Raw genomic sequence first — 109,865 nt, 5'->3', positions numbered from 1 at the left:
TTCAGCACGTGGCCATGGAGGAGGGAGACGAGCGGCTGGGCATCATCATCATCAAGCGTAGCGGCAATGGCAACTCATCATCATCATTGTAGTCTGCAAAGTTTATTTAGGCAAAAGGCAGCACTGCTTCACTTTTGGTTACACTCTTCAATTTTATGGCAACAAATTTGCATCGTAAAAGATACATCCATCGCATCCCTCACACACACACACACACACACACTAGCCCCCAAAAATTACCGCTCCTCTGGTCTCCGCTTAAAACGATAAAAATACCGAAAAACGTTTGTTTAGGGCACGCCTCCTCCCCTCTCTCTCTCTCCCTTTCTAGCTGGCGGAAAAACCAGTCGTAAACTAAGGACAAAATCGTAAAAAGTGAGCAGTTCATTTAAATTTTTAATATTTAGGCTACCTTCCGCAGGCATCCCTCTGAAACCCATCCCAAACATTAACCGTATCCATCATACCGATTCACTTACTTTTGTTTTATGGTCCGAACATTTTCGGCCATCATCTTTAACCAAGAGTCGGGATGTACACTTGAAATAAATCAGTGGTTTATTTGAAGTTAACTATAGTTAACCAGACACTTTTAATATGGACTTAAGCTTAGAATAGATAAAATGCGGATAGTGCTTAACCGGAACTTTATAATGTGTTTAGTTTAAACTTCTGGAACCCGGAGTTTATATACCCTTGCAGTTTGCTCTTAACTTATCGGATCGAATCGGAAATCTATCAAACTAAAAATATTTAACTTATTTTTAGCATTATTTAATAAATAATAAAAATGCATTAAATTTGAATCGGAAAGCTTTCCTATGTTAGTTTTTATTAGGTTAATAATTCTGTATTCTGTATAATTTAAAATTGTAAGAAATTTTAAAATTTTCGATTTTTTAACAGTTTAAATAATGTAAAATTTTGATTAAAAAAATTGAGAAAAATTCGAAAATTTTCTTTTTAACCGGAGATAGCTAATTCTGATTAAGAATATATATGATTTATAGGGTCGAAAATGATTCCTTTAAAAATTACAAGCTTCTGACTGAAATTAGAATACCTTAAAATGAATATTAAAATGTAAGTATTTATCCACAATTTAGTATGATAATTTGTAAGAAAAGTAGAGCTTAAAAATACAATAACTAAGCCAAAAATGCATTAATTTTGAATCGGAAAGCTTTTCTATGTTAGATTTTGTAAGGTTGATAAATCTGCATACTTCACTTAAAGTGTTAAGGAATTTAAAAATTTTCGATTTTTTAATAGTTTTAACAATGTAAAATTTTGACAAAAAAAATGGAAATAATTTCGAAATTTTTTTTTTACCGGACAAAGCTAGATCGACTCGGCTGTTAATTCTGATAAATTTTATATATGGTTTATCGGGTCGGAAATGAATCCTTCACATAAATACCAGCTTTTGACTGAAATTATTGTTATAAAAATGAACCTAACAGAGTTATCAGAAGCTTATATTAAAAAAAATCTCTTTAAATATTATTAATCAAATAATGTCAACGAAATCTTTTACAGTTATACCAAAATTTTATTAATTTTGTAATCTTCTGCCTATGGAAAATTCTTTGTGGTGTAGAAAATCGAGGGACCATCGTTTTGAATTTATGCCTTTAATTAAATACAAAATCTACCTAGGATTCTTGCCTTGCGCCATGGTAAACTTTTGCCTGTTGGCATTCCTTTACTTAATAACAGGCCATCAAATAGAGTTGTATTTTTTCTGTGGGTTATATTCATGCCGGAGAAGCTGGGCTGAGTGAGCAGCATCCCTATCCCTACGCCCTCGGTTGCCCCTTGAACACGCACTCAGGATTTATTTTCACATTTATATGAGCGACTGCGGGGGGCCTGGAGTGGGTATGTAAATTTTTCAGTAAAAATTCACTTCGTGATAATGGATTTTCCATGTCGCATACGCCGCAGTCGCCATTGCCGTCGCACGACAAATACAATCTGCTCGAGGCCCCCAAAAATCCCACCGCCCTTAACCCCTCGCAGCATCCAGCCGGGGCGACAATTACCCCCATTCCCCATCCCACTCCAGTCTCCAGCCTTGGAGCAGTAGCTCTCTCTCTCTCTCTCTCCCTCTCCCTCTCCCTCTCTGGTTTCGGGTTTGTTTGGGACCATGATAGATGACAAGTCTCGGTAGGAAGAGGTACAAGTTCCTTGGCACTTGAGAGTCCCGACTCCCGAGCATGTTTTGAAATTTGAATTTCCTTCCAACAACAACACACAGTACAATCTGCTGATGCTGGAATTATAACGGAAATATATGTAATAACCTTGTTTCGAGGGGCTTAAGGGGTTTTGATGTTTATTAAATCAGAAAACAATATTAATTTTAAATTAATGTCAAGGATTCATTTAGAAATTTCAGAATAAAATGTATTATTATTAAATTCTTTAAGGGAAAGCTATGGAAAATTAATTATGCTACCCTTGTGAAAGCAGAAAATGTGGATTTATCCATATTTAAGGAGATAAATAAATTTATTGATTCGTATATTTAAAACATATTTAAAAATGTACAAAGCGTATAAATTATACTTTAATAAATTAAAACACATTTTCACCTAGGTAAAAACTGTAATTTTTATAAGCTTTTCATAATAAAAACATATTTAAAACAAAAAATGATATATAAATTGCGATATACATATGTTTTAATCTGACCAATAGGGAATATAAATAACATTTTGAAAACAGATACAAGTTAATACTTTAAAAAATTACATGTCACATTAATAGTCTTTTCATTATAAAATCATATAAAAACGTTAAAAATCACGCAGTAAAATAAAATAAAATATAAAATAAACACGGATAACAACATGACCAGTGACCACTGTACTCCCAAGTTCTGCCCTGCTCATGTGGAGCTTCTAAAATATGCAAAATATTATACAAAGTTGGCAAAGATTTCTCTCAGCTTTCGCTTTCGCTGGAAAAATCAAAAAGGCAGGCATCCGCCTTCGGCCTGGGCTCTGATTTTAGATTTTTCGACTTTCGGGCATCGCCTTGCATCCCGTCCTGGCCTGGCCCATCCGGCTCCACCTTCGCCCCAGCTGTCCATATATCACGGGCTCCTGCTCCTGCTTGGCCCCCATCTATCACGCCTCCCGCTTTTGTGGTCTCAATTAGGTGGCCGCCCGTTTTGAGGCTCAACTTCCGCCCGCCTTGTCCACGATGTGTTATCTTTGCCAGGCTTCCATACAACCAAGGAAACGCCGCAGGACATAAGGGAAATGGCATTGCCAGGCAGGCAAGAAAGCCTCTGCTCCATATTCGCTCTTACGGGACTTTATCTCTTGAGGGGATATTTACTCTCTTAAGAGAGAAAGCCACTCTCTTCCTTCGTTCTCTTCGTCTGCATGAAGTTTCGCTCGTGTTTTGTTTTTTTCTTGTTTTATTATTATTAAAGTTACATATGAACTTAATTGATAATGAATTTTTTTAATCGGTTTTCTTCCTTTTTTTGTTTTGCTTTTGTTCTTTTTTTTATAATTTTATTCGCTTTTTTTATTTAATTTTAATCAGTAATATTAAACGTTTTATTTGTATTTCCTTATTTTCTTTTTATAATTGTTTTTGTGTGAATCGCTGGCCCGCCCAAGCTTCCCCGCTGCTGCCGTTTACTGCTGCTTCATCATTATCTTTATGCTTGGGTCCACTGCTACTGCTGCTCGTCCTGGCGTTCGTCCGTCATCCAACCCGTCCGCAACCCCATGCACACATCACGTCACGTCATAATCATCCATCCATCCATCCATCATTCCTGCCTGCTGCGGGTCCTTCTCCTCCTCTGGCTTCCTGCTTGCGGCGCTTAGTTCGTTATTTTTATAAATTAACAAATTTAGCTAAGTAGTTGTAGTTCTTCTGGTTGCTTGCTTGGTTGGTTGGTAGGTTTGATTGGATTGGATTGTATCAGCGGCTCTGTATATACTGCTCCTGCTTCTCCCCAATTTATCTTTGATATATCTTTCCAGGCACGCCGCCCCCGCTGGCGACGCCAACAACAAACAATAAAATGTTGTTCAATGCATTTTGTATGTTCTTGCGTCTGTTATGGTTAAATTTGCATTCCTTTCTTTTTTATACAATATCTCAGCCACAAAACAAATGCATCGAGGTTTTTAGTTTCGGGTTCTTTATGGTGTTTTTTTGTATGGTTTTTTTTTTTTTGTTGTATATTTTTTTGTTTTTGCCATTTGTTGGATTTGTATATATTAATATATTGTTTGTTTTTCTCGGTTCTGGTTGTTGTTGTTGTTGTTGTTGTTATGCGATGTAAATATGTGTTAATGTAAAGCTGCATAGGTGCGAGCGATCCAGCTTAAAGGAAATAATCGGGTGTTCTTCGTGTAACATGAGGCTCACCGCGACGTGGTGCTGGATCAAATTGTAGGCTGAAATAATTGGGGGAAGCCAAAGATTACAAATATGATTCATTTTTTTGGGGAAGAATGCCGAATACTCACAATGAAAATTTAAGTGAATCATCCAGTTCCATAAGGGCCGCTTGGTTGCCACAGCGGTAGCAATAGTTTGGCGCTGAGAATATTGTGACCACGTTGCGATCGTGACACCAGTTGTAGCCCTCCATTACCAGTTGATGGGCGCGTGAGACGAGTGTCAGGCCGTTTGTGTTGTTAAAGGTTTCCGAAATGTCCTGAAATTATGTAAAGAAATTAGTAAAGGTTTGGAAAATTAATGTAGATTTAAAATTGATTTAAAAAGACACTCAAAGAAGCAAGAGTCTGACTTTATATTACATGTTTGTGTGCTTTTAAATCCTGATCAGTATCTGTGGATTCCCTAATAGATAGTATTCTATTTTAATAAGATTAATCTGATTGTGATTAAAATACACTTCTTTAATAATTTATTGAAAATTGTTATTCTATTAGCAATATTTATTAAAACCCTTAGGGATTTCCCTTCAAAAAGAGCTTAAATATACGTTTCTTTATCAATTAAAGGGTTTTTATAGATTGCGTTATCATCAAAGGCGCATTTCGGTCGTAAATGTCGATTAGTGATTACTGATTACTGAATTTTAACTACTGGGAAAGCTGTGATTTAATAATTGAAATCGATATTATATATATTACTATATAGGTTTGTCATTTAAATACAATTTCTCACTTCTTTTCTGGTTTATTCTTTAATTAAACTTATTTTGTATAGACAAAGAACATGCCATAATAGACTTAATAGCCTTAGTTAAAAAGTTTACTCGTGTTAGTCGTTATCAGTGCTATAAACACCTACTTTAAGTGTTTCAAGTAGCTCTAAACTTGTCAAGAGATTAAATTCAACCATCTGCGGTATATTTGGCTCAAAACATGCCTGCTTTGAACCCACTTTTAAGTAATTTCAATTAACCAAACCATATTCTTTCATCCTTCATCATTGCTCCTCCTGTCATCTGTTACTCACCTGTCCAAAGGTGTAGCCGGCACCGCGAGGTGAAATACCCCAGCCGCCCCTATCATCGGGATCGGACCAGAGCAGATCGCACATGGGACCCTCGTGCGGTACCTCCTGCAAACGATCCAGGGCCCGAATGTGATCCAGACTGTCGATCGAGGGACTGAGGCCGCCGTGCAGGCAAAAGATCTGCCCATCGACCAGTGCCGTCAGTGGCAAGTAATCAAACAGATCCGTAAAGTACTTCCATACGTTGGCATTGCCATATTTGCGCAGACACTCATCGTAGAAGCCATAGACCTGTGTGATCTGGCGCGATTCGTGGTTGCCGCGCAGAATGGTGATGCGCTCACGATACCGAACCTTTAGGGCCACCAGCAGGGTAACAGTCTCCACGGAATAGTAGCCACGGTCCACATAGTCGCCCATGAACAGGTAGTTGGTGTCCGGTGACTTGCCTCCTATGCGGAACAGTTCCATTAAATCGTGGAACTGACCGTGCACATCGCCGCACACTGTCACGGGGCATTTTACCTCTTGGACGTTTGACTCCTTGGAGAGGATCTCCTTGGCCTGTAAAAATTGGATAATCAGTCAGATATTCGATAGATATATGAATAACCCTGGGGTATTTCAAAACTAAATGTTTTTTATAATGATTAATATCGATATATCAAATAAATATAGCCATTGGACATTTCATTCTCTTAGAACGTTCATTTTTATAATATCACAAAACAAATCATAATTACCACAATTAAAATTCTGATATTGATATTGATATCTTATCAGTAAAAAGCCAAATCGATAACCATTAACGCTGATATGTTTCTTTGTTAAACAATTAGCAATATTATTTCATAAGCCAAATGTAAAGTTTACTCTAGTTGTAGTAAAAATGATTCCTCATTTCATCAAGATCTAAATCATGGTCAGAGAAGATAAAGAAAACGATTAGTAAGTACGCTGAATAATGTACAACGCAAATGACTCAACGCCAACACTTAGTGGCTGCTAAAAATAGCTTGTAACTAGCAGAGAAGATAAAACATTGATATAGGCTAAGTGCAGTGTGCCTACTACAACGTCCAACCGAATGTTTCAAGACAAATTGAGAAATAGAGGGAATAATTAAATGGTTTTCTCTTCACAAACTGTGCGAGATAAACTCGGAAACTCTTCAAAATGAATCTAAATATAGCTGGCCACAAATAAAAGACGATAAAGCCCTGAGCATAAAAAAGAACCATGTATACAATCAGCATCACTTAATGGAATTTTCTCAAACTGAACAATCACTTTTTTCCCATTCCGTAAAAAAATTAGAAATAAATAAAAAAAAAAAAAGTATCTTTCAGAAGATGCATGACAAGACAGAATTTTTTCAAGCAACAAAAGTCCGAAAGTAACGAAAAAATCGAAAGTGATTCCCAAAAATAGTTGGCCACTTGTTCGTTCATAAAAAACATTGGCAAAGGGCGAGGGCGAGGCCGATTGACAAGTCAAAGAACCTGGACTCATCTCATTTTGTATACATTTTGCTTATATATATTTGCCGCATATTTCTCAGGTGCTAATAAATGGCACATGAAAAGCAAAACAAAGCCAGGTAGCAACGAAGAGAGGTGAAGTAAATATGAATTTATCTGGAAAAAAGTGCAATTAAAGCTATCAAATTGGACACAGAAATAGTCTTATTAGTTTTAAACACATTTCCTATTTAACATTACAAATCTTTTGAATTTTATTTAACTAAAAGCGGATAAATGCATCCGCACAATTGATGGACTTTAATTGGGCTTTACAGCACCGAATTTCAACTTGTTCTTGGCATTCCCCATAATCTGCAAGCTGATGAAATGGAACATAAAGAAAACAAGTTCCGGCCGGAACAGAAGTGCCGAGAAATGAGAGAATTATGCGTGTGTACCAATTAGATTTTGCTATTTTTTTTGCATTACCTTGACGACTGTTGCTTCCGCTTGCCCAGAAATCGAAACAAAAAAAAATTAAATAAATAATATAAACTCATGACGAGGCCAGCACACACACACACAAACTCACAACAACTGCAGGCGCGGGGGCGGCTCTCCCTTTTCCGCTACAACAAAACGAACGGGAGGAAGAAATAACAACTAAGGAAGACGCACCCGCGTAGAGCGGAGAACGTTCTTCTGATCGATGGACAGATTCTTCTACGATTCTAATGGGAACACACAGACCAAATATTTTGGTGACGCAAACATAACCCTACTTACTCCCGAATCAATGAATCGTTATCTGTCTGCCCCTCTCTTACGCCAACACTCGCTCTCCCTCGCACTCTCTCGCCGCGCTCCACTCCTCTGCTTGTTTGTTTTTATGTGTGCGTGCGAGCCGCGATAAACGGTAAAAATTGGCAGGCAAATTAAAAACAATTGATAGCGCCGAGTGTTTTAATTGAATTCAATAATGCTGAACCTTAAAAAAACACACAGCAGCTAATATATACACGGTCACAAACACCAAGCCAAATGCACTTTAATTCTAGATACGACGGCCGACCGATTGCGGGTACATAGATACATATTCTAGGGGCGCGCACACACCAACACACAAAAACATTAAGTAATATTTACTCAGCGAAAAACCGTTTGAACACAGCAGCCGAGCAGCGGTGGGTGAGGGGGCAAGGCTGCGTGCGAAATTTCCAGCGGACACAACAACAACACTTATCACCTGCGCTGGTGGAAGCTAAACAATTGTATATTGTAAAATATCTCTTTTTTTTTGCCGAGGTTTAGCCCATTAGACCAAGGCGCTGTTCTAGCTGTCGCATTCACGCACGCACTTGCTCCTAGCGACATCTCACTCGCACCCGTGCAGCCCTATGGGCCGCTTGGCTGTTGGAATTTACCAATATTCCAATATGGCGACGCAAGCCGCCGCCGCCGCTACTGTGCGAGCGAGAGCGTCCGACATGAATCATGCCCAGCCAAGTGGGCGAAAGAGCGAGAGGGGCAGAGGCACGCAGCGGAGCACCATTTGCAAAAAAAAATCTCTCGCATGCAATGATGAAAAATTATTTTTAAACTCCTATTCGGACGGGGAAAATGGGCGAGGACCGGATGCTTACCTTGTCGCAGAGGGTGCGAACTTGTGTTTCTGTCAACTGATTGCATTCATTTAACTGCTCAATCCATTGATCAAGATCTTTTGTTGTTGCTTTATCTTCCATTGCAGTTGTGGTGGAAGAAAAAGTCTCGTCAATCTTTGTCGATTCAATTTTGACGGCTTTTTTCAACTCGGGGGTGCAGGAAAAGTGTCAACTTTCGTTGAAGCTCGATGGCCAGTCGCGTATTCACTCCGTTTAGCTCCACACAGGTGTGCTCGTGCCCAGTCGAATTAGGCAGAAATTTCGTCGATTCGGGTAATTTCCTCGAGTTTTTTTTGTTCACAAAGCGACGACGACACGATTAACAAAGCAATGTGACCGCGCGATGGAAAAATAGTGTGACCGAGCAAGGCATTGGAAAACATACAAATTGACATTCACACAATATGCTGGTAGAGAACTTTGCTAAAATAGATTTAAATAACGTAGCATCGATAGAGCTCGGATACTTCGCCACCACTATTTCATTCTAGCTCTCTCTCACAAGAGAATTTGGTTAATTTACGCTCAAAGAGATAATTTTACATCCTACATGAGAATTCAACCCCATGTATCTGTAAACGTTTAAAAACCGAAAGTTTTTCAAAACATCGATGGTCAAAAAACATCGATAATAGAAAATTCGAAAAACATCTATAGATCGATGTTTATATCGATGTTGTTGCACCTCTAGTAACCGGAACTGCCTCTTTTTTCCGCCAGCTCGCAGCGCCCTTGGACGTGTTTCAACCGCCCTGCGAAATATTATTATACCAAGATGTCCGAGACACTGCAATTGCGCGGCACCCTGATCGGCCACAATGGCTGGGTTACCCAGATCGCCACTAACCCCAAGGATCCCGACACCATCATCTCGGCCTCCCGTGGTGAGTGAAATTTTCGCGTCGAGCCACGAAGCACTTTGAGGGCGTCGCAAATCCGCGGATATCTGCGCCATCAATGGACATTTGTTAATGGTTGTTGTTTTACGTTGCAGACAAGACCCTGATCGTCTGGAAGCTGACCCGCGATGAGGACACCAACTACGGTTACCCCCAGAAGCGCCTGTACGGCCACTCGCACTTCATCAGCGACGTTGTGCTCTCCTCCGACGGCAACTACGCCCTGTCCGGCTCCTGGGATCAGACCCTGCGCCTGTGGGATCTGGCTGCCGGCAAGACCACTCGCCGCTTCGAGGGACACACCAAGGTGGGATAAGATTCCTTTTTGAATTGGTAGTTTTTCCTTTGAGGGACCCTGAGATTTGCCAACTGATTTGTGACGCCGGCAAGTGGCAAGTGAAAAATGTAAGGTTAGGAGTGTGAGGTTAGGTTGTAATGCCGCCCTTGCCGCGCTCACAAATCGAAAGAAACAATATTGCGCCTATGCGAGGCAGAATTTCTGGTTGACATCTGTAAACTCTACCCTTCGCCCCGAGTCTTGGCTCTCTTGAAGCGCTCTCGTAAGTAGGCACAAAAGCAAAAAATCAATCAAAATAACCCTTCCGATTTGATTTATTTTTGTACTATTTGTGGTATATTTGTAGACTGTTTAGATTATTTGATTTTTGTAAAAGCACGTAATTTAATACAGTTTGCATAAATACTGCGAAATATTTTTATTTTTCCGAAATTAAAATCCTTCCATTATCTATTACTAATCGTAAAACTCTTTCCATCGCTTTTTAGGACGTTCTATCGGTTGCCTTCTCGGCTGATAACCGTCAGATTGTCTCCGGTTCTCGGGACAAGACCATCAAACTGTGGAACACCCTGGCCGAGTGCAAGTTCACCATCCAGGAGGATGGCCACACCGACTGGGTGTCGTGCGTCCGTTTCTCGCCCAACCACTCCAATCCCATCATCGTGTCCTGCGGCTGGGATCGCACCGTCAAGGTCTGGAACTTGGCCAACTGCAAGCTGAAGAACAACCATCACGGCCACAACGGCTACCTGAACACCGTGACCGTTTCGCCCGACGGCTCCCTGTGCACCTCCGGTGGCAAGGACTCGAAGGCTCTGCTGTGGGATCTGAATGACGGCAAGAACCTGTACACCCTGGAGCACAACGACATCATCAATGCCCTGTGCTTCTCGCCCAACCGCTACTGGCTGTGCGTGGCCTACGGTCCCTCGATCAAGATCTGGGATCTCGCCTGCAAGAAGACCGTCGAGGAGCTGCGCCCCGAGGTCGTCTCGCCCACATCCAAGGCCGATCAGCCCCAGTGCCTGTCGCTGGCCTGGTCCACCGATGGTCAGACTCTGTTCGCCGGCTACTCGGACAACACCATCCGTGTCTGGCAGGTGTCCGTTTCGGCTCACTAAATTACTGACTATTTTTGTACAGGTCGTGGAATTGTTTGTTTAGAACGTGAACAAAAATAAAATTTAACGGCCTTTAAAAAGTTTTGTGAGGACTTAATTGTGGGTTTAAGATTAATTAGATTAGTATATATATTATGAATAAATATAACAGATATGGGTAGATTTTTCACATATGATTTAATTTAAAATTGCTTTCCGTTTTTTTGTTTTTCAATTTGTAGAAAGCTATGAATGTCTGGTAAAGAATTAAAGCAGATAACGTAAGATAATCATTAAGAATATATATACCTTTGAAGTTTTCAATTGAATTATAGGATCGAATCGGAAATTATAAAAATTTCCATTTGAATTTTGAGATATATTTATATGAGAATTTTTTTCAACAAATGAAACCTTAAAAATCTCAACTTTGCCCAAAATTCATTAATTTCACTTCGGAAAGCGGTTCTATGTTAGTTTGGACTAGGGTGTTAAATCTGCATACTTAATTTAAAATGTTAAGGAATTTAAAAATTTTCGAATTTTTAATAGTTTTAACAATGTAAAATATTGACAACAAAAATTTAAAAAAAAAATCCAAATTTTTATTTTTAACCGGAGATAGGTAGAAAGATTTGCCTGCTAATTCTGATCAAGAATATATATGGTTTATAGGGTCGGAAATGAATCCTTCATAGTTTTACAAGCTTCTAACTAAAGTTATGTTACTATTTTTTGAGTCGATATTTATAAGACAATTTTGTCCATAAATCAAATTTTAAAAAACTGATAACTAAGCCAAAAATGCATTAATTTCAATTCGGAAAGCTATTCCATGTTAGTTTTGACTAGGTTGATAAATCTGCATACTTAATTTAAAATGTTAAGGAATTTAAAAATTTTCGAATTTCTTACAGTTTTAACAATGTAAAATTTTGATAAAAAAAATGTTTAACCTGAGATAGCTAGAAAGTTACACAAATTTCTATTAAAAATAACCAATCCTTACTCTAGAATTCCCATTTTATTTTTAATAAATCGAACACAAGTTAAAGATTTAAGATAGCATCTCGAAATTGTCGTATTTCGTTTGCATGCTTTATTTTTTATTTTTTTGTAAACACATTTCGCGATAAGAGTTAGAAAATGTTTCTATAATTTACAAGAGCATAACAAATAAATTAAATAAATAAATTACGACAGATTTATGATGCATGATGACTGTGATCTCAGTTTCTGATGTGATGTGTGTTGCAAGTCGAGTGAATAAACAAAATAAGCGAACAGTGAACATTCTTAATCAAGATCAAGAGACAATAATGGGGAGCCATGAATGATACATATGTGAATGCTGAATGTCTTAGGGAACAGTAAACAGAAAAACAAAGAATATTTTTGTAGCATAAAAAACGCCTAACTATAAATATTTTTTTGGGCACTTTTCGTTTGTTTTTCTTCATTATAAGTTATTTCCTTTTTTTGTGAGACAAGTAATAGCCTCATTTGGTTTTGATTGAATTCGAGCGTTGCACAACCGCTGCTGGCTGAGATTTAGCTGGCACTTTTAGCGCATTATCTCCGCCTTCTCCTCCAACTTTTCCCTCTGGCGCCGCCGCACTGCTGCTGCTACCAATCCTATAGACATCGTTCTTGAAGACAATCACCAGGACGGTGATGTTGTCCACAGAGCCGCGCTTATACGACTCCATGGCCAGGGATTTGGCCCCAAAGTCAGACTCCTTGAGGTGCTCCTGGACAAAAGTGCAGGCCTCTTCGTTGTTAAAAGTGTCCCAAAGGCCATCCGAGGCAAGTATAAGAAAGCGGGGTCTACAAATAAAATATATTAATAAAATCGATTTTCTAAGGGTTTTTTACAGGATAAATAAAAAATCTAAATTAACTATTATTTAATAGTACAGTGCAATAGTGGAGTTTTGCATTATTGAATATCTAAGGTTAGTTTCTTTTCAGAAATCTAAACAATGATCTAAAAGAGAATGTTGTTGCTAGAAACAAACAAATAATAAAACGAATCTTGAAACGTATGTGCAAGTTCTAATTTCAGTTTAACGACACTTACTTGTGATCATTCAGCTCAAATGTCAAGATGTCCGGCGTGGCAATCACCAGATTCTAAAAGTGTGTCATTTATATATATACAATATATACAATCAAGATTTTAATAATCATCCCATACCTTATCTTTCAGCGGGTAATCACCGAGTGCACGCGACGTAGCCAAGACGCCGGCCACGCGCCATACGCCCTTAAAGGCAATGAATCCGCCAGCATCGTGGATCCTCTTTCGCTCCCGCACTTGCTGGGGTTTGTGATCGAAGGACAGGGGTATGGCAATGCCCCGGGAATCGTACATGACACCCCGTGAGTCACCCACATTGGCGACAATCAGCTTGGAGCCCTGGACAATCGCTATCAGGGCGGTGGTGCCCGCAATGTTGGTCTGTTGTCGAGAAAGAAGTATAATTAAAAATGTGTATTATTAAAGGATCTATTGTACTAACCGCTCGCTTGGCCTGCTCCACCAGCTTGTAGTCGGCGGACATGATCTCGTCTGTGATGAGTTTACCAAAGTTAATACGTCCGTTTTCGATATAGCACTTGGCTTCGTAGCTCGGCGGCGGCGGATTACCTCCGCCATTCTGGGCATTATTATTGTTGTTATTGAGGAACGAATCCTTGGCTGCACCTACATTTCCACTCGCCCGCATCGCCATATTTAAGGTGGCGGTGTAAATGTCTGCTATGGAGGCCTCTGTGGTCTTCTGCTTGATGGCACTGCAATCGGCCGTGGTGCTATGCGCCTTTCTCAGGCTATCCTTGCGGGCCACAGTTGCTGTCGCACTGGGTTCCGTGTTCTCCTTGTTCCCATCTTTGCGGCTCTGCTTGCGCGCGAGATACGGACTCTTTTCGTAATCTAAGGCACCTCCTGATCCACCTTCAGACTTTAGTAGCTTGGACATCTCAATGATCTTGTTGTAAATGTTCTTCACCAGCACATCCTTGGCAAAATCGGCGGCAAACTCACCGCCATGACCATCGAAGACGGCAAAAAAGGAGATGCCCGTATTGTTGTTAATGTTCTCCTCGATGATGAATCTGGAAAAGTAATGAACATAATTAGGAACATGCTTTAAATTTGATTTTCTTTTTAAATATTTTAATTTTCAATACATTTTATAGACCTATTTTTATGGCAATAAACATATGTTATAGATATTGTGGTTTTATATGAGCTAAGTTCAACCACGTTCAACATCTGGAAACGATTTATTTAGCCATCAAAATTGTTCATTTTTTATTAAGCGTAAAATTCTTTTCTGCTTCAATTAAATTGAAAATAACCTTTTTAATGAGTAAAAATATCGCTAAAATACAAATGGCCTGCACTCACCTATCCTCCATTCGTGGCCTGCGTCCTAGCACCGCAAAGGCAGAGCTCTGCTGCTTCATCTCTTCCCAGCTTTGGTGATCCCCGGCACTGGCAGATAGCTCCATCATCTTGACGGCCTTCTGCCGACCCAGAGTGGCTTGAATGCGTCCCAGGATGCTGCGACTCCACACATCTACCGCTTGCAAGTAGAGCAAGAGGACGAATAGAATTAGGCCGCAGAAGATCACCTCCGGCCGGAGGACATACAGCCGGCACAGCTTCCATATGTAGGCCAGCGGCGAGTTGATGGACGAGAAGCCCACCGCAAATTTGGACAGGATTTTCATGTGCGAAACGTAGGTCTGATAGAACACCTTATCTTCCAGTTCGTCGTCCATGGGGAAAGGCCGCGATATCTCGCTATTTACTCAGTCCGATCTCTGATGTCTGTGTCCCTCTGCCGATGATGATGATGTTTCAAGTTAAACGCATGCGAGACTGTCAGCGTTGTGTGTATGAATAGGTTGTGTGTGGATCAGATACATGAATGTATTTGGCAAGAAATAAAAAACGTATTTATGAAATAAACAACAAAGGGGCGTCCATATACGTACATATGTTTATAAATAATAAAATGCAAAGCTCATTCCCCATTTAAAATTCTTTCAAATTTGTCGGAATCGGAAGTAATAAAATTTCGCATCTTTTTACGTTTAAAAAGTTTACGATTTCAAAGACCTCTTCTTTTAAGGGGTTTATTTTAAGTCATTGATTTTTAATGGAAAGATTAGTGTTTATAGAAAGCCTTTTTAAATCTCATATTTACTGTATCTCTTTAAATAAAAACATTGCAGTTTCCGGCTAATAAAAGGGTAGCAAGTTTGTAAGACAATATTATCTTCAACAATTCAAAACAAACCCATTTTCTTATAGCAATTATTTACGAGGGAGAACTGAAATTTTATGAATTCCGTTGCGGCCTTAATTTAAAACGTAAATTATTGCAGATTGCCCAGAACTTGCATCTTGAAAGGAAAATCTTTAACCCCATTTGGGGGATGGGGTGGGGAAACGTACCCAGCTGAGGGAAAAACACTTGACGCTGCACGTCAGTTGTCGTTTTCCTTTATGTTTTCTCCTCTTTAATATATTTATTTTTCGCCTGCCGCCGCTGCTCCCGTTTTTGTTTTTCGCCGTTTTCGTTGCTCCCTTCTTTCCCTTCGTCGTTATTCGTTGTCGTCGCTCGCTCTCTGTGTGCGTGTTGTCCCTTTTTCCTTGCCTGCGTTTCAATGACGCTGCTTCTCTTTCGCCGTTTGTCTATGTCGTTGGTGTTGTTGTTTTTGTTGTTCGCCGCCTTTCTTTGGCATTATATTTTCAGAAACGATGTTCTTCTTGTTTTTAAAAATAAACTCGCTTTTCTTGCATAAAATCAGAACATCCGCACTGCGTGAGTGTGTGCGTGTGCTCTATATATGTATATATGTATGTACGGACGTCGCACATCTGCCGCACGGCGGGCGGGTGTCGCAATAAATAAGTAAATAATTTAATTAATATGTCACACGTACTACACCCGTTGTATCGCGCCGAACAATATCGTATTTAGCGCAGCGCCGCTGCTGTTTTTAATTAAAAATACGACGACTAGCAACTTGCACTTGTTGAGATTTCTGAAATATCGGCAATGGTCATCGGCATATCGATGGGCTGTTGCAAGCTATCGATAGGGGCAGGGTTACCCTTTCCGCGAAAAGCTCACACGAATTCGGGAAGAACTTGGGCAGAAGAAAACAAATAATGCAAACAATAATGCAAAAGAAAACTGAAAGGTTGATGAATTTTGAAACATTTTCTGTCTTTTCCGCATTACCTTGACCTTTGGCCTTGCAGTGGGCTTCTCTACAACGGCACCAACTGTTTTAGTTATTAATTGAAATATCTTTAAATACCTGCTGAACTTCTTAGAGATCGCCTGTAACGTCTGTCCATTCGATTCCACTTCCGGTTCCACAATATATCAGCACTAAATAAATATGAAAATTAATTGGACGAAAATTAAAAACAAAAACAAGCCAGCAGCACGCGACGCTCGAAAGAACTAAAAACAAAACGGAATGGAATAAAAATAAATTGTCAATATGCTTTGCAGGCAGCATAAGTACCAATACTTAAATAAATCCCAAAATACAGTGAGGATTCCTAAGGAGGATTTATTAATAAAAAATGTCTTTATGTTTTAATAAATTCTTAAAAATCCTTTTTGAATGGATTCATTCTTAAGAATATGCAGAGTTGCCACAAAAGTCGTTATGGATTTGAAATTCGTTGAAAAGTATGCTACAAATATACAAATTATTTATTTAAATAAATAATATTAATATTAATTTTAATAAAAATTAATATTATTTATTCAACTTAGGGATCTACACCTGTCACACCAATAATACTCTCACCTGTCGTTCTCTATTAAAACCATCTTGCTTCGATCTCTCTCTCTCAATCTGGCCGTTTTAAACAGAAAACTAAAAACAAGACATTTCCACATTTAAGTAGTTTTATTTAATTACATTAATTGTATTACAAAAATTGTGTATAAGGGGATAGAAAGTGTAAGAAAAACTTAGCTATAAAATGAAGGCATTTCGTATTTCGTTCGATCAATTTTTAAAATTAACATTGCAGTTTGTTTGTTGTTTTTTTCCTTTTAAACTTAGAGTACAAAACGTAACGGTAACTTAACAGTGGTTACATAATAACTGTTGCCTTTCTAGTGGTTGTTGTTGTGTTGGTTGTTGTTCTTAACTCGATTCTCATGTAATTCGCAGTTTTGCTTCTTATTTGTTCATGAAATATGGCAATTCAAATGGCGCGCGCATTGGAAAACTGAAAAAAAAAGGTCGAAAGAGATCGATTAATAATCGGAATAATAATGGAAATCATAACTCATACTCACTGTCTTGCAAAATCCTAGCACTGCCTGTAGTAGGACGCCTGTTCCTGGATGTGCTTCAGATGCTGATTGAGCACCTCGTTTAGCGGTCCAATTGCCGCCTGCAGATCGAGCAGCTCCTGGCTCTTGATAATATATTTTGTCTGCAGATCGTTAAGGTCCTTCAGCTTGGCATTGGTGTCCACAGTCAGCTTGGAGGCTCTCTGCAGCAGCTGCTTGGCCCTTTCCCTGGCATTCTCGGAGCGATCAGCGCGATCGGTTAGGGTTTGGTTCGTGGCACTCGCAGCGAACTGCAGATTATTGGCCTCACCCCGGGCACTCATTGCCTCCTGCTTGATGCGGCCAGCCTCCTTGGAAATAACCTTGGCATAGCGATCGTTGGTCACAATGCTGTTTTGGAGACGTTGCAGGGTTTGGGCCAATTTCTCGACCTGTTGGGCTGTATTATTGGCCGGGGCCTCAGCGGAATTGGTTTCCTCATCGATCTTCTCGAGATCCTGGGCAGCCAGCTCAATGTTGCTATTTGCCTGCTGAATGGCATCCTGGGCCTTGCCCTGGGAGTCGTCAGCAGCCGCTAGATTCTCCACCACCGAGTTAGCCGAGTCGAGGATCTTGTTGGCCTTCTCCTTGGTGCTATTGGCAATGCTTTGCAGATCATTCACCTTGTCCAAGTCGGGTCGCGTCTTATAAATGATGGACTCGACGTTTTTCAGGGATGAAACGGCATCATTGATCTTAGTACCCAGGGATTCAATCTCCTTGGGTTCAAGCTTGAGGTCCAGATCAAGAGTTTCCTGCGCCAACTGCTTGCTCTCGGCCGGCGAAGCTGTCTTGTTCTCCTGGAAATTATTGACGGCGGTGAAGAGTTCTTCGGCCAGCTTGAGATTGGCATTGGTCTGGTTGAGGTAACGTTCGGACTGCTCGAATCCCCGTTTGGCTTTGTCGTACGCCTCCGAGGCATTCACCTTGGCCTGGGTCAGAGCTCGAATGGTTTGATCCGCCTGATCCTTTTTGCTGGTGATCGCTGTCTCTGCATCCTTGGCCACCTTGAGGGCCTCGTCCGAGTGGGTCTTGGCGCCATGTTCGCAGGAAAGGAAGCCACCGCAATGACCGCAACCAGCACCGCCGCACAAACTGTCACAGGGATCGCCTGGTTTGCCGCAAACTTGGTTGTTCAACTCCGGGATCTGAGCGGTCAGGCTGCTCAACTCGGAGCGATACTCGGCCATAATCTTGTCATTGTTGGCCAGGGCCTCGGCCTCCTCTTGGATCTTATTGGACAGCGTTTCCACTCGCTTGCAGTTCCTGTCCGTATTGTAGGCCAGCTCGTTAGCCTCCTCCTTCAGTGTGGACAAATTGTTAACCCGCTCGTAGGCATGCCGAGTAAGATTCAAGGCGCCCTCAATGTTAGACTCTTGCAGCTGAATGCCATTCTCCTTCAACTCCTTGGACAGTTGTTGGACCAACCTCGAGTGATTCTGCAGGCCTTCAAGCTCCACACCCGATAAACTCAACGAGTTGTAAATGCCATCCAGGTTTCGCTCCGTTTCACTTAACTTGCCATGGGAGGCTATAAGCTGTTGCTTCAGGGCATTGGTCTCCGCGTCCAACTTGTCTATATCCACGAGACTCACTGAGGTATTCTGCAGGAGATCCCGAATGTGCTGCAGCTTCTTATCGAGCTCACTGAACTCGGAGGTATATGCACCCGTGGCTCCGACCTGCTTGATCTCCTTGGCGCGCTGGATGGTGGCTGCTGTGGAGTTCTCCAAAGCACTCAGGATCAAATCCCAGTTGTTGAAGCATTCGCCGCAGGGCAAGCAGTGGGGGAATTGACCGATGTAACCTCGAGCACACTCGTTACACTTGTAGCTACCGATGCCCTCGTGGCAGACGCACTGACCCGTCTCGCGGTCACACTGATGATCGGCCGCTCCATACGGATCACAGTCGCAGGGCTGGCACTTCTCGTTGGGATTGCCCCAATAGTGAGCCTGACACTGATTGCAGGCTCTGCCTCCAAAGCCTGGCTTGCACTGGCATTCTCCCGTGTATGAGTTACACTGCTCCTGTAGGGATCCAATGGGATCACAGTTGCAGGCCTCGCAGCCTTCGCCGGAGGCAATCTTCCAGTGATTCACCATGCACTGATCGCAACGCAGTCCCTGGACATTGGGCAGGCAAGGACACTGTCCCGTAAACCGATCACAATGGGCCAGAGTGTTGTTCGTTCCGAGGAAATCACATTCGCATTGCTGGCAGTTCTGCTGAAGGGCATCCCCGAAGAAACCATCCTTGCACAGCTCGCAGTGATCTCCTGTGGTCTGGTACAGACACTTCAGACACGCTCCCGTCTGGCGGTCGCAGTTTCCAGTGTCGTAGGGATCAATGTTGTTGCTACAATCGCACTTGGAGCATGTGCCGCCATTGTCCGGTTGCCCAAAGAAGTTGTCCGCACAGATCTCGCACCGAGCGCCGGCATAACCCTCCTGGCAATGGCACAGCATGTTGTTGTTACGGGTATCCAAGGAGCAGCCATCGGCATGGGCCAAGCCACTGGACACGGTCTCGGGGCAGCGGCAGGGCCGGCATCCGATCTCATTGCCGAAGAGGGGATTGCCATAATAGCCATCCAGACAGCTGTCGCAGCTATAGCCCGTGGTAAAGTCCTGAATAGGGTAAGTGGAGACAAGATTAGTTGGTTAATAGAAAAGGTTATAAGCTTGGTAGATTGGGGTTAATTAAAGAATGTTCCTCATCAGTTTATCCCTCATTTACCAAGCCAAAAACTATATATTAATCCTCACCTGACAATCCAAGCAGGTACCCTTCAGAGGATCACACTGCGCTGCATGACCATTGCACTGGCACACCCGACACTCGGGGAAGTTCCAGTAGCCCGGCTGGCATTGATTGCACTCCCTGCCGTACGTATTCGGCACACACTGGCACTGCCCGGTGATCAGATCACAATTATTATCCTTTGAGCCAATGCTGTTGCAATCACAGGCCTTGCAGCCCTCGGGTCCGAAACCATAGGTGCCTGGGCGGCACTGATCGCACTGCCGGCCCACCACATTCGGTTTGCACTGACAGTAGCCGCCGTTGGAGTCGCAGACCTTGCTCAGCGAACCCGTTGGGTTGCAGTTGCACATGCTGGCGCCATCGTGGACAAAGGTGCTCACAAAGTTGTCCAGATGCTTGCAATTCTCATCTGATTTGTATCCCATGTTGTACAAGGATACGTTGCAGTTGTGCTCCTCGTATTCTCGCCTTCGCAGGTCGGCCATTGGGGAGCCCGTGAAGATGGGAGTGACATCGATGCGGGGAATAAGGGTCAAAGAATCCACCAAAATGGTGGCCGTGGGCGTGTCCTCGTTGTGTCGCTTCCTCTCAAAGTAAATGCGGAACTTGTAGACCTTTCCGGCCTCCAAACAGACATCATTCAGCGGCACCACTTGCCGGCTGCGATCGGGCAGAGAGAACAGTATCCTTGTCTCCGAGGATGTGGCCGCTGCCAGCTGACCACACTCGCCATCGGGATCAACTTCATCGGGCCGCACCAGCGTTATGTAGGCATCCTCCCAGTCCCCACGGCTGGTGCTCTGATAACGGATGACCACATCGTAGGGCATGGAACGGGGAATATCGCCAACAGTGAAGACAACTTCGGTGTTCTCGGGGACCCTGGTGAAACCAATGCCCGTGAAGCTACCATCCGGAGTCTCGGCCACAATGCTGCAGTTGCCATTCGGCCCGTACGATATACACTCATCGATGACCTCCGCTTCATGGACTTCGGGAAGTGAGGGAATAAAGTAGTTCTGCTTGGGCTGCGAGCAAGTTCTGCCCGTCATATGTGGTCGGCAACGGCACTGCCCGCTGATCACATCGCAATAGTTATCGTAGGATCCTCCCACATCGCAGTTACACATGCTGCAGCCATCCTCAGCCTCCGAGAGACCAAAGGTCTCAGGCATACACTGATTACAATCCTTGCCGGTGACGAATCTCTTGCACTTGCACTCGCCCGTGCGCATCATGCAGCCAGAGTTGTTAATTGTACCCAGGATGTTGCAGGTGCAGGCCTCACAGCCCTCGGGATTGTCGGGTTGCAGATTCCAATAGCCATCCTTGCACTGATCACAGCGACGTCCCTTGACATAGGGCTTGCAGTGACAAGCTCCTGCTACAGCTCCATTTTCGGGATCATTGACCGAATCACAGATGCCATCATCCAGAGAGCCCAGGGGATCGCAATCGCACGGTTGACACACCTGATCCGAACGTATATCCTGCTCGGGATCGCGGTAGAAGAACGGCATGCACTCCTCGCAGTGCTGTCCCTGGGTATTGTGCATACAGTTGTCACAAACACCGCCGGAGACATGACCGGAGGCGGTGAAGACGGCTTCATCAAAGTGACAGCTGACGGCGTGCTCATTGCACTCGCACTTCTTGCAGGCATTCGTCTGCTTGCCAAAAGCGGGCTTCCAGGGCAGGTCGTTGAAGAAGTCCTCGCAAAACTCACAATTCAAACCCTTGGTGTTGTGGGTGCACTCACAGCGTCCATGAACCATGCCATCCTCATTATCGTCTGGCATAAAGGCCGGATCCAAGGGCAGACACTGCGAGGCATGGCCGTAGCAGGAGCAGGATCCCCTCACCACCATATTGGAGATGCCATAGTAGTATTTCTCCTCGTTCTCCAGCCGACTGTCCAGGAGATTGTCTCCCAGCTTGTGCAGCTTGGTCATCTGTATCCTCAGATTGGTCATCTTCAGTTGGTTCTGGACATGCTCCGCATAGGGATCGGAGACATTAATGTTCGGTGGCAGCACCCTGAAGATCACTTCGCCATTTCGCGAGGGCTCCACATTGGAGTAACGCGAGGTGCACATCACATCGGTGATGTTGTGCAGGACCGTGGGCACTCCGGGGAAAGACTCCTTGCAGTCGTAGGCAAAATACCGATACACATGCCACGTCGTTCCAAAGTCAAATGATCTCTCTATGTACATGGCCGCTGGTCGGAAGGTCGTAAAGGTGATAATCAAATGGGTAAAGTGAAACTCTGCCTCCAGATTCAGCTGAATAGTGGCATTCTCCTTGCCATTCTCCGACTGCCACCATGTGGGCAGATTCGTTCCGGGCTTCGTCTTGTAAATAATCTGTCCAATCCGATGATTCTTATACGGATCATATCGGGTCTCCTCTCTCGTGTCGCAGAGGAAGCACTTCTTGTCCTGCAAGTGGGAGAGGATGCAGAAACGCTCCGGCGAATGCAGGCCACAGGTGGAGCTCGCACTCAGTCGGTTCTCGCGACCGATCAAGAGGTTACCCGTGGCTGGATAGCATGAGGATCGCTCGCAGGGATGCGTCTTGATGTACTGCCTGGGCGGATTCCTGGGCCTGTCCCGGCGGCCATGCTGCTGCTGCTGCTGCTGAGGGGCTCGCTGCGACGCCACTGGCTGGGTCCACTCGCTGCCGAGCAGGCCGAGCACAAAAACCACGGCGATAAGCCGCAGCTCCAACATCTCGATGGCTCTCAGTCGCGGTCGCTCTCGTTGCCCCTCTCTATTGGGTTATTGTTGGGGTCGTGTTCCACTGTGGGACTGACTTCCGGCCGCGACTTTAATCAGTTCGATGCTTTGCTTTTCTTTTCGTTTCGTTGAGGGAACCCTCTACTCTCTCTCTAGCTCTTACAGTCCACGTGATCCTCCTTCTGAAATTCTGTTAAGTTTAAACAAAAAAGAAAAGGTTTAAATTGATCATAATTCGGTATGGGCTTGTAGTGTTAATTCAAAAATATTTTGTAAAATAATAAAATAATACAAATAAAAATTAAACTCATTGATTCTGTATGCACCTTACAAGTTTTATATATATGAAGTATATGAAGAAATACTAATTAAAGAAATATTTACTTCTTTTCTTCTAAAATAAATATTACAAAATAATATTCTATAAAATTGTTAATCGTATTTTAAATAAAATAATTACTTTTATTGCTTTAAAATCTTTACCAAATTTTAGTCTATTTAACTTACTTAACCAACAGCTCTTCGTCGTCCTTATCCTTCTTACTTCACGATGTTTATTCATTCATGCTGATAGTTATTTTTCATAAATCCCGCAGCTGCAAAAATTAAATACAATATTTTCTTTATAAGTTAGTTATTTCTTTATAAGTTATTATTTCTTTATACGTTAGTTATAAGTTTATTTCGTTTTCAATATATATTTTAGTCACTAAACAAACTCCACTACATTGCGTTGCCCCCACTTTTGAACCGCTCTGCTTATCAACAATCCGAGAGATGCTCTAATTTTCTAGATTTTCTTATTTATTTTCGTCGTCTCGTACCAATAATAAAGAATACGAGGCATCCGCGCCCCACGAATCTTACGCACCAACTGAGGCCGCAGACCGAATCTTGAACTGAAACTGAATGGATCCTACTATCATCTGTGGGGACGGACTGCCCACATATGCTACCATACCATACCATACTATATAGTGCGATAATGCCCAGTGCTGGGATGCCTTAATCCGTTGTTGCCTGGTGCGTTGGAGAGCTGTGTTTATCAGTTCGTTTTTTAGTTTTAACTTTCAAAGGGAAACCTCTGGGCATTTGTTTGTAATTTGTTTTTAAAATATATAAACTAATAGTGCTTTAGTATATGAGAATTAATAAAGAGACCTAGGAATATGATTATATTATATGATGATAAAAAGAGCTCTGATTTATAGAATTTCTTTTGATATTTATGTTTTTTATGATCATTGCTATAGAACCCTTTACTTCTATAAGACTTCTTTAGAAAATATTAAATAAAATACATTTTCAAAACCTTTTAAATTGAATTTCCCATCAATTTAAAAGTTTATAATAATTATATTTTTACTAGAAACATAGAATAATCCCTTTTAACCCAAAGAGTATTCAAAGATGACATGTGAATAAAAAATCTCATGTCTAAAGCCAAACTGGCGGCTTCTGTGTGTGACTCTTATCAGGGAGGATTCCGGAGGGTATCAGAACTCAAAAACTGTGCTACTATTACCCAAAGAAATAAGCCACCAGTAGTCAATCCAAGCACATTTTCTAGGCCCCAAAACATGAAATCATGCTCAACGCCGGGCCTAAAAATATACATATATGAGTTTCATTTCATAATTTCAAACTGGGACCCCGATAAGAGTTCATTCACAGACACAGTTCGGGATCCCGGGAAGAACTCGTCTCCGACTCCCATTCCCTGGGCAGACTTTAATTACTTTGTGTGTGTTTTAAATTTTTTGTTTGCTATTTGTGCGTTGCTTGGTTAATTTCGTTTTCGTCGAGGAAACTGGCAAATAAACAAAGCACACACACTATATATAAACGAGTAAATAATGGAGCCGCAGTGGAGCGTTCTCTCGACTTCGCTGGATCTGGGTATTTATGTGTACAAGTAGGTATGTACATATATATATTTTATATTCGTACATTTGTACATATGCCTATGACCAGTTCAGTTCATAAAAAATATTCGCTCATACAATTGCCTGGCTGTTTCATGTTTGTTCTTTTTTTTCTTAGTTTTGCTCCGGAGATGTGATGTTTATATTTCCAATTTCAGTGACAGTGTACAGTGATTACTGGATATTTAAAAGTTTGAAACTTTAATATATAAATCCATATGTTAATGTTAACTGTGATATTTAATAAAAAAGAAAGCGAGCTTCAGAACACGAAACATTCTATACCCTTGTCAAGAAAATCCATCGTAGCTCAATCAATATTGCATTTATTTCCGATCGGAAAACTGCCTTGTTTTTGATTTTATTAGAGTAATAAATCTGCATACTTTATCTAAAATGTACAAAAATGAAAATTGTTGTCAATTTTTGACAATTTTAACAATGTGTAACCCCTTACAAAATTTGAAAAAATGTATTATCCTCCCCAAATGCCTTGAAAAATTTGCCTGTTGATGCTGATCAAGAATATATGTGATTTATAGGGTCGGAAATGACTCCTTCACAGCGTTACATGCACCTCATTGATATAATAATAACCTTGCAAGGGTATAATAATGTATATGCATATTAAATATTATATAAGTAATATGTTTATCTTGTATTGAATATATAACTTTAATAGGTCATAAAGAACTATTTTACCCTACAATCCCAATGTGTTTTAATAGGAATAGGAAGTAATTAAAACTTGAGTGATTTTATGACGTTTTCCTATTAAATTTTAATTTCAATTACTATACTGATGTGCAAAGATTTCGCATAACAAACAAAATATTCCACTTTGCGAATGAGCACTGTATATTTACACAGTACACATACATATGTATGCACCATTCCAAACCCCATCCCCAAACTACAGCCCCGAATTTCAATTCTCAGTCTGGAGAACACATGTTTATGAGAAAGTCCAACATCTAAGCATGAGATCAGCCCGCGATAGTCCCGCTATAATTAGACCCGACCGCCGACTAAATAAATCCTTTTTTCTCTGCCCACAGGCCGCAATCCAATCTAGATAAATTAATTCGTCGGCTGCACATCTTCAAGGCGACAGAAGCCCGGCTCACTTTTTAATTAGCCAAGAGCCCCATTGTCGCTGGAAAAATAAAGTCAAACCGCTTGGCAATGCACTTTTTGTGTCCAGTCCCAGTCCCCTCCCCTCCACAAGCAGCCAGTCGTTCACTTATGTATGGCATCATGTTTCTATATTGTACGAGTCCAAGTATGTGAATGCATAATCCAAAAAATATTTCTAGCAAAGCAATTGTACATTTAATGTTTAACAGTCGGTTTTTTTTTATGAGAGATGGGTAATCTTTGCTGGAGAGTCTAGCGAGATCAGCAATTGGATATAGGATAGTATTTCTGGGATATGTATAAATATGATTTCAAGGAAAATGACACATGTGTCGGGAATGGAAAATATTTTAAGAAAAGTTAAATGTAAAATGAATACTCTTGCTTGGAAATTTTTTGCAAAATTTATTAGGGAAATATTTTTTTGAGGGAATTAAAATGTCTATCTTCTCACTAGTTTCTTAAAATGAGTAACTTTTAAGAAAACTAGATAAATAAAAAAATATATTTGACTAACCATTTCCTTTAATAAAGAACCTAAGTATTTCAATTTTAAGTATACATATAACAAATAAATGGAAAATTAAAATAAACTGGAAAATACACAGAGAGTATTTGTTAGAGAGAGAGAGAGAGGTTGGATCATGGAAGTTATGTGCTCTTTGCACTCGGCTTATACCCCTTTCCCCCCCTTTTTTTTGGAGTTATCTCGACTTTTGTGCACACAAAACAGACATGATAAAAAAAATGCTGCAGTGTGCCACCAACAACATGAAAAAGAACGATCAACAACAAATACAAATACAACGGATGCGAAGGAGGAGACGTAGAGAAGAAGGCAAGCGAAGTAACAACAAAAACAGGGCACCAGATAAAACTCAAGAAAGAGCGAAAAACTAAGACAGAGAGTGACCGAGAGACGAAGGAAGCATAGAGGGAGACAGGAGACACTGCAGCTGGTCTGGAAAACTGCGTAAAAACTCCGCGTGGAAAAACTAACTGTAAATCGTTTGACTACTATATAAAGTACTCACTGGATGCTGCTTTTCTGTGTATATCATCTATTCCTTGATCGCCGCCACACTGGAGTACTGAAAGTTACCAAAAATTAATACTGCTGTAATACAGACAGCAACAACACACACGCACACGTTCCTCGGTGTTTTTATTTTTGTTGATGCAGCAAACACACACTCTTCTTTTTGACTTCTTTTTATAAACTTCACACACACGCACGCAACAGGTACACCGATCGACACACACACGCGCATGCACTCGCCGCGAAGAAGATATTTTTCCAACACAATTGGAAAAGGAAAATTCCGAAAAAGAGTTGGGGGTGGGCTCACACCGATCCGAATCTCGATCCTCCTGCCCCGGTCTCGATTTTTTTTCTTTCCGAGTCGAAAGGAAAACGTCCGATCACGAGAGTTTCGAATTTAAACTTGCAGTCTGCAGCAGAGGTGGAGAACAATCGATAGTACTATTGGCACTATCGATATTTCAAAAACGACTATCGTATAATTTCGATAGCGACGACTATCGATAGCTCAATGCAGTTTGAAAATGGGAAAATCTGAATATCTTCGGAAAGGGTTTCCAGTACAGGGTTAAAAATAACATCAACCCCACAAATAAATAAAAATATATTCATTAACAACAGTGTTCATTTATTTCCGAAATTTAATATTCATAATGTAATATAAATTCAAACTGCCCACTGACAACACCAATCAGCTGTTCAAATCAGAATCAGTGTGGCCAATCAGACTTATAGGAACATTCCCGGCTGTCTGGTATTTTCGTAGCTCTCGCAGAAGACCACTTTGGCCAACACACAAGCTCTTCGAACTGGAACCCAACAAGCCCCAATTTTCGAACAAGTATCCAACGCGTCGCCTGCTCTACTTCAAACGGGAAAAAATACACAAATCGCCGGGAAAAATTCTACCAAAATATGGTGTGCGTAAATCTAGTGCAATAATGATAGTTTTGATAAAACGGCAATTTCCGAGCGCTTGATGGATTTTTCCGTTAACTACGATTTAAAAAAGAAAACAAGAGGGGGGCTGAGAATCAAAGTGCAAAAGCTCTCGTTGAGAATGTTGTTAACTTAAAAACAGAAACCAAAAAATACACACAAAAAAAAACACAAAATCCGATGTGAAATATTCGTTGACAAAATTGGTACACAAAACCCACACATCAGAAATATCCTTCAAAAACAAGTAAAATTGTAGTAAAAATTCTAAGTGTTATGCAGAGTGTGGTGTGGGTGTTATTAGCTGGTGCTGCTGTTGCTGCCTTTCCCGTTTCTCCGTTCTCCTCCCCCATCTCTTCCTCCTTCCGTTTCGAGAATATCCATACACAGCGGATCCCAACAACAACAATAACAACGGTGTGAAACCACAATTTAGGTGAGTCTTCCTCTTTTTACTATCCCTCTTCTCCCACTACATCCGTATCACCCCACCCCCCCTTTGGGGATAGTTGCTTGCACTCGGCCACGTACCAACAAAATAACTGTGTAACTGTAACAACTCGCTCTCTTTGAGTGCCACGAAAATAGTCCAGAAGTTATTCCCAAAAAAATTGATTACGCAGTACAATCTTTTCGATTTCTCTGGGATTTTAGTAGAAAAATGCGTTGGTTGCTGTTAATAATACACGACGCACACACAAACACACAAAAATGCCAGCAGCGAGCGGGACGCCCATACAAATGCCGCCAAAGCAAAGCACAAGTGTAAACGAGAGAGAGAGGGAGAGCAGGAGAGAGCAGCTTTTGATTGAGAGAGTCAACGCATGCGCGGGAAATAATGGAAGGGGTCGGCGGGTGGGGTGCAGGTGAATGCTGCTGCTGCTGTTGCCGTTGTAAACCGTGTGTGCGAGTGTGTGTGCCTTGTTTTTATTGTGCTTTGCGAGCGCGGCAAAAATCTCCGTGAAAACCGCTTCCAGTTTCAACTAACTTGGCTGAAAAGAAAAATAAACGCTATTCGCTCGGCTCTCCATCGATGTTGGTTTCTATTTATTTTTAACCGCCTTTTGTTGTCATTCTCGCCTAGTGTTTTTTATTTTCTGGTGACGTCAGAGGGCTAAATTTAAAAACTCGTTTGTTTGTCCATTGTTTTTAACGACCAAATGGGCTAGGTCTCAATTTCCAACTGCTGAGGGAGGAAGAGATAGGAAAAAAGAAGCTACAACAGTGCTTGCTTTCTATCGCATTTTAATGTTTACTTTTTATGTTCAAATACATACATCCATGGCTCAGGAGCAGATAAGCCAGCATATTGAGATAAATGTGTGTGTGATATGATTTTGTGTCGTCACGTGGTAACTGTATTGGAATGCTTGACAACTCCAAAAAGTCATCAATGGGTAAGAGAGATGGTGATAGTAAATTGCATATTCCAGCTATATTTAGCAATGATCTCCGATGCTCCATAGAAGGGGGCTAAGGAGTGTGTGTGTGTGTGTGTGTACGAGAGGTGGCGAAGAGAAAGAAATGTGGAGACAACACAAAGAGCGGAGTTCACAGTTAGATTTGAAAAGTTTTGCTGCCAATAGCCGCTAGAGGGCGACCTCGGTTATGAACAAGTACAAGTGCGCCTAAACAATAACCATACATTAACCAGCGAATCTTTAAACTTAGTGTTTATCAAGTGGAGCTAACAAAATGTGTATATGTATCTGACGATAAAAACTGTTCTGATCGGAACTTAGAAGAGTTCTTAATTGGAATTGTATGGCGTAGTAAATTCCTCCAACAGATGGCGCATCATCTTTATCAGAGATACAGCGTTAAATAGTCAAAAAGTTACTTTCCAACTTCAAAATTAATAGAATTTTCCTCTATTATGTATATAATACATGCAACCAAAATAGATATCAAGCCATAGAAGACCCTTGTAGAATTCCCTTAGAAGTCACAACAAATGTGTGCCTTCTCCACCTGTAATAGTCTTCTGCTTTGTCATACCGATTTACACGAACGAAATTACGCCTCGAGGACCTGGCCACTAATTCATTTTCCTTCACCTCCTTTCGGGCCATGACTTGCCCTATATATCCTGATATCTTTAGCTATTTTAGTTTCCGTTTGCCTAGGAACACCCAATGTCATGCGATATGCCTGGCAACACACACTTCAGGTACACCTTTCTCAACTTGATAGGGATCTAAGTTTGGATCCAAAGCCTTTTGCCGACATGCAAATGTGCCATAAAAAGCGCTTGCTCGTTCGCTGTCTTGACTTTTCAACTTTAAAGTCAGGAAAAGGAAGTGCATAAAGCACTGCTGCAAGGTAGAAGGAAGATTGGGGCATAAAAGGGACCAATTCTGCAAAGGCACGCCAACTGCTGCAAAAGGTTAAAAATTAGCATAAAATCGAATATTTACATGTGTTCATAAGGATATATACATATATGGGCGAGTGTAAGGAGTGAGTCGTGTGTGCGTAACACTTTCGGTGAAGGGTCAACATCGTAAACAACCCGACCATTAAAATATACCTTTGGCGTTGAGCAGGAACAGCTCCGGAACGGGTTGTGATTTTAAGGAGATTTTGGGGTTTCATAATAAGATATTACTTCTCGATTCTAAAGATATTTTCATGTTCCTTGAACTATTCCAAATTAGGAGCATATAAGGCTATTCAGTGATAATATGTACCTTATCGTATTTTTTTTTATTATTCGATTTCAAGATGTACTATATTTTCGAAAGATATGGTTTATGATTTGTCCTACAAACATTCTTGTACTTCTTTATGTATATAACTATACTACGAGTGCCGTATTATATATTGTATATTATTATATATAGTTACCTCTCCTCGTGAGAAGCAACATTAAATTAAACTATCCCTAATCTATCCCTCGGGGCAATAAACTCGTTAGGAATTATGTCATGGACATCCCTTTTGTTCCTCATGAATTTGCATACAGACGTGACTTTCTTAGATTTTCCTTAAGACTCTTCTCCATAAGAGTGTTTCCCCATTCGGGCTTCCTTCTCCTCCTTTTTGCCTTTGTTTATGGGACTGCGGACGACTGACGACTTGATAGAATGAGTGCCTGACTGATGGCTATATGCATATCGATATGGTAACCCACATCACCTACATTACACTAGGCGGAAGAAAAAGTGGAGCAAATAAGGCAGGGAATTGTACTTAGGGGTGGCCAAAGACAGATAGTCAGACACTCATAAAGTTGGTAAAACTGAACACATGTTTCCACTCAATAGATATGTATGTGAATAAAAGACGTTTTATACATATATGTACTTGTTCTGCTGGGACAGCTGGATGGATGGATGGCTGTTTGTGAAACACCCTTTGCGGAAAGCATTATTTACTGTCATATTCCAATTAAGGCAAAGTCAGGTTTTTGTTAGAGCGGTGTGGGCGCTGCGAAAAAAACTAATCATTAAGGTGAAAATCTATAACTTTTGTGTATGACTTTTGTATACCCTCGGTTTTTAATTTCATTTAAAGCTTACAGAAAACGGAAAAATTAGATGTAGATAACGTTATCACTATACATAAATCTCCAGGAAAACAAAAACAAGACCGTCCTTGTTAAGCTAGGTTTTTAGTAGCCTAATTATGCTTATAGATATAATCTGAGTGAGAAAACCTAGATTGTCAATACATTTTAAAGCTTTGTCTTTCTAAAAATACATACTCTTCTAATACGTTGTATAAATTTAAATTGGTAAGAAATAGTAAAGCGGAAGCTTGTTAGCGGAACATGCGAATGTGTGTGGGCCAATGAAGTGACTTAAGACGTTCTTAGCGAGAGTTTATAACGCTAGAGATTTTAAAAACCGTCATAAAGTATCTTTTTCTTTATTTTAATTGTTTTCAGTCGCCAAACAGTCGTTCGTGTGCTTCCGTTACCCGCCCCGTGCCCGCCATGATGTTGGACGATGACAACTCAGATCTGTTGGTCTGTGCATCTGAGATGCAGGAAGGTATGGGAGCGACGAACCCTCATTTGATTGATATATATATACTGATGCCACATATTTACAGACCGCTTATACTTTGTGGCCTTCAAGAAGAACATCAAGCCAAAGAACACCGTGAATACTCACTACTTTAACGTAGATGAGGAGTACATCTACGAGAACTTTTACAACGACTTTGGACCGTTGAATATCTGTATGCTGTACAGGTATTGCATGAAGCTCAACACCAAGTTGAATGCGAAGTGCCATGCGAACAAGAAGATTGTCCACTATACCTCCATGAATCCGGCCAAGCGTCTCAATGCGGCCTACCTGATTGGTTCGTATGCAGTAAGTGCCTCTCCAGCAATTGGTTGTTAACAGCGAAAACCTTAGCTAATTCTTTGAATTGTCTTTTCACCTTTTCCAGATCATTTACCTAAATAAAACACCCCAGGAGGCGTATCGGCCGCTTGTCGCTGGCGAAATACCCGCCTACACGCGCTTTTGTGACGCCAGCTACGGACCCAGCAGCTTTAAAATCTCGCTGCTGGACTGTCTGAATGCTGTCCACAAGGGGCTGCAGGCGGGTTTCTTCAACTTCAACGACTTTGATGCGGAGGAGTATGAGTATTTTGAGCGCGTTGAGAATGGCGACTTCAACTGGATTGTGCCGCAAAAGTTTATTGCGTTTTGTGGGCCGCATCAGAAGAGCAAAACCCTGCCGAACGGTTATCCGTGCCATGCACCCGAACGCTACTTTACCTATTTTCGTGAGAACAATGTCACGACCGTGATTCGGTTGAACGCCAAGGTGTATCATGCCTCATCGTTTGAGAACGCCGGGTTCGATCACAAGGATCTGTTCTTTATCGATGGCAGCACACCCAGCGATGCCATTATGAAAAAGTTCCTCTCCATTTGTGAGACAACAAAGGGAGCCATTGCCGTGCACTGTAAGGCGGGATTGGGCAGGACGGGTAGCCTCATTGGAGCGTATATAATGAAGCACTATGGGTTCACTGCCTTGGAGTCCATTGCCTGGCTGAGGCTCTGCAGGCCGGGATCAGTTATAGGGCATCAGCAGCAATGGATGGAGGAGTGAGTATTTTCGGGTGCCTCCCTTAATTTTCAATATAATTAATTTATTTCCAATTTAGCAAACAAAGCTGGCTTTGGTCCGAGGGCGAGCGCATGCGTCGCCGCACCAATCTGCCCATTCTCCGGCACACGTACGGTATCAATAGCCTGGAGCTAAAGACCAAACTGGCGGAGGTATCCAGCATTGCTAATTCCTCGGAGCATGTGGACTTGCTGCTGACCCGCGTCAAAGGAATCTCGCAGCGTGTGGATACCATGCACCTGAACGATCAGGACACGTTGGATGCCGCGAGTGCCGATCATCCGACGGCTGAAGAGCTCTCTGAGCAGCGGCAACTGGAGCGAGATGAGCATGCCTTGTATCAGCAAGCAACCGCTGAGGATCCCAATTGTAATGGCAGCGATGACAACGATACGGATACAATCAGTGCTCCGGCAGAACCATCCTTGACCTCCGGCTACACCATAACTACACGACGCCGGAAATCCCCATCGGCTGCAAATAAATCCACTGTTATAGCCACCTCCCTGCGACGCCTGGTTAACCCAAATGCGAATAGGAGTATTGCTACGCCTGGTGTGGCCTATCCCGCTGCCGCCGAGGTGCCCAGCTGCACGGAGAAGAAACTGCGCAAGCCCAGTGCCAATGTCTTTGACGCGGCACGCCATACGATCGCTTCCACGGTTCGAATGACTCAGACGGCGCTAGAGAAGAAACAGCAACAGCAGCAGGCCCAGACGCAGGGCGATAAGCTGAATCAAATTAAGGCGCTACGGAGGCATCACCACTCGCGATCCGTCAATGTCAACAACAGCAATAGGTAAATATTTCCAAATGATATATCCTTTAGACTTCAAATTATTTGATTAATCCACCCAACAGCGAGCAGGACTCGAATCAACGACACACGAGAGCTCGATCGCAGCCCTTCCGAAATAACAACAGCAACGCCGGTGTGGCGGCGATGGCTGCTCTGAAGGCTGGTGTAGCTTCAACTGGCTTGGCAACAAGTTCAGGGGTAACACCAGCCGTTATGTTAGCCAACAGTTTAAACAACAATGGAAGCAGTAACCTCAGCGGCAACAGCAACAGCAACAATAACAGCAACACCAACAGTAATCTAAGCAACTCCCTGAATAACTATAATAACAACAATACCACTAACAATATATTGGCCAGTTCGGGGAACAGTCGCACCCGCAGCCTGGCGATCTATAGCAAAAGGTAAGTAAGTGGATACCCCTCGCTCGTCGTACCTCAAAAACTCTTCTCTCGAAAGCTCTTAATGTTTATTTTGAACCTTGATTTCGTTCGTGTGCGGCTCTGCATTTGAATTTTTACTTAATATTGAACTTTGATTGCCTCTGTCCCTTTTTTTGTCTTACGTTTTAGCAGTTGTACATATTATTTATATTATGATTGTACAGAATGTTGAACTTGATTCACTCGAATTAGTAAACAATTATATTCATTTTATCTAATTTCAACATTTTAAAATTTTTCTTAAAATTTGTAGTAGAATTTTCTTGAATGAAAACAATATAATTTAAATTAATTTGTTTGTGATATGAGTTCAATTTATTTGTAATACTCTTTTTAATTATTATCCCCTCTCGCCCTCTCCAACTATAATTCGCACCAAGTTAACCCCAAATGGCGTTTCATTTTAATACTAATCCAGAATTTTATTTCTATAATCGTTAACATTATGTTTTAGCTGCTAATCTTAGTCTAAAAATTTGAATACTTGTTTTGTACTTAGCACTTTTCGTTGCAATTCTGTTTTTGTGCATGCCCAAAATTAAACAAAAAGTATTATTATTGAGCAAAAAAAGAAACACAATAATAAACAACAAATTATCAAAATTATGCGGCTGACAGCTTGCTCGAATGTTTTGTCTACATGTTTTGGCCTTGTTTTTGTTGCTTTTATTCATTGTATTTTCGTATTTATAATTTTGGAGGATAATGGAGTGTGAATACTTGGATAATATCCTTGCAGATTATTTCCATATTATACGGTATATTGTAGCAATTTTTGGAAAGATAAATTTCTGATTAATTTTAAATATATAGCAAGGTTTATCTGAGTGTCTGATCGAATTAAAAAATCAAGCTGAAGCTGTGTAAACCACATATTTCCAAGGCATATATACAAATATCAAGGGGAAAAGTCGGAGTTTAGTTTCTCGAATCTGCAAGGTTATTCTAAATCTCCGGAAAGAACCGAAGCCTCCTTTCGCCTTTCTACCATATGTAAAACTTTCTCAAAATGTACAATTCAAGTGTATGGTGTTATGCATCTTATAATAATTATTATTATTAAGTCTTTGGCAAGACTGTCTGTATGTGTTGGGACTTATATCGTTCTTCTGTGCCCCGTACACCTTCTCTTCCCTCTTTTCTTCTCTTGCCCCCTTTTCTTCTATTTGTTCGACTTGTGCTTTACCCTCCACTTGCTCCTTGGCCCAGAATGGAGCTGAAACATCTGCGCAAGGCGGAACAGCATCAGCAGGCCCAGCAGGAGCAGCCAGTGGTGGTGCTCAGGCCGTATGCCACCATCAACGAGAGCAAGATACCCGTGGTATCTGGCAGTGGTGGTGCCGGCAGCTCGGCCACCATTCCGCCCACGCGTGGTAGTGCTGCTCGTGCCTCCCATCACCACATGACGCTCCGTGGAAGGTCACGAATTCGATACCAGCGTCCGAATGCAGCGGAGACGGCTCCGGCAGCGGCACAAACTCAGCCCTGTACGGTGGCCACAGCTCGCTATTACCGGGACGTATCCGCCATACCCACTATGGGGCTCCTTGGTGCTGGTGGTGGGTCCTCCTCCTCTGCGTTTAATATAGCCACACGCTCCGCATCCGCCACGCTCGATCTCAACTCGAATCCGCTGCCGAAAACCAAATTAACCAGCTTGAATAATAATAATTCAACATCCACACCACCGCCTCCTCCTTCTTCCTCCCATCCCGCAGACACAAGCCGGCTTAGTGGGCGTGGAAGTGCCGTCGAATTGCAGGCAATCATCGAGCACGACAGCCTGGTTGGAGCGGCCAAGCGGAACAAGCGCTCGTTGAGCTCCACTAGGCTGGACAAGGACAAGAGTGACGAGTACAACACGAAGCTGCTGAGGAAGACAGCGGCTGCAGCGGCAGCAGCAGCAACAGCATCTTCGGGAGCAGCTGCAGCGGGCGGTGGTACTATCTCCAGCAACATGAATAATAACAATAACTGCAGCAGTAACAACAGTCGGTACAACAGCTGCAACAGTAGCACCAGCGGCAGCTTCAAGCTCTCCCGTCGTCTCTTTGGCGAATCCGCTGGATCCTCGGTCTCGCCCTCTACATCGGGTGACTCGGGGATTCCAACGCCCACGGCACCGCCAGCTTCAGCCCCCCAGTGGCACCATCACTTGGCTCGGGGCGTAAGCAGCCGCGTGTCTAGCGAAAGGGAAAGAGATCGTGACCAGCAGCAGCAGCAGCAACACCATCAGCAGTCGCATCAATCTAGCCTGAAGCTACGCAAGAAGATCAGCTACTGAGGTGCAGCAATTGTTTTGGCATTGCCTTTAGCTATATAGTTATATTATTTTGAATAGTAAATTATACGTTACCTTTTATGGCAGGTGAAAGAGAGTCAGTTTCTCCATAATCCCAAATGCAATCGAAATTCACAACCAACTTTTTGTTAAATTCAAAAAATAACTTTTATTACCTTAATTTTTATATATAATATAAGTAAACTATATAAAAAATTTAATATATAATTTTAGAGATAAATTTCTTTGTAAATATTATAGCTTTGGAGAATGTCGAAGATCTTATTTCGGATCTCCTATGGCATAATGACATAACTCCGCCGATCACTGTTTGAAAGAAATGGATTTATGTGCAATGAATGCGATTATATTTGACTTCTATTATTATTTTTTTTTTTGATAATGTTTCTTGTATTATAAACTGTTTGTTACGACAAAGTAATTTTACCTGGTGAGCCCATCTCTAATTTGATTTGCATTGGTGTTACAAATAAACAGGGCTGTTTTGTGTAATTTAGGGGGAAGTCCCCTTTTCGGAAGAGATGGCTAGAAACAATGTGCCATCTTTGTTATTGAACTTTTGCACACGGGTCCCTTTATCTGACGGAATCTTTGCTTAAATCTTAATTGCCTTAGCAAAATGTATATTGTACAAAGTTAACAAAAGACGACCTTAAATAAAATCACCCTTTCATGTTGTTTTACCCCCACTTCCACAGTGGTGTTTAGATTGTATTATTAACCGAAATATGTAGACGATAAGTTACAAAGCGAATATGTGCATTATATGTGTAAATATAGGAGACAGTTTGCGTAGTTTGTAAGCCGAAGCTAGTTAAAAATAAATGTTATTATATACACCATATACATAATGGACCATGAATGGATCTGGATCCCGGATCTCAGACCAACATGTCTTTGAAATAGTTTATTATCTGACCGTAAATTTCACTTTCGAATCCCAGAATCAGACAATCGAATTCGCAATTTAGTTCGACCTTCATTAGAGGCTCTATCGATGTCGACTCTATGATTCCAATGCTCGGTGTGATCTTGAGGGCACTCAAGAGGCTCAGCGCTTGGTCCTTGGTGCTCATGTATTCATCCGAATTGATGACTTCGAAGGCCGCCTCCTTTAAAGCCGGATAAAAGTTCTTGAAGTAATTGTGGCGATCGCAGAGGCGCATACCCGTGTTGTCCACGCTACCGGCATCCGTCAGCTCTCTGTAGGTATTGAATTTCTTCCTGCGCTCCGTCTCCACATCCTCGAGCACATCGTTTACATCGAGTACAGGCTCTGCTGCCTTCGTGGTCACCACCTGCATTTGGTCGGGGCGGACGGCGTCAAAATCACTAGATATTACGGCCAGCATTTCAATGGCCGCCCGCTGGCGAGCATCCTTCTTCTTGTCCGACTTTCCATAGCGCACAATCGAGGCCACGGAGCAACAGGCCACGAATTCTGGGGCATTGGGAGTGCCGCTCTGCTGCACAATTTCGATTATGGGCAGCGGCATCTCGTGGCGGACGCAGTAGTCGCGTAGCTCCTTCAGCATATCACGATTCAGATTGGTCATTTCATCTGCCAGCTCGCTAATTCCATCGGTCTCTTTGGTATCCAAGTCAGACAACATGCTGCCGACGGAAGGAAGTTTACAGATTTTTCGCAATATATTCGCAGCAGCCAAGTGTTTGGCATCGCGTTTCGAGCGGCCTGAAATATTTTTACATATTTTACAGCATGAAAAACAAATTCAATCTGAGCTAAACGCATTAGTTTTACCATTTCCATAGGATTCAATATCCATCATAGACACTTTGCAGACATAGCCACCGTCTTCGCCGTCGATAAAATCGTAAGTCGGAGGACAAGTCTTGGACTTGGCACTGAATTCCTGGAGAGCGGACACGGCTGATTTGTTATCCATCAGGTTTTTGCGTTATTAGAAGGGAATATATCTTTGAAAAGGTGGTGCAAAGTTGAAACTGAAAACTTTTGACAATTTCACAAATCGGGAGATGCACTTCTAATAGTGATGACACCGATGCTCACGAACCGGCCGCCGTCTGGCTCACGTGTCACGGTTATCAAATTATTAAGTGTATATTAGTTTTTTAATTTATTTGTTAGACATGTATGTGTCTTATATATATTAGTTTTTAATTTTATTTGTTAGACTATAAAGTAAAGACGTAGTTGATACAAAATTTGGAATACTCTACTAGGAAAACACCAAAATGACAGATATTGGTAAAAAATAATTTGAGAATAAAATGTATACAAAATGATTCAGCTAGGAGCATGATTTACGAAAGCCCTATTTAAAAAAATTAAGCCGAAATATAAATCTAGCTTCATTTCGACATAAAACTTAAAATGAAATACAACAAAACAAATCAAAATAATAATAACCTGTTTTACAAACTTATTATTTTACATTTAGAACTTTAGGCATATTCTTGTTATTTGGCTGAATAAATATGTGAATCTGAACTTGTTATAGAGTTGTATAACTTGAGTTTAAAGTATTATATTTTAAATATTTCAACGTCCAATTTGTTATACACACTGAATAAAAACACACGTCACGTTGAAACAAGTTGGCAGCGCCGAAAGTCAAGGCAACCCTGTTGCTGAGTATATAAGCATTAACAAGTGTTGCTGCCAGTGATGAGTTTAATTCATTGTTTTTAATCAGTGATTGAGCAGCTATATTAAAAATTTCACCGATTTAATAATGTAATTATTTACAGAACGATTAAATTACCAGTTTTTAAGTATACAAGGCCATTAAAACCCTAACGCTCATCTCTGCCTCACAGGTCACTGTCGGAACCGTTTACTTCGTTTCATAATCAATAATTCCTGTGCTGGCAGCTGCAAAACAACAAAACAGCTGGGGAACAAAAATATATCCAAATCCAAATGTCAAAGTCGGTATAAAAACAATTACGAAAAATCCCAGCGAGCGGAGCTGAGAGCAAAAGAGGAAGTGGCGCAGTGCAGCGATTAAACAGTGGCCGCGAAAATTGAGAGCTGAGAGCTCCCCGAAAAAAAAACAAGCGAAAGCAAATCGAGACCAGCAGCTATCACTCTGTCTGCTCGTGGCTAATAATTAGCGATAGAAAGTGCTTCTCCGGGGGTCAACGAGATGAACGAGACCGCCAATCCACCCGCTGCCGCGGGCTGCGATGCTGCAGCGCGTCAGAAAATCGTCGCAACAACGGAGACGCCTGAGACACCGAGCGCTTCCAGTAAATCCAGTGTCCGACTATTGATCAAATCGTCCAATCAGCAATATGACGACCTCAACGTGGAGAGCGATCTCGGCTGGACGGTGAAGCGCCTCAAGAAGCAACTATCGCTGGTCTATCCTGGCAAGCCGGTGAGTAGTCACCCTGTATCTTCTATGTAGTTTACGTCAGCTTATAGCGAGCCTATCTTATCGAACTGTTTTGTTATTGTTTATCATCTTCGCTTAGCATACAAGTGCCTGGGAGGCTATTTGCGTCTTGGGATCGAGAACGGGCTCCCACAGGCAGCAAGTACACGTCAGTGAATTTTAGCCACTGTAATTTATAGCATTCGTCATGCACTTGCGTCATGCAGCTTGGAACTAGGGATTAAAGCTTGAACTTAAATATGTCAGTTACGGTAAAAAATGTTTAAAGCAATTAGGTTTAGGTACTGATAAGGTGTTTCCGTGATAAGACATAAATATGGCTTACATATAATTAGGTTAAGGTATAACAAAGTTAATTGAAACTAAAGAAAACATCTGGTTTAAAGACTTTTTATAACGAGAACTCGCTTCTTGGAATAACATTCTATAAGATCAGATTCGGTTAGGCCTCACCCAATGAAAGTAAGAAAATAAACACATATGTAGTTCCAGTACAAAGCTAGCAAATAGGGGAATATTTTATTAGACGTTCATTTACATTTAATTATTTAAATTAATAAATTATTTTCTCCTTCAGGAAATCCACGATCAAAAACTGATTTACTCTGGCAAGCTACTCGATGACAGTCAAAAGATATCGGAAGTGATAAGGAGCTACAAGGATGTCTATCAGCAGCATCACATCTTCCATCTGGTGTGCGCCAGCAAGAATATACCCAAGCCTCCAGTTAAGCTAGCTCCACCCAAGGAACACACAGTGCCACTGCAGTCACAGGACAACACCAATGAACTTCGACAGCGTCATGCCGCAGCACATCAGCACCAGCAGCAGGCACAGCAGGCAGTCAATGCCACTGTCCCTCCCCTGGCCAATCCCTGGTCACAGTTCTGGCAGCACAATATGGCCGCGGCTGCCTCCAGTGGCAGCCCGATGGCCGCTGCCACTGCCAGTGCCAATCCTCATCCCCATGTCCTGCTCCAACAGCAGGCGATATTGTACAACGCCTGGATGCAGCAGGTCTACGCCCAGTATATGCAGGAGTTGGCTTTACGGTGAGTTAAATGCTTAGGTTTTAAAAAGGAATTTAATTGACATTATAAACTGCTTTTTTTGCTTGTAAACTTTTGTTTGGGTCTTTATTTTGATTTCCCTTGTTTAATTCGCTGTAGAGTTTACCAATAATAATCTCATAATTTTCTTATCTTCAAATTTTTGCAAAACAACATTGACTGAGCACATCTCGGAATATTTTTAGTTATCAGCAGAGGCTCTCTGTGTTTATTTACTTTACTATTTATTAGATTATTTTCGGATTAGTTAATATTATTTTAATACAAAAAGGAAGCTAACTTCGGCACGCCGAAGTTTGTATACCCCTGCAGGTTTAAATTCTATAACTAGGAATTAATGCAATCTAAATTATACATATTGATGTTAAAAAACAAAAAAGTAATGCCTGCTTCTATTTCATTCACCTATATATTTCCCTCTATATTTAACCGCCTTTTGTATGACAGCTATATGATATAGTAGTCCGATTTTCATAAAATTCTAGATTAATATATAATGGCTATATATCAAATTTGATAAACATCTGCTAAAAATTGGAAAAGTTATCATTTTTTCTTAAAATTTACCGGTCGTTCCTATGGAAGCTATATATATGTATGCATGTACATATATAGTCCACCGATTCGCCATGTCCGACTTATATACTAGTAAAATTGTATAGAAGAATATCTCCATAATTTCATTCAAATAGCTTAAATTTGTTCCAAAACATATATCGCTCAGCTGTGCATATGATTCTCAACTTGTTCTAACATCCCCGGAACGAAGTGACTTCTGCCGGCCAAGTCTCAGAAATGTGTTGTTACAAAAGTTGCAAGTCATTGTTAATTAGTGTTCAAAGTTAGTAACTGATCATACATACTTACTGTTCATAGATATTTACTGATCATAGTTACTTACTGGTCATAGATACTTACTGATCATAGGTACTTACTGGTCATAGTTAATTACTGGTCATAGATACTTGCTGTTCAGAGTTACTTACTAGTAATATATACTTGCTGTTCAGAGTTACTTACTAGTCATAGATACTTACTGTTCATAGTTAATCATCATATCATATGATTCCCAACTTGTTCTAACATCCCCGGAACGAAGTGACTTCTGCTGGCTAAGTCTCAGGAATGTGTTGTGTTACAAAAGTTGCAAGTCATTGTTAATTAGTGTTCAAAGTTAGTAACTCATCATACATACTTACTGTTCATAGATATTTACTGATCATAGATACTTAATGTTCAGAGTTACTTACTGTTCATATATACTTACTGATCATAGGTACTTACTGGTCATAGTTAATTACTGGTCATAGATACTTGCTGTTCAGAGTTACTTACTCGTCATAGATACTTACTGTTCATAGTTAATCATCATATCATATGATTCCCAACTTGTTCTAACAACCCCGGAACGAAGTGACTTCTGCCGGCCAAGTCTCAGAAATGTGTTGTGTTACAAAAGTTGCAAGTCATTGTTAATTAGTGTTCAAAGTTAGTAACTGATCATACATACTTAATGTTCATTGTTTCTTACTGATCATAGATACTTACTGGTCATAGATACTTACTGTTCAGAGTTTATTTATTTATATAAAGCTAGCGGTTTGTTGTAAACTAAAGGCTACCATAGGATATTGAGCATTGGCTGCAGTGGCCTACCGCTCGATTAAATATATACAGATTTTAATATTATACAAAGGACTTAAAGGCTAGATTTTGTGGGTGAGGTTGGCTTTGTGGAGAAAGGAGAGGATTTTCATTGAGTTTTCTGTTGTTGGGTTTGCGAGGAGTTGGGTTGGGTTTTGGTGGGAGAAGGATGAGGTTCTGTGTTGGGAAAGTGCAGTACAGTCGATTAATATGTTTTATATCTATTGTGGCATTATGATATTGCATAAGGGGCAAGTGTTTTGTATTGTTCTATTAATATAGTGGGCGTTTGTGATTTGTGTGTGGCCTAGACGTAGTCTATTGATTATTATTTGTTGTTTGCTAAGGTTTGTGGTTTTGAGGGAGTAGCTTGAAGGGTTGTTGAGTGCAATATGTTTGTACCAATGGTTGCATTGGTTTTGCAGATCTTTTTCTATGTGACTGTAGTAATTTTTGAGGTGTTGTGTGATATCTTTGGAGTTGAAGTTTTTGGTAAGAATGAGTGGATAATTGTAAGCTTCCTTGGCTGTTCTGTCCGCTCTCTCATTCCCTTTTATGCCTATGTGGCTTGGGATCCAGATAAGTATAATTTTGGGGAAGAGTTTGGTTATTATGTTTCTGATCATAGTTACTTACTGGTCATAGTTACTCAATGTTCATTGATACTTACTGATCATAGTTCTATAAATCGTCCGATTGTGACTATATCAGCTATATATATGTGTAATACTTTCCTCGCATTCACTCTCTCAAAAAAGTGCCCTCCTCTGCGCTTCTCAACCAGTGTACTTAAGCACCGTAGCAAACACAATTATTTTTGTTCTTCTTCTTGTTCCGTTTTAAAGTTTCTAGTTAAATTTGATATATATATAGTCCACCGATTCGCCATGCTCCGACTTTACAGAAATTTGTTCTTACAAAAGTTGCAAGTCATTGATTATTAGTGTTTAAAGTTAATAACTGATTATACATACTCACTGGTTATAGATACTTACTGGTCATAGACACTTACTGTTCAGAGTTACTTACTGCTCATAGTTACTTCCTGTCATAGTTAATCATCATATCATATGATTCCCAACTTGTTCTAACATCCCCGGAACGAAGTGACTTCTGCCGGCCAGGTCTCAGAAAAGTGTTGTGTTACAAAAGTTGCAAGTCATTGTTTATTAGTGTTCAAAGTTAATAACTGATCATATATAGTTAGTTACTTACTGGTCATACTTACTTATTATTCATAGTTACTTGCTAATCATAGTTTATTCCTGTCATAGTTAATTATCGATCAGACTTCTATAAATCGTCCGATTGTTCCTATGTCAGATATCAACTTTATAATCTATTTAATTTTAATTTTGGATATTTATTCTTCCAGATCTTCCGTGCCCGGTTCGAGTAACCCCGCTACGCCAATTTCCCCACAACCACCTTCATTGCTGGCTCATCCCCTGTTTGCTCAATTAGCACGGATTCCCAACCTCTCCGAGGCCCAAGCAGGGGTACAAGCGGCTCCCCCGGCTGCAGCTGCTCCTCCAGCTCCGCCAGCAGAAGTGGCAGCTGCGCCGCTGGCCAGACCCAACTTCCCACACATTCAAGAGGAACCCGAGATGCGCGACTGGCTGGATAGCTTCTTTAGCTTCACTCGCCTGGCCATATTTGTGACAGTGCTTTACTTTAACTCCTCGCCACTGCGTTGCCTTCTGGTGGTGCTTATTGCAGGGGCTATTTATCTGTGAGTGAATTCTCTTAATTGTTAGACTTTCAGCTTCTAAATGGTTCTCTCTATCCCGCAGCTATCACATTGGCATCCTGCGTATGCGCCGCGAGCGTAATAATAACAACATTAACCGTAACAATAATGCTGGTGATGCTGCCGCTGCCTTTGCTGCCGTGCAGCAAATCCAACGGATGATGGATGCGGCTGTGGAGCGCGAGAATAATGATCCACAGGCGGCCAATGAGCCGGGTGTTGTGCCACCAGCAGCTGAGGGAGCAGCTCCTGCCGCGCAGGATGTACCCGATGCTGCTACGGCCGCCGCTCCTCCGGCACCCGCAACAGCTGCCAATCCCGATGCGGCTGCTGTCGATGTGTCTGCCGAAGCCATGGCCGTGGCTGTGGAACCACCAAATGCCAATAACTCTGTGATTTCCGTTGTGCGCACCTTCGTCATCACCTTCTTCACATCGCTGCTGCCCGAGGCGCCAGCGTTGTAAAGAATTTAGATGCGGATCCAACTTTCCTCCCCTTTTCGTAATCAAAAACTAAAACAAATTGTTATTCCTTTTTTATTTTCGATTTTTGTGCTTTACCTGAAAAATTTAAGGCAAAAACGCAATAAGTGTTTTATATATTTATTTTTTCGAGTAGTTTGTAGACTTTTTAGCCCACTAAGTAAAGAAAACTGTTATAGTAAAATGATGATGATCTGAAACGACGATGAAACTATGAAACCAAGATGCAATTACAAAAATAAAACTTATGCTTTAACACAAAAAATTGCGAATAATTAAGTAATTTGTGGAAAATGTGATGTTAACAAAGTGCCATTTTTCCGAGGAAAAAGAAATTTTCCCAAAAAGCTAACATTCTTGATACTCTCTCTTAATTCTCCGGATAACTCTCTCTTATCAGAGTGGAAAATTTTCAGACTGAAAATCCAAAGTGAAATCTCCGCCGCCTGTTCCCTTGCTCCCATGGCAATCAGCAGGCTCTCTTCTCTTCTTTTCCATTTCAGCTCCGAGGAGATGCACGATGGAGAGCGGCTTATCGCTGGATTTACGACGACGGGTTGCTGATTAGAGGTGCTGCCGATGCCGCCTCCTCCGATGCCTTTCAGAAGAGTGCGAGAGCTCAGAGCAGGCGGATCGGAACAACCACGAACATTGAGAAAACCCATATAAATTCGCACTTGAGGAATTCTGCTCTAAACTGATCCCACAGAGTTGACGAACCATGTGGAGAGCCATTCAACAGCGCGCAATAATCGCGCATCCGTTCACCAGACAGCGTCATGTGAGTGTGTTGATATCTCAAAAATTGCATTCATAATAACTGTTTAACTAAAAAATATTTAGCGTTTGAATTTTAAAAAAATGCTCAACTAACTTTATTAAAATGTACATATTTTATATTATGTTTAGGCATGTCTTTGTTAACTCTCAATTTTAACCGGAGGTTGACAATTGGAAACTAAAACTTCGAACTACTTAAAAGTGAATCCTTGTTTAAATAAAAATATACTCTAATCTGTATTTAATAATAATATTTTGTGTATCCTCCATTTGTCAGAGTCGCGTGATTGCCATTCGCCGGGAGGATCAGTCGGTTTGGGAGCGACGAGCTCCATTTGGACCCACCCATGTCCAGAAGTTGGTCAAGCAGAATGTCAAGGTTATCGTCCAGCCCTCCAATCGTCGAGCATATCCCATGCAGGTGAGATCATAACATACTTGAATGTGGAACATGTACCCGCTTTCAATCTCCTTCCGCTGTAAGCCGTATTTTTCCATGGTCAGTTGGCAACGGATTTATTGTGTCGTCGGACTAATCGCTGCCTGGAAATCATATCGCAGTAGTCAGCCGTCTTTATAGTGTATATTGTACTGCGCGACACACGCCCCCCAAAGTTCTGTGCATCATAAATATAAAAACTCGAATGATAAGCCCCTCTCCGAGGAGCTCTAAATTTGGCAATTGGCTGGCCTTGAGGCCAAGTGGAAAACAAAAAAACGATGATGAGAGAGAGAGAGAGTAAGCCGTAAGCACTGAGCTTATCGTTCATATACAATGATTTCAAGGAATCTATATAGTATAGAGTGCTCAACAGATTTCTAAGATGATAGGAGGAGGCACGTGAGGCGAACAATGATTAATTAATCATTATAACTATAAAAGCGATGTTTACATTGCGAACCAAAATAACAAGTTTTTATATTAATTGTGGTTCTTTAAGAAACTAATTAATCAACTGATTAAATAATAAACCAAATTGTAGAAGAGGAACTTAAAAAATACAACTTAAAGTCTCCTTTACGTCTACAACTTTAAATTAAAAACAAATTACCTAGATATCAGAACAAATATTATAAATAATAATAAAACTGACTCTCATTTCTCCCACCTACAGAAATTAATTCTGATCTCCATATATATTTCTTTTAATTATAAATTTTCCCCCCTTTTCCAGGCTTATATGCAAGCTGGGGCCCATATTCAGGAGGACATCAGCGATGCCTCGGTGATTTTTGGTGTTAAACAAGTTCCCATTGATGCCCTGATCCCTGGAAAGACTTACTGCTTCTTTTCGCACACCATAAAGGCGCAGGAATCGAATATGCCCCTCTTGGATGCCATTTTGGAAAAGGTTTGATTAGAACTAGGATATACTATATAAATGTTTCTTGCCATTTCTAACTTAAACTTACTTCCTTCTAGAAAATCCGTCTTATCGACTACGAACGCATTATCGATGAGCGTGGAGCTCGTCAGGTGGCTTTTGGAAAATATGCTGGAGTTGCTGGTATGGTCAACATTCTGCATGGCATTGGGCTGCGTCTGTTGGCTCTGGGTCACCATACGCCCTTCATGCACATCGGACCGGCTCACAATTATCGAAATTCATCAATGGCCCGGCAAGCTATTCGGGATTGTGGATACGAGATCTCGCTGGGCATGATGCCCAAGTCTATTGGCCCGCTGACTTTTGTGTTTACGGGGTCCGGAAATGTGTCCCAAGGAGCTCAGGAAGTATTCTCGGAACTGCCCATTGAGTATGTGCCGCCAGAGATGCTGCGCAAGGTGGCCGAGCATGGAAGTGAGTTTCAATTCACAGAGTTTTTGAAATCAAAAGAATCTAATAATCATATATGATTTCTTTAGACCAAAACAAGCTGTACGGTTGTGAGGTGAGCCGTTCGGATCACCTGGAGCGACGTGAGGGCGGCGGCTTCGATGCCAAGGAGTATGATGAGTTCCCCGAGCGTTATATATCCACTTTCAGCACTAAGATCGCTCCGTACGCCTCAGTTATTGTGAATGGCATCTACTGGGCCGTGGGCAGTCCCAAGTTGATCAGCATTCCGGATGCCAAGAACCTGCTCCGTCCAGCCAATACACCTTGGTTGCCCACCAGCAAGGGTAGTCCCGCCCTGCCGCATCGTATGCTGGCTATTTGCGATATTTCTGCCGATCCTGGTGGCTCCATTGAGTTCATGAATGAGTGCACGACCATAGATACACCCTTCTGTCTGTACGATGCGGATCGAAATAAGGATACCAAGAGCTTTAAGGGACCGGGAGTGTTGGTCTGTTCTATTGATAATATGCCCACCCAGTTGCCTAGGGAGGCAACAGATTTATTCGGTGAACTATTGACGCCCCATGTCCATGATATCATCAAGAGTGATGCCAAGAAACCGCTGGCGGAGCAGCAGTTCTCTTATCCCATTCAGTCGGTGAGTTCTAGATTCATTCAAGTGCATTGTGACCGCTTATCTCAGATCTGTTATCAGTTAGCTAACTAGTCTATTCCTATCTCTCATAGGCCATTATCGCCAGCAATGGTGAGCTTACCGAGGGCTTCCAGTACATACAGGAGCTCCGCGACTCGCAGAACCATCGATCGCGTCACAAGATGGAGGGAAGATCAGAGTCCAACAAGAATGTCCTAGTTCTGGGTGCTGGCATGGTGTCTGCCCCTCTGGTGGAGTGGTTGCATCGCGAAAAGGATGTGAGTATTACGGTCTGCTCGCAGGTCAAGGAGGAAGCCGATCGATTGGCCCAGCAATATGCGGGAGTGGACAGCGTCTATCTGAATGTGAACGAAAGCACTGGCCACCTCCAGGAGCTGTGTGGCAAGGCCGATGTGGTGATCTCCTTGCTACCCTACAGTCTCCATGGCATGGTGGCCAGGTATTGCGTGGCGGAGGGTACCCACATGGTCACAGCTAGTTATCTCAACGATGAGATATCCGATTTGCATGACGAGGCCAAGGCCAAGGGTGTGACCATCATGAATGAGGTGGGCTTAGATCCGGGTATTGATCACCTGCTGGCCCTGGAGTGTATCCATGAGGTTCAGGACAAGGGAGGTGTTGTGGAATCCTTTGTGAGCTACTGCGGCGGTCTACCGGCACCGGAGCACTCGAACAATGCTCTGCGTTACAAGTTCTCCTGGTCGCCAAGGGGAGTCCTCCTCAACACACTTTCGGCTGCCAAGTATCTGAGTCGTGGGCAGATTGTGGAGATTTCCGGTGGCGGCGAACTCATGTCCTGCAATCGCAGCCTTGACTTTTTGCCCGGCTTCGCCTTGGAAGGGTTCCCCAATAGGGATTCCACAAAATATGGTTCATTGTATGGACTGGGCAAGGATGTGCATACACTGCTGAGGGGAACCATCCGCTACAAGGGCTTCTCGGAGTCCATAAAGCCCATGCAGCTGCTGGGCCTGATTGATGCGGAACCACACGCCCTTCTGCATCCCAGTGGACCGGATGTCACGTGGCGCCAGCTGGTCATCCATCTATTGGGCATGTCCGATTCGAGCATCTTCTATGAGAATTTGAAGCAGAAACTGAATGAGCGGATTGGCGATGTGGAATGCATCGAGAGCTTGGGTCTGCTGGATGAAACTCCAGTGGTGAAGCTCAATACTCCTTTGGACACGCTCAGTCATTATCTTTCCAAGAGATTGGCCTTCGGTGAGTGCTTGAGAGTTTCTTTTAATCATAATAGTTTCTTTTCTTTTTTTTAAATATAATAACTTACATTTGCTTTGATTCTAATATTGTTTTTTCCCCTTTTCTAGAACGCGATGAACGTGATCTGGTGGTGCTTCGCCATGAGGTGGGCATCCGTTGGGCCGATGGTCGTCGCGAGGAGCGTGGCATAAACTTTGTGGTCTACGGGCAGCCTCAAGGACATTCCGCCATGGCCATGACAGTGGGCAAACCAGCTGCCATAGCCGCCAAAATGATACTAGATGGTAAGTCTTCTTAGGGATGGTCGAAAATATCTATATACCGGATATTGTATTGATATTTGAGATGAAAGACATTTATGCCATGAATCTAATTCTGAAATCTTTAATCTTATTTGATTATTATTTAATATTTTCCAGGTGAGATCCAGGAACGCGGTGTCCTGCTGCCTTTCACACCCGACATATACCGCCCAATGCTGCAGCGTCTGCGCTCCGAGGGTCTGACTGCCACGGAGACCTCCAGATGGTTGAATTAATTCGAGTCTGAACCCAGAACTGAGGAAAAACCCCTGAACTAATAGGTCCTAGGCTTAAGTCTTCATTCACACATTATATTCTGCCTAAACTGCCAATGGGTAAAAGTTCTCGTCTTATTTAACAGTTTGTGCTGTGTTCGATAAGAAAGTCATTACGTTATCTTAATACAGAAATAAGTTTTATGACTCGGAGCTACTTGAAGTGCGTAAACAAGTTGAAGTCGGTTCTCGACGAAGAAGGAGGAAAATTGTGAAATTTGTGTGTTCGTTTACTGTTGTGAAAATTGTTGATGAAATAAATTTGAATATTTATGGAAACATTCTAGAGGTTTTTATAATATTTTTTTTGTAATAGAATTGAAACAAAAACACCCTCATTTTGAGTATTAATAAATATTATCGAATGCTTTAAATACTTAGTTTATGGACTATTTATATTTTCCCCGGTTGCGTGCTTTTTAATCTTCAAGTTTCGATTTCCGTTCGATTCCGTTAGCAACCCGCTCTGCCCATAGGGGTTATCTCCCGAACTTGAACTAAAATTAAGAAAACACGGCTTCGATCTAAATTTAGTGGGCCTATAATACACGCAGCATGATGATCCGATCAGAACGGATCCGGCCCGGACCCGAGTCGGTCATTAACGTTTATAATTGTAATAAACAACAGCCCACAAAGCGAGCTCCCTCCGAGATTGTGGTCACCGCTGCCGCTGGCTTTGCCTGTGGAAATTGTGGAGCTGATAACCTCTCCTCGGTCGCCGTCACCGCCGGACAGACGGCCGTGTGCTGCTGCTCATGGAGTGGGAGCAATCTATTCGGCTTTTTACAAATTTCAATTCACATTCATTCAATGCAAAAAAAAAAAAGAATTATAGTACATGCACACGAACACACAATCTCTCATTGTGATAAGAGTGTGTGCCTTAGTGATGCCCAAGTTACTATTCTAACTAAAGTGATTAAGTAAAGGTAAGGTAAGAAAGTTGATCAGAAACTACTTTAAGAGGAACATGGGTACAGGTCTGTAAGATCCAAATTTAGGGTATATTTGAAAAGAAAAATTTGTAGAAATCTTAAACACCTTTAGAAGAATTCAATAAGGTTCAAATTCAGAAGGAATGGTAAATATACATTATTATATTATTGAAAATTCATTTAAAAATTTGCAATAAAATATTCAAGGTACTAAATTCGAGATATATGTTTCTTTTTATGTTGCAGAGATTTTTTGAATAACTTTGGACATTTTCTAAAGAAATTTTTAAAACAGAATTTATTTAGTTTTATTTCAAATAGCTTATAATCCAAACAGAACCTGGAAATAAACCAAGTTTCTAGTGTTATCAGTCACTTTTCATCAACTAATTTATGGAATGTAAGCAGATGTTTGATAATTAAACAGAGAAGCTGCTATAAATAATTAATAAATATATTGAAAACACAAAGACAAATTGAGGGACGACGAAGAAAGCCCGGATCCGGCTCCGTTGAAGCCGCCAGATTGCCAGCACTGCTGCTGTGCGCACTGGGATTTGTTTTTGTGGAACCCAAGTCGACGCAGTCGGCGTCCCGAATTAAGCGCCTGAGCTCTTCAGCGGCTGATAAGTCCGCAGTTCCCGTTCAGCCGCCGGCGCGTCCGGAATACTCCTCCATCTTCTTGGCTCTGTCTCTCTGTGTGACTCTGCGTGTCTCAGTCTCAGTCTCCGTCACCGTCTCCGTCCCGGGTTTTTCTTCCGCCTCCTGCTCTTCGCCAAAGTAACGGCAGCTTGCGTGCTGCGGCGATTATTTAATTTACTGTCATTCGACGGGCCGCCGCGAGTGAACGGAACAGAAGGCGGGAAAATCATATACACAGTCGCATATTCAGTGTGTTGATCCGTAGATGTTATACAATAATGCCGGGAGTAGTAACCATCTGACCCATTCAAAGGTCAAGCCCGCCGATACGCGATAGTCCCGGGATTCGATCCAAGTGCAAACTCCGAGCGAGAGAGAGTTCCCTTATCACATTTGTACTGACAAAGTAACTAACAAGTGGAACAGCGAACCGAACCTATTACAAATAGCATATTGGGAAATATTCAAAAAACAAATCAACAAAATGGGTTGCATGCGCTATCTGTCCGACGCTCATTTGCGGGGCTTCGAGCGCTACAAGGTGAGTGGTTCTTTCCCCCAGAGGAGGGGCATGGGTGGGCTTTAAACCCCAAGCTGAGGGTCACCATTGAAAATCAATGTCCTATTTGGAAAGTTCCCTCCTACGCCGATACAACCCATCAATTGTTATTGAATTTTAACTATAGAGCAGGGAGTAGGAAATTTCTGTCATCGATTTTAAACCATTTTCATGAAATTTTCGATTTTTCAATAACTTAAACAAGTTCAATTTTAAAGTTTCTGAAGTTCTTCCTTCGCAGTACTCACTCCCATTTAATTGTTATTGAATGTTTTTAGGAGTTTTCAAGGAAACTATTTTCCAATAAAGAAAAAGGTTCTACCTTTAAGAGTGCGCAGAAAATTCTTTGGGAACTCTATTCAAAAATATATAAATCAAATAAATGTCCTGGATATATACTAAACAAAAGAGTTTCCATTATTCAAAACAACATTGTGTTATTTGTTATCGATTTTACTAAGGTAAGATATGGCTGTGCTAACGTGACTGGCTGCCCGCAGACATTTCTTTCTCTGTAATAGACAGATAGCTAATCGCACTCACAACTCACTCTAGTTCCGGTTAGTACAATTCAAGTGGGTTCGGAATGTGTCGAAATTTGTACTATCAAAATTATAATGTATTACTACCGCCTGTGGGTCATCAATTAGGTGATAACCAAGCAAGTTTCAAGCAAACAAATGTTTCGCAAACGTAAGGAAGAGGATGAGGAGGCATTGAACTGTCAATGGAGAGCTACAATGTGCTGAAGCCTCGGTCTTATGTATATATAGAAATATATGTGACAGATGGATAGATAGTGCCGGGATGGGATTTGGTGAGCCAGTGGAATGGGGTTGTGACTATCAAAAGTGGAATTTGTACTTGTAAAGATTACACAGAGACAGATAGAGACAATTAGAAGTAACAGAGGGAACTTGCTAAACTTGCTACTTAACTTTAAAGTTGGTGGCTATTACGGAATTTCAAGGATCCGAGGCTAACTATACATTGCAATCTTATCAAATTCAAATCTTTATCAGCTAGAGCATACGAATTTCACTTTCAATCACACAAACAAATTTAAATTAACTCTTTGGTGTAATTAATGAAATTTGAACATTTTACGGTGTGTTAGCATTATCAAAATATAATGTGTTTTTATGACAAGAATTTGTATAATATGTAGTTAGGCTACTGTATCATACATCATGGTTCGTTTTATCTTCTTGGACAAGTCTGATATGAAATTTATTACCTTTTCAATTAATTTTCCCCAAATGAGGGACAATCAAACTAAATGGAAATAGACCACCCCTATAGAACTTTCTCACTAATCAATACCTCTGTTAATTTCTTCCCCCCAGTACAGCAGCATAGACACGAGCTTCCTCAGTGTCTATGTGATGCACCCTTTCTGGAACTATTGCGTGAAGGTAACAATAAGGATATTAATATTTCATTACATTCAGATTAATTTCAACTACCAATAATTAACCTTAGTTTGTTCCGAAATGGCTGGCACCCAACGTACTGACCTTCGTGGGCTTTCTCATGACTGTGATCAACTTTATCCTGATAGCCCACTACGATTGGCGCTTTGAGGCGGCCAACGATTTGGAGAAAGGCAACACGGTGCCAGCCTGGGTGTGGACAGTGGCGGCCATCAATATACTGATTTACTATAATTTGGGTGAGTTAAGGAGGCATTGCGAGGTCCTTGAAATATATAGAGTTTGCGTCTCTCAGATGGCATGGATGGCAAGCAGGCACGAAGGACTGGGACGAGTGGACCCTTGGGGGAACTCTTTGATCATGGATTGGACTCCTATTCGGCGGCTCTGATACCCATCTATATATTCTCCCTATTCGGGACGGCAGATCTGCCACCAATCCGTATGTTCTTCGTGATTTGGAACGTGTTCCTCAACTTCTACTTGACGCATGTGGAGAAGTACAACACGGGAGTTATGTTTCTGCCCTGGGGCTATGACTTCACCATGTGGGTGAGTCACGGAAATAGTTTCACTTAAAATTTGTAATTAATTTTTTAAATTAATTCATTTATTTGCGATATAAGGGCGTCAGTGGCATGCTGTTTGTGGCCACTGTTTTTGGTCCAGGGATCTACCGCTTCAGCATGTATGGTTTCACGGTCGCCAATGTGTTCGAGGTGGTTCTGATTGGCTCCGGTATGGTCAGCAGTCATCCCATTATAGCTAGAAATATCTATCTGTGAGTATGCCAATCTTGGCTTTAAGGTATATTTAAGAGAATTTAAGAGAAATATGTGGTTTCTTTTAGGTCTTATAAAAACAAGACGGGCAAAATGCGACCCATGTGGGAGATGCTGCGCCCCTTCTTTGCCTTTCTTTGGCTCTTTGTGATTACATTGATCTGGTCGTTCTTCTCAAGAAATGATGTGATTAACCATTCGCCGCGTATACTTTGGATTCTCTACGGAACAATATTCTCCAATATTGCTGTATGTCTTATTTTGATATTTGAATTATAGTTAATAATTTAATGCGTCCTTCTCAAAGTGCCGCCTGATTGTGGCCCAAATGTCGGACACGCGATGCGATGGCTTCAATGTGCTGATGTGGCCCCTGGCCGCCACCGTTGCTGTGTGCTGTTTCCCCTACTACGAGACAGTGTTCGAAACGGATCTCCCCTTGGACATTGAGCTATGGATACTCTTTGGTCTGACCATATTTTCAACGTTAGCTCACTGGCACTATGGCTTTGGAGTGGTAGGTTATACTGAACATCCGATAAAATGATATGTTCCTGTTCAATAAACTTAAAAATGGTAATTACTTGCAGGTATCTGAGATGTGCGATCACTTCCACATTCGCTGCTTCAAAGTAAGACCGACTGGCAGCCAATTGGGCTCCGATTTAACTCAACAACTTTTACAGAATAATAACAAAATCAAACCGTTGAAAACCCATTGAAACTAAAACGAAATCACACCAACTAACAAAAAAATCACATCAAAAACAAACAAAACGGGGACAACCAAAAACTAAATCAAAATCAAAACCATCTTGTGATATATAGTAGAAATATATATATAAATGGGTTCCAAAATCTAGGTTCTAAGTCACAAAAAAAAAAACACTAAACCGATACTCGAAACCCTCGCCCTTCATGCGGTTTCTAATATGGTAAAGTCCATACGAAGATATTATGATATATATTCCTAATACTAATCCTTAGATTAAGACTTAAATCGTACTTAACTGTAGGCTACGCGCATGCTGAGCTCAATCTACGCAGATGTATTAATCTAATAATAGACAGCTGCATGTTAACTGCATGGTAATTCGATAAGTATTATGTGCCTGAAGAATGGAAACGTATAACTATGATAATTGCAAGGCTATGCTGACTGTACCGCCCATTGTATTGTAACTATTTCTGTAGATCACCAAACCGTCAACCGCCAACGCCGAACAGGAGCTGCAGGAGGTTCAAGTTGAGGTGGAACCTGTAGATGTCGATGAGGCTGAAGCTAAGCCTGAGGCTGAGGCTGACACGGAGCCGGCCAAGCCCACGGAAAACGGGGAAGGAGTTTAGCTTATCGGCGCGATAACTCAACCGTTTTTGTGTATGTTTAAGCTTAAAAACTCATGTTACCTAAGTTGTTAAGTCAAAGTCGAAAAGTGTGTGTTTAGGCTTAAGTTCGAAATTGAAAAACTAAATATATATATTTGTTAATGTTGAAGAATAGGTAAAGATTGTGTTTCATAACAACTAAGAGAAAGGAAATTAAATAAAAGTTAACTCTCAGTGTGCGAGCGCTCAACCTAATCACTATCTATAAAAGGTTATTGAAATTGTGGAGAATCGACGATCTCAACTGATCAATATCAATAGCTTATAGATGATATTTTAACTTTGTGATATGTGTGGGATAAATAGATAGTATGATTTGATATATAGGACCAATAAAATCGGAAACGGAAACACAAATAAATTAATACGAATAAGCGAAGTTTTTGGATATTTAAAAATTCAATGTATAAAGATTTACGATATTTTTACTTTAGTTTCCTTTCCTTAGGTTTTATTCAGAGTGTGCAACTGCCATGTTTTGGGATATATGTATGAAAATAATTTAGCAAAATTGTCATTATCTTACATTATAAACATAGCGCGCGTCTTGGGTGGCATCTGCCCTTAGTTGAGCAGCAGCTGGGCCACAATGCTGTTGTCATCCGCCGGATTCACTGCCGCGTGCAGGCCAGAGCCGCTCTCAAGGAACTCGCGCAACTCATTCTCCAGATCACCACCGCCCCCTGGCTGCTCATCCGGCTGATCGTCATCAATCTCCATGGCCACCACCGGCTGCTGCAACTGGGGCATGGCCACTGGCTGTTGCAGCAGTTCTGGCAGTTGGACACGTGGCGAGGCTGGACGTGGTGGAGGCAAGCCAGCTGAAATCAAATGTAATTAATTTAAAGGAAACGAAGAATAGGAAACTAGACATACCGTAGGACATGCCCATGGCCTTGCGCAGCGCATAAGGATCGGCAATCGCAGATGGCGGCAGCTTCTTGGCTAGGTCACTAATTTGCTGGGTCAACTGCTGGGCGGTTTGTGCCTCCTCCTGACCAGCAGCCGGCACCAGGCCGAGGTGATTCGGCAGGGGCTGCGACAGACGATCGTGTTGCGTGACCCGGAGCTTCTCAATCAACGTCAGATTTTGACTGAGATGTTCGTGCATGCGGCGATTCAACTCAAAGTTCTTCATTTCCGTTTCCATGCCGTCCAAGAAGCTGACATCGATGCCCAAATCCTTGAGTGAGTGCAGACCCTTAAAGTCCACCTGGGTATTTTTGTATTTCTCGTACTCCTGTTCGATTTGCTCGGGGGTTTCTGCGGCCTCCGCCTCGGGCTCAAAGCACTTCTCAATTTCTCGTTGCTCGTACGAGTGCAGCTGCATGTTGTAGAGCTCCTCCAGAGATTTGCTGTGCTCCCCGTTGGTAAGAATGTCCAGCAAACCGTTCGCTATGGTCGTGCCAAAGCTCGAGTCCTTGGTAAACTGCAAGATGCTCTCCGCGTACTCAGCACTGGAGGCATCCCCATACGTACGCAGAACCAATTGCGTCTCCTCGGCGCTCAGGGTGGAGAAGCGTGAATCGAAAGTGGGTGCAAAGCTGGCAAAGGCTCCGTAGCTGAGAGGTTTCACTGTCTTCATGGCATTCCGTTTGTCCACCTGCCGCACCTGTAGCTGAGTGCTGCCCGTTTGCAGTTTGCCAACCAGATCGCCGATGGTCACCACCCTCTCGGGCCCATCGTTCTCCTCTTTGGTCAAGAGATTCAGCGTGGTACTGCCATCCTTTCCCTGTCGCAGGAAGCCCATCTTGTGGGCGTTTCTTTTGGCGTTCACTCGATGCTTGGCCTGTTGGGCGGCATTTTGCACTTGTGCCAGGATCTCCTCGCCTGTCAAATCATCGACATAGGGCTCAAAATGAGTTTTCGGTGTATTCGCCAGGCGTAGCGTCCGTTTGCGTTCCTCCTCCTCCAACTGGGCGGGAGTCGGCAGCTCCTCGGCTCCCGTTGAAGCTCCCTCATCCGCCGAATCGTGAGTTTCCCGTGACATATCATTGGTACTTAACTCGAAGCCGAGTTCTTTAGCGGTCAGCTCCCTCATATAACCGGACAGAGGCTTGAGGCTTCGCATTAGATTCTCCGGCTGCAGATGCTTCATGCCCACTTGAAGCAATCGCTTGGCTGCCTTATTATATACCGTATCCACATGGTTATACTTGATGGCATTCTCGCACATCAGCTTAAAGTCATCGCTGAATTCCGTCAACGCGCCATATTCGTGATCATCAATCTTCTGACGCATCGTTGAAAAGTCCATGGGCTTGTGGATAATGGAGGAGTACCCGGGCGCCATATCATCGGTGACAGGCCAGGCAAAGAACTGATGCGGATCCCGCTTCTCTAGGAAACGCAAAAGATGCTCCAGCAGCTTGTTTAATGGGGATTTCTGTTGCTTTAGCTTGAGGACACAGCTACGGGGCTCCCGGCCGGACTCACTGCAACTACTCGGGGTCTTAGGCGCCTCCAGAGCTCCCTTAGGTGTTAAGGCATTTAGAGAGTTGGTACCGCCAGGCGTCGATGGTGATGGTATAAGTAGCTGGCGGAGGAAAAAGGCGCTTTGATTTATTTTCATGTTCTCCTCAAAATTATCCAGTAACTTACGTCTGGCAGTGGCTTGGTGGGACTGCTGCTGCCGCCTAAACCCAGCTGCGATGAGGATTGCAGCGAAGACGAGTCACCACCCATCAATATGTCGTCCAGCTTGCGCGGTGCTATGGGCTTCGTCACTGGACAATTGGACGGTGAGTTATCCGTGGTAATACCCGCATAGAACAGGATATTCTCCGGCAGCGGCTGAGACTGGTCGTCATCGTCCATAAAGCTGAAGCCATCCTGACTAGAATCGGCATCGATGGCAGCCGGAGGTGGCGCCACCGAAGGCGGTGCAAAGCCACTGCAGGCGGCATCATCGGCACCCGGCAGCACCAAGTCGTCGTCATCCGCCGACCGATGACGATCCCGGCTTCTGTGACGCTTCTCCTTATGATGCTTGTGTTTCTTCTCCCGATCACGATCTTTCTTCTTCTTCTTTTTCTTTGACTTTTTGTGTCGCTCGCGATGGCCCTGCTGCTGGTCCTGCAGCTCCTCCTCGGGAACAGGGGACATCATGGCCTCGGCAGCTGTGGGCGGTCCACCGTCCACCATTGGCGAATTGGCACTGTACTCGGGCGTGTTATTCGAACCCACCTTGAGGATCAGCTTCAGGCCTCGCTGCAGCTGAGCCGGATCCTGGTGCTGGCTGTATTCTGCATTAATAATAATCCTGATTAGAAGAAATAAACAAAAACAATGCGCTTCTCTTTTCTTCCAGTGCACACATGCTCAACAACAAGCGGCAAAAGCGGCTAGAGCGAGATGGCGCTTCACAGGGGGGACCGCACGTAGACGCAGCCACTTTTATTTGCCGCTTACCCTCATATTTCTCGCGACGCTCCGACTTGTTCTTTTTGTGCTTCTTGGAGGAGCCCATCTTTGGCTCCAAGTTGTTTAAAAATTAGGCGGAACGGTGGCAAATATACATAAATAAACGAAAAACAAAAAAGTGGAAAAACAGACGCCAGAGCAAGAAGATATCGATATGTATCGATGTAGGTATGTTCGGATATTGTTTTCAAAACATCGATTGATTTTTCACTATCGATGTTGTGAGAATTATATTTGTTATTTAACAATTAACACAGTACACGTGTAGAATTCTCATGTAGGAAGTAAAACAGAGAGAGCGTAACAGAATTCTCTCATGAGCGAGCACAAATATTGTTTTCAAAACATTTTTTTTCACCTATGGATGTTTAAAAATTCTTTTTTTTTATTAGTTCTAGGGTAAAAAAAAGATTTTTTGTATTAATATACATTCGTTTTGATAAGTATGGGTTACCGATAACGATAGTATCGATATATCGAATATTTGGGAACCATATCAAATCGTTCTTCAACACTATTATCGGCAACGCTCTGCTGTTTATCAATATTATAAAATTTAAATTTTATTTTACTAGCAAAAGTTATTTGTGGATTGAGCGTAAAGGCCTAATGGGCGTGCTAAAGCTACCGGTTCCTAAGAATGGGATTGGTTTTGGCCTTGAGAATGCCAGAGCGACGGACCACAACGCTGGGCGTTGTCATCTTCTGTGTGCCACTCTTCCGGATCTTATTCGTCAAAATGGGAGTAGCTTTGGCTTTGGGACGGACCCCGGCGGTGTTCAAAGTCTTTTTCTGAATGGATTCCTTTACCATCGATGGTGCGGCGCTGCAGAGAGTGCGCGTGGAGTTCAACCCTTTCAGAGAGAGGTCCAGTTTGTTGCAAATCCTGTCTAGATCCGCACGCATCCGCTGCATGTCCAAGACAATGGTCTGGCGGTCTTGGCGGAGTCGCTTGTGCTGCATTAGCATCGATTCCAGCACGTTCTTCTGCCGGATGACCTCATTCATGTGCTTCTGTACTGCAAAACCCTTAGGGTTTCTGGCTTCTCCATCTCCACTTTTTGCTCGCTGTACCTTCAGGTTCAAGCCGGCCCGGATTAAGGCCAAGGGCTTGTGGTTGCCCCTGGAGCAGGAGCTATGGGCCTTCGATTGGCTGGCACCGCCCTTGGCTCGACCGGATCTGATGGGCTTGGAATAATGCTTAGGCACGAGTGTGGATGGCAGTGGTGGCACCTCTGTGGAAGATCCAGCCGGAAGCGCAGGAACAGGCAATGCCACTACTGGTAACGGTCTCCGTTTGGGTCTTACCTCTGGAGAGGCAATTGCGAATTAATTAAGAATGGGTAAGTAAAATATGAACATAAAGTTCTTTACAATTAAATATAAGTTCTTTATAATATATTTATATAATGAAAAAGGGAAGAACTTACCCTGCATGGTCTGATGAATTCTTTCCACCATGCTGTCGTATGTCTTGCGCGTGTCGGGCATCATGGCGTTGTAGCGAGCCGGCACATGGATCGATCTTAGTGAAGGCTTCACTTTGTCCTTCCGACCGCTTAGCTTCGCGAGCCTTGCCTTGGCCAAATCTTCTCGCTCCCAGTTTTTGGCCAGTTGGGTGGTCAGTATGTGATGCAAAGCCAGTCGCTGTGTCATGTTGCTTAACCTCTTGCGGATGATTCTCTATAGGAACTTATTAATTTGGAAAACAAATTTTGATGGCCAAAATGTATTAAAAGCAAAGATCCTTAAATTTGGTCGACAATCTCTGGTACATGTTGAGATATTGAGAAGGTTATTCTGACAAATTTTGAAAGCCAACTTGGTCGTAACTGTTTATACTTTAAACCATGTGGAATTTAAGTGTTGGTAAGAAAAGTGTGTTTTAAATCAATCGAAATCGTTTCTAAAAGTAGGCTTTGCTTTTTTACTTTTTCCGAATTGTTGTACGAAACGGTACACATAAACTTTTTCTAAAAAATATCAATTGGAAGTCACGTTCTTTTTAACCCTTTAGAAATAATCCCGATGGAAAACAAACAAGCTGTGTGCGCTCTGCAGGAGTTCTGCTCCAAGTCTGGAAAGAATCTACCCATTTACGAATTCGCCATCGGCCGAGAAGGCGACTATATCTGCAAAGTGACTGCGGTGGAAATGGAATCCTCTGGAAATGGTAAAATAAATTAAATTTTCATTTTCTCAGCCATATTAACTTAACGGAAATATGAAACATATTTTAGGACCCAACAAGCGCGAAGCCAAACACATGGCTGCCGAGAATATCTGGCGCAAACTCTGCGAAGCTCCTGAGGTCAGCACGGAGATCCAGAATTTGAACCGGGACATGTTGAGGGAGCTGCGCGACTACTGCAGCCTCTATGGAATGCCAGCGCCCATCACCAAGGATGTGGAGCATAAAGGCTCTTGCGATGCCCCGGAATTCGTGATCCGTTGCTCAGTAGGTGCGGTTGTCTGCTACGGTAAGTCGGACAAGAAGAAGTATGCCCGCCAACAGGCGGCCGGTAAAGTGCTGAGCGTAATCACTGACGAGATGACTGCTGCTTTCGAGAACATGACTTTGGAGAGCAAGAAGACTTTCAATACCTTCAAAAATCTTGGAAAAACCGAAAGCGTGAATAAGAAGGCTGTGCCCCTCTGCGATCGCCACAACTACTTCAAGAATTTCTGCCCTGAATTAAAGGAGGCGGCCTTTGAGGTCATCCGTTCGGATAAGTATCGGAACACCAAGGATAAGGCGATGAGCCTTATGAGCGCTCTAAAGCTTAAACCGAGCATTGACACCGTAGAATCGACTTCCGTGGATCCGCTGCTTAAAGTCGACCTTAATTGTGAGTTTGATTGTCTCATTCTGGGGATGGAAAGCGAGATTTACGAGCAGATTATTGAATATTTTAAAGTAATGCTTGTCTGAGGTATATGTACTCCTCACTTGACTGAACAGAAAGATTCGTATTTGGTTGTTCCACTCGAGGCTCGACTTACATTTAAAACACCCTTACTATACTACTTATGTGATATATATTCAAAGCCTTAAACCTCAAATCTATGAAATAAATATTTTTACAGACTAATTGATAGGATCTAGGATCAAATCATAATATTGCCATGAGCTAAACTTTATTTATTCTGATTGATTGATATCAGAGATACATATATGCAATAGCAAGAGTGAATTAATTTAAAATTGCCTAAATTTGTTGAGACCTAAAGGTGACTGTTAATATTTTTACGTGCCAACTGAGCGTAGATGGTGCCATGTGGCTTGTCCACCGGGATGAAGACCTCGTTGTTATCCCCCGGCACGATCTGCTGGAACGGCTTTGTGTCGAAGTTGAAGTAATGCTTATTTGGCATGGTCATCGAGATGACCGACACCTGCGGCAAGACATCGAGGACCTGCCTCTCACTCAGATACAGAGTGTGCTGGACGGAGGGCGAGGATACGCCCACCTGGGGATCACCGGCAAAGTTGCGAATGATGATATTCTTGACCGTTTGCCAGGCCCGTGAGAAGTCCACGGTGTCAGTATCGGAATACTCCCAGGAACAGTCCACCACAGTGCTGAATATCCGATCATACTGATCCGGCAGGGATCGGAACTCATCGTTGACAAAGTTCACGAACGAAGATTGTGTTGTCTTCAGCACCCGGAGACCCTTGATGCCAGTGATGACGGTTTGTTTGGGATCTGCAGGGGGTAATCTATTTTATGTTGCTGTTATCTCAGAGAGAAGTTTCGCCCTTAACTCACCTGTCCGCCTCATGACTACGTCACAGTAGTGCTGAGCTGTGGGCGTAAAGACGAAGGCGTGGTTGTGCAGCGATCGATTGTCGATCGAGCTAAAGTTGCAGCTCGCCTGGTTTGACCTGCCCTGAGCCTGGTCCTGACCATTGGTGACCGTCCTGGTCTCCTCCTGGCAGACCCGCTGCCACGGATAGGCCTCCACATGAACGTGTGCCTCCTCCACATGGGAGTACTTGTTGATAAAGTGCTTGGCCAGCAGCAGAGCGAACTTCTCGGGACTCTCAACGCCATGCTTTTTGGCCAGCAGGTACACCGTGTTCTTTTGCGAGTCCGTGGCCACAATGTCCGAGTTGTTGCCCTGGTAGTAGTCCTTCTTGCTGTACAGCTTCAGGTGAGTGCCTACTTCGAACTCCTGGATGGTGTGAACGGGACCCTCGCGACTCACATGGAGCACCTTAACCGAATCCTTGCCATAGCCATGGTCGGTGATCTCGTACTGATACGGCTTGCCGTGGCCATCCATACCGATATGCGTCGCCTTTCCCTGGCTCTGGTTTACCGCACTGGTGGTCTGTTGTCTGAGGGGCGTGGCAAACATACTGAATGCAGTTGTTACTCTCTCTGTGAGCTACTGATGACCACTCTGGATCCACTCCCGCTTTTTATACCTGACGAAATCTCGGGGTGTAAAAGTGATTAAGAAATTTCGCCAGCGCCAGCTTTTCGCAGAAGCCATATATCTTACTTGGAGTCTTGCGCTGCTTAGTTTATGATTCTAATAATTTGGTAAATATATGATAATGACTCAATGCGATGCCAAGGTCAGGAGTCCTATCTATCTCCAGAAGTTTGCATCTCTCTATCTCTTGTTTACATTTCACCTGCTTTTTAATTTTGTTTTGCATTATTTTTGAAAAAAGATAAGCGTGGGGTGGATTTATTATTTATATTAAGAAGAAAAATTGTATTTCACTTGTTGCTTAAATAATATGAACGGGTTGCGAAGATGGTTCAGTTTGGATATATTATAGATTAAATTAAAGGGCTAATCATATAAGCTATTTATTATTTTAATTCGATTCTCTATCTCTCTTTTTTTCTGCCTCTCTCTCTCTTAGTTATGAGTTTTTTTTCAATTTGATTTTTAGGAAAAATTGGCGTTAAAATTGATAAAATATGGTATTGCACCTTCAGTCGGAAGCTTAAAAGAATGTGAAGGAGTCATTTCCGACCCTATAAATCATATATATTCTTGATCAGCATCAACAGGCGAATCTTTCTAGCTACATCCGGGCGAAAACATTTTTTTAAAGAAATTTTCCATTTTCTGAAAAAAATTAAAGGGGTTACATCATGAAAATTTGCAAAAATCGGTCAAAAATTAACATTTTAAATGGAGTATGCAGTTTTATTAACCTGCTAAAAATTAACATACGAACGCTTTCCGAATTGAAATTAATGCATTTTTGGCTTAGTTACGAATTTTTTAAATTTTGATTTGCCAAAAAAATTTAATATAAAAATGTAGTTTAATGGTATTGCCCCTTCAGTCAGAAGCTTAAAAGAAAGTGAAGGAGTCACTTCCGACCCTATAAATCTTAGGCAGTTTCATTAACCTGCTAAAAATTAACATAAGACCGCTTTCCGAATTGAAATTAATGCATTTTTGGCTTAGTTACGAATTTTTTAAATTTTGATTTGCCAAAAAAATTTAATATAAAAATGTAGTTTAATGGTATTGCCCCTTCAGTCAGAAGCTTAAAAGAAAGTGAAGGAGTCACTTCCGACCCTATAAATCTTAGGCAGTTTTATTTAGCTGAAATGTTTTAGAAATTAATGCATTTTTGGCTTAATTATGAGATTTTTAAATTTTGATTTGTCGTAAAATTTGCATATAAAAATATAGTAAATTACGATTAAAAAATGGTATTTCACCTTTAGTCAGAAGCTTAAAAGAAAGTGAAGGAGTCATTTCCGACCCTATAAATCATATATATTCTTGATCAGAATCAACAGACGAATCCATCTAGTCATGTCTGGTAGAAAAAAAAAATTCGATTTTTTTCTAATATTTTCTTATTAAATTTTATATTGTTAGCTTGTCAAAATTTGACAAAATTGTATTTTTTGTTAATTTTAAAACTCAGTATGCAGATTTGTTAGCCCTATAAAAACTAGCATAAAACAGCTTTCCGAATCGAAATTAATGCATTTTTGGCTTAGTTATGATATTTGAAAAATTTAGAAATGAAATGCCCAAAAAAATGGCATATAAAAGTATCAATTGAATATATGTACATAGAATACAGATATTTTAACTTTTCTTGCAGGTATACGAGGGGCAATAAGTCAGAGTTTGCTAAATGTCATATATATTTATATTTGCAAATCAAAATCTTAATTAATGTAGAATAAATCGTTTTAACAAAGTATAGAAAAAACTTAACTGAATTTTTAAAGTATTTAAAGGGGTAGCATCAGAGAAATTTTCAAAAATTCATAAAATTAAATTAATATTTAAATTAAAGTTCAATATGCTATTATTTTAGTAAAACCAAATACAGAAAAGCTTTCAAATTGAAATTAATGTCTTTATGGCATTACACTCAAATCCGTGATTCTTTGGGTAACTGCAATGGTATACATACTTCGGTTTCTCGAAGTTAGCTTCCTTTTTTTATTAATAATTATTTCATAACTTTTAAATCTGTGGAAACACGAAATGCCCCTGAATTAAGTTAAAGTTAATCCATCTTCTGAATTTCGAGACACACTTAAGATATGCCTGTTGTTGGGGGTAAGAAATAATCTCAATTTCGCGTTAAAACGTCTTTTAAAATTATTGTTGCACTTAGACTCGGACTTGGCTTAAATTAAAGATAAGGCTCTTTTTGAGCCAAAATAAACTTTGGCAGCAGATAATACATTTTTTTTAAAGAGGTGTTTATTTGCTTGACACGCTTGCGGTTTTGTTGTTTTATTTGTCTTGGGGTTATGCCGCCTCACATGGAAGATGCACTCCCACGGGTCCAAACATTTGTTTATATCTTTGTTTTGTAAGTTACGTAAGTTCCTTTTATTTTTGGCTTTATTTATTTAAGATTAAACTGAGCGCATGAGGAAATGAGGCCTCCTTGTTTGCTAAGCGAAAGTTACATTTTATTTATTTATTACTCATGCAAGAACATTTAATAATAAAAAATAGTGTTACTGCCACTTTATAAACTTGTTAAATATTACTATAATTAATTAAGTATGCATTCAAATCATTCAAAAACACTGCAAAAATGATTGATACTTAAGCAATTTAATAAGAAAAGAATAATATACTTATTTTACTGCACTTCATAAAAATTTATAGAACTATCTTAGCTGGTATTATGTTCTACTGATATGATAAACTATTTTATAACCATATGATGGTGGATCATAAACCTGAACAGAGAATCCCAAAAGTGGAATGATTCACTATCTAGATTTTCCACGAGCGTCGGAATGCTGTGATATTTTTTGTTTATTTATTTATTTCATTTTTTTACCAATGGACTTAAGGTTTTATGAAGCTTTTGGCACCTTTAGAAGAAAGAAAAACCTGCTGTCCACCTGAAGCGGTTCACTGAACTAAAAAACTGCGCGGGGAACTTATGAATGGGCGGTCTCAGAAGAAGCGAAACAAACAAAAGTCGCAAATTGTCTTCGAGTGAAACGCAAAGCAACGCCCTGTATGTAAAATATTATTAATATTTTTCTGACTGGCAAACATCGGCGAGTTAGTTGTCGCTCTGATCGCCGAGTTAACGGACGGAACGGATATATCGTAATGGAGCTACGGGGAATCCTCGTTCTTGTCGTGGTCCTGGCACAGGGATCACTGGGTGCCGTCCACGATGACCTGGCCCAGTGTGGCCTTCACGGCGTCTACCGGCAGCGACAGAGTCTCATCGAATCCCCCAATTACCCGGACAACTATCCGGTGAACACCTGCTGGGACTATGTGGTGCGATCTCCCTACCGCTGCCCCAACAAGTTCCACATCCAGTTCCTCGACTTCAAGCTGGAGCTCTCGGAGAATTGCAGTCGGGATTATTTGGCCATTGGCCTGGACAATGATGGTGATGACATGGATGTCCTGTGCGGCCAAGTATTGGGCATAAAGAAGTATCACACTCCGGATGGTGTCCTGCGTCTGCGCTTCCTCAGCGACGACTCTCCATGGACAACGAACGGGGGCTTTCGGCTGCTCATCACTCGTCTGGCCTGCGAAAGGGAGGATTTGGTGGCCAGGGGTCTGGTGGATGATGATGACGAGGAGATTGTGGATGGGGATACCGTGCAGGTGAACTCCAAGTCGCCGCCAAAGAAGCACCATCATCTGTTGCATCCTCAGCAGCAGCAACAGCAGAGTCCCCAACAATTATTGAACTTTACCCAGCAAACATCAACAAATCCCTGGGGCTTTCCGTTTGGCTTGCCTCAGCGTCTTGGATATCCCGCTGGTTTTTATCCTCCGCAGCAGGCGCCACCCTGTGCTCCTTCCCAGCAACAGGTGCAGTTCCAAGAGCAACAGAAATTCCTTCAACAGCAACAACAGCAGCAACAGCTATTATTACAGCAACAGCAGCAGCAACTCTTGCAACTTCAGAGACCTCAACAGCAACAACAGCTCCTGCAGCAGCAGCTCGTGAATCCTCAGCCACTCCTGAACCCCCAGCAACTCCAACTCCAAGTCCCTCTCCAGAACATACCGAACCTTCAGCAGGAGCTGCCTCTAATCTCTGACCAATATCAGACCACTTCCTTCCAACCCCATGCAGTGACCCTCAAGGATTATGATTCCCAGAGTCTGCAGCAGTTTGGTGGACAGCTGGATCTCTGCTGTGCCAGCAGCTTCAATCAGAACCACTTCTATCTATCTAGTCCGGGTTTCCCGAGGACTGTTTTCAACTATCTTTTGCCCAATCAGCAGAGGGACTGCGTCTTCTATATAGAAAAGAGCTCACCGAATGTGTGCCGTTTGAGGATACAGTTCAAGTTCTTTGATTTTGGACAGAATGCAGGAGGAGTGGGAGGAGTCTCTGGTGCAGGCTTTGGAGGTGTAGGAGGTGGACTTGGAGGAGGCCTTGGAGGAGGCCTTGGAGGAGGCCTTGGAGGAGGAGTCTCAGGTTTCGGTGGTGGCTTTGGCGGGCAGCAAGCCTGCAATGGTGATTTCCTGGAGGTCGATGGCCAGCGTTACTGCGGCTGCCGCTCGGGCTTTGTCCACAAGTCGTATTGGGCTCAGGGTCGTAAGGCTCTACGGATGCGGATTGGCCAATCGAGCAGCACCACCTCCAATGGCTTCCTGCTGGAGATTTTCCAGGATCAGGACTCCGACGGCTGTCGCCAGGATGCTATACCGGGCTTAGGATTGGGCCTCCAGCCTCAGCTACAGCAGCCACAGTTGCCTCAAAGGGGCTTGGGTTTGGGATTAGGCTTGGGCTTGTGGCCGCAGCCTGGTCTAGGTGTAGTTCCTCAGCTGGGACAGCCGAATCTTTGGCCCATGCAGACTGGCGGTGGCGCCTATCTCAGTGGCTATCCGGTGTCCTTTAGTCCCACTCCCTATCGCCAGGCCAGAAGGATAGCCTATGCCCGCGGTATCGATTCACAGCAGCCCTCACGAGTGGTGGAGACGAACTCAACCAGGAAGGAGTTCTACTATTTCGATGGCGACGAGGCCTTTGCTCGTTCCGCCTTGGAGAACGATGAGGATGAGGACAAGGTCACAGGGCAGGCACAGCTTCCAACGGAAACCAAGCCTACAAAACCGGTGGTCACCAAGGCCTTCGAGCAGAGCAGCTGCTCCTTTGATTACATGGAGGTACTGAAGCTATCGGTGGACACTCTTTGGCTGACCAAGCCTCTGTGCTTCTCGCCGCTGAGGAGTTGGTTCCCAAATATTTTCGGCTAGCAAAAGACATTTGTAATAAACAAATAAAATCAAAAACTAGAAAATTTAATAGTTTATTTAATTGTCTGAAAAGACTCAGAGGCATTTTTTAATGCAAGAAAATAATCGAACAAATAGACATTGATTTTATTTTTCAACAGTTGCCTGAGTTATTCATGTTGTTTATTATTCTTTAAAGAAACACCTTTAATATTTTGCTAAGAATAACATGTCATGACTTTCTATGACTTTTCTCCTTGAGAACTCTTAATAAATTAAATTCCTATTTAATATAGATGAATATTTTTTGTAAGATGACAATGATTTCCGTGTCTCAGCTCCTCTGTATCTTTGTATCTTTGTATCTTTGTATCTACGACAATTGTGTTGACGTCATACTGAGTGTATGATATATATATATATATTAGAATGAAGAAAAAAGTGGCCTTTTCACTGCGCTTAGTCATCTAACGGGTTGGTTACACGCTCCATGGTCATTATCAGCTCCCGGCACGAGTGTACCCACCGCTCGCCCTCCACCTTGACCCCACCTTAGTTATCCCCTCCCCTTATCTGGATCCGTCATACCCAGGCATAGATGCTCTCCAAGACGAGATAACCACATGGTTACATTGTTGTCTCCGCAAACAAACTCATACACACTCTTGGCTGGAGGAATCTCAGTTCCATTCAAACTCAATCCCAAGCCCAAGCCCAAGCCCACAGCCCAATCTCAATGTCATGGATATATTATATATATTCTCTAGCTTTCGCACTTGCCAAAGGTGTTAGTTTCTGTTGGTTCCCTACAATCGTCGTACTTATGTGGGATTAACAAAGACGGCGATTTGTGGTGTGGAAATGGAAAGTTAAGGTACTAGGAGATGACTTCTAAAGGTTCTGGAAGAGAGTTCTATGAACTTCAAATATTTCTGAAAATAAATATATTATAACAATATAGTTCGAGATAATATATGTAATTAGTATAGATATTTAGTAAAGCTTTAGTTTTAGTTGCAAGTAGAATTATTCAAGGGATTTAGTAGAGTTATAACAGAAATCTAGTAGAATTTTGGTTTTAATTAAGTAGAGATTCGGTAGAGGCAATCCCCAATCCCTTAAATGTGTCAATTGAAAAACGCTTTAATCGCCATTTGAATTGCACAAGAAATGTCGTATTTTATAATTTTATTTTGAAATATTTATATATATTTCCCGACTTTACATTAGACATAGGTATACTTTTCATTAAGTAGATAATAAACATATATATTATAGTGATTATTTTAATATTCTCGTATATACACATTGATATAGAACTCCATTAATTATAATCATTTCTTTCATGATGCACAATACTCTAATGTCATGGACCGAGAGAGACGACGTTACGAGACTTTGCTAATGATATGGCAACGTTTTGTGGTAATTAACTCCTGGATTAGGACAACGACAACAACGAAACAAATGGGGAGGACTACTGGAACTTTGTTTATTTTATATACAACACATTGAGAGAGAGTTATAAAAGTTTTAATTGTCTACAATTAGAGTTATCATCCGCCAACAAAGATTAGCAGGAATTATTTTTAGTTCACTTCGTTCAGCTAAAGGGGATAGTTTAGTCACCGGATTAGTTAGTTAATTTAGGCTAATTGTTAGTGCTTGTTGTTCTCCAGAATTCGTGTTCTTTGGCGCTCGACTTGGTCAGCAAATGTACAATTGAGGCTTGGTATACATATGTGTGTGAGTCCGTCGCAGTGTCCTGTCTGTCTCTGTGTCTGTGTCTGTGTCTGTGTCTGTGGTTTCTGTGTGTGGAATAATGTCCTTCGGCTATCCCTTAGCCCAGGAAGCGTATGTTGGTGAAGACAGCCTTGGCAGGACGCTTACGGTTGCAGAAGTTGACCGTCTTGCTGTGATTCCCCTTGCGATTCTCGTGGAGATTGACCAGCAGCTTGAATATGTCCTCCTTGCTCGGCGTGCAGGCGTAACGCAGCTCCGGTTCATAGTTGCTGTTGATAGAATTCATGTAAGAACTGATAATGGTAATGGTTATGTAATTAGCAAAATCGTTCACGTTTCGGCTATATAAATTCAATCTCTCTCTCTCTCTGTCTCTGTGGGGGGATTTCAGGGTGTATCTGTCTTTCGGGCCTAAAGAGACTCTTTATAAATGCATTACATTTTGGTTATTAATGTAAATTATTCAAGGTATTACAGACTACTAAGGGTTTTTGGGTGGGAGTTATTTTTGCATTTGGATCTTCCACAAATTGCCAGGAAGGTTTGGGGAACATACGCTATAAATAGCAGAGAAAGGCTTAATTTAAAGCTTTCCGAAATCCCTTCCTTCTCTTATCTATTACAGTTTGCAATTAAATTATGCGATAGCATCGGAAATGGATTTAAGATTATAAACTCGCATTCTTTGGATATTTTTATAACAATTTTTTGACAAATCAAAGATTAAAAACCTCATAACTTAGCCAAAAATGCATTAATTTCAATTCGGAAAGCTTTCCTTAGCTAGTTTTTATTAGTTTTATAAATCTGCGTACTTCATTTGAAATGTAAAAAATTAAAAATTTTTTCTTAATTTTTTGACAATTTTAACCCCTTATAAAATTTTCAAAATTTTTAAAAAATTAAATTTTATCCGGACATAGCCAGATTGACTCAGCTTTTCATACCGATCAAGAATATATATACTTTATAGGGTCGCAATTTTCTCCTTTACTTCGTGTTAAGCTTCGGAGTGAAATTATAATACCCTGGAAGGGTATAAAAATGTTTTCTATGGGATTTTACTTCTTTGATAATTATTTTCGTTGCAGATAAAATTATTCCCTTGAATTTTTCCTGGCAATTTGAGGTTTTCCGAAAAATATCCTAGATTAAGGATTTAATGCTGCGTTGTGCGGGTGGGGAAGGAACTACAGACAACATCCACTAAACTACAAATGATAATTGAGGTTCGGAAGGGACTCTCTAGTTATTATTAATGTGCTGTTTTGGGAAAAGTGGACTTGGAGTGGGTGGTGGAGTGTGGATACTGCAAGATTTATGGAAATGGAAAGGAACCTACCCGCGATTCTTGTTGTGGCGCTTCCAGGGATACCTGCGATAGTAACGCGAACGCTTGGGCTTGCTCTGGCCCAAGACCAAATCCTGAACGGCGTTCTCCAAGTCGGCATAGTCCTCGGCTCCGGTGGCTTCCGGTTCCTCTTCCTCCACGTAGACGAGGGGTAGAGTTTCTAGAGACGGATCCTGCAGAAGAATAGGGATTTTATTTATAAAAAGATTATTAAAAAATTAGATTCAAATATAAGGATGTATAAATATTAGTTATATTCCCCGAATAATTTCTCTATCTGCAGCTTTTCCCACTCCTTGAAATTCAACTTTTGGCTTCTCCACTCACCTCTAGCATTTTCATGAGCAAAGCGGATTTGTCCACCAGTTCCTGCTCGGCCCGTAAATCCTCCTCCATCTTCTTGAGAACCTCGAACTTGTTGCTGGCCAACTGGAGTTCGTTGTAAACGGCGTCGGCGTAATCGGTGGCCAGAGGCGGAGGAACTCCCAGCACTCCCAATCCCAGTTCCTGGGCGCGTAGTAATTCTGCCGTGAAATGAGCAAAATGCAAAAGGATATTATTTGCGAATTTAATGTTTATAGTGAAAAAAATACCGGTGCTAATCCGGCCACAGAAATACCCCCTAGAAGTCCCATTTTCCAGCTTATTCCGCCAGGAGGGACAAACTTCCGCCGTTTGATATTTGAAAGTTTGAATAGTTTGTTTGTCTGTCTGTCCGTCTACTTAAACATAATATTTTTCCCCCCCTTGGCTGTCTTCTCTTTGAAGGGAGCGGAAATTGACTGGCGGCAATGGGTTTTGTGGCTACAGGAGATTCGTTCCATGGTCGTCTCCCTTCTGCCTTCTGCCTTCCCTCTTTTATGCCCGTCAGTCAAAGGACTCACTGCAGCCGCAGGACAGCAGCAGCAGAGTCTGCCCGCCGCTTGGCTTTTGTCACGTCAACAGGCCTCTTGAAGCGAAAAGCCATTGACAAATGTCACAAGTCAAGCTCTGCAGAAAAAGCCATAGATTTTTAAGCAGTTAAAGTATTTTTAGAGAGTTTAAATCCCCAGTGATTTCTGTGATTTCTCTTATAAATTTGTATCTTATGAGGGGAATTTTTGAGTAACTTTAACTCCTAATTCAAACTGATTGAATTTCTAAAGCCCCATCGAAAAGACAATTAAGTGTGGAGGAGAGTCAACCGGCCGCGTAATCCTTTTTGACTGGCAACCGTTTTCATTGCCGACTTTTTGGCGACCCCTTTCGTAGAAATGGGGTGGACCTACTACACTCAGGCAGGGCGGCACTACATGGCGTGCACTTAGCCGTGTAACCACACCCACGGCAGGGCAAATGGGGGGCCCAACATTTTCGGTCAGTGCACAATTTTTCAAGTGGCTTTGGCGACCAAAATTGCTGTCCATGCACACAAAATATATTCAGTGTTTGCGCCAAGCACTTAACACACGCCCACCGCTGTCCAGTGATTTGCTTTCACATTTATATTTTTTATTTTTTGATGAATTTGATTCGACGCTCGACAGGCAGCCCCTCACTCTCCAGTATCGGATTTTGGTCTTGTTTTCCGAGTGATTTGATACAGGGAGTAAATGGATTGGAAATTTAACAATAAAATCAATGGCTAAAAGTTAGGGGGACTTCCTATTGTTAAAGGTGTAACTATAAGATGAAAAATAAACTCCCTTAAGAATATACATAGTTTAATTAGGAATTCATACTTGATAGGATATTGAAATTTCTTCATTCAAATTAATGTAAAAAACTCCATTCTATCATTTCCAATAAAAGCTTTTATGCTGCACTTTAAACCAAGAACGGAAATCCCTTGCGTCCTTTAAGGATGCACTAGGATTAGCTGCAAAATCTCGGTCAAGTCAAGTCTCTTAAGTTCGCAAGAGCTGGCGGTAATCGGAAAGTTTACGACTCACCATCGCCGGGATCGTAAACAGCTCGCTCCTGCGGCTCCTGGACATTCTGAATATCCTGGACATCCGATGGCGGTGCCGGTCCGTGTCGTCCGAAGATGGGGGGCAAGTGGAGACGCTGCGGCGCGGATGCACCAACATTGCCCTGGAGTAGGTCCCTTTCCCGGTCACCTCCACCCTCCACTTTGAGAATGTCGCCTGGTTGCCCCGACTGCTGGGCGGAGGCGGTGAGGAAGCCGGCTACGTGACGCGTCCCGCTGGCCAGGATCGCGGTTGCCAGGATGCACAGTGTCAGGATGTCGGGCTTCATGACGGTATGCTTGTATATATATGCTCTATATACAGCCTCTCTCTCGGCTTGTCCTCGGGATTAAGAAGCGCGGGTTGTTGTCTTCCGTCGATGGCGTCTCTGTAAGCAAGTGGAGATGTATGTACATGAGGGTAATTACCATCACTACCACCTAGGCCAGGGATCCTTTGCAACCCTCCCTCCGCGCGTGGGCGACGCTTTGTGTTTAAGCAAACAATGCGCACATAAACACGCAAACAAGCGCGGTGAGGAACCCCAAGAACACCCCAAGTGAAGACCGCGAAGGAGAACGAGGTGGAGGTGGTGGAGCAACGGTTCTCCTGGCAGGGAGTGGGTGTCAGGAGGATATCTGGTTCGGGGGATATCATCGGTTGGCAAAGGAGTCTCGGTTAGATAACTGGGCGACTAATACTTGGGGCTTTTTGTTCTGCGAGAAGGCTTAATCTTTCGCTGGTACTGTGATGCCAAACGTCACAAATAATTATAGGTTTTTTATTTAGAAGAAATATAGAATTTATTATTATTTTCACTTTTGACTGATAAAAAGTAAGGAATTTTTTGGTAAGAACATAAAACGTTCTACTCATGATTTTTTAAGTCTCTAAAATAGAATATTTGAGATTGTAACGAACGAAATCGCGTCCTAGATCATTATGAAAATGTGTATTCTAAAATAATGATATCATTGAAAAGGTATCAGAAAATAATTAATTAAACAAATAAAGTTTTACGCTACAGAAGCTCGGTTTTCAATGTTTTCGTAATAAAAAGAATTCTAAAAAATTTTAAATGAATACAATTAATAATTTTTTACATTGTCGACTTAGAAAATATTATTTAAACCTATCCTATAAAGTATTACTTTAAATAAAACTACAAAACCTTAAACAACTTTCAAGTAAAACCTTATTTTATTAAACCATAAATTGATAGGTTCCATTAAGGTTAACTTTAACTTTCTTTTTGTTAACATTCAACCACGGTTGCCTAGGCTTACCCGTTCTTAATATTATTATTATTTTTTTGTCATGTACTGCAGCGGGTTTTTATTGCCTCCGCCGCCGTTTCATTTAATTAAGTATGAACCCGCCGTCGAAGTGGGCGGCCAGGGGTTAAAGAAAAAAATCCAGTATGGCAGGGGGTTAAAAGGAGGCTGCCTGGCTTAACTCTTTCACAGCGGATTTGCAGGCCATTAGCCGTGGATACAGGCGGAAAATCCAGCTCCCTCATTGTTTTCTTTTTCGCTAAAAAAATTCATATATAAATGAGTTGCATGGGAACTTTTGGCACTTGCGGTTGAGCTGGTCGGAGATGATGTCTGGGATCTGCCTAATTTGTTAGCCAAGGGAGCGGAAAGTTTTGTTTACTTTATGAAATTTGTATAAACGAAAGCAAAGTGTGAGGATTTTTCTATAATTAAATGTGAAAATTCATTATTCATCTTTAAGAGCTTCGGAAAAATTTAGAAATTTAATTTTTGGGTGAATTTTGTTAGGCCTTAAAAAACCTATTGGTTTTATATATCATTAAAAGTTAATTTCTCAATTGAAACAATATAGTTCAATGGCTTTAGTAATTTGTACAATTATAAATCAATCACTATAACTTAATATAAAAATATTACAAGTTGCTAATTTTAAAAATCTTCTTTAGAATCTTCGTTCAAAGAAAATATTTTCCCAGAAAAATCTGTTAACTCAAAGTCGTATTTCTTCTGCATTTATAAACAATGTAAATTCATTTAAATTTCTCAAATATTATACGGTTAATTAGGTTCGAAAAACCTCACGAAGCTCGGTCACGCCCTATCCAAAAAGGGAAGAAAATATTCTGCATTCATTAAGGAAGAACTTTTTCCTTAGCCATTTTCTTTGACAATTTTCCGGCACGTTTTGCTTGAGTTTGATTGCGAAAATTTTCAACTGAACTGTGAAGCATATAATTTAGTCTAAATATTTGCGATTTCTTTTATACTTTTTGTCTTTGTTTGCTAAGGTTTTCTCTTTGAAAGAACAATGTTAAGTGCAATGGTTTAAATTATTTATTTTTTTTAGTTAATTCGCAACAGAAATTGCAATACACTCGGGGCATTTCCTGAGCAGCTAAAACTTTTTCAATTACTACACTTTGATTGCCACTTGGAGTGAAACTCAGCCGAAAATTACCCAAGGTGGAAGGAGAAGAAGGAGAGTAAACAAAGCAAACACGAATCGTTGTCAAAATGCTTTAATTAACTTGTTGACACAAAGTCAAAAAGAGGGGACTGAGTCCACAAAACACAAAAAACAAAAAATTCAACACGAAGTTTCACCCACATTTCTGGGTCCCCTGGGCGAAGTAAAATTAATTTAGCGGTCAGGGGACCATACTACGCGGACTCTATATACACGAGAGTCCATTACCTGTCACCTGTTTTCCCTTTTTTTTATTCCCCCTATGTCCGGCTACGTTTTCGCAATAAACGCTTGGCTAATTGCTAAATTGAGTTGAAATATGAACGAAAGTGGGCTCTGAGACCCAAAGGATATAGGCTGTGTCCTTAATTGGCTGTCCACCCACTTGTACTGTCCCGGCATGTGTCCGGGAATAGTGCAAAAACTTTGGTTAATTAGCAATCGGGAAAATGGTTACTGGGATCTGGGAACAGAGGTAGTTCTCTGCAAGTGCATCTGACATTTGTCCCCGGTTTAGTGCCAATTAGACACGGTCTCCTTGTGTAATAACCAAAGGGGACATTTATTACATAATTTCCATATTATTCAAAATTTATTGAATTGGTCGCTAGCCAGCTGGTGTCACTTGTCGAATTTTCCAAAAGCCAACACAAGCAATTGAGGAAAACCAGATGTCTCACTAGACACCGAGGGTTGAAAATCGGGAAAATGTGGGAGTTATACTCGAATAAAATTGAGTTTTTTGTTTATAAAATATTTGTTAAGGTGAAAACCCTTAAAAAACTGAAATACTGAAAATGTAAAATCTAACTACTTTATTTTCTTTTAGATTTTAGATAAGTACTTTGCAAGTTATAAATATTGTCTGGATCTAAGGTATATTTTGTACAAGGGTCCTAAAGGACTAAAGTTCTTTCTAAGCATTTTTTGTATTATTTTTACCTATTGAAATTTTCAAGATTACCTAAGAAAGACTTCTTGTGACATTAATCAATTAATTTTTTACCCTTAAATCTAAAAATTCTCTTCTTTTTGATTTCCATTTTTCAAGCGGGTAATAATCTAAGAGATCCTTATTAAATCCCATCAATATTAAGCCATCAAAATCTATATTAATTCAAGGTTTCTGCTTCAGTAACTTAAGAAAGTTTCTATCCAGAGTATATAATTTGATACCTTAGCCAGTTGCTAAGGTCCAGACACAAAAAAAAAGAAGAAAAACGCTGACACACTTTGGTAAACAACTGCAAGGACTTGGGATAAATTCCAGTGGGATGCTGTCCTCATATAGAAATACCTATGAAAAGCACCTGAGTTCACTACTGAATGATTTCGATTTTTATTTATTTCTTTAATATTTTTTTTCTTTGCACGAAAAAAGGGGAAAGTCGGCAGGTGAAAGACGACAGAGGGAGAGAGGGGGAGAGGGAGAACACAATTGCTTGACAGCATTTTCCGCAAATATTGATGCTTTTTTTCTATTTGTTTCCCAAAGACATTCATTGGTTTATTTACGCTTGACATTTATGCTTGGCCTTCGGGGGAATTCCTTCGAGTTATTGACATTGATAAAGTATTTATGGCGCACTTTTCGCACAAATATGTCCAGGACTAATTCATGTTGAGTAGTTTGAAAACCGCACATATCTTTTTTTCCAACCAACTTAAGGCGACATATGTGGCGTATGAGTAATATTTTGCTTTTGATTTTGCTTGCGGTTTCAAAACAATTACTTTGATTAAAGGTTGTCAAGTGAGATTTGTGCAAAGAAAATTACGGGTTAAGTATTTGATTTTACAATTAATTGAAGGAGGAAATATTTGTAGAATTAATTAAAGTAGTTGTTTAAAATTCCGTCTAAATGATCTATATATTTATTTTCTTATTTTTATACAAAGAAGCGCTGAGTAATTAAAAATGATTTAAAGTTTTAAGAATAAAATAAATTATTTTATATCTGGTAAAAAATAATGCTTTTTAAATTAATTTAACAATTGAACACTAAAATATCATATTCACTTGGCCACATGTTGTGAATTTAAAGAAACGTTAAACGTTTATGTCTTAATTGTTGTTAGGTCAATTTTCTTCAAAAAACCATTGTTTTTATTGTCCCTTTGTGATTTCTTTGTATTTAAGAGTTCATTAACCACACTAAATTATACTTGTATTATTTATAAGGCACTCATTTTGGTCTACACAGAAATTGATGACGAAAGCGACGGCATTTCTAAGATTTCGCGACGCGTTTCGGTGTCCTTTTTAACGGGTTTCGTGTGGCTCTAATTAAGCACGAACCAGAATATTTTTATAAATGTTATGTTAAAATTTTCTTTTCCCGGGAAATCGAACTATGGCAACACTCACTTTAAAATGTCGTTGGAAAATACAGTTTGGTTCGTCAAAGAACTGGGCAAAACTTGAGAACTTGGGAACTGTGTGTCAACTGTTGCTCCTGCTACTTGTTGAGCACTGCGTGGCTGACTCGCCTAGCTGCGTCCTTTTATATGGCCCGATCCGGCGGTTCAAAAAAGCCGATGTCTACATGTGTCGAGGCGCCAAAAGGGAAAAAGTGCGTAAAAGCTTCCCAGCAAGCTTTCAACACTGCTTCTCTCCGCTTCTAGAATATATATTTCTGGGTTTTATCAATGAATTATTTTCGGCACATTTAAAAAGTTTAGCCCTGCGATATTATGCCCCATGAAATATTCCCTTGGCAATTATTCAGCGTGCCAAGATATGCGCGCCACTAAGTAGGCAACAAGTCGCGAAATGGCGTCACGAGTTCACGGCTTCACACCACCCAAAAAAAAAAAAAATGTGCAGAAGAAAGGTGATAAATAATACTGGGGAGGGGCGAGGCCATTTGTTGACAATACAGTTTACGGAATATGGCAGCCGGACGCGTCATTTGATTCCCGGAATCTGGCTGCGACGTGGGCGGGGAAGGAGCTCCGTGACGCCGCGGAAATCCTTTACGCTCCGCGGAAAGTCCCAAGGAGGGAGAGCTTAACTTTCCTTCCATTGTCATTGGCCTTCTGTAAATTCTTTTTGCTGCTTTTTTTTGAAACGATATGTAAATGGAGTTGGCGAGTTTAACTATTCTATTTATGGAATCGTGACTGCTATATGACAATGCAAACTGTTGTGTGCGTGACAATTCATAAATCTCAGTTAGACGTGTGTATTTGGGTCATACTGATAAAATTGGCACAGGTGTAATTACATCACAAATATATTGGGTTCATAATTATTTTATTATTTTCATGATGAGAAATAATGGGAGAATTTAAATAACTTGAAATGAATTCTTAAAGCAAGCCAAAGAAGAAAGAAAACTAATGTTGGATTTATATAGTAGAATGTGTTGACAAATAATATTTAAAAAATCGCATAACTAAGCCAAAAAAGCATTAATTTTAATTTGGCAAGCTTTTCTAACTTAGTTTTTGTTAGGTTTATAAATCTGTATACTTGATGTAACATTTCAGAACATTCAAATTGTTTGTCAATTTTTTAACAATTTTAACGATGTAACCCCTTAAAAAATTTTTAAAAATTTGAAAAAAAAAAAATTTTAGACGGACCTATCTAGATTGATTCGGCTGATAATTCTGATCAAGAATATATATGGTTTATAGGATCGCAAATGACTGCTTCACTTTCATTTAAGCTTCTGACTGAAATTATAATACATATTTAAAATGTAAATAAGACCTGTTTCCAGTGAATTTGTTTCTTTAAATATTTTATGACAAATATTAAACTCTATTTTTGAATATTGTTGAAAGTTTGAACTCTTTCTGACATTTCTGAATTATTCATTTAAATTTTACAATTTTTTAGCTGTTGGACCGATACAAAAATATCACTCATACGTTAAGATGTCCCAATTATATTTATTTAGTTACAACTGTTAGATCGAAGTTCTAAGAGGTAATTTAGTTAAAATTTAACTGAAATAGTCACCAAACCAAATAACATTTTAGAAATTAATAAATTCCCTATTTAAAGTTATAAAGTTTTCAATTAATTTGTTGTTTTTAAATCTATTATGAAAGTGAAATCATATACGATGTATAAATAATAAGATCAATCACTCTGGTAACTACTCATTTTCAAGTTCAAGTTGATTACATTTGGACAATTTTTAAATAGAATTTTCCCTACTTGAACCTGAACCAGAACCATGTCCTTGCTCAATCGTCTGACTGGCTTCTTCATCCAGTTCCACTATAGATCCGCGGGTTCAGGGGTCACCCAAGTTGAAGGATGTCAACAGCCGTGCCAGCCGTGCCCCGAGGCCTTCGCAAAAAATGAAGACACTTTGCTGTGAAATAACTGTGAGTAATGGAGTACAATCCATACGATTTGCATTCGCATCGATTCCCCTTCTTTCCCCTCCCTCGATGTTTTCGTTATTGTTTTGAGGGTGTGCGTATGTGTGTGTTGTTTTGGCCTAAAAGGCGGCACAGAAAAAATAAGCATATATAGGGTTTTCCTGTCAAATTGCCGGTGGCAACCGCAGAAGATGACACTTACCCCAAGCAAAAAAAAAACAATAATAGCCGTTCTGAAAAGTTTAAGTGCTCAAACAGGCCAAGGATAAGGGACGGGCAAAGGGAAAGGGAAGGAAGGAGGAGTTTGTGGGGAGGAAGCCCCTCAGTAGTTGATATTTTTGGCCAAGACCAAGGCTATTTTTGGCCCATCCTTCGTTCTCCGCTCTCTCTCTCTTTCTCTGTACTCTGGGTAAGCGGTTTTCGACTTAAGTTGCATCAGCAGACCAAAGTCCATGCGGTGTGGGTGTGTGCCTCCACCAGGCCATGTCATCGAATCCATCCAGTCCATCCATCTATCCGTTTATCCGACCAAGTGCGTCACGCCCTTCTGGCCACGTTTGTGCAATCTCCTCACATGAGTGCCATGGCGTGGCCTGGCGCGTCGCTCAAAGCCAAATACAAATTGATAAACAAATTAGCGCGACTAATTACGCTGAGATTTTGTTGGGGGCGTTCCGGGAAATCGATTTCGCTGGAAAAATTTATTAAATGTGCAAAATGTGCGGATAATGAATATTACAATTCGCTTTTGTATTTATCTTTATGTATCCTTTTTTGATAAAGAAATTATGCAAGATGCTATCAATTCATTAACAAGTTTCTTTCTAATAATAAAATCTATTTAAAATTCATATTTTTGATTTAAATTTCAAGAACATAATTTATGAACTATATAAATAGTAATTTCCAGCTTAATTTCTGGAACGACCCAATTTCACCCGTCCGCCCGCATATGTATACTACATATCGGTTCCGGCATTCGTATCAGTAAGCAAATATTTGTAGCATACTTGTCGGCGACTGACAAGGCATTGAAATGTGCAATTGAGTCACGCGTTTGTTTTTATTGCTTTTTCTGTAGCTTTATTATAATTATTGCTGCTTTGCAATGCGGGCACTATCGGCACTTGGCCAGCCTTAATTAAACCCCACTGGACAGATATCAACCGGAATTGTTGTGATTGATTGACAGGTTTCAATTTCTTGCGATTCAGATGACGCCAGGCAACAGCAAACAACAAAACTGGCTAGTCCCGAATGGTTTTTTGCACAATTTGGTGAAATATTTCGGTTTCCGTTGGGGGAAACGTAAAATATTTGGCCAAACTTTGTAAAATTCGAAAAAGCGAAAAACGGGTGGAAAGGTCGAACCACACAGTTCCTCCTGCTGCTGACCTCCGATGGTATCCGATGCTCCTCCTATAAGCTAAGCTGGGGGTGGCGGCGGTGGTGGCTCGGCTTCGTCGCTGACCTCTACCTCCTCCTCGGGGAAATACTCCTCCTCGCCCTCCTCCGGCGCCTCCTCAAAGATTTCACCGGTGATGATCTCCTCGGCCAGCTGGTACAGCTCGCGAATGTCCTGAAACAGTAGATTTTTGTTTTATTTAAATCCTAAATATTAAAAGCAAATGAATGAAGTGATCCCCAGTTACCTTGGCATTTCTGAGCGCCACAATCTTTTCGTCCTCAAAGCGAAGTTGATCGTACTGCTGCTTGGAAATGAGGAGTCCCCTGTTGAACTCATCCTCCATCTCGGCCTCCAGCTCCTCGGCATACTGCTGCTTGGCCAGGGTCAAACTAATGGCATCCTCGCTGATGACCGTCTCCTCGGAGACATCGGTCACATCGTCCAGGTACTTGGGATGCATGGCATCGTCCTGGCACTCATCGTCCTCCAGCGATGGCTCCCGGAATACCTCCTGGCTGGCACGGTGGGCATCCTCGATTATTTCGGTAAGTTGCTGTGTGGTGACCGCCGTCTTCACATCCTTCAGCTTGTCCTCCAGCTGGTTGCGTATACGTAGCTCCGTTTCGCGGAATTTTTGTCTGAAAACAATGTATCATAAATATTAGCCTATGCTTAGGTTATTAATTGATTACTCCATCTCACCTGGCCCTCACTATATTCTGTATGTCCAGCGGATCCGAGGAGAAAGGCTGGGAGACTCGCATCGAACGCTCCTTCATCTTGGCCCGTTCCTGCTCGAGGAACTCCTTCAGGCTCTTTTCGCACTCGCGCCACTCTTCGTTTTCGATGCTGGAAAAGGAAATCGGGGGAAAAGGGCGGTTAAAGGAGTATTCGTTTCATTAGCTTCCATGTTGCGAAGCAAACTCGCTAAACATTCAACTCATGCATATTAATGGGCCCGTCCCCCGTTGGATAAAAAAAAGCTACGTTTAATAATGCGCCTTGGGAAGGCACAGGGTTTTCCCAGTTTCTATAATCTTTTTCCGATACTCTTTTTAGGTGAGGGGTAAATATTATTTACCAGAAATTCCTTAAACGAGAGACACCATTATCTTAACTAGAAATTTTGTTACAATGCACCAAAAGTACCTAAATGAATCTACAATATTTTTTGATTGCTTTATCAAAGGCCTATTACCCAGGTTATTTTTGGCAGACTTTATAGTGTAGCATAAATATTATCTACATATATGGGGTTCCATAATATATCCAATGTATTTATTTTTAGACTGCCATAGTTATTTAGATACAAAACCTGGCATTTTATATTAACTCTATAAATGGTGTTTAATCAGTCAAGTCATTCACAGAAAAACTTGATTTGTAATGTTAATAGTAATAAATATAAATATCTAGATTAATAAATATAAATATAAATATATATAAGTCTTTATATAAAACTCTAAATAAAAATTCCGTGAACAATCTATTTTCTATGCGATTTAACCCTGAAAAAGCAGTCACAAGGTTAGAAACCTCATACATATCCTTACAATTCAGAAGCTAATCTTTTTCCAAGAATTCATAGAGCATTCAAACTTGTTGGAGCTTCCCGGCCAAAACCTCCACATTTTTTCCCCCCTCTGAAGGTCGTTTAAGCCAGTGGGTTCATCTTTTTACAATGCATGCAACTTAGCCAGGCTTTTTTCTTCCTGGCCCCCAACTCACTTGGGGATAAAGAGCTTCCAAGAATCTGGCGCCGAGCGTCAACGCAAAATATAATGTATTGTTATTTTTGCTGTTTCGCGGGCTCTGTTCATTTTTAATTTTGCAGATATTAATCGGAGGAGGAGGTTAAACAGAGTTTTAAAGGGTAGTACAGAATATCTATATAACATTTCTGTATCGGTATTTAAAGTTATAATATATGTTATATAAAAACATAAATTTCTACCTTCTACATTTGGATGGATAAGACCAATATAATGGCCTTTAAAGTTCGAGACTCACCGCAATAGATCCATGCCTCGTTCCGCATCCTCGGTCCTGTACTGCTCCACGAGTAGTTTCTGCTGTCGTTGGCGTTCCTTTTTCTGGGCCAGAAGCTCCGCCTCTTTGGCGGCATGCTGAAGACGCTCCCGTTCCCATTTGACTCCCTGCAGCTTCAAACGTTCCGCATTCTTTTCGCGAGCGGTTTTTAACTGTGGAACACAGGAGGTGTAAGTCATCCAGAGTGGGTAACTCCTCCTCCTCTAGCTTACTTACTTTGGCGCGCTCCTTTTGGATCTCCATGTTGGCATCTTTGTTGACCATAAATATGGGATCGTCGGCCAGTTCGTCGGGTATTACATCTGACTTGCCTTCGATAATAAGCATACGCTCGCGTTCAACTTCTTTAAGCTATTTAAATTTTAAGGGGAAGTGTACATATATTTTTTTAAAGAATTATATATATAAGAAATCAAACAAAATAATTGCATAAAATAAGGAAAATTCACTGAAAATAATGCAGCTTATTAAACCCTGAGGCTTCTCATACCCCTCAGAGTTCTTTTTATTTTCCAAAAGCATGTGTATTTTCCCAATGATGATTTTCCCAAACACACTAAAAGTAAGTTAAGCAAATTAACTTTCTCACTATTGGTTTTTCCATCTATTAATATATTTTACGACATGACAAGCTGTTGCTTCTTGAAATAATAATGAGGCTTTAGGAAGAGTCCTGCGGTTAAATATAAAAGCAGAAATGCTGCGGATTGTGGTGGCACCTTTGTGGCTTAAATAAGTTCTTAGAAATTTGAAGAGTGTATCTGTGAGTGGGCGTTTGAGTTTCCAGTTGCCAATTTTCCAAGCCCATCAGCGCTTTTGACACCTTTCATCTGTTTCGGGCGCCGCATTGCGCAGACCTCGACGACGATGGAAATGCAATAAACGGAAGCGCCTCCTTATTTTCCATTATTTACTATTATTTTCATACGAAAAGTTGAGGCAACTGCAATTGCAGCTAGGGACATATCGGACAGACAGATCTCTAAGTATCCGTATCCGCAGTGAAGCACTTTGTACTTCACAGTTCGGAGTTCGGAGTTCATGTCTCGCATGTCTCGCAAACATAAAGGGCAACCTGCGCCCTGTTCTCCCTCTGTTTCTGGTCTAATTTTTATTACTTTGACGGCTTGGATTTGCCATTTTCATGTCGGGGCCTCATTGAATTCAATTGTTTGTGCCACGAGGCAGCAGGGAGATAGGCAAAAGAATAAGTAGGCGGTGTCGGTGTCATTGAAAAACTTTGAGACACTTTCGCTGCCATGAGGAAAAAGGGAAATCTTGAAAAGGGTATATGGCCAAAAGACACTAAATAAACAATGGAAAAGTGTAAGTAATATTGGGGATTATGGACTAGCAGAATTATTTTCTAATTAATTTGTTAAATTATTTAAGAGGGACTTGGATTCTAAATATGAATACAATAGTGGGAAATTAAGATGCGAATTTCTCTAATTTTCCTCTGAATCTGGAATACTACACAAAACATGTTAATGTTATAAATCTACAATATCTCTTTTTAATTATCAATACCCTGGGTATTTATTTTTAGGAATTTTATATCTATCTCCTGAAAACGTTGAATATTTAATAGTCTTAGAAAAATCAAGGTTTTGAAAAAATCCTCTATTGAAATTGGCATAATAATAAATTCTGTAACTTTATTCAAGTCTAGAATCCTCTATAAAAACAACACCTTAAGGTTTTTTCCCCCAGAAACCAAATATACAACCCTTTCAAGAGTTTCCTCCTACTCTCTCATTGTTATTCTACGTGACTCTCACCCTGGCGACAAAATTTGTTTAGGACTCCGGCGACTGGCTTCTCATATTTTTCCCCCGCTTAACTTTATGAAAATTGAATTACCAGGCAAAGGGACAAATTGGTCGCATTTGTGGCTTTCTGGGTGCCTAATTTGGTTGTCCATCCGCCGTCGAGATTGGTAGATAACTTACCTCCCTGGCCCGGATGCGGGACAGCAGCTGCTTGCGGTAATCCTCGTCGATCCTTTCGCGGAGCTCCTTCATGTAGGCGCGGTCCGTCAGCTTGACCACATTGGTGCCCATCAGGCGCTCCAAGCGGGCGCTAATGCGCGGCAAATTGAAACTGTTGGAGGGAGAAAAAAAGAGGAGAGAATTAGGGAAAATTCAGAGAAAACTCAAAGAAAATTCAAAGAAATTTCAAGAGGGGAGAGAAAATTGATAGCCAGGAGAAACAATAACAAATGGGAGACAAGACCATGTTAATGACCCCGAAAATGTGAGTCAATAATTTTCACGCTTAATTACGGACAGGCCACGGGACAACCCACTCCACTGGCTCCACACACTCACCCACAGGTGCGGGGTACACCACCTGCCAGGTGGTGGGGCTAATCCCACATCGGCGTCCAATCCAATCCGCTGAAGGCGTTTTAGCGCTTGTAACTGCGGGCAACGAATGAGGTCGGGCCGCATTCTGGCCGGTTACTATAGCGCTTTTCCTTCGCTTTTCCGTCGCTGCGTTTTGCCGCCGTCGCTGCCACAACGTTTTCGTATTTTTTTCTCCCCGTTGGTTGCCAAAGTTGCCCAAAAAAAAAAAACACCCGAAACCGACAACACAAGGACAAGAAGGAGTCGTTTTTGGCTTTGAATACGCCACACACATACCACCTTCGGCACAATGGGAAAGAATTAAGACTTGGTTTTCAATAAATATTATTGAGTTATTTATCGAGTTTAAAAAATAAAAATTATAAAACTTATAATTATATTATTAATTATATTTGATTTATAGAGTCGCAAATGATTTCTTCACTTTCTTTTAAGATTCTGACTGAAGGTGAAATACCATTTTTTAATCGATATTAAATATATATTTTTATATGCAAATTTTACGACAAATCAAAATTTAAATATTTCATAATTAAGCCAAAAATGCATTAATTTCAATTCGGAAAGCGGTCGTATATTCAGTTTTAGCAGGATAATTAAACTGCATACTCCATTTAAAATGTGAATTTTCGCAAATTTTCATGATGTCATTTTTTTCAGAAAATGTGAAATTTCTGAAAAAATTTTATTTTGGCCGAATATAGCTAGAAAGATTCGCCTATTGATGCTGATCAAGAATATATATAATTTGAAGGGTCGGAAATGACTCTTTCTCTTCGTTTCAAGCTTCTGACTGAAATGATAATACATTGCAGAAGGGTATTCAAATATTTAAATAAATTATTTACGCTAGTATGAAAATTTTAGGATGTAAGATACATAAGTTCAAAGTCAAGAAATTACTCTATAGTTGCCTTAAAAGTTTTATTTTATATGTTTCTGTTGATGTTTTTAACTTTAATAGATTTTGCCCCACTAAAACATTAATTTTCTGAAAGAATTGTGTAAATACCTCTTCAGCTAATTTTTTCTCTTTACTATTTAATTTTAATTATCATTCAAACAGTCTAATATATTTTGTTTTATTAATATAAAAGTTTCTCTAAAGCCCATCCACTGTCTCCTTAAACTTTGCAAATATGTGTATATATTTCTCGTGATATGCACATACAGCAAGAAATCACACACATATTTTACCCCTCACCTTTCTTTACCCCATTCCCCTAGAAAATTTAGCGTAATTTTAGACATGCAGAGTGAAAGGGTGGTGGTCTTAGCGAGGGAAGACTGCCTGCCTGGCTGCCTGTCTGTAGACTTGCCGACTTTCGCTAGGCTTTTTAGCAGCAACAGCGACTCACATGGCCCGAACCTTCATTCCGGCCATCTCTCTTACTTTTTGCGGTTCTTATATGGTAAATAGGTATTTTATTTCTACATGCCATAAAGCAACTTAATGCAGTCAGGTCATGAGAGCCCCGAGCTCTGTGCTGCTGCCTCAGGGCTCGGTGGTGTGTGCTCGGGGATTAGGACTAGTCCTAGTTAATGATTGTCGTTTAGTTGACAATTAGAGGGATAGCTTATAGTTTATAGTTTGTGATCCGGATTGTTTGCCTAAGTCAGGGTACATTTTTATTTTTTGGGTCAGAGCCAAGAACACTCAATCAAAAATCCATTACCATCTCACGTAACTCGGTTTATGAGTATATATATATATTTTTAACAGAGATATACGAGTTGTTACGGATACTTTGTTGTGTGGCTTTGATGTCTCGACGGCTACAACGACGAGGACGATCGTACACACAGAGAAAAGTAAAGGATTTTGGGAACTACTTGGTAAAAAAGTGCTCTAAGGGATGGTGACTTTAATATTATGGCATTTAGAAGGAATAAAGCTCGAAGATAAGGGTGTTTTGTGACTTTAAAAATGAAATATAGTGATATTAAATGTTGTATTTTGTTATAGTCTAATATTATTATATTGTTTGTAAATCAACAGCTGTAAATAGCAAGATTGTATCCCAAAAACTTCAACAATTGCTGTATAGATTCCCATTCGAATTATTTCCGAGTGCAACTCGCAATAGTTCAAAGTCGTCAAAGTTCAATTCAATCAATTTCCAATCCCCGTCGAGGTGAGAGGCAAGCAGAGATACATAGCATTGACATTGATAATGAAATTTTCAGGACATCAATGGGTGTTGTCGTCGTATCAATAACCTCGAACTCGCACACACACGCGGGGGTCGCATGCATAAATTATGGCCCAAAGAGGGAAGGGGGGTAAGCAATCTGTCATGTCGTTGTTGGCCTAGAAAGTCCCCCGATTTATGTGCCTCTCAATCGAAGGGAAAGAGGGGAAATTTATATGGCAGTTCCTGCTATGGTTCAACATCTCGGTTTTACTGCAACTTCCGCGAAACTTGCAACTCCCTGGAAATCGCATCCGTTGCGTTGCGTAGCGTAGGGTACATCAGGTGGGCCCTTGATTTACGGCTCTCCCACCTGTGGTATTTCTCTTTTTGCCTCCGCTCGACATTAACCCATTTGCCGGGTAGTGCGTGGGCTTAACCCACATCCGATTGCCATTTAGCCAGCTCAATAAGCCATTACAAATGGTTTTATTTGTGAGTTCTTTGCTTACTTTCATAGGTCTATGAAAATGGAGTTATATATGTTATATATTTTATGGAATCATTTGGTATATCTATGGTTTTTTCTTTTAAGTGGTTTCAAGAGTATTTCTTTTAGGTGAATCACAAAGTTTTCTAATAGATATAGATTATATTTTACTGAGAGAAAACTCTCCTCCCTTTTTGAATTCTGATTTTTCTTTCTCTGCCGTATAATGTGTCAGAAAGTAAGAGTCCCATTGATTACATTTATGACTTAATTAGCGGCTCTGGAGCATGAACCATATTAGCTTACAGCCTTGCCTGCTTTGCCTTGTCATCGCTAATTGAAGGCGAACTATGAAGCAGGATTCGAGGACGACAAGGGGACATGGGGCTCCTGCAAGTGTGCATCGCTAATTAATGCCTGGGACGTGCATAAATTTCCCGAAGAGTTGACATTTATGCCCTTTGCTTTCGCCATTCCGGCCATTAAAATTGATAATTGCAACACGTAGCACGATAGAGTCATCAATTTTGTAAGGGAATGAGAGTGCAATAAAGGAAAAGCTATATAGAAATGTGATTCGCATCTCTGGATGATTATTTTTATGCAAAAAACAAGAGGAAGACTAATATTATTCATGTACATTAAGGTTTTGTATAGCAATATTTATATTACCAATCAAATATATAATATTTTGAAATATAAAAGCTTTGTATAATGATTTTATGATGAAAATTAAGACAAACAATTTCTTAAGATATAAGATAAACATTTTACGATATGCCAAACCCTTTTATCACCCTTTTTGGCACTTATTTGTTTTGTTCCCCCCAATTGTCCATACCTTTCCTCCGGCTCCAGATTGCACTGGACAAAATCAATGAGAAAGTCCTCCTCAACGGAGAGCTCCATCAAGGGCAATGGCTTCTTGGAGCGTCGCCTCTTCAACTTGCCGGCCATGTCAACTGGCCAGGGACAGCGACAGTGGCAGGTGTTAGGACAGGTGTTGGCCTTAGTTCCTCATTTTCGCACCGGGAACGATGGAAGTATTCCGCGGAACTTTCACCCGAACTCGACAAAGGCGACCGGCGAATGTGGCGCCCTTTTCACGGGATTCAATGTGATTCCCAGGGTTTTCCTTGGGTTTTTCTTGGGGCCCCTTCCCCCTCCGCCTTCTGTTGTTTTGTTGTTGACTTACACACATGTGTGTGCGGCGTCGAGTGGCACGTGGGAGGAGTGGCACGCCCAAGCCCAGCCCCGAAAACTTTCACCCTCGCTCCCTAATGCACGAGTATATCGTGTTCCTATTCCGAATCGGATTCCGAGTACGAGGACGAGTCCGATCCCCAGTTCCCCCTCTCGGAGCCGGGGCTCGGCTCGCATGTTAAAGCGTTTAATGCTGGGCGTAATGACACGACACCAATGTCAATATTGTGACAAAGTGCACGGCGTGTAGTGTGTCAACAAGTTCCCAACACAGGCAATGCGAGTCCTGCCACAGGGATTCGTGGTGGCTTCCTACATAGTCTGAAGGAATGCGGTTCAATTCAGTATTTTGTAAAGATATCCTGGTAAAAGAGAAAACCCTTAAGATTTGATAGCGTACAATACAAACGTAAAAGGTCTTTACAAAAAATTACTGCATTCAGAAAAGCCAACTTTGGAAGAGTTGAGACCCTTTTAGCTCATTACTAGTTATTTGCAACAGATCCCCCTGATTTACATAAGTCTCGGATGCTTATGATTCTCAAGAATAAATATACATTTTAAACACTTTCAGGGTATTTTAATTTCAGTATGCAACGCAGTGAAGGAGTCGTTTCCGACCTTATAAATCATATATATTCTTGTTTAGCATCAAAATGCATATCTTTCCAGCTATATCCGGCCGAAAAAAATTGTTTTTCAATAATTTCCCATTTTTTGAAAAAAAGGAAAGGGGTTAAAATTTAAAAAAATCTGCCGAAAACTCACATTTTAAATGGAGTATGAAGTTTTATTAACCTGCTAAAAATGAACATACGAACGCTTTCCGAATTGAAATTATTGCATTTTTGACTAAGATATGAGTTTCTTAATCTTTGATGTGACGAAAATTTTTTCTATAAAAGTATACAGAAAATTCGTTTTAAAGAATGCGAACAGATTTATTTAAAATTTCTCTTAGGGAATAATTAATTCGTATGCGAAATCAAACAAAGGCGCCCTTTTAAGTAGTTGTGCTCTTGGAAAAGGTGACAAATGGAGTCCAGATGCCCGTTTCCGTTTAACCATTTCACTTACTGGCTTTTTCCTTTTTGGCCCTTGTTTATGGCCAACAACTGTCGGTGTTTATTTCATCGTTAGATCTCGTTTTTCCTCTGTCTCTGCTAGAGGTCTCTGCTTGAGCACGAAACCCACGAACTGACTGAAAGTTTTCCCCGCGAGGAGACCGAGGAAAGGGCGAACTATTCGGCTAGAGAAGGGTCCTGGCGGGGGAGAATGAAAATGGAGTTGCGGGAGCGTAGTCTCACATTACCGTGAAACCAGATAACAATTCTGCTTTATGGCCGCCTTTCATGCCAACGAGACATACAATAATTTCCCATAATCGACTCGAAGCGCGGAAATTGAGCAAACACTTTGTATCGGCTGTCGGAGTTGGCTTAGTCTTGGGGGCTTAGGGGGCTCTATGGCTTTGAGGCTTCGATAGCTTCGTGCTTCGATTCCTTGGTGGCCAAATTTTGACTTTGACATTCCACAAATATTGGCACTTTCACTATGTATTTGCTATGGGAGATGCCATTATTTGTAGGTCAATTCTAGTCTTGTATTTCAATTATTCCATGGATTTCGTACGAAAAAGTATATAAATTTATACAATATATCTTATTGGTTTGAAAATATTTGTTCTTTCTATGAATTTGTTTTAACCTGGTCAACATGGCGTATATGTGATTTCTTCCTAAAGTATTTAAAAAAATTTCTCTTTTCAAAACATTTCTTTGTTTGAGATTGTAATAATAATTCTTACTTACTAAAGCTAGTTAAATATATCTAATTTTTCCATGAATTAATTTTAACCCTGGGCGACATGGCGTATACGTGATTTTTCCCTAGAGTATTTGAATCAATTTCTCTTGGAATTTCTACTACAAAAATTTTGGTTGAAAAAGCCAACACACTGTGGAGGCGAAATGCAAACTCGTCATCGACATTCTGTCATGCAACGACTTCATTTCCGTTTCCGCCTCCACGCTCCACGACGACCTGAGCCGCCAACTTTAATTGCCATGACTTCCGGCACCGCGAAAGCTTTGCCAACTTCATCGACAGAAAACTCGAGCAATCGGAGTTGAGTTTTGAGTTCTTCGATTCCATTTTACACAAAACGAAAGCATTTCCGCGTCATCTTTGGTTTGTTTTAGTAGTTTTGTGCGTCATCTTAGACAGTCTCCTGGGTGGCTGCTTCCACCTCCGGATAGAGTGTCACAACGCCCTAGATTTGCAGCTCCCACTCTTATTTCAACCGTACTTCCTCCCACTTTTCATTGCATTGTCTTGTCGCTTGCAATTTGTGGGTGTTTAACATTTCCTTGGGTGGGATTATGCAGCGTTGGCTTAGAGGGTAAAGCCACAGATATAAATCGTAATATATAAATTCAAGAAAATATATATTAAACATAAAAAATATTTAACGTTTTAAATTAAATGTTGGAAGCCAAGAACAAAATCCGGAAATGAAAAAATCCTAAGAGTTGAGCGAACAAAAAATAATTAAAATAATATTTGCTGAGGGGGTTTAGTCTTTGCTAACATTTTCACACAGGTTTCTGTACCCGCTAAGCTTGTTGGAAAACTTTTTTGCGAGGCTACACTTAAAAAAAAAACTGTTTAAAAAGGTTTGTAATAATTTTAAAAATTATAGAACATTTTAGAAAAATGTTGTAATATATTTTGTTGACTTTTCTATTGTAATTTTAACCTTAAAATATAGATATTAGCAATTATACTAGGTGTAAATTTTCTATTTGTCCCCTAATTCAATAATTAATTTAATTATTCCAACTGTTATGAACATTTGATATAATCTTACTTGCACTTGACCAAATCCTGCAGATCCTCCGGCGACAGGGCGTACTCGGGATCCAACTGGGGACCAGTTCGCTTTCTGGTTCTGCTGCGATGCCTCCTGCGAAGTCCGGAGGAACCACTCCTGCCCAGGGCCACATTATCGCTGCTCTGAAAACTACTCCTAATGGCAGCATCCTGGGCAATTAATGGAGCCGTCGATGAACGCTCCTCGGTATACTTGGTGACTCCTGTGACAGATGCTCCTCCTCCTGCTCCGGCCACGGCGCCGCCCGTCAGCTCCTCGGCCTTGGCCTTCTCTGCGAAACTATCCCTTCGCCAGGATGGAGTCAAGGTCCTGATCACATTGTGCGTATCGGCATATCCCTCGTAGTTGTACTTCTTGCGAAGACTCAGCCCGGAGAGGTACTCCAGCGTCTGCCAGACGTTCATCTTGTTCGAACTGTACGAGGGCTCCTCGTCGACTGCCCAGCAACCGGCGTTGCGTGCTATCCGCTGGGCCAGGAGCATCGTCACCGTGGCGCACCGCTTGCCCGGCGGCGGTGGGGCCCATTCCCGGGAATCGGAGAGAGCAACAGCTCGTCCCACGCCCGCCACCACGCCGATGCCCGCGGAGGCATCAGACTTCACGGCTGTGAGTGACATATGCGGAGCGCGCGCGAGCCGTTTGTTTAGGGCCAAAAATTGAAATGTAATTAAGTTTCCGACTTGGATTCCGTTGTGAAGAAACTTCGTCCTCATCCTGGGACGAACGGATAGCATGTGTCTGAATTCTGGGTGGGATCTCGGAGGCCTGTCCGTGTCCGTGTCCGTGTCCGTTGCGTGGCAGCCACGCGCTCGTACTCGCTGTTTATTGTATCCATTTTGCGCCATTAAAAATAATATCATTCTGATTGAGTGACGCGCCGCTTAAGTACTTTCCTTCTTCGTTGTCCTCGCACTGACACCGTTTTCCGCTTACCCGCTTTTCCGCGATTTCCCTTTTCATTCACTTTTTTTTTTATTGAACACGCAAAGTGTCGGCATTGCATTGGGTAGTGTGTACCATATACTATATATTTTATAGTATCGCCCTTTCATTACCCGCTCGCTTGGTTTTGTTTTCGGTTCATTTGCCTGGCACCTCGCATCATTGTGTGGATACGCAGGCCTTTCGACAAAGGAAGGGTTTTGGGGATGAGAAAATGGTTTATGGGGTTGCTTATAGGGTTCCCTTCTAGGGGTAGCGAGAGGTTGGTTTAATTAATTTAAAATGGGAGAATATCATAGTAAATATGATAGGAGAGGGTTTTATTTTGGTGTTTAAAAAGTATTAAAGCATTTTGATTTGAACATCGAAAAATATTGCATTTCACTTAGAGGGAGGTGGGCTTAATTAATTCAAAATGAGAGGAAGATTATAGTAAACATGATAGGAGAGGAAGCATTATTGGAAAATACTATAATTCTTATTGGTGTTTATAAAGTATTGATTTGATATTGCTTGTTTTGATTGATTTATCGAAAAAATTGGCATTAAAATTAGAAATATTTAGAAATATTTCCGATAAATAAAATTTCCTTGACTTTTTCCGACTAATATTATTCCGATATATCAATCAGAATATACATAGACTTATCGCAACTATAAATTATACATCAATACATATGTATATTAGTTTTCATATTATATTGGTATCGATGTACCTTATGGATCTTTATAAAAATTTACCTAATGAATGATAAATGCTCCCTGCACCAAAAATTAGAAGTAAATAAATAAAAAATAATTCAAATTAAGGTAAAGAATCAGCTACCAGAAGTACATCTCTATATCCAAGTTTTCTAACTACTTCAGAAATCACTACAAAACTAGTCCGAAATTAGGTGAAAACGTTCATTTCCTTGGTTTTCCCATTCCTCTCAAGTCTCTTAAGGATCTTAACCTTGACGAAGACTGAAAAAAGAACTTGACTTCAGTCAGACGTGCGACCCAGTGAGAAAACCCAAACCAATTTCCCGTCTCCATCACTCCTGTTCCCCAATTACTTGGGAAAGTTTCGCAGACAGCTGACTGGCTGCACTGGCGGGGGATTCCCCTCCATTTTCGCGGGTGTTCATTTGCATTCGAGAAGTTGAGCCATCTATCAAAGGCTTCGTTAGCATCGCGTGACTGAACGTGGCCCGGAAATTAGCACCGAACTCTGAAACCATCGCGGATATCTGGACAGGATTTGGGGGTCTCTGCATATATAATATATGCATTTTCTGTATATTTTCTTAAACGAAGATGTGTGATGCAATTAAAGGGGATTATTTCCCTTGCGCGAATTTAATTACCTTGGAAATATTTGTGGGTGCGGCTACAGGGCAATACGTTATGAGTTGACTTGACAATTTGATGGATGCAATAAAATATTATGGCTGCGACCGCGACTGTGCCAAAGAATCTTAATTGAATCGGCAGAGACAGGCAGCAACAGTGTCGGAGAGCCACCAGATTGCACAGAAAGAACCAATATTGGTTAGAAAATATGCCACAAATAAATAGGACTTCGAGTAGGGAAGGTAACATATTCTCTACATGGATACTGTATCGATATCTGATGCGAAAGTTGAGGTAGTAATTTATACTTGAACATTGTAATAAATCTGGTTGGTTTCTCCCTGTGTACCCATAAACCGCACGAAAAACACTTGATGGCAATGGGAGCTGGCACACGTGTGCGAGTCCCCATCCACCATCCACTATAAAGGTGGCTTTGGAATCCATTCAATGGTATCTACTCACGCAACGACAACATCGGGATCCTCCCACCACTTCTTGTTGGATGGCTGCAGTAGGAGGCTCACCTGGCGCCAATGGTTCTTGTGCACCACCTATATTTATAATATATTTGTTTTTATTTTGTTTATTATCAAAAGGGGGATGCCTGCACTTACCTTGTATTTCTTGGGATCATAGGCATTTTGATCCTTTTCCGAAAATATCAGACGGGCCATAATACTGGCAAAATCGGGACTCAATGTTGTCCAAAACCCAATCTCACCACCATAAGGGTATTCCGTATAAAATATAGTTAGCTGAGGGCTTAGTCAGATGATGGGAGATCTTTGTTGTGTAGACTGACTGAAGATTTTGCTTTGACAATTCTCACAGAGATGACTGTTGAAAAAAATGTATCATGTTTGTAAATTTCAATTTTGATTTGTTTTTATTTGGTTATTTAATCAAAAGTGTATTAAATCATATTATATTTTATTATGTAACTTTTAAGCATCGCTCATGTTAGGTTGTGGCTCTATTTAATTTGTGGGATAAGTGGTATCATAAATAATTTTAATGCCTCTTGGCTAGAAAGCGAAAGTGGCTTTATTTAAATGGAATAAGTCTAGATAATTGTAATTAAAACAAAGCTTATCTTAAAGCCAGTTAGTTATGAGTACTTGCTTAGGGTATTTATTACTTAAAATTTGTGAAGCAACTGATTCTTAGTAAATACTTTTTAATTTAAAATCGAGCAACCATTAATATTATTATTCATTGTTGAGAAGAATCACAAGTATAGTATCAATCAATAAAAGTAAATTAAAGACATAATATATTGAATATCAAAACATGCATTTCCCTAATAATGATTTTGCTATTTTATGTCAATTTATTTTTTATAATAATACGATTCTGATCTGGACCATATTTCTGCACACAAACGTTGGCCGTTGGTTGCAATATTGCGATATGCAAATCAAAAAATGCCATCGATAACCAAGCCATGGTCGATTGGCGACCTTAAATGGATCAATCTTGCCAAGAAGTGGCGGCACTCGCATTAATTTCAGGGCAAAGACTCACCGAAGTGAATTTAATTACGTTTTCTCAGCTGATGAAATTTTAATGGACAGCCCGTGGTGCTGGATATGTTCTCTAGATCTTTGGCTCTCTGGTGGCTTGTAATTTGCCTATCGATTATTACGTTATATTCTATACTATTGTATATGAATTATAGAAGTCATGGCTACGATTGTTGGCCAACTGAATGGTTTGGCCGAATCAAATGCCGACCCTGTCTGTCTTGTTTCTCGCCTTGTCAACCGGCGTGGCTAATTGTCGCGCACTTGAATAGTTGTCAATGGTCTATAGTCTACAGATATAGATAGATATCGGTGGTGCGGGGAAGGTCAAGGGGCTGGGGACATGGCTATTACGTAGCCTCTGTTCTGTGGGCCAGTTTCCGCATTTGTGCAGCAAACATACGAGCCACACACATGGCTGATCACCGGCAACTGGCCTTATATGCTAAATGGAATTATGGATCTCGGAAGCCGACCTGGATCGAATCGGATCGGAGCTATAAAAACCCAGCTTCCATGGGCAGATGTCAGTTAGTTACGTTTCAAGCGTCGCTGAGATCACAGAAGCCAACATGAAGGTGAGTTACCAAAGGGACATTGGACCCATAAATAGCTTCATCGGAACAGCCAGAAAATATAAGGAAAATATACTGAAGAAGAAGGAAAACAGAAGCCCTTTGAAGTCGTTATAACTTAGCCAAAAATACATGAATTTTCATTTGGCTGTCAAAGCTGTCCCATGTATTAGGCTAATATTTCTGCAAACTTCATCAATTATCAATGTTTGACAATTTTAACGATGTAACCCCTTATAAAAAATTAAAATTCCTGAAATATCAAAATTTAATAAAATTACGTATACGCCCCTACTTACCAAGTCATGGTGGAGTCAAGTATACGACACGTGAAACAGCCTAAAGCTCTAAAAAAGTGGAAATATCTTTAATTAAAAAGACACATAAAACCAATGTTATTATATATATTAAAAAAAATAAATTATTATATTTATCATTCTATTTCATTCACAGTTCGCCGTCGTCGTAGTCCTGTTCGCTTTCGCCTGGGGCGTCAACAGTTCGGTGGTTCCCCTGCTCACCTCCGTCCATGGCGGAGCTGTGGTGGTTGGAGCACCCGCCGTCGCCGGTTCGGTGGCCATCCAGGCCTCCGCCGTGCCCGCTGCTGTGCCCGTGGCCCTGTCCCCTGCCGGTCCCGTCCTCATCCAGTCTGCTCCTGCGGTGATTGCTGCTCCAGCTCCCGCTGTGGTGGCTGCACATGCTCCTGCCGTGGTCGCTGTGGCTGCTCCCGAGGCTAGCTATGTGGCCAAGACCCGCGGTGCCGTCCACGTGGCTCCTCTGCCCGGACACGTTCAGTCCGCCGCCTCTGTCAACCTGGAGCCAGCACCAGGCACCTGGTAAAGACCTGGAAGCACCAATGGAATACCGATCTTGACCGCCACACCACTCGCAAGCACGACTCGTTAAGAAGTCAAGTCATGGCCACCATATTCTTTGGATTTTTCCCTCCTGAGTTGGTGAGATCCTGATCTAGGGATCTCCATTGTTCAGCAATCTAAGTCAATCCTATCCAGTCTATATATTTCCGCTGTATACTCTCTGGTCTTTATATTTATCCGCCACCCCCCTCTGTTGTCATCTGGAAATTTGTTTCTTTTTGAATAAAAACAAAAATGTTATTAAAACAAAATATGAAAAAGTTGTCGATATTTATTTTAGGGAAAGGGAAGTTAAATTAAATATATTTAAGCTCTTTGTGTTTCTTAAATAAGGGTACATAGCAGTTAAATATAAAACAATAATTTTATTAAATGTTTTTCCGTAGAATCTTTACTTCAATAAATACCTAATGGAATCTAATAATAACCAATAATTTGAACAATTAAAAGCATGTTCTACCAATGCACCAGAAACCTGTTTCGTTTTCTCGTAAGTTGGCTAATTCTCTAGCAATTAAAATACATATAAAACCACAACAGATCGGCACACCCTTTGATTCCAAATATAGGTATTAGGTATTGGTAATTAAAGGTAGGTATTAGGTATTGGTAATTAAAGGTTTGTAAATACCCTTTTAACCCCTTGGTAGAGGAGAAGCCCAGCACTCCCTCCTCATCGAGATCTGGTTAGAAAAGAGAGAGAGCCTGGCAAACAATCTCGATCGATGGCCGATTAAGCGATGCCAAAGTAATTAATCAATTCCGGGGCTGGGGCCCAGGCAGGGGCGTTGACAAAGCCTTTCCAGAAACCGAGAGATCTCTTGCGGCAGCTGGACAACTTTGTTGCCAGCTCGGAAACTGGTCCCAGGTCGCAGAAATCTGAAATCGAGAGTGCCTCGAATGCCGCTATCTGGAGCAGGGGCGGTTCGCCTTGATCGCCGCACACTCGCACTTGCAAGTGCTATAAATATAGAAAAAGATGTGTGTGTGGCGAAAAACTAGATCTCTATGCAGGTAAGGCCGCTATGAAGTTAAGTAATGAGCCCCTCCCCCCGCCCTCGTCCCCCAAGCAAAGAATTGCAGCTCAGATCCGCCTTAACGCCCACTGGACGCCTTTGACTGCCGTTAGACGCAGCTGGATCCCGTCTCCTCTCCTCTCTTCTCTCCTCTCCAGAGAATTTATAAATATTACTAAAAATAAGGTAAGTATAGGGGAGCACGGTGAGTAAACATAATAAAATGTACCTAAAAAACGATTGATATATAACTGAGTTCAATTTCTTAAGCAAAGACACAGAGAAGCTGTCAATTATATATTCTATTTCTTTAATGCTACATGTACATTGTTATAAAGAACAAATTTAAGTTTAAATACCTTGTATATTGTTATTAGTTATAGATCGAATAGGAAACCGATCAAAGCTTCTAGGGTCGGAAATGACTCCATCACTTTCCTTTAAGCTTCCGACTGGAGGTAAAATACAATTTTATAATCGATTTCAACTATATTTTTATATGAACATTTTACGACAAAGCGAAAAGTAACTAACTCATAACTAAGCCAAAAACCCCTTAATTTCAATTCGGAAAGCGCTCGTATGTTCATTTTTAGCAGGTTCATAAAAGTGCATACTCAATTCAAACTGTGAATTTTTGGCCAATTTTTGCAAAGCTTAATGATGTAACTATATTTTATAATACCATATTTTATCAATTTTTACGCCAATTTTTTCTAAAAATCAATTTTTAAAAAATTCATAACAATGCCAAAAATGCATTAATTTTAAATCGGAAAGCTGTCCCGAGCTAGTTTTTTTCCCGTTAACAAATCTGCATACTCAAAGAAAAATGTTTGTAAATGGAAACGACTGAAATTATAATCCCATTCTTTGAGTAGGTATTTATTATATTTTTATGCCAATTTTTCCTAAAAACCAAACTGAAAAAAACTCATAACTAAGCCAAAAATGCATTAATTTAAATTCGGAAACCTTTCCTATGCTAGTTTTTAGTAGATTAATAAATCTGCATACTCAATTTAAAATTTTAGAATATTGAATTTTTTGCCAATTTTTGGCAATTTTAATGATGTAACCCCTTATCATTTTTTGCAAAAATGGAAATATTTTTAAAAATTTCGATTTCTTCAAGACATGCCTAGATCGACTCATCTGTTGATGCTGATCAAGAATATATATGATTTATAGGGTCGGAAATGACTCCTTCGCTATCTTTTAAGCTTCCGACTGAAGGTGCAATACCATATTTTATCAATTTTAACGCAAATTTTTCCTAAAAATCAAATTTTAAAAAATTCATAACAATGCCAAAAATGCGTTAATTTTAAATCGGAAAGCTGTCCCGAGCTAGTTTTTATCCCGTTAACAAATCTGCATACTCAAAGAAAAATGTTTGTAAATGGAAACGACTGAAATTATAATCCCATTCTTTGAGTAGGTATTTATTATATTTTTATGCCAATTTTTCCTAAAAACCAAATTGAAAAAAACTCATAACTAAGCCAAAAATGCGTTAATTTTAAATCGGAAAGCTGTCCCGAGCTAGTTTTTATCCCGTTAACAAATCTGCATACTCAAAGAAAAATGTTTGTAAATGGAAATGACTGAAATTATAATCCATTTCTTTGAGTAGGTATTTATTATATTTTTATGCCAATTTTTCCTAAAAACCAAACTGAAAAAAACTCATAACTAAGCCAAAAATGCATTAATTTAAATTCGGAAACCTTTCCTATGCTAGTTTTTAGTAGATTAATAAATCTGCATACTCAATTTAAAATTTTAGAAAATTGAATTTTTTGCCAATTTTTGGCAATTTTAATGATGTAACCCCTTATCATTTTTTGCAAAAATGGAATTATTTTTAAAAATTTTGATTTCTTCAAGACATGCCTAGATCGACTCATCTGTTGATGCTGATCAAGAATATATATGATTTATAGGGTCGGAAATGACTCCTTCGCTATCTTTTAAGCTTCCGACTGAAGGTGCAATACCATATTTTATCAATTTTTACGCCAATTTTTCCTAAAAAAAAAAAAACAAATTTTAAAAAATTCATAACAATGCCAAAAATTCGTTAATTTTAAATCGGAAAGCTGTCCCGAGCTAGTTTTTATCCCGTTAACAAATCTGCATATTCAAAGAAAAATGTTTTTAAATGGAAACGACTGAAATTATAATCCCATTCTTTGAGTAGGTATTTATTATATTTTTATGACAATTTTTCCTAAAAACCAAGTTGAAAAAAACTCATAACTAAGCCAAAAATGCGTTAATTTTAAATCGGAAAGCTGTCCCGAGCTAGTTTTTATCCCGTTAACAAATCTGCATACTCAAAGAAAAATGTTTGTAAATGGAAATGACTGAAATTATAATCCCATTCTTTGAGTAGGTATTAATTATATTTTTATGCGAATTTTTCCTAAAAACCAAATTGAAAAAAACTCATAACTAAGCCAAAAATGCGTTAATTTTAAATCGGAAAGCTGTCCCGAGCTAGTTTTTATCCCGTTAACAAATCTGCATACTCAAAGAAAAATGTTTGTAAATGGAAATGACTGAAATTATAATCCCATTCTTTGAGTAGGTATTAATTATATTTTTATGCGAATTTTTCCTAAAAACCAAATTGAAAAAAACTCATAACTAAGCCAAAAATGCGTTAATTTTAAATCGGAAAGCTGTCCCGAGCTAGTTTTTATCCCGTTAACAAATCTGCATACTCAAAGAAAAATGTTTGTAAATGGAAACGACTGAAATTATAATCCCATTCTTTGAGTAGGTATTTATTATATTTTTATGCCAATTTTTCCTAAAAACCAAACTGAAAAAAACTCATAACTAAGCCAAAAATGCATTAATTTAAATTCGGAAACCTTTCCTATGCTAGTTTTTAGTAGATTAATAAATCTGCATACTCAATTTAAAATTTTAGAAAATTGAATTTTTTGCCAATTTTTGGCAATTTTAATGATGTAACCCCTTATCATTTTTTGCAAAAATGGAATTATTTTTAAAAATTTCGATTTCTTCAAGACATGCCTAGATCGACTCATCTGTTGATGCTGATCAAGAATATATATGATTTATAGGGTCGGAAATGACTCCTTCGCTATCTTTTAAGCTTCCGACTGAAGGTGCAATACCATATTTTATCAATTTTTACGCCAATTTTTCCTAAAAAAAAAAAAATCAAATTTTAAAAAATTCATAACAATGCCAAAAATTCGTTAATTTTAAATCGGAAAGCTGTCCCGAGCTAGTTTTTATCCCGTTAACAAATCTGCATATTCAAAGAAAAATGTTTTTAAATGGAAACGACTGAAATTATAATCCCATTCTTTGAGTAGGTATTTATTATATTTTTATGACAATTTTTCCTAAAAACCAAGTTGAAAAAAACTCATAACTAAGCCAAAAATGCGTTAATTTTAAATCGGAAAGCTGTCCCGAGCTAGTTTTTATCCCGTTAACAAATCTGCATACTCAAAAAAAATGTTTGTAAATGGAAACGACTGAAATTATAATCCCATTCTTTGAGTAGGTATTTATTATATTTTTATGCCAATTTTTCCTAAAAACCAAATTGAAAAAAACTCATAACTAATCCAAAAATGCGTTAATTTTAAATCGGAAAGATGTCCCTAGCTAGTTTTTATCCCGTTAACAAATCTGCATACTCAAAGAAAAATGTTTGTAAATGGAAATGACTGAAATTATAATCCCATTCTTTGAGTAGGTATTAATTATATTTTTATGCGAATTTTTCCTAAAAACCAAATTGAAAAAAACTCATAACTAAGCCTAAAAATGCGTTAATTTTAAATCGGAAAGCTGTCCCGAGCTAGTTTTTATCCCGTTAACAAATCTGCATACTCAAAGAAAAATGTTTGTAAATGGAAACGACTGAAATTATAATCCCATTCTTTGAGTAGGTATTTATTATATTTTTATGCCAATTTTTCCTAAAAACCAAATTGAAAAAAACTCATAACTAAGCCAAAAATGCATTAATTTAAATTCGGAAACCTTTCCTATGCTAGTTTTTAGTAGATTAATAAATCTGCATACTCAATTTAAAATTTTAGAAAATTGAATTTTTGGCCAATTTTTGGCAATTTTAATGATGTAACCCCTTATCATTTTTTGCAGAAATGGAAATATTTTTAAAAATTTCGATTTCTTCAAGACATGCCTAGATCGACTCATCTGTTGATGCTGATCAAGAATATATATGATTTATAGGGTCGGAAATGACTCCTTCGATATCTTTTAAGCTTCCGACTGAAGGTGCAATACCATATTTTATCAATTTTTACGCCAATTTTTCCTAAAAATCAAATTTTAAAAAATTCATAACAAAGCCAAAAATGCGTTAATTTTAAATCGGAAAGCTGTCCCGAGCTAGTTTTTATCCCGTTAACAAATCTGCATACTCAAAGAAAAATGTTTGTAAATCGAAATGACTGAAATTATAATCCCATTCTTTGAGTAGGTATTTATTATATTTTTATGCCAATTTTTCCTAAAAACCAAATTGAAAAAAACTCAAAACAAAGCCAAAAATGCGTTAATTTTAAATCGGAAAGCTGTCCCGAGCTAGTTTTTATCCCGTTAACAAATCTGCATACTCAAAGAAAAATGTTTGTAAATGGAAACGACTGAAATTATAATCCCATTCTTTGAGTAGGTATTAATTATATTTTTATGCGAATTTTTCCTAAAAACCAAATTGAAAAAAACTCATAACTAAGCCAAAAATGCGTTAATTTTAAATCGGAAAGCTGTCCCGAGCTAGTTTTTATCCCGTTAACAAATCTGCATACTCAAAGAAAAATGTTTGTAAATGGAAACGACTGAAATTATAATCCCATTCTTTGAGTAGGTATTTATTATATTTTTATGCCAATTTTTCCTAAAAACCAAACTGAAAAAAACTCATAACTAAGCCAAAAATGCGTTAATTTTAAATCGGAAAGCTGTCCCGAGCTAGTTTTTATCCCGTTAACAAATCTGCATACTCAAAGAAAAATGTTTGTAAATGGAAACGACTGAAATTATAATCCCATTCTTTGAGTAGGTATTTATTATATTTTTATGCCAATTTTTCCTAAAAACCAAATTGAAAAAAACTCATAACTAATCCAAAAATGCGTTAATTTTAAATCGGAAAGCTGTCCCGAGCTAGTTTTTATCCCGTTAACAAATCTGCATACTCAAAGAAAAATGTTTGTAAATGGAAATGACTGAAATTATAATCCCATTCTTTGAGTAGGTATTAATTATATTTTTATGCGAATTTTTCCTAAAAACCAAATTGAAAAAAACTCATAACTAAGCCAAAAATGCGTTAATTTTAAATCGGAAAGCTGTCCCGAGCTAGTTTTTATCCCGTTAACAAATCTGCATACTCAAAGAAAAATGTTTGTAAATGGAAACGACTGAAATTATAATCCCATTCTTTGAGTAGGTATTTATTATATTTTTATGCCAATTTTTCCTAAAAACCAAACTGAAAAAAACTCATAACTAAGCCAAAAATGCATTAATTTAAATTCGGAAACCTTTCCTATGCTAGTTTTTAGTAGATTAATAAATCTGCATACTCAATTTAAAATTTTAGAAAATTGAATTTTTGGCCAATTTTTGGCAATTTTAATGATGTAACCCCTTATCATTTTTTGCAAAAATGGAATTATTTTTAAAAATTTTGATTTCTTCAAGACATGCCTAGATCGACTCATCTGTTGATGCTGATCAAGAATATATATGATTTATAGGGTCGGAAATGACTCCTTCGCTATCTTTTAAGCTTCCGACTGAAGGTGCAATACCATATTTTATCAATTTTTACGCCAATTTTTCCTAAAAATCAAATTTTAAAAAATTCATAACAAAGCCAAAAATGCGTTAATTTTAAATGGGAAAGCTGTCCCGAGCTAGTTTTTATCCCGTTAACAAATCTGCATACTCAAAGAAAAATGTTTGTAAATGGAAACGACTGAAATTATAATCCCATTCTTTGAGTAGGTATTTATTATATTTTTATGCCAATTTTTCCTAAAAACCAAATTGAAAAAAACTCATAACTAAGCCAAAAATGCATTAATTTTAAATTCGGAAACCTTTCCCAGCTAGTTTTTAGTCCGATTAATAAATCTGCATACTCAATTTAAAATTTTAGAAAATTGAATTTTTGGCTAATTTTTGGAATTTTAATGACTGTAACCCCTTATAATTTCTTCGCAAAAATGGAAATATTTTTAAAAATTTCGATTTCTTCAAGACATGCCTAGATCGACTTAGCTGTTGATGCTGATCAAGAATATATATGATTTATAGGGTCGGAAATGACTCCTTCGCTATCTTTTAAGCTTCCGACTGAAGGTGCAATACCATATTTTATCAATTTTTACGCCAATTTTTCCTAAAAATCAAATTTTAAAAAATTCAAAAAAAAACTCATAACAAAGCCAAAAATGCGTTAATTTTAAATCGGAAAGCTGTCCCAAGCTAGTTTTTATCCCGTTAACAAATCTGCATACTCAAAAAAAAATGTTTGTAAATGGAAATGACTGAAATTATAATCCCATTCTTTGAGTAGGTATTTATTATATTTTTATGCCAATTTTTCCTAAAAACCAAATTGAAAAAAACTCATAACTAAGCCAAAAATGCATTAATTTAAATTCGGAAACCTTTCCTATGCTAGTTTTTAGTAGATTAATAAATCTGCATACTCAATTTAAAATTTTAGAAAATTGAATTTTTTGCCAATTTTTGGCAATTTTAATGATGTAACCCCTTATCATTTTTAGCAAAAATTGAAATATTTTTAAAAATTTCGATTTCTTCAAGACATGCCTAGATCGACTTAGCTGTTGATGCTGATCAAGAATATATATGATTTATAGGGTCGGAAATGACTCCTTCGCTATCTTTTAAGCTTCCGACTGAAGGTGCAATACCATATTTTATCAATTTTTACGCCAATTTTTCCTAAAAATCAAATTTTAAAAAATTCATAACAAAGCCAAAAATGCGTTAATTTTAAATGGGAAAGCTGTCCCGAGCTAGTTTTTATCCCGTTAACAAATCTGCATACTCAAAGAAAAATGTTTGTAAATGGAAATGACTGAAATTATAATCCCATTCTTTGAGTAGGTATTTATTATATTTTTATGCCAATTTTTCCTAAAAACCAAATTGAAAAAAACTCATAACTAAGCCAAAAATGCATTAATTTAAATTCGGAAACCTTTCCTATGCTAGTTTTTAGTAGATTAAAAAATCTGCATACTCAATTTAAAATTTTAGAAAATTGAATTTTTGGCCAATTTTTGGCAATTTTAATGATGTAACCCCTTATCATTTTTAGCAAAAATTGAAATATTTTTAAAAATTTCGATTTCTTCAAGACATGCCTAGATCGACTTAGCTGTTGATGCTGATCAAGAATATATATGATTTATAGGGTCGGAAATGACTCCTTCGCTATCTTTTAAGCTTCCGACTGAAGGTGCAATACCATATTTTTATCAATTTTTACGCCAATTTTTCCTAAAAAACAAATTTTAAAAAATTCATAACAAAGCCAAAAATGCGTTAATTTTAAATGGGAAAGCTGTCCCGAGCTAGTTTTTATCCCGTTAACAAATCTGCATACTCAAAGAAAAATGTTTGTAAATGGAAATGACTGAAATTATAATCCCATTCTTTGAGTAGGTATTTATTATATTTTTATGCCAATTTTTCCTAAAAACCAAATTGAAAAAAACTCATAACTAAGCCAAAAATGCATTAATTTAAATTCGGAAACCTTTCCTATGCTAGTTTTTAGTAGATTAAAAAATCTGCATACTCAATTTAAAATTTTAGAAAATTGAATTTTTGGCCAATTTTTGGCAATTTTAATGATGTAACCCCTTATCATTTTTAGCAAAAATTGAAATATTTTTAAAAATTTCGATTTCTTCAAGACATGCCTAGATCGACTTAGCTGTTGATGCTGATCAAGAATATATATGATTTATAGGGTCGGAAATGACTCCTTCGCTATCTTTTAAGCTTCCGACTGAAGGTGCAATACCATATTTTTATCAATTTTTACGCCAATTTTTCCTAAAAAACAAATTTTAAAAAATTCATAACAAAGCCAAAAATGCGTTAATTTTAAATGGGAAAGCTGTCCCGAGCTAGTTTTTATCCCGTTAACAAATCTGCATACTCAAAGAAAAATGTTTGTAAATCGAAATGACTGAAATTATAATCCCATTCTTTGAGTAGGTATTTATTATATTTTTATGCCAATTTTTCCTAAAAACCAAATTGAAAAAAACTCATAACAAAGCCAAAAATGTGTTAATTTTAAATCGGAAAGCTGTCCCGAGCTAGTTTTTATCCCGTTAACAAATCTGCATACTCAAAGAAAAATGTTTGTAAATGGAAATGACTGAAATTATAATCCCATTCTTTGAGTAGGTATTTATTATATTTTTATGCCAATTTTTCCTAAAAACCAAATTGAAAAAAACTCATAACTAAGCCAAAAATGCATTAATTTAAATTCGGAAACCTTTCCTATGCTAGTTTTTAGTAGATTAATAAATCTGCATACTCAATTTAAAATTTTAGAAAATTGAATTTTTTGCCAATTTTTGGCAATTTTAATGATGTAACCCCTTATCATTTTTTGCAAAAATGGAAATATTTTTAAAAATTTCGATTTCTTCAAGACATGCCTAGATCGACTTAGCTGTTGATGCTGATCAAGAATATATATGATTTATAGGGTCGGAAATGACTCCTTCGCTATCTTTTAAGCTTCCGACTGAAGGTGCAATACCATATTTTATCAATTTTTACGCCAATTTTTCCTAAAAATCAAATTTTAAAAAATTCATAACAAAGCCAAAAATGCGTTAATTTTAAATCGGAAAGCTGTCCCGAGCTAGTTTTTATCCCGTTAACAAATCTGCATACTCAAAGAAAAATGTTTGTAAATGGAAATGACTGAAATTATAATCCCATTCTTTGAGTAGGTATTTATTATATTTTTATGCCAATTTTTCCTAAAAACCAAATTGAAAAAAACTCATAACAAAGCCAAAAATGTGTTAATTTTAAATCGGAAAGCTGTCCCGAGCTAGTTTTTATCCCGTTAACAAATCTGCATACTCAAAGAAAAATGTTTGTAAATCGAAATGACTGAAATTATAATCCCATTCTTTGAGTAGGTATTTATTATATTTTTATGCCAATTTTTCCTAAAAACCAAATTGAAAAAAACTCATAACAAAGCCAAAAATGTGTTAATTTTAAATCGGAAAGCTGTCCCGAGCTAGTTTTTATCCCGTTAACAAATCTGCATACTCAAAGAAAAATGTTTGTAAATGGTAATGACTGAAATTATAATCCCATTCTTTGAGTAGGTATTTATTATATTTTTATGCCAATTTTTCCTAAAAACCAAATTGAAAAAAACTCATAACTAAGCCAAAAATGCATTAATTTAAATTCGGAAACCTTTCCTATGCTAGTTTTTAGTAGATTAATAAATCTGCATACTCAATTTAAAATTTTAGAAAATTGAATTTTTGGCCAATTTTTGGCAATTTTAATGATGTAACCCCTTATCATTTTTTGCAAAAATGGAAATATTTTTAAAAATTTCGATTTCTTCAAGACATGCCTAGATCGACTTAGCTGTTGATGCTGATCAAGAATATATATGATTTATAGGGTCGGAAATGACTCCTTCGCTATCTTTTAAGCTTCCGACTGAAGGTGCAATACCATATTTTATCAATTTTTACGCCAATTTTTCCTAAAAATCAAATTTTAAAAAATTCATAACAAAGCCAAAAATGCGTTAATTTTAAATCGGAAAGCTGTCCCGAGCTAGTTTTTATCCCGTTAACAAATCTGCATACTCAAAGAAAAATGTTTGTAAATGGAAATGACTGAAATTATAATCCCATTCTTTGAGTAGGTATTTATTATATTTTTATGCCAATTTTTCCTAAAAACCAAATTGAAAAAAACTCATAACAAAGCCAAAAATGTGTTAATTTTAAATCGGAAAGCTGTCCCGAGCTAGTTTTTATCCCGTTAACAAATCGGCATACTTAAAAGAAAATGTTTGTAAATGGTAATGACTGAAATTATAATCCCATTCTTTGAGTAGGTATTTATTATATTTTTATGCAAATTTTTTGCTAAAAACCAAATTGAAAAAAACTCATAACTAAGCCAAAAATGCGTTAATTTTAAATCGGAAAGCTGTCCCGAGCTAGTTTTTATCCCGTTAACAAATCGGCATACTTAAAAGAAAATGTTTGTAAATGGTAATGACTGAAATTATAATCCCATTCTTTGAGTTGGTATTTATTATATTTTTATGCCAATTTTTCCTAAAAACCAAATTGAAAAAAACTCATAACTAAGCCAAAAATGCATTAATTTAAATTCGGAAACCTTTCCTATGCTAGTTTTTAGTAGATTAATAAATCTGC

At 40.0% G+C, this 109,865-nt stretch overlaps 18 protein-coding genes across 30 annotated transcripts; 8 read left to right on the top strand and 10 right to left on the bottom strand.

Annotated features, from left to right (window-relative positions):
- Positions 1–3,412: 3,412 nt before the first annotated feature.
- On the bottom strand, positions 3,413–8,997 carry mts (protein phosphatase 2 catalytic subunit mts). The gene is made up of 4 exons (XM_020943477.2): positions 8,570–8,997; positions 5,464–6,027; positions 4,503–4,693; positions 3,413–4,430 (listed from the first exon to the last, which is right to left on the bottom strand). Exons 1-4 carry the CDS (start codon positions 8,669–8,671, stop codon positions 4,358–4,360), a joined length of 930 nt encoding a protein of 309 aa, XP_020799136.1. The 5' UTR covers positions 8,672–8,997; the 3' UTR covers positions 3,413–4,357.
- A 301-nt stretch (positions 8,998–9,298) lies between these two features.
- On the top strand, positions 9,299–10,991 carry Rack1 (Receptor of activated protein kinase C 1). Its single transcript, XM_020943510.2, has 3 exons — positions 9,299–9,474; positions 9,585–9,796; positions 10,276–10,991. The coding sequence occupies exons 1-3, from the start codon at positions 9,366–9,368 to the stop codon at positions 10,909–10,911; spliced, it is 957 nt and encodes a 318-aa protein (XP_020799169.1). The 5' UTR covers positions 9,299–9,365; the 3' UTR covers positions 10,912–10,991.
- Positions 10,992–11,939: 948 nt separating this feature from the next.
- LOC110176989 (protein phosphatase 1L) lies at positions 11,940–16,426 on the bottom strand. 5 transcript variants are annotated; one of them, XM_086830647.1, is made up of 7 exons: positions 16,152–16,402; positions 15,359–16,056; positions 14,303–14,779; positions 13,413–14,007; positions 13,088–13,351; positions 12,971–13,023; positions 11,940–12,717 (listed from the first exon to the last, which is right to left on the bottom strand). In XM_086830647.1, exons 3-7 carry the CDS (start codon positions 14,677–14,679, stop codon positions 12,390–12,392), a joined length of 1,617 nt encoding a protein of 538 aa, XP_086686773.1. In that variant the 5' UTR covers positions 14,680–14,779; positions 15,359–16,056; positions 16,152–16,402; the 3' UTR covers positions 11,940–12,389. The 5 variants fall into 5 exon arrangements, with proteins under 5 accessions (XP_086686773.1, XP_086686776.1, XP_086686775.1 ...); XM_086830650.1 differs by lacking the exon at positions 15,359–16,056 and having other exon boundaries at positions 14,303–14,474; positions 16,231–16,426; XM_086830649.1 differs by lacking the exon at positions 15,359–16,056 and having other exon boundaries at positions 14,303–14,480; positions 16,231–16,416.
- A 391-nt stretch (positions 16,427–16,817) lies between these two features.
- Positions 16,818–27,312, bottom strand: LanB1 (laminin subunit beta-1). Of its 4 annotated transcripts, XM_020943302.2 has the most exons (6): positions 26,986–27,312; positions 26,871–26,927; positions 23,282–23,370; positions 20,039–22,964; positions 17,235–19,900; positions 16,818–17,164 (listed from the first exon to the last, which is right to left on the bottom strand). In XM_020943302.2, exons 4-5 carry the CDS (start codon positions 22,766–22,768, stop codon positions 17,249–17,251), a joined length of 5,382 nt encoding a protein of 1,793 aa, XP_020798961.2. In that variant the 5' UTR covers positions 22,769–22,964; positions 23,282–23,370; positions 26,871–26,927; positions 26,986–27,312; the 3' UTR covers positions 16,818–17,164; positions 17,235–17,248. The 4 variants fall into 4 exon arrangements, with proteins under 4 accessions (XP_020798961.2, XP_020798960.2, XP_086686772.1 ...); XM_020943301.2 differs by having other exon boundaries at positions 26,871–27,312; XM_086830646.1 differs by lacking the exons at positions 26,871–26,927; positions 26,986–27,312 and adding an exon at positions 24,985–25,084.
- Positions 27,313–27,584: 272 nt separating this feature from the next.
- On the top strand, positions 27,585–37,299 carry Cdc14 (cell division cycle protein 14). 3 transcript variants are annotated; one of them, XM_020943408.2, is made up of 7 exons: positions 27,585–28,253; positions 31,707–31,812; positions 31,874–32,139; positions 32,219–32,889; positions 32,949–33,710; positions 33,773–34,114; positions 35,872–37,299. In XM_020943408.2, the coding sequence occupies exons 2-7, from the start codon at positions 31,755–31,757 to the stop codon at positions 35,885–35,887; spliced, it is 2,115 nt and encodes a 704-aa protein (XP_020799067.1). In that variant the 5' UTR covers positions 27,585–28,253; positions 31,707–31,754; the 3' UTR covers positions 35,888–37,299. The 3 variants fall into 3 exon arrangements, with proteins under 3 accessions (XP_020799067.1, XP_020799068.2, XP_086686770.1); XM_020943409.2 differs by having other exon boundaries at positions 35,363–37,299; XM_086830644.1 differs by having other exon boundaries at positions 27,677–27,798.
- Positions 37,129–38,896, bottom strand: r2d2 (double-stranded RNA-binding protein r2d2). Its single transcript, XM_020943351.2, has 2 exons — positions 38,218–38,896; positions 37,129–38,148 (listed from the first exon to the last, which is right to left on the bottom strand). Exons 1-2 carry the CDS (start codon positions 38,360–38,362, stop codon positions 37,337–37,339), a joined length of 957 nt encoding a protein of 318 aa, XP_020799010.2. The 5' UTR covers positions 38,363–38,896; the 3' UTR covers positions 37,129–37,336.
- Positions 38,897–39,104: 208 nt separating this feature from the next.
- On the top strand, positions 39,105–45,050 carry Herp (Homocysteine-induced endoplasmic reticulum protein). The gene is made up of 5 exons (XM_020943306.2): positions 39,105–39,174; positions 39,258–39,820; positions 40,416–40,891; positions 43,929–44,285; positions 44,347–45,050. The coding sequence occupies exons 2-5, from the start codon at positions 39,587–39,589 to the stop codon at positions 44,765–44,767; spliced, it is 1,488 nt and encodes a 495-aa protein (XP_020798965.1). The 5' UTR covers positions 39,105–39,174; positions 39,258–39,586; the 3' UTR covers positions 44,768–45,050.
- A 242-nt stretch (positions 45,051–45,292) lies between these two features.
- On the top strand, positions 45,293–50,108 carry LKRSDH (lysine ketoglutarate reductase/saccharopine dehydrogenase). Its single transcript, XM_020943560.2, has 8 exons — positions 45,293–45,566; positions 45,843–45,986; positions 46,741–46,917; positions 46,989–47,367; positions 47,433–48,007; positions 48,097–49,252; positions 49,360–49,536; positions 49,672–50,108. Exons 1-8 carry the CDS (start codon positions 45,507–45,509, stop codon positions 49,788–49,790), a joined length of 2,787 nt encoding a protein of 928 aa, XP_020799219.1. The 5' UTR covers positions 45,293–45,506; the 3' UTR covers positions 49,791–50,108.
- A 1,194-nt stretch (positions 50,109–51,302) lies between these two features.
- LOC110176851 (ethanolaminephosphotransferase 1) lies at positions 51,303–55,764 on the top strand. Of its 2 annotated transcripts, none has more exons than XR_015271183.1 (9): positions 51,303–51,950; positions 53,315–53,383; positions 53,451–53,640; positions 53,697–53,953; positions 54,028–54,182; positions 54,252–54,432; positions 54,491–54,700; positions 54,774–55,118; positions 55,378–55,764. XR_015271183.1 is itself a non-coding variant. In XM_020943321.2 (9 exons), the coding sequence occupies exons 1-9, from the start codon at positions 51,894–51,896 to the stop codon at positions 55,528–55,530; spliced, it is 1,314 nt and encodes a 437-aa protein (XP_020798980.2). In that variant the 5' UTR covers positions 51,303–51,893; the 3' UTR covers positions 55,531–55,764. The 2 variants fall into 2 exon arrangements, 1 of the variants encoding a protein (XP_020798980.2); XM_020943321.2 differs by having other exon boundaries at positions 54,774–54,815.
- Positions 55,320–59,409, bottom strand: Brd7-9 (Bromodomain containing 7/9). The gene is made up of 4 exons (XM_020943288.2): positions 58,981–59,409; positions 58,171–58,814; positions 56,446–58,105; positions 55,320–56,390 (listed from the first exon to the last, which is right to left on the bottom strand). Exons 1-4 carry the CDS (start codon positions 59,036–59,038, stop codon positions 56,134–56,136), a joined length of 2,619 nt encoding a protein of 872 aa, XP_020798947.2. The 5' UTR covers positions 59,039–59,409; the 3' UTR covers positions 55,320–56,133.
- An 81-nt stretch (positions 59,410–59,490) lies between these two features.
- On the top strand, positions 59,491–62,084 carry LOC110177007 (RISC-loading complex subunit tarbp2-like). Of its 2 annotated transcripts, none has more exons than XM_020943518.2 (3): positions 59,491–60,335; positions 61,010–61,165; positions 61,233–62,084. In XM_020943518.2, the coding sequence occupies exons 1-3, from the start codon at positions 60,332–60,334 to the stop codon at positions 61,922–61,924; spliced, it is 852 nt and encodes a 283-aa protein (XP_020799177.2). In that variant the 5' UTR covers positions 59,491–60,331; the 3' UTR covers positions 61,925–62,084. The 2 variants fall into 2 exon arrangements, with proteins under 2 accessions (XP_020799177.2, XP_020799176.2); XM_020943517.2 differs by lacking the exon at positions 59,491–60,335 and adding an exon at positions 60,752–60,861.
- On the bottom strand, positions 59,530–60,844 carry LOC110177006 (uncharacterized). The gene is made up of 2 exons (XM_020943516.2): positions 60,423–60,844; positions 59,530–60,302 (listed from the first exon to the last, which is right to left on the bottom strand). Exons 1-2 carry the CDS (start codon positions 60,646–60,648, stop codon positions 59,617–59,619), a joined length of 912 nt encoding a protein of 303 aa, XP_020799175.2. The 5' UTR covers positions 60,649–60,844; the 3' UTR covers positions 59,530–59,616.
- Positions 62,085–62,113: 29 nt separating the features above from the next.
- On the bottom strand, positions 62,114–63,406 carry Uro (Urate oxidase). The gene is made up of 2 exons (XM_020943515.2): positions 62,766–63,406; positions 62,114–62,702 (listed from the first exon to the last, which is right to left on the bottom strand). The coding sequence occupies exons 1-2, from the start codon at positions 63,355–63,357 to the stop codon at positions 62,218–62,220; spliced, it is 1,077 nt and encodes a 358-aa protein (XP_020799174.1). The 5' UTR covers positions 63,358–63,406; the 3' UTR covers positions 62,114–62,217.
- A 2,918-nt stretch (positions 63,407–66,324) lies between these two features.
- LOC110177058 (uncharacterized) lies at positions 66,325–68,741 on the top strand. Its single transcript, XM_020943576.2, has one exon. It carries the CDS (start codon positions 66,580–66,582, stop codon positions 68,701–68,703), a length of 2,124 nt encoding a protein of 707 aa, XP_020799235.2. The 5' UTR covers positions 66,325–66,579; the 3' UTR covers positions 68,704–68,741.
- A 1,094-nt stretch (positions 68,742–69,835) lies between these two features.
- On the bottom strand, positions 69,836–78,918 carry LOC110176977 (uncharacterized). Of its 2 annotated transcripts, none has more exons than XM_020943484.2 (5): positions 78,557–78,918; positions 73,708–74,113; positions 72,104–72,300; positions 71,768–71,949; positions 69,836–70,718 (listed from the first exon to the last, which is right to left on the bottom strand). In XM_020943484.2, exons 2-5 carry the CDS (start codon positions 74,012–74,014, stop codon positions 70,523–70,525), a joined length of 882 nt encoding a protein of 293 aa, XP_020799143.2. In that variant the 5' UTR covers positions 74,015–74,113; positions 78,557–78,918; the 3' UTR covers positions 69,836–70,522. The 2 variants fall into 2 exon arrangements, with proteins under 2 accessions (XP_020799143.2, XP_020799144.2); XM_020943485.2 differs by having other exon boundaries at positions 69,836–70,694.
- A 2,331-nt stretch (positions 78,919–81,249) lies between these two features.
- On the bottom strand, positions 81,250–96,192 carry LOC110176905 (uncharacterized). The gene is made up of 8 exons (XM_020943393.2): positions 95,968–96,192; positions 95,816–95,904; positions 85,939–86,089; positions 84,203–84,337; positions 83,948–84,138; positions 82,640–82,786; positions 82,182–82,575; positions 81,250–82,108 (listed from the first exon to the last, which is right to left on the bottom strand). Exons 1-8 carry the CDS (start codon positions 96,025–96,027, stop codon positions 81,956–81,958), a joined length of 1,320 nt encoding a protein of 439 aa, XP_020799052.1. The 5' UTR covers positions 96,028–96,192; the 3' UTR covers positions 81,250–81,955.
- LOC147643987 (uncharacterized) lies at positions 93,046–94,103 on the bottom strand. The gene has a single exon (XM_086830643.1). The coding sequence runs from the start codon at positions 93,931–93,933 to the stop codon at positions 93,046–93,048; it is 888 nt and encodes a 295-aa protein (XP_086686769.1). The 5' UTR covers positions 93,934–94,103.
- Positions 96,193–97,405: 1,213 nt separating the features above from the next.
- On the top strand, positions 97,406–98,580 carry LOC110176976 (adult cuticle protein 1). The gene is made up of 2 exons (XM_020943483.2): positions 97,406–97,454; positions 97,905–98,580. Exons 1-2 carry the CDS (start codon positions 97,449–97,451, stop codon positions 98,289–98,291), a joined length of 393 nt encoding a protein of 130 aa, XP_020799142.2. The 5' UTR covers positions 97,406–97,448; the 3' UTR covers positions 98,292–98,580.
- Positions 98,581–109,865: the final 11,285 nt, after the last annotated feature.

The sequence above is a fragment of the Drosophila serrata genome, unplaced genomic scaffold (genome assembly GCF_035046125.1).
Source record: "Drosophila serrata isolate PLE 108 unplaced genomic scaffold, ASM3504612v1 contig_240, whole genome shotgun sequence".
Taxonomy (NCBI): Eukaryota; Metazoa; Arthropoda; class Insecta; order Diptera; family Drosophilidae; genus Drosophila; species Drosophila serrata.
Note: the sequence above shows the minus strand (reverse complement) of the source record. Positions and strands in the feature narration are given on the sequence as shown.

Coding starts and splice junctions, on each gene's coding strand:
- mts (XM_020943477.2), bottom strand. CDS start 8,671: ATGGAAGATAAAGCAACAACAAAAGATCTTGATCAATGGATTGAGCAG. Junction 6,028..8,569: donor TTCGCACCCTCTGCGACAAG/GTAAGCATCCGG, acceptor CAATTTTTACAG/GCCAAGGAGATCCTCTCCAA. Junction 4,431..4,502: donor GATTCACTTAAATTTTCATT/GTGAGTATTCGG, acceptor CAATTATTTCAG/CCTACAATTTGATCCAGCAC.
- Rack1 (XM_020943510.2), top strand. CDS start 9,366: ATGTCCGAGACACTGCAATTGCGCGGCACCCTGATCGGCCACAATGGC. Junction 9,475..9,584: donor CATCATCTCGGCCTCCCGTG/GTGAGTGAAATT, acceptor TTTACGTTGCAG/ACAAGACCCTGATCGTCTGG. Junction 9,797..10,275: donor GCTTCGAGGGACACACCAAG/GTGGGATAAGAT, acceptor ATCGCTTTTTAG/GACGTTCTATCGGTTGCCTT.
- LOC110176989 (XM_086830647.1), bottom strand. CDS start 14,679: ATGGACGACGAACTGGAAGATAAGGTGTTCTATCAGACCTACGTTTCG. Junction 14,008..14,302: donor AGGCCACGAATGGAGGATAG/GTGAGTGCAGGC, acceptor TTACTTTTCCAG/ATTCATCATCGAGGAGAACA. Junction 13,024..13,087: donor ATTACCCGCTGAAAGATAAG/GTATGGGATGAT, acceptor ACACACTTTTAG/AATCTGGTGATTGCCACGCC.
- LanB1 (XM_020943301.2), bottom strand. CDS start 22,768: ATGTTGGAGCTGCGGCTTATCGCCGTGGTTTTTGTGCTCGGCCTGCTC. Junction 19,901..20,038: donor GTACCTGCTTGGATTGTCAG/GTGAGGATTAAT, acceptor TACCCTATTCAG/GACTTTACCACGGGCTATAG.
- Cdc14 (XM_020943409.2), top strand. CDS start 31,755: ATGATGTTGGACGATGACAACTCAGATCTGTTGGTCTGTGCATCTGAG. Junction 31,813..31,873: donor TGCATCTGAGATGCAGGAAG/GTATGGGAGCGA, acceptor ACATATTTACAG/ACCGCTTATACTTTGTGGCC. Junction 32,890..32,948: donor CAGCAGCAATGGATGGAGGA/GTGAGTATTTTC, acceptor TTTCCAATTTAG/CAAACAAAGCTGGCTTTGGT.
- r2d2 (XM_020943351.2), bottom strand. CDS start 38,362: ATGGATAACAAATCAGCCGTGTCCGCTCTCCAGGAATTCAGTGCCAAG. Junction 38,149..38,217: donor TATTGAATCCTATGGAAATG/GTAAAACTAATG, acceptor AAAATATTTCAG/GCCGCTCGAAACGCGATGCC.
- Herp (XM_020943306.2), top strand. CDS start 39,587: ATGAACGAGACCGCCAATCCACCCGCTGCCGCGGGCTGCGATGCTGCA. Junction 40,892..43,928: donor ATGCAGGAGTTGGCTTTACG/GTGAGTTAAATG, acceptor TTATTCTTCCAG/ATCTTCCGTGCCCGGTTCGA. Junction 44,286..44,346: donor ATTGCAGGGGCTATTTATCT/GTGAGTGAATTC, acceptor TCTATCCCGCAG/CTATCACATTGGCATCCTGC.
- LKRSDH (XM_020943560.2), top strand. CDS start 45,507: ATGTGGAGAGCCATTCAACAGCGCGCAATAATCGCGCATCCGTTCACC. Junction 45,987..46,740: donor GTCGAGCATATCCCATGCAG/GTGAGATCATAA, acceptor CCCCTTTTCCAG/GCTTATATGCAAGCTGGGGC. Junction 49,537..49,671: donor CGCCAAAATGATACTAGATG/GTAAGTCTTCTT, acceptor AATATTTTCCAG/GTGAGATCCAGGAACGCGGT.
- LOC110176851 (XM_020943321.2), top strand. CDS start 51,894: ATGGGTTGCATGCGCTATCTGTCCGACGCTCATTTGCGGGGCTTCGAG. Junction 51,951..53,314: donor GGGGCTTCGAGCGCTACAAG/GTGAGTGGTTCT, acceptor TCTTCCCCCCAG/TACAGCAGCATAGACACGAG. Junction 54,183..54,251: donor ATAGCTAGAAATATCTATCT/GTGAGTATGCCA, acceptor GGTTTCTTTTAG/GTCTTATAAAAACAAGACGG.
- Brd7-9 (XM_020943288.2), bottom strand. CDS start 59,038: ATGGGCTCCTCCAAGAAGCACAAAAAGAACAAGTCGGAGCGTCGCGAG. Junction 58,106..58,170: donor CCACCAAGCCACTGCCAGAC/GTAAGTTACTGG, acceptor TTCCTCCGCCAG/CTACTTATACCATCACCATC. Junction 56,391..56,445: donor GGCCATGGGCATGTCCTACG/GTATGTCTAGTT, acceptor ATTTGATTTCAG/CTGGCTTGCCTCCACCACGT.
- LOC110177006 (XM_020943516.2), bottom strand. CDS start 60,648: ATGACACAGCGACTGGCTTTGCATCACATACTGACCACCCAACTGGCC. Junction 60,303..60,422: donor AATTCATCAGACCATGCAGG/GTAAGTTCTTCC, acceptor TTGCCTCTCCAG/AGGTAAGACCCAAACGGAGA.
- LOC110177007 (XM_020943517.2), top strand. Junction 61,166..61,232: donor AATGGAATCCTCTGGAAATG/GTAAAATAAATT, acceptor AACATATTTTAG/GACCCAACAAGCGCGAAGCC.
- Uro (XM_020943515.2), bottom strand. CDS start 63,357: ATGTTTGCCACGCCCCTCAGACAACAGACCACCAGTGCGGTAAACCAG. Junction 62,703..62,765: donor CGTAGTCATGAGGCGGACAG/GTGAGTTAAGGG, acceptor TACCCCCTGCAG/ATCCCAAACAAACCGTCATC.
- LOC110177058 (XM_020943576.2), top strand. CDS start 66,580: ATGGAGCTACGGGGAATCCTCGTTCTTGTCGTGGTCCTGGCACAGGGA.
- LOC110176977 (XM_020943484.2), bottom strand. CDS start 74,014: ATGAAGCCCGACATCCTGACACTGTGCATCCTGGCAACCGCGATCCTG. Junction 71,950..72,103: donor TGCTCATGAAAATGCTAGAG/GTGAGTGGAGAA, acceptor ATTCTTCTGCAG/GATCCGTCTCTAGAAACTCT. Junction 70,719..71,767: donor CGCCACAACAAGAATCGCGG/GTAGGTTCCTTT, acceptor TACCATTATCAG/TTCTTACATGAATTCTATCA.
- LOC147643987 (XM_086830643.1), bottom strand. CDS start 93,933: ATGATATTATTTTTAATGGCGCAAAATGGATACAATAAACAGCGAGTA.
- LOC110176905 (XM_020943393.2), bottom strand. CDS start 96,027: ATGGCCCGTCTGATATTTTCGGAAAAGGATCAAAATGCCTATGATCCC. Junction 95,905..95,967: donor ATGATCCCAAGAAATACAAG/GTAAGTGCAGGC, acceptor TTATAAATATAG/GTGGTGCACAAGAACCATTG. Junction 82,109..82,181: donor TGGCGCTCAGAAATGCCAAG/GTAACTGGGGAT, acceptor CTACTGTTTCAG/GACATTCGCGAGCTGTACCA.